The sequence below is a fragment of the Chanodichthys erythropterus genome, chromosome 18, assembly GCF_024489055.1.
Source record: "Chanodichthys erythropterus isolate Z2021 chromosome 18, ASM2448905v1, whole genome shotgun sequence".
NCBI lineage: Eukaryota > Metazoa > Chordata > Actinopteri > Cypriniformes > Xenocyprididae > Chanodichthys > Chanodichthys erythropterus.
In genome coordinates this window covers 37176372-37318091 of record NC_090238.1, presented here as the reverse complement: position 1 = coordinate 37318091, position 141720 = coordinate 37176372, and the positions used below count along the sequence as shown (strand labels likewise).

The window sequence follows — 141720 nt, the reverse complement described above, 5'->3', positions numbered from 1 at the left end:
GTTGCTTTGGGTTATATTTCATAAATCCTCTGAATAAGCCTATTGTTTATAATAACTAACGTATAATATCTGTGCTGTGATACATGCATCTGGATGAAAGATCTCAATATAAAACTGAAATCTGAATATAAGTGAACTTGTTTATTGAGCCTCGCGAGAACAGATGTTTTATTTCTTAAAGTTAAAAACTATTAAACTCTTCATGACTATTCAGATGCTTTTTCTGAGGAAACTTGAATTAATTTAAAATGGTAGTTTAACAAGTTTATAGCTGTCAGGCACAACTACTGAAGTTGAGTAACTGGTGCAGCTCATTTTTTAAGAGACTTTCTTTTGTTTACAGTTTCAGAGGCGAGTGTTTAATTCGAAACTGAAGTGGATTTTCATGGGGGGAAACTGCTAGAATGATTCAGAATGAGAATGTATTTAATTAACTAAAGTTATTTGACATGTTTTATATGTTTAAAAAATAAATACACCTTCATAAACATAAAAATAATTCCTCTAAAAATCAATTCCATGCATTCAAATGCTTTCAGGGAACGCAGACAGATCACAGCCACCCACCCGCGATCATGACGGTCCCACTGCTGTTACTGACCACAGGCTTCTCAAAAACATGTCTGGCCATTGAGGTATCACTGCAAAAACACTGTTTAGGAGGGTGTTATTCATAGAAGCACAAAGAGAAACGGGTGAGGAGTCATTACTGGAAAGTCTGTCACACATTCTTTAATTTGACCAACTAGTCATTTTCTGACCCTGGAAACAAACACTGGAAACACACAGTCTGCCATCATCATCATTGCTCCAGAGTCTGTCTGATATTTTACATGAAATGCACAGACAAAATTTCAATGATAGTACCATGTTTTTGAACAAGAAGCACAATATTTCATAAGGATAACAAAATGCCTTTAAAAACTAGCATCTACATTTATACATTTTGCCACATATTTTAAATTTTCCAGATACTTAAAGCACGTCAGATTCTCACTTCAGAAAAAATCACCATTTTAAAAAGAGTAACACCACATACATCAAAACTGACATATTTAACAAACATTTGACAAACAATTTGTGCCTATGAACATTGTATACATAATGCACTGTAAAAAAATATCTCAGTAAAATTTACGGTAAAAAAACGCCAGAACTTTACCGTAAAAAATACAGTTGCAACATAAAAAAAACATCTGTTAAATTTATGGTATAATAACGTATTTCATTAACTGATATAATGTTAATTTCGCAACCTAATGAAGTACTAATATCTGTTTTGTACCTTTATAATACACTGACAGTCACCAATCACAGTGGTGATAAGAGTCACATGATGAATCAAAGTTCATCACAAGCTGAGAAGGACAATACTAACATATAGAAGGTTTAATTCACACACACACTAAACACCATCACCGTAACATGCATGAAATCTTAAAAATGCCATAAACATTAATTTAACAACATTAGATGTAACATAAAACCCTAATGTACATAACTGATTAGAAAAAAAGGAGAAAAACTAAGAAGAAACAGAGTTATTTCAACGAAAAATATCAAATGTGAAGTGTCACGCAGGGAATTGTGGGAATGTCACGTTTTTTCACTGTAAATTTTACAATGAATTGTTATTTTACACTTCCAAAAACTGTGAATTCAACGGTATTTTACCGTAAAATTACATTAAATGTACCGTTAGATCTATTACAGTTATTCACCGTATATAGTAAGGAAACTTTCTGTAAACCAATTGACAGTTTTTCACTGCAGCATTTTTACAGTCTTTTACTGTTAAAATCACACTCATTTTTTACAGTGTGGTCTTAAAGGGACAGTTCTCCCTAAAAATGAAAATTCTGTCATCATTTACTCACCTTCAAGTTCTTTCAAACCTGTGCATGAATTTCTTTCTTTTGTTGAACAAAAAAGAAGATATTTTGAAGAATATGGGTAACCCAACAGTTAATGGGCCCCATTGACTTCCATAGTATGGAGAAAAAATACTATGGAAGTCAATGGCTACAACATACAATATATCTTTTGCTTTCAGCAGAATAAAAACTGCATACAGGTTTGGAACAATTTTAGGGTGAGTAAATGATGACACAATTTTCTGTCTCTATGTCTAACTATCCCTTTAATATATTTAAAGTTGATGAGAGCTGTTCTCTTAAAGGCTGGACACTACGTAACTTTTGCTCATATTTTTGCCCCGATTTGCAGTCTACATTCAATAATAGTTGCTTAAAGTCTGCGCCGTTCTGCAGATTTCAGGCAGTCGGAGTTACAGATATCACAGTAGTGTTTGATGGACACTGACTCTCCTGTTTTTTTAGCTTCAGACTATAATTCCATCTCTCTTCCGTTTTCTTTCTGCCAATAAAAATACAAGTAAATTAACAGAACATGCATAACAAATTAGCCTCAATATTTGACTGATAATAAACACCACTCACCTCTAACTGTTGTGATCTGTAGAGTCCGAACTGACTGCGTCTATCCACTCATGTTTCTATGAGTTTATGTTCAGAACAACTAGTTATTTTGTATATGATGCCCAGTTTGTCTTTGTAACCATTTACAAAGTCAGCAAGAGCATGCCTAGTGTTTAGAAGTCATGTAGTGTATTCCAGCCTAAAGTCGCTTTATCAGCTCTTTGACTTTCTCTGACAGTCTGCAGACGCCGTCATCTGTCTGCATTTGTCTGATATTTAACATGTATTACACACACAAAAAGTGCCATATTACCACAGTAGTGCCTTTGTATTGTCCTAATGTATGAATCAAAATGTTATCACTGTGATCTATAAGCTATACTGTTCTCCCAATTCACATTTAAGCATTTAAAATGTACTGCCAATATGGATCAATGATTTTGAGGACACCACTCTGCACTTTAGCTTCTCATCAGATTTTCTGTCCAATCAAATGCTCTCTAGAATCTGAAGCGTCCCGCCCCCTTCATTATAAATAGATGCTGATGCTGCAGCTGAAATCAATCATTTGTTCACACAATTACTAGTTTCTACATGGTGAATGGCACATAGCGGATCATATGCGCGAATCGGCGCAGACCATTAAACGTATTGGAATCATTTAACCCTTTAAGACCGGAAGACTTTTTAGAGTTGTTGTTGTTTTTTTGTTTTTTTCTGAGTGACACACACAAAAGTAAAGACTCATAACTCCAAAACTGTAGCAAGGAGTGTCAAAAGGTAGGTATCATTTGATAGATTTTTTAAAATTTAAAAAAAATACATAAATTACATTACATTTGGACATTTTCTTGCTGAGAAACAGCTGATAAAAGACAAAAAATATATATAATTTTTTTAAATAATTTTTCTTTTTTTTAATTTGACACAGAATAACTCAGGAACGCAATAAGATCAGATACAAATTCTTTTTTGGTGATGCTCTCCTACATGTGAGCTGCATCTGGTTCAGATTTCGTGGTGATAGCGTAAAGCATAGTTTAACAAATTGTTATTAATTTTTTTCCGCAGCCAGGTGGAGCTAACGGGCGGTAAACACCGGTTTAGAGCCACTTCTCAGCACTCGTTAGGAGTTTCAAAATGGTTATATGCATTAAAAAGATGAGATTCTAAGTTTTAAAATTATATCTATTTTGTGTTATTCCACATTGAAAAATGAGCATGGATGGGTCCGGGAACATTGGATACACACTGCATCCCTGAAAGATGAGAGACATGTTTTTAGCCAAGTATGTTAAATCATTTCGTGAATAATATCTTGTGATCAACACAATATATTATGTTGATTTTGGATTCATTTTAATCTTGAGAATCTGCTTTAAATAATGATTTAATCCATATTTTATGATCTTTGCATTTTTATGAGCACGTGAAATATACATACTTGTATTCAGTTAGCGGCTGTGCTGTTTTTGTTGTAAACACATATTACTCAGTCTCATTAGAGGGTGAAAACAAAGCAACAGAAGCATGTCGCAGGCTTGATATGAAAGTTTAAAGTCTCTGGTTTTGTATGCAAAAATAATTTTTGTGCTACCTATATGGATTCAATTTTTATTGGCTCTTAAATAGAGACACGCAAATGGGAGCGCTGACGTTCCATCCGATCTTAAAGGGTTAAAATTCTGCACAGGAGGAGAAACTGTTCGAGATTGAGGAAACTGAGGCTTTACTGAGTTCAACAGCTCTGGCTGAGCTGTGATATAAATTAAACGCTATTGGCTATTTTACAAAAAGGGGAGGAGCTGTTCAATATGTCCCGCCCTATCTTCCTGTTTCAGTTGAAATTACATCAACATGCTGCGCATTTCAAGGCACTTCAGTGAGCCTTTAAGTATTTTGTAATAATAACACAGATTTTAAATGCTACTATTCATTCAGCAGATGCTTAATATGCAAAGTGACCTGCAAACATCAATGCAATCTGGAGTTTTGAGTGTAATTGTGAGTTTGATTGCAATATCCTTCCATTAATTTCAGACCTTAATTATATTTAACATCAGCATTGCATCAACATACAAAAAAATACTTTCAAAAACACCACAGTCTCAAAACATAAAATGAAAAATGTACACCGTTTGTAACCTGGAAAAAAAAAATGGTGTACAATTTACTTAAACAATTTTCACACAAAAATTGCTACATTTCACAAAGAATTACAAAGAAATGGCATTGAATTAAATGTGAAATTTTGAAGTAGAAAAACTAAAATAGTGTTTTCTTGTAAAACACTCCAATAATATGTTTTATTTACAATTTAAAAAAAAAAAATTACAGTATACATAAAAACTGACATATTAAACAAACATTATAAATTATAATTACCTATGAACACTGTATAGCCTACATAATGGTCTTAATATGTCGTGAAGGTCTTTAAGGTCGACGAGAGCTGTGATCTCGTAGAACTGCTTGTCGAATCTGTTTTCCTCTCTGTAAGTTGCTTCATCAGCTCTTTGACTTTCTTCCTGAAGTTCTTGCCCACGATCACGTAGAGTATCGGGTTCAGCACGCTGTTGCTCAAAGCCAGGTATGTGAATATCTGATTGGAGATGTCGAGACCGGATTGAAAGCTGCATCCACCGAGGACACCGAAGCGTATCAGGATATCCATGAGGGTTACGAGGTGAAACGGCACCCAACACAAGAGAAACACCAACAGCACGACCAGCACCAGGATGGTGGCTTTTCTTTCCGTGTTTTCCGCATTAAAGCGGTCGACGACTTGCTCGCTCAGGGCTCGAATGATCTTCAGCGTGCAGTAGGAGATCACCAAAACTGGGATGATGAAGCCGAGCAAAATGAGAAGGATGTCACAAACGAGCCCGACATGGGGACTAGGATAGTCCAGAATGCAAGCTGTGATGTTCAGCTCTGGGATGAATTGAGTATCCCGGAAATGAAGTGTTGGGATGTTGAGTATTAATCCAAAGCACCAAACGGCGATGCAGTTGAGCTTGGCGTATCGAGGTCGTCTCATTCTACCGCGTGACAGGGCATGGACCAGTGCGACGTAACGATCGGTGCTGACCAAAACAAGCAAGTAAATACTACAAAACATGTTCATTCTGATGCCCGTATTGACCAGACGGCACATGACCGACCCGAAGCGCCATTCAAACCCATTGGCGATGTTGATCGCCCAGAACGGCAGACACAAAACCAACAGGAGGTCGGCGGCCGCCAGGTTTCCGAGGTAGATTTCCGCCACCGTACATGCTTTCTTATGCAGGCCGAAGACCAGCAGGACGAAGACGTTCCCGAGAATTCCCAGCACGCAGATGATGAACATGTAAGCAGGTTGCATGATGTACAACCAGTCCCACACTTCCCAATGCGGACACTGGGTGTCATTGGTCAGGTTGTTCCAGGAGACGGTCGTAGGAATTGTAGAAAGGATAGACAGTGTTGTTGCTTTTATGTCTTGCTCCATGTTTCTGTGAAGAGAAGAGATGTTTAGTGTCAGTTTTTGCATTTAATTGCACTTCCGTTTGACTTTTTCTTATTATTATTACCAATATTTTTGTGGAAACTGTGATACGTTATAATTCAAAGGAAGATTTCCAGAAAGTAATACTTTTATTCAGTAGGGACGCATTAAATGTATCAAAAGTGATAGTAAAGACATTTATAAAGTTACAAAAGTTTCTATTTCAAATAAATGCTGTTCTTTTGAACTTTTTATTATAGAAGCTTGTTTCCACCAATGAATAATAATAATAATAATAATAATAAAAAGTTATAATTCTCATAATTTCGAGATTACATCTTGCAGTTCTGAATTTTCAGAATTTCTCAGAATTGCATGACATAAAGTTGCAATTGTGTTATAAAGTCAGAATTGCGAGATAAAAAGTATTTTTTCACTCAGAAATGGACTTTATAACTTGCAATTGCAAGTTTATATGAATTCTGAAAAAAGAAGACAGAATTGCAAGGGAAACGGTCAGAATTGTCAGAAATTGATTTTATAACTTGCAATTGCAAGTTTATATATCTGAATTAAAGTCAGAATTGTGAAATATAAACTTGCTATTGTGAGAAAAGTAAGAATTGTGAGATATAAATGCGTTCTTGTTAGAAAAAAATCAGAATTGTGAGAGAAAAAAGTCAAAATTGCGAGAAAAAAGTCAGAATTGTGAGATTAAAAGTCACATTTATCTTTAAAAAAAAATGTATTCTGTGGTGGAAAAAAGCATCCATATCCTATTCATCAAAGAATTATGAAGAAAAAAACAATGCATCATGGTTTGCACAAAAAAAAAAAATGCTTTTTTCAATATTACTAAGAAATATTTGTAATGTAGAATATATTAAACCAAAAATAGTTATATTTTAAATTGTATTATTTTTTTATTTTTTGATCAAATAAATGCAGCCTTGGTGAGCATAATATTTTATTCAAAAACATTACAAAATCTTAATTATTCCCAACTTTTGACTGGTAATGTTTGGTAAAGCAATAGTTCACTTGAAATTTCACTCACATTTGAAAAGGCCCATTTGTTATATACCATTATAAACTCATATGTCTTGTTTTTATTGTGGAAAAGCAGTGTTTTATGATCCATAGAATAAAATAGGAAAGAGGTTTGGAACATGTGAGTGAATCCTGGAAGTGACATCTGAAAGTGTAGTTGCATAATATTTCCAGTGTATTCAGGGGAAACTGTCTGTCCGGCTGCTCATTAGGTAGAAAAATAGCAGGGGAAGGAAATGAACAAACTTTGGCAATAACACTGATTTTTTCCCCTTCATCAGTCAGTAGTCAGAAGATGAAATCTTTTTAGTCAGACTTACTAATTGCGGTTAAACCATGACTAAGCAAATAAGAATGATGTGTGAATCAGATAAGCTGTTTAAGTTATTTAAGTTTGTTCTATGTTTTATGTATGTTTATCCCAGGATGGGTTTACTGTTCAAAAGTTTGGGGTTGGTAAGATTTGTTAATGTTTTTGAAAGTCAAACAACAAAATAATGTAAAAACAGTAATATTGTAAAATAATATTACAATTTAAAATAGCTATTTTCTATGAGTATGTAGAATATGTAGTGAATTTTCCGGTCTTCAGTGTCACATGATCCTTCAGAAATCATTCTAATATGCTGACTAAGAATGTTCATTTTAAACAGATGCTCACAAACACACGTTAATGTTCACCAAGTAAGGAGTTAACCATAATAACAGTCACCCGCTTGAGTAATTTATTCTTGATTTACATGATGCAAATATAAATGATACCAAACATGTCTGTTGATTGACTTGCATTGATAAAGAACTTAATTTTTATATTCTAAGTGAACTGAGTGAAGGGAAGGACGTGGGGGAGAAGGAACAAACATGAAGGAAGGACAGGAGGAAAAGTTTTCCACCTATCTTCACTCTGTGGGGTATGGAGGAAATTCCTGCATGTATTTGTGTCCGTATCTCAGGAGATCAAACTATCAAACAATCACATCCTGTTTCATCCTCGTGCCTATCCTACTAATCTATACATGCGTGACATTAAAAAAGTATAAAAGAACTTCACACAATCTTACTCCGAGATTCAGAAGGCAACGATTTGAAAACCAAGGTGAGTTTTTTTAACAGACCTTCTAAATAAATGTTTAAATAAAGTATTTTTGTGCTTTCCACAGTGTGCAGCATATGAGTGCAGACATTTAACTTTTCCTGCTATTTAATTTCAGGTTCATCATGACAATGCTGAGAAATTTTCTGCTTCTTTTCATTATCTTCTCCATGGGGAATGCAGAAGGTAGGACATTTGTGACCCTGGACCACAAAACCAGTCATATTGAGATTTATACATCATCTGAAAGCTGAATAAATAAGCATTCCATTGATGTATGGTTTGTTAGGATAGGAAAATGTTTAAAAATCTGGAATCTGAAGGTGCAAAAGAATCAAAATATTGAGAAAATCACCTTTAAAGTTGTCCAAATTAAGTCCTTAGCAATGCATATCCACTCACAAAAATACATTTTTATATATTTATGGTAGGATTTCTTCATGCAACATGATCTTTACTTAATATCCTAATGATTTTTGGTATAAAAGAAAAATCAATAATTTTGACCCATACAATGTATTGTTGGCTATTGATACAAATATATGTGTGTGACTTATGACTGGTTTTGTGCTCCAGGGTCACATTTATTTGTAAAAACCCTTGTTAAAACCATTTTAGAAATCTACAGTGTACAATATTACACTGACTAATATTTGCATAATGTTGAAAATATTGCTGTGAATATAAGAACCCTAATGTTTATGTACTGGATGCAGTTGAGTTAGCCGTAAAATGCCCCCCTGGATGGACAAATTTTGGAGTCCGGTGCTACAAGTACTTCTCTCAGTCGGTCAACTGGATTACAGCAGAGGTAATGTGTGAGTTACAACAAGGTGATTCGGTCACACTTTATATTAGTTGTCTTTAACTACATCTAAATAGAAATAATCAGAGCAGACTTTGACTAAATGACTAAAATGTTTTTTAAAATGTCACTTATGCTTTGTGCTAAAAACATTTTGTATTGATAAAATAACCTGTTTCTTTAGAGAAACTGTCAAAGTCTTGGTGCGAATCTGGCATCTGTACATAGTAAACTGGAAAATGATTTCCTGCTGAGTCTGGTGCCTTCTTCCACACTGGCTTGGGTTGGTGCTCATGATGGTGAACAAGTAAGTTAAATTGTGTGTCCTAAAGAGACTAATGAAGATAGTTTGAAAGCTGAACTTAGTCAGCTTCTTACTTAAAGGGTTAGTTCACCCAAAAATGAAATTTCTGTCATTTATTACTCACCCTCATGCCGTTCCACACCCGTCAGACCATCATTAATCTTCAGAACACAAATTAAGATATTTTTCATAAAATCTGAGGTCTGCATTGACAGCAAGATTATTAACACTTAAAGTGTCCAGAAAGCTACTAAAGACATATTTAAAACAGTTCATGTGACTACAGCGGTTCAACATTAATGTTATGAAGGGACGAGAATAATTGTTGTACTCCAAAAAAAACAAAATAATTACTTTATTCAACAATATCTATTGATGGGCGATTTCAAAACACTGACTAATCTTTACTAGTCTTTTGTTTCGAACCAGTGATTCGGAGCATGTATCAAACTGCCAAAGTCATGTGAACCATTGAAATTTGGAAACGTTGATGTAACGAAGCCTCGTTTACTGAGATCATGTGACTTTGGCAGTTTGATTCACGCTCTGAACCACTGATTCGAAACAAAAGATGTGTAAAGCTTCATGAAGCTAGTCGCCGACTAGATATTGTTGAATAAAGTCTTTTTTTTTTTGTTTATTTGTTGCACAAAAAGTATTCTTGTCGCTTCATAACATTAAGGTTGAACCACTGTAGCCACATGACTGTTTTAAATATGTTTAATATGTTAAATATGTATTTAGTAGCTTTCTGGGCATTGAAAGTGTTAATTATCTTGCTGTCAATGGAGGCCTCACTGAGCCATTGGGTTTTATCAAAAAATCTTAATTTGTGTTCTGAAGGTTAATGAAGGTTTTACGGTGTAGAACGACATGAGGGTGAGTAATTAATGACCGAAATGTCATTTTTGAGTGAACTAACCCTTTAAGTCTGAGTACAGCAGTGCACTATTTGTCTTCACTCTCTTCACTCCTTCACAGGAAGGACAGTGGTTGTGGAGTGATGGAACTGCGTATGACTACACCAACTGGTGCTCTAATGAGCCTAATAGTGCCAACGGTGCTGAGAACTGTCTGGAGATCAACTGAAGCTGTGAGAATTCAGTCTGTTTTTTGAATGGCCTACTTTCAATTATGCTTTTCAATACAATAATGTCATATTATAAGATAACATGAAATGGCTAATTTGGATTTTGCAAACTGCTTAAATTTGAAAATTCTATTTTATTTTGATTTTAACACCACTATAAGTCTGTGTGTCCACCAAAGCATCTTAAAACGCCTAGCCCTTGTTTGCCACTAGAGGGCACTCCAACCCGGACTGTGTCTCACCCCACTTATGAACTTCATCACCCATAATGCACTTCCCTGGACTCATTATTCCATGTTATTGCACCCAGCTGTTTTGTGTTCTCTCATTAGTGTCTGTCTATTTATACCCTGTTTGTTTCTGCTTTTGTTATGGAGGTTTCAGTTCAGGTCACTCGTTTCTTTGTTTGTTTTCTTGTTTCATGTTTGACTGCCTTTGTGGATTTTGACCCCTACATGTTCTGGATTTATGATTTTTGGATTGCACATTAAATAACCTCTGCACTTGGATCTTGCCGGCTAGTTTCTGTGGATACCGTGACAGAAACCTCCATCAATACTAGATCCAGCAGGATGGTTATCCAGATCACTCCTCCAGCCACGGTGAGGGAGCGGATGGCTCTTGTTCGGGCGGTGCTGGCTCTGCGACAGGAGGGGAGAGAGATAGGGTGTTTTGCCCAGTTTTTTTGGACATTTTCAAGAGGGCTGCGGTATAATGATGAGGCGCTGAAAGAGATTTTTAATGGTTGCCTGGATGACCCGTTGCCTCTGTGGGAGTTGAATGGACTGGAGGACCTGGATTTTTGGGGGTTCGTCCACTATCTCGAGCATCGGAGTGGGTGGGCCACACTGGGTCAGCCGGACCCCGTTCCAACCAGTGAGTTCGATCCAGATTCCGCTCCAGCTCGTGAGTCCGTTCCAGAGGCCACAAAGGAGGTGAGCACTGAGCCTCAGCTTCAATCCGGTAAAAGGAGGAGGAGGAGGAAGAAGGCTTCCTTCATCCTTCAAGGCCCGGAGGCCTCTCCAGAGCCCGCTCCAGCCAGCGAGTCCACTCCAGAGTCTTCAGAGGAGGTGGACACTGAGCCTCAGCTTCACTCCGGTAAAGGGAGGAGGAGAAGGAGGAAGGCCTCTTCCATCCTTCAAGGCCCGGAGTCAGCTCCAGCCAGTGAGTCAGCTCCAGCCAGCGAGTCAGCTCCAGCCAGCGAGTCAGCTCCAGCCAGCGAGTCAGCTCCAGCCAGCGAGTCAGCTCCAGCCAGCGAGTCAGCTCCAGCCCGCGAGTCAGCTCCAGCCCGCGAGTCAGCTCCAGCCCGCGAGTCAGCTCCAGCCCGCGAGTCAGCTCCAGCCCGCGAGTCAGCTCCAGCCAGCGAGTCAGCTCCAGCCCGCGAGTCAGCTCCAGCCCGCGAGTCAGCTCCAGCCCGCGAGTCAGCTCCAGCCCGCGAGTCAGCTCCAGCCAGCGAGTCAGCTCCAGCCCGCGAGTCAGCTCCAGCCAGCGAGTCAGCTCCAGCCCGCGAGTCCGCTCCAGCCCGCGAGTCCGCTCCAGCCCGCGAGTCCGCTCCAGCCCGCGAGTCCGCTCCAGCCCGCGAGTCCGCTCCAGCCCGCGAGTCCGCTCCAGCCCGCGAGTCCGCTCCAGCCCGCGAGTCCGCTCCAGCCCGCGAGTCCATTCCAGAGCCCGCTCCAGCCAGTGAGTCCACTCCAGAGTCCGCTCCAGCCAGTGAGTCCGCTCCAGCCAGTGAGTCCGCTCCAGCCAGTGAGTCCACTCCAGAGCCTGCTCCAGTCAGTGAGTCCGCTCCAGTCAGTGAGTCCGCTCTAGAGGAGTTCGCTTCAGAGTCTGTTCCAGCCTGTGGGTCCATTTCTGTGCCCACAGATGAGGTAGGCACAGAGCCACAACCTCACCCTCATAAGAGGAGGAAAGGGAGGAGAAGGGCTTCCTCCGTCCTTCAAGGCCCGGAGACCACTCTAGAGGTTGTTCTTCGTTTTCCCAAGTACCTTGCCCTGCCGGCGCCAACCAAGCGCCTTGCCCTGCCGGCGCCAACCAAGCGCCTTGCCCTGCCGGCGCCAACCAAGCGCCTTGCCCTGCCGGCGCCAACCAAGCGCCTTGCCCTGCCGCCGCCGCCAGAGCAGCCCGAGCCCGCTGCTGTCACAGAGCTGCCCGCTCTTCCTGATACGGCCACGGAGGCCGTCACCGAGCTGCCCGCTCTTCCTGATACGGCCACGGAGGCCGTCACCGAGCTGCCCGCTCTTCTTGATACGGCCACGGAGGCCGTCACAGAGCTGCCCGCTCTCCCCGATACGGCCACGGAGGCCGTGACCGAGCTGCCCGCTCTCCCTGATATGGCCATGGAGCACCCTTGGTCTGCCCTGCTGCTACCGCCCAGGCCGTTGGAACCATTGAAATCCGCCTGGTCTGTTCCTCCAGCGCCACCCTGGCAATCAGCCTGGACTCCAGACCTGCCGGCGCCCGCCTGGTCAGTTCCTCCAGCGCCACCCTGGCAATCAGCCAGGACTGTAGACCTGCTGGAGCCTGCCTGGTCAGTTCCTCCAGCGCCGCCCTGGCAGTCAGCCAGGACTCCAGACATGCTGGCACCCGCATGGTCAGTTCCCCCAGCACCACCCTGGCAGTCAGCCAGGACCCCAGACCTGCTGGCACCTGCATGGTCAGTTCCTCCAGCACCGCCCTGGCAGTCAGCCAGGACTCCAGACCTGTTGACACCCGCTTGGTCAGTTCCTTCAGCACTGCCTTGGAAACTTGCCAGAACCCCAACCCCACTAGAGTCTCCATGGACTGTTCCCCCGGCTCCTCCCTGGCCTTCTGTTGGAGACTCTGGACCTGGCCCACCATCCCTCCCCCTGGTCCTCCTCCTTTCCACCTCCCTCCTGAGTTTTTGTGTTTTTGTTTTTTTTGTATGTCTGGTGGAGCGTCTGGTAGCCGCTCCTTTGAGGGGAGGTAATGTCATGATCATTACTGGGAGTGCCCTTGTTTGCCACTAGAGGGCACTCCAACCCGGACTGTGTCTCACCCCACTTATGAACTTCATCACCCATAATGCACTTCCCTGGACTCATTATTCCATGTTATTGCACCCAGCTGTTTTGTGTTCTCTCATTAGTGTCTGTCTATTTATACCCTGTTTGTTTCTGCTTTTGTTATGGAGGTTTCAGTTCAAGTCACTCGTTTCTTTGTTTGTTTTCTTGTTTCATGTTTGATTGCCTTTGTGGATTTTGACCCCTACATGTTCTGGATTTATGATTTTTGGATTGCACATTAAATAACCTCTGCACTTGGATCTTGCCGGCTTGTTTCTGTGGATACCGTGACAGATGGGTCCTGCTCGGTGTCAAACAAATATGTTTGTGTTACGAACATGTGAGACCGAGTCATATTGCTCTCCAGTTACTTTGATTGTACTACATTTACTTTTTCTGATCTTTTACAAAATGTTATTTGGAAATCAAATTTCTTTTAATCTCTTCTTCATATCTTCTCTGAAACACTCCTCAAACTAATAAACGCATTGATAAAGCAAATCATGTGGATCGTCAAATTCATTTATATCAAAATATAAGAATATTGTGTTGCAAGGTTTAATGATACCCTAATGAAAAAGATATAAATATACTTAAAGTTATGTATACATAAGTAATGTTCAAGTATATTTTGAGGCATACTTTATGTAGTAAGTATACTGATATCAATGTACTAGTAGTAAACTTGTAAGTGTACTATTTCAATACTGCTTGGGACTAAATTGGCCCTCATTTTAGTATATAAAAGTATAGTTTTAAGCGTACTATAAGTGTAACAGTAGTAAACGTTAAGTGCACAACTAGTTCACAGCTACATTTCTCATTTGTACTGCATCTGTACTACAAGTGAACTTATGCATACTAGTATTACATTATTTTTAGTATATGAAAGTACACTTACAAGTATACTGTCTGTAAACTACTAAGTAGTTCTATACTTCATGTTTACTTGTAATTTTCATTAAGTGAACATCATATTTATAGTTTACTATTTATATATATTATTTTTACAATTTAAATATACTACTGTGTTCCTATTTAGATATTCATTTTTTATACTTGAAATATACCTTTAACTGTACTTTTATTCTTTAACTTTTATTCTGGCTTCATGCATCTTTTTTCATCAACACTTGAATGAAGTTTCATAAAAAGGCAACATTTTAAACAAAAAGCTGAGAAAATTGCAAAATCTGGATGGCAGTTTTGATTTACATGCTGTTTAATGTTTGATGATCGCAATATTTTACATTTGCGTGGACAATATACTATTGCTTGTTTCTGCTTCTTCTTTAACCGTGTTTTGATCGGAGATTCTGTATTAGAAGATGCGTAATATTTAGTTTTTGTTTTGATGTTTTGCGCACAAAAAATATTCTTGCCGCTTCATAACATTAAGGTTGAACCACTGTAGCCACGTGGACTATTTTAACAATGTCTTTCTGGGCCTTGAAAAGTGCAATGACTTTGCTGCCTATGTGTGGTTCAGACGCCTCTTGAATTTCATCAAAAATATCTTAGTTTGTGTTCTGAAGATGAATGAAGGTCTTACGGGTGTGGAACGACATGACGGTGAGTAATTATTTTCATTTTGGGGTGAACTAACCCTTTAAATATCCATTGATTCTATTAAAGTTACTAAAGTTATTCAGTGAAACGAAGTGAATGATTCTCTTTTTCTTTTGTGTCTTTGATTAACATTAAATGACAGACAACAGCAGGTTTATCAGATGCACAGATCTAATATACTGACAAGAAATCGTTTACTTTCCCAACTATTTTTTTATGTTTACTTAAAACATAACTTTTAAATAACCTTTTTAAACACTTTTTTAAACACTTTTAAATAAACTTTTCCTGATAATTTACTCACCCCCATGTCATTCAAGATGTTCATGTCTTTCTTTCTTCAATTGAAAAGAAATGAAGGTTTTTGATGAAAACATTCCAGGATTTTTCTCCATATAGTGGACTTCAGTGGCCTCCAAACAGTTGAAGGTCAAAATTACAGTTTCAGTGCAGCTTAAAAGGGTTTTAAACGATACCAGACGAGGAATAAGAGTCTTATCTAGAGAAACGATCAGTCATTCCGCTTGAAGCTCACATCAGCCTATATTTGTCTGTGTTTTGCTCCGTCATGGATTGCACGCACAGAACGCTGTCTGGGGAACGCCGTCTCTTTCGCAGCACAATACACGTTTAACTTTCTTTTTTTTTTTTCTTGTATCAAGGAGTCCATCAGGAGACCTTATATTACGACAGTCATGTTTACATGGTTTTACTGATTTGGATGTTACCCAGAAAGAGTGACAGCACACCGCTTTAAAGGAAAAGAAAAGAATGTGTCATTGTGTTTTTATAATCGCTGGAAGCCAAAATCAAATTCTATTAATCGCACAGCCCTAGAAATAATCTTTGAGAGCAAGTGGGTCCCCTGGTGGTTCAGAGGCCTTACGCAACTTGCATATTTTGCGTATATGGAGGACCGGCGCTGGTTCTGATGCTTGCTTTTTCTAAAAGTGTTTTGTTTAGTCCCCATCGATCTGTATACACTTGACTAAAGCCACACTATCTCTAGTCAGAGGTCACGACCACCACTACAGATATAAACCGACCAATATTACTTTGTCTGATGATAGCTTTGGTTTGGTCATGCCATGGTTTCCCATGTACACGTAGCTAAAGTTATTATTTAGATTGGTCATCCTAAACGTAAATTCCCTTTATTAGCCTTCACAATCCAAGTACACTTGAACTAATGCCAAGCGTTAGTTGGAGCTCTAAAATCTGAGTTGGTGTGCGCTATTCTCCACTAACACTGGACTTTAGTCTGTTACTGACCTGAACGCAGATTTGCATTCAACATAATCTACTAGAGTTAATAATTTCAGAGTAAGTCAGAATAAATTCAAATGTAACAATTTATTATTAGTCAGGTAAATGTATCATGCCAATTACATAATCAATTTAAAGATAATTGATACAAAACATCAAATGCTCAGAAATAAAGAGTAAAAGATGCATACCTGACCTCAAAAAAAATACATAATGCTGAGTGTCGAAAGGACACTTTACGGGCTGATCTGAGTACAGAATCAATCTGAGCCGTTTGCAACATTTCTTTGAATACTCCAAGATCAAGACAAAACATCCTCCAAATGAAGGCATGAACTAACAATTGAAATTTGCATTGAATAGGGTCAAAGACCCTGTGGGAGGGAATAGGGAAACACTTTTTTTCTTTTTTTTAGACATTCATACCATGATACAGATAAACCTGACAATAATATACTTTTTGATTTCTAACTAGACTTATAAGTCTGACAAATATGTAATGAAGCCTAAAACAGAATTAAAAATGTCAAAACTTCTCTTTCTTTTGCCTTTTCTCTGGCTTTTTCTTTTTTCTGTTCTTCTATTCTGTAGAAGCAGAACATGTTGTTCTAGGACACTCCTTTGAGCAAACATGCTTTATTAGTTTCTTTCAAAATTGTTCTAAATCAAAGCATGAATTTATGATATCCAGTGCACACATCAAGTAAATTTCATTTAAAATGACACATTGTTTGGCAGACAGCAGCGCTACACATGCTTTTGTTATTGAATCAGTGCTGTACGTACCTCAAAAAAAGCAAATCCAGATGTGTGTTTCTGCTGCGGATGTGCTGCTTTCCTGTGCGCTGTGCTTTATAGCGAACACACGGCACGGCCTGACTCTTAAAAGAGTGGGAGCTGCACATTACTCTGATGTCAGACCTGCTCTCCACCCTCCTGCTTTTTTCCTTCTGTTTGTTACTGGAATACTCTGAAACAGCGTCTGGTCTGAGATGGTCAGAAGTGTCCAGGGGTGTCTGTGACCCCTCAAGTCTTTCTTTAATGCTTTTTAAATCTAGCTTGACAGCTTTATTTTGTCAGAGTTAATGCTCTGAATCAGAGAAATGACCTTGTGAAAGTGTGTTTACAAATCCACCGACATCCCAGCTGCTGCTGACATCATTATGGGGGTGAACATAGAAAAGAGAGCATTTTTCGAGTGACTGTTTTGTGTTGTTTATTTTACACTTTTGCCTTTCAGACAGTAAGCAACCACATAGCAACCACCCTGAACACCCTAGCAACAGCATAGCAACACCCTGGCAACCACCCACAACATGCTGAAATTGTGGCAGTGCGTTTGACATGACAAATTCCACTCAAATTTTATTCATACTATGTAAAAATCTAGTTTATTTTCTTGCTGACAAGCACAGTAAAGCTGATCCAGTTCTTTAAATCTTTGTCTCTGTGAAACATCTGAATCGATGATTAACAATCCAAATATAACAAATCTCTTAATATGATTGCCAGAGCGTTGCTATGTGAACTTTATTGTCTTTGAAATGATAGATCAGCACTGATGGACAGAGTTTCTGTGTTTGTTTTGAGTGGAGGTCTGAATCCAATAAGAGTCAATGTTTGTTTGAATCAGTTCCAAGACATTTCCATTTAAAAACACAAACCATTATTGAGGTTGAGCTGTTAGTTTATGGACCTCAAAATTAAAATTTAAAAGTGTCTCATAGGCCCAAATGAGAGCATCATTTAGCTCTTACTGAACACTTACTGTATGTCAGTGGTTTTTGTTGCTCTGTTGAGGAAATGCAGCTGTCAGACGTTCACTGATGTAAAACACACTAATGAATCTCTGATAGTTGGACATATTCAGGTGAGCAAAACTGTGAAGCATGAAGCAATATTATTATAACTTAAAATAACAGATTTCTATGTGAATATATAGTAAAGTGTAATTTATTCCTGTGATCAAAGCTGAATTTTCAGCATCATTACTCCAGTCTTCAGAGTCACATGATCCTTCAGAAATCATTCTAATATGATGATTTGCTGCTCAAGAAACATTTATGATTATTATTAAGGTTGAAAACAGTTGTACTGCTTCATATTTTTGTGGAAACTATGATAATTTTTTTTTCAGGATTCTTTGATAAACAAAATGTTTAAAAGAACAGAATTTATTTGAAATGTAAAATAGGGCTGTCACTAACAATTATATGAAACAAACTCTCAAATTTTGACATTTTTAAAGAAATTTAAACAATAAATACCATTTTGAGTCTATTTAATGTGTTGTGACAGATCAAGTGTAGTACCTCAGATCAAGCGGCTCATGAACCGCTCATCTCCTCTTACTAGTTAATTTATATCAACAAATAAACATTGGTGTTATGATTGGTTAGATCACCTGTCAATCAAACTCCAGGCGAAGAGGCAATTGGTACGAATAAAGTAACCCAAAACACCTAATAATGTGGTTTTATTGAACAACGCTGTTAAAATACATAATACACATAATTTAAACTTAATTTTAACTTATGTACATTACGTGTTATACCAAATGCCTGCAGAGGGCGCCAACGGTCTGACAGTTATTACACTTTACAGCATGATCAAATCCTTGTTTAATATTGGCCATTTAATTTAAATGTCAACTTAATTTTTACTATTTGGCCACTTTGTTACGATAGAACTGCTACAGCGAGGGTTTAAACTTTTATTTTGAAATCACGATTAACGACAATTTGCATATTTAGAAACATTGATGTATTCTGTGTTGGTATCAGTTTATAAATGATTTACATTACAAATCTGATTAAATGGCACATGTTGTGTTCTCAGATGGCCGTTATATGCAGTGTTGTCAAAGTCTGTGGTTTTCTCGCATAATTGGGCTACTTTAACACTATTGCTGCGGGTTGTTTCTCATGTCAGCGGGTTGAAGTGACCCCAAATAACATATTTAGCCCCTGGAATGCAAATATTTCCAGGAGGCAATTTTACCCCCCTGAAATGTGATTGGACTAGATTTGTGTAGCAAAAACCCTGGTTATATGAAACCCAAACTCACAGCAAATGCTTAGATGGAGTTTGAGATGCGCTTCACGCATATAAATGATAACAGCAGAACACTTTACTATGAAATACAAAGCGCATCAGACTTTATATGCATTCCCAAAATACACGTTATTGGAAACACAAACAAACATAAATAAAGGCCTTCTGAAGCAAAGCAATGCATTTGTGTAAAAAAAAAAAAATATCCATATTTAACAAGTAAAATATCTAGCTTCCACCAGTAGTGTGTGTTTTTCTGAACAGTGCGATTATAGGACAATGTTTAGATTATGTGTTGCAGATTAAGTCTGTAGATTCAATCTCCAATAATCACTGTTGATGATCTACCATCATTGCTCCCTCGAGAAAGACACTTAGTCAAATTGAAACACAGTTCAAAATCATTCTTGCTTCCGTAGTCTGATTTATTTATGAGTTAAAAAGGATGTTCATCAAGAAGAATATGCAAGTCCGGACTTAATTATCCATTGGGAATTGGTTGGATCGTGAAAAGTGGCTGTTACTTACTAGAATGGAGTCTTTTAAAAGATGTTTTTTCATGCACACACACAGCATTGCATTTTAAGGAAATTAAGCCAGGAACAAGTATTAAAAAATGTGTTTGCTATAGTTTTATGATGTGCAACATTTTTGTGATTTTTCCCACTTGTACCCTCATCATGATGTTACTGGAAAAGGAAAGTGAGTAATTCCATTTTGATTGAAAGATGATGAAGGCATTTTTACCTTAGAACAAATATATTATTTAATCTTTGTTTGATCTTCTCATTGTAATATATTGAGTCAATATGAGTGACATTCAGAGGACTGGACATCAAAAACAATAAGTTAAGAAATTCCAGGACATGCTGGACATATCTGGCAAATTGAGCAGATGGAAATGATTTATGAAATCAGGGAAATTATATATTTTCAAGCTTGAATCACAGTTTCTGAAGTGTTTTGGGTTGCTAACAAACAAAGCTTGACCACAGTGAACGTGCTGTGTAAATGTTTATCTGAGTTAACGTGTTAAAATCCCAAAGTTTCATTATGTCCATAGGAAATTCCGAGATGTTTTTCTCATAAGTAAACATCCTATTGGATCACTAGGAACCGTTGGGTCACTTTCACTGTTCAGACTGTGGAAACTTCACACATTCTGTACCAAATGTTTTACCATGAATCTTTATATTTTATTTATAGTAATCCTCATAAATTAGGTCTCATTCGAAAGCTGGAAAACTCAAAATTAAATCTGTGAAAACTGCTTTGAAATCGGACATTGCATTACCATGGAAACAGTACTTTAAATCCTTTTAACAGGCCCCCTCTGTCATGTTTCATATTACAAAATTTATTTTAAAACTATTTTATAAACACATATCGTTGGAACGGTCTGAGACTCAAGGTTCCATATTTGGCAACTGTTTTGTGATAGAAGTGATGTTATGACAGAAATGTATTCATTTGTTAAAGCAGAACATGTCAAAAAAAAAAAATCAATAGAGAGTGTGTGACACCCGGTGGCTGTTATTGGTATTGTGCCTAAACAAAATCTCATGGGAACTTTAATTTTTGTGATATCAACTTCAAATTCGGAAAACAACTTGGTTAGACATGATTTTATAGCAATTGTAGTGTAAATATTATTTTGTAAAATATATATTTTGTATAAAATAAAAATGTTTTCCTGCATAGACTGCATAGACGTTTCACTTCTTAATGTATTGTCAGGAGCCGCGGGTATTGATTTAGTTTTGTCTGCATATGTTTTTTTGAATCTCAATGTGACGGCACCCATTGACTTCCATTGTATGAAGATGGTTTCAGCTAAAATCTTCTTTACTGTTCATCTGAAGATAAAAAGTCACCTACATCTTGAATGGCCTGAGGGAGAGTAATTAACAGCAGATTTTCATATTTGCGTGAATTATCCATTTAAGGGATGGATTTGCATTCAGTTTACAAACCTGAGCAAAGTTGCATGAAGCAGTTTAATACGAAACACTCTCAAGATGAATAATAGATAGTAGGTTTTTTGTTTAAATGCATTTGATTAGAAATCTTCAAGTTGGCATGGGTGATAGTGGTAATAGTGTGAGTTTGTTGATTTTGTTCATTTGTTCTTGCATGAATATGTATATTTGTATACCACACCAGTGATGAAAAATCGAGATGAAAAGCCAGAAAATTAAATGGATGTCGTTCAGACATAACAAAAGCATCTGGACATTTCAAAGAAATATTCCACCCAAACATAAAAATTATGTCATTTGCTGGTGTTTTTATTGTACTTTTTTGCCCTTTTTACAGCTCGACAGCCTCTGATCTCCATCTGCTTTTATTAACTGGAAAAGAACCGAACGCTCTCATTTTTAATGGAATATTTAACAAAAAGATTAAGCAAAGACAGAAATAAAATCTCTAATCAGTCAATAATGAGCTCAGCAATGTCCATATTCTTCCCAACATGTTTGATATTTTATTTTCATTTGATATATGATGCAGCTGAGAAAAATTATTAGAATGTGTAAAAAATAATGATTATTTGTTATCAGTAAAAATTAAATTACTGATAAAGACAAATAAAACGAGACAAACAGGGGAGAACTGCACACAATAATCTTGTGCTGATTTATGAAGCAGTTCTGTGTGTTTGTGTTTCAGAACAGAATGGAGCATTTAATTGTGTTGATTTGGTGTCTGGGTTTCTTCAGGAATATATTTTTAAAGTGTGGTTTTGAAATTGTCTCGAGCTGTGGAAAGTTTTAGGGCACATCACTGCTTTCAAAACACATCATGTCGACACGTTAGACGTCCAGACTAACACAAACATGAAAGCAAGTATAGCAAGTTTACTATTGTTAACTATATATATATATATATATATATATATATATATATATATATATATATACAACAAAATTGCTAGAATTTGAAGTAGAACAGAAACTATAAAATATATTAAAAAAACATAAAAATCTATTTCAAAATATGAACAAAAATTATAATAGTAAACTGAAGTACTGTATACTATTACATTTAAAGTCCACCTGTAGTCAATAATTTTATCCCTTAAAATTCATCTTTGATCACCAAAATTACATATTTAAAATCTTCATGCCTTAAAGGGATAGTTCACCCAAAAATGAAAATTTGATGTTTATCTGCTTACCCCCAGGGCATCCAAGATGTAGGTGACTTTTTTTCTTCAGTCGAACACAAATGATGATTTTTAACTGCAACCGCTGCCGTCTGTCAGTCAAATAATAGCAGTAGATGGGAACTTCAACTATAACAGTAAATAAAACTTGCTTAGACAAATCAAAATTTAAACCTGCGGCTTGTGACAGCACATTAATGTCCTAAGACACGAAACGATCGGTTTGTGCGAGAAACCGAACAGTATTTATATAATTTTTTTACCTCTAATACACCACTATGTCCAACTTCGTTCAGCTTCCTGTTAGTGAGGTCAAAAAACGCGTTCTGTTGACAGAAGTGATGTCTCGCCCATATACTTCAATGAGCGCGAGACATCACTTCCGTTGTCAGAGCGCGATCCGACCTCACTTGCCGGAAGCTGAACGAAGTTGGACATAGTGGTGTATTAGAGGTAAAAATTATATAAATAATGTTCGGTTTCTCACACAAACCGATCGTTTCGTGTCTTAGGACATCAATGTGCCGTCACGAGCCGCAGGGTTTCATTTGGATTTGTCTATGGAAGTTTTTTCGACTCTTATTGTTCAAGTTCCCAATCACTGCTATTATTTGACTGACAGACGGCAGCGGTTGCAGTTAAAAATCATAATTTGCGTTCGACTGAAGAAAAAAAGTCACCTACATCTTGGATGCCCTGGGGGTAAGCAGATAAACATCAAATTTTCATTTTTGGGTGAACTATCCCTTTAAAATAACTTGAATGTAACCCTACACCCTTGCCTCATTTATTATACGTGGGTCTATGAATATGCTAATTAGCCCCGCCTCCACTCACTCGCACAAGCTCAGATGAGATCCGCTCGGTCAACTTACTGAGGTAAATGCTGCACAATGGTATCATTTTTTTACAACGTTGGACACATAATGGTAATTAATATGATTAGCCTTTTGCTTTACTTTGTTATCAAACAGCTAATAACGTTTTGGTAATGTTACACAAACCATGTTCCCATTCGGCATGAGAGTCAGACAGCTGTTTTCTTAGAAATGCTTTGAACATCAGAATATCAAAGGCATGTAGTTCATCATAACATCATAATATACATCATAAACCCGCTATATTGCTAAATCTACACAATTTTTTATATCAGCATGAAAATATACTGGGATAACCTTCTCTCGAGACTTTCCTGCTTCAGAGCGCTCATAGTTAATGATATGCTAAAGCCCGCCCGCACATTGACAATTGATTGGTTATAAGGTAGTTAGTGACGTCAGAAATACTTATGAATTTGCACATGGTTTGTCTTAAAGCATATGAAAAACACCACATAGACATATAATCAACATTAAAAACTTGATTTCCACCATGAATAATTTATCCCTTAAAAATAATCTTTGATAATCACATTACATATGTTTTTCATGTGAAAATAATTTCTTAATGCCTTAAAATAGCTTGCCTTGAATGTAACTCGATACGTGAAAACATGAATATGTAAATTATTAGCCCCATCTCCACTTACTTAAAACTGTAGCAAATGCTACATAATGGTAAGTGGAAATACTGGTTTAATTCAGCCATATATATTTGAACCAGAAACTGATTCGGAAGAAAAAGAAGAAGAACAGAAGAGTTGATAGTACAGGGTCGACTACAATCAGCATCTGTAGAAACACTGAACATCATAGAAAGTCAGTGGAGAAAAGCCCCGCCCACACGAGACAGGATTGGTCACATATTTGTGACAGTAGGAAATGTCATCAAAACTTGTTTTTGGTACACTGCAGTTTTAAGAAAATACTCAGCTATGGTGTTGACTGATTAATTTACACAGTTTGTCTTCAAGCATATTAAAACACCACATAGACATATAAACAACATTAAAACACTTTTCACCTCAGCGGGTCTTTAACAAACGTCATTTTATTCTTTAAAATGATGCTCTGATTTTTATAATCCATGGAAATAAAAATAAAATAAATTTTTTAGGCCTATGCATTCAGAATTTTAATATTATCCAGACAAATGACCCAGTAACTGTATCTACTTCAGTTTTCTGAGACGTTCCCCACTTCAACATGACCCAAAGCCACAGAGTCACATTTCCAGTCCAGAAACATGTTTGAGATTATGGGTGTGAGCGCTGAGCGTGCTCATGTCTGGACGGCATGGAGTCATTTTAAGCTGCTTTCTTCAGCAGAATGCTTTATGATGCCGTCTGTCTCTGGCTGAACTCCTGCAGCTCTCCTGACCTCACCACCATCAACCAAACCTCTGAAGTTTCCACAGCACACTGAAGAAACATGAGCATGACTGAAACCAACCAACTTATGCAACTTATTACCTTGTTTTTACATGCTGCCATGAAATTACTACGTTTTTTATTGTATTTTTAGCATGGTAACGCTTTAGTAAAAACTATGGTGTTTTTCAAAACCACACTTTCAAAATAAACACATTCAGGAAACCCAGACACCAAATCAACATATTAAATGCTTCATTCTGTTCTGAATTAGAAACACAGAGCTGCAAAATAAATCTGCACAATGATGGAATGAATTGTTTTATGCTATTTTCTCTTGTTTGCTCAGAATAAACCACATACATTTGTCAAATCACGGTATTTTTTGTATCTTCTACATGTAGCTTTGTAGTACCACATTTGTTTATTTTATTTACATGCATGTTTATTTTATTTTATTTATTTTTTAATGCATAAGAATATATATTCAAGAAACACATACACCAAATCAACACATTAAATTGTGCTGCATTATAAATCTGCTCAATGATAAAGATTATTTCCCTTGGTTGCACATAATAAATTATTTATTTATTTATTTTGACATAATAGAACAAACAATGGTTTTACCATGGTGTTTTTATTTGTATTATTTTGGACATGTAACATGGTAATACCAAAGTTAATTTAAGTCTTTTCACTCTACGGCCATCTTTGAAATGCCTCTCAGTCATGCGAGTGCAGCTCCAATCTCTTGAAAGGAGAAACATCAAATTCTCCAAAGCTGTTCACCAAGCTTTCGATTAAATTTCATATTTGAATATTTCATATTTTTCAAGCTGAATAAAGCTAATGTGCATGCACAGTCCTAAGTGTGCGTCTCTATAGGAAGCGTGTGTCTGACTGTTTCTACAGAAACCGGAGCTTCTAACGGCCGCTGCAGTGATGCGATAACCAATCGTCGAGTGGCTCGTATTTAGAAGGCGGGACTTATTCCGCCATATTGTGCATTGCACTTTCTTCCATTAATATGAGTGTCTTTCTATATATAAAGTTTTTGATAATACAACTCTTTTATGTTATATGATATATGGTTTTTGTGTAGGTGTAGGATGATAATATGTGTTTTTGTTTGTTAGTTTTTTTTTTTTTTGACAAGTAGCATTATATTCACTCAGGTCACTTTTGCGATGTAAAAATGATTTATTATGAGTTTTATCAGGGTTAGGTTGGGTTACATATTATGAGCATGTGTTTGGTCATGATATCATGGTAACCCTGTGTAGTTGTGGACATGTGGTACTTCTTCATATAGAGTTTTCTGTGTCTGTGAGCGGTTCAGATGTTGTAATCAGTTTTCCTCTGCTGATTTGATAGCCTGCATATGGTCGTGTCCGGAAGTGTTTGTGATGGTTGTAACGTCCCTTCAGTTTACAGACACACTCATCACACTCAGCTCACCGTTATGTAAGTGGATATAAACAAACTCTCTAATGACATGATGGAAACTTTAGCTCTCGCTTTACAGAAGGAATTATTTTCCAGAAATGAAGATTCTGTCATTATTTATTCACCCTCATGTCATTCAAACTCGTGTGCTGTTGTTTTTTTCATCTTTAATGGGGTCCTATTAAGGTTTTTTTCTTCTTTTTTCCCCCGTCTTCACCTTCATCAAAATAATGAACATTCAAGCAGGAAAACCTGATCAAAAATAATAAAAAAAAAAAAAAAAAAAATCAAGACTTTGTAAAAAGGTGTAATAGATCACCATTAAAGAATAATTTCATCACAGAAAGCATCATATGACTTCAGAAGACTTGAAATATAGTGAATGACTCTCATGGAGCACTGTTAAGATACTTTTTGAGTTTTTTGTTCTTTTTAGGGCTTTACAGACATGAACAAGAACCACATGAACATTTTTCATCATTCTCTTTAACAGCAAACCTGTTTGAAACGACATGAGAGTTATTTATATGTCATGTTCCTTATTCTTATGCTGTTTTGTTTTCAATTTAAAACATGGCAAAAATATATAATGACATTATATTTCATTACAATTTAATGGCAGTTTATATTATTGGATGAAGTGCTTTCTGCATTCTCTGTCATTCAGACTTCAGGTTATATTGGTTAAAGTTAATTCTTTAAGCGTCAGCGCCACCTGCTGGATGACATTTAGTGTTGGAAGGAGATGAGTGTTACCAACATCCTGAACACTGCAGTGATGAAGAAGAACCTGAGGACCAGACAAGAAAGACCTACACTTAAAGGTCACCACAGGGGTGAGATATTACAGAGGCATGAACATCAAATACTGTGGCTTCTCTACAACAGACAGACACTGTTTCCACATCAGCAAGTACTTCTTGCCAGCTGTAAAATTCATTTTTCACAGTTCTTACCTGCATGAGCGTTTGTTACATTATGATAAATCATAAAAAATGTTAAATGAAAATCTATAATTTTAAAATAAAACAAAAAAAAGTTGTACTTTAAAGATAAAATATTTGATTTGTTTACCTGCATATCATGTGACTATTAACCAACATCAGAGAACCATGAACATGCAAATGTTTTGATGAATAATTTAAACATCAACATAAAATCTCAGAAGATAGGGGTTCTTCTTTTTTTGAATATTAAGAATAACAAAAAGAGGTAGAGTTTTTCCTAATAACACCTGGAGTCACGTGTTCTGTGATTTTATTCCATGAAATGCTTAATAGCACATTAAAACATAAAAGGCTCATCCTTTGACCTGTTACAATGCTTTATTGGCATTTTTTATTTAATGTTAAAATATGGTGCAATTAGACAGAGATCAAATTTGTATAAGGAATAACAATTTTAAGTAAAAATATAGAGACAAACAAATAAAAGTAAATAATACTTTATAATAAAATCCAGAATAATATATTTAAGAGATAAAGATGGTAAAGATCAGAGAGAAAGAAGGAAAAAAGAAATGCAGAATGAAAGAGGAAGAAGAGAAGTCGAAGTGAAGAGCAAAATAAGTGCAATGAATATATATGCAGGAAACTTACATCCTCATAAAGATCAGAGTGACTGGTCAAATGTCAAAGATAGATGAAAATACATATAGAAGGTGTTGTTTTGACATCTTTAAGAGAATATTGCAGATCTTGCGTTATCTCATGACATATTTTGATACAAAGGCACATCACAATCAATTTTGATGGAAAATACAATCTTACAGACACCAAAGATCTTACATTTGGAAATAATCAGACATATCAGAACATATACATTTACATTTATGCATTTGGCAGACGCTTTTATCCAAAGCGACTTACATTGCATTATACTATACATTTGTATCTGAGTATGTGCAATCCCTGGGATCGAACCCATGACCTTGGCATTGCTAGTGCCACGCTCTAACCACTGAGCTACAGGAAAGCTACATATAGCAAAAAAAAAATTGATTAAAGAAATCAATGACATGTAAAATAATATTATATGACGATTAATAAAAGAAATAATACGAATAAAGACATTATCATAAACACTGACAATTTTGGATAAACAAAAATATAATGTTGGGTTAAAAATAACTTTCTGTTAAAGGCTGTGAGGATTTGAACCAGATGAATGTTGAACTACAACTATGATGTCACAAAAGAGCTTTTCACTGTGCTTAACCCTGAGTTATCATCATTCTGAACATCGCTTTTAACCCCGGGTAAAGGAACATTTCACACTTGTACTTTAGAAGCGGGGTTAGCACTGCTTTTTACCCGGGGTTATGAAACCCTGCTCTAGAGTAGAGTTAGCACTGCTTTCACTGAGATCCATGGTTCAATCACACCAAAATATTTTTTTGACTGACTGGAAATTGAAGGAATGAAGTTAAACTGTAAACTCATGACATATCAAAATTTACAGACATTCACACATATAGTGTCTTCCAAACATAAACATGCGTACTAATGCACTATTATATGACGTTTTTAAGTATAAATAATGCAAGTAGTGCGTTCACACTGAAAATTCCAAAAAGAAAAGAAAAAGTACATTTTAAATACCCGAATGATGCACTAAATAACGGAAAAAACGAAGTGTGGAATGTTGGACATTTCATGCACTCAACTTTCACAGCTAGAGTGTCGTTAAGGACGCAACTTCAATCTTCCTCCAGGTGGCGCTCAGAGACTCAGAAAGACAAAACATTCAAATGTCTTTATAGAAACACAATAGAAGTCTGTGGTGTGTCTCATTTAAACTGAAGTCAATGTGTGTTTCTGTATACACAATGAAATTAAGATGAGAAGAGAGAAAGAGTTTACAGCTGTGTGAGTTAAAGAGAGATAATGTGAGTGTGTTTCTTTCACTCATCTGTGTGTCTCAGTTGTTTCTCACAGGAAGATGTTTAATCTCACACAGAGACACTGAACTATCATAATCAACCCTAAATCCAGCATAGAGGGGTTCAGTGAATGTGCTGTTGAATGCGTGTAAGTGTGTGAGTGTGTGTGTGTCAGAGACGCTGTAGAAGGACAGAGTGCCGGCCGACCAGTTCAGATACACTCCTACTCTGTTAGAGAGACGTGAAGGAGCAGATATTTCTGTGCTCTTATTATTGTGTTTGACAGTAAATCTGTTATTAAAACAGTTCAGACTCCAGGACTTTTCATTGTATCCAAACACACAGTCATTGCTCTTTCCTTTTCTGCTGATTCTTTTATATGTCACTGATATATTAACCCAGGACCCGCTACATTCAACCTCCCAGTAACAGCGTCCAGTCAGACTCTCTCTACACAGAACCTGAGGACACTCATCAAATCTCTCTGGATGATCAGGATACGGCTGCTTCTCTCTCACACATGTCACCTTTCTGTTCCTCTCAGACAGAGTGAGATAAATGTTTACTGTGTTTAAATCCAGTGTGAGATCGCATGCATCTGAACACAAGAAGAGATTATAACATTAATAACAACAAAACAATGATTAAGGCAGGTGTGTGTGTGTGTGTGTGTCCTACATTTCTGTGGTCCTGCTGTAATTCTGATCTCTCCTCCATGATCCACACTATAAACACAAATTGTCACAGTCAATTTACATAATGATTCTTTATAAAAAATAAATAAATAAAAGTGGGCATTAAATTGAAAATGATTTTCTCAACTAAATGCTCATGTTAATTTATAACAGATAAAATTAAGTAACATTTTTAAATCACAAGCATGAAAAGTCTGATCTGAGCTTATAAGGAACATGTGAATGACTTAAATTTCAGTCTGTTCGTCACACAAAAGTTATCATATATCTTAAGAGCTGGAAAATAGTGAACTATATCTCAAACTCAGGCCGGTGTCTCTTCTGATGAAGATCCTCTGAGATCTTCTGTCTGTCCTCCATCATTTGATGTAGTTCCTGATTCACAGCCTCTATCACTGAATAAGATCCTCAAGTCTTGATCTACAGACTCACCTTTACATTCACTGATCAATTGTGTCTTTATCCTTTCATTTGTTCAAGTGTTTTAATCAATAACTGATATTCATCTACTAAATGCAGAAATCTCCTGCTGTTCAGATGCTCTGCTTTATTCAGCATCATGAGGACAAATATAATTTCTTCTCATTCAGACTGTGATCTCTGAGTCTGTATCTTGATCTGTTTTTGCTTCATGTCTCTGACAGCACTGAGAATTTACTTTCTAGAGCAGCAACAAGCTTTGAATTGATGTTTTGGGATCAGAGATTGAGTCTGTTTCTCAGATGCTGCTGTTATGAGTCACAAGCAGCTGATGATCTGAATCAAGATCATCTTCAGTCTCAGAGTTCAACACATCCTTATTTTCCTGTGCAGTATGAATGTGTATATATGTGCTGTATGCAGGGATTTATGATCATATGAGTTTATAGCACACACATGTCCAAACACACATGACAGGATGATTGTTAGTGTTGAACATACTTGAGTTTGTCCAGTCTGTAGTTTGGATCAGAGAGCAGCTTGACTAATGATTGTCCTGGGTGATTGTAGCTCAGATCCAGCTCTCTCAGGTGTGAGGGGTTTGAACTCAGAGCTGAAGCCAGAAAACAACAGCCTTCCTCTGTCACCATACAGCCAGATAATCTACACACACACACACACACACACACACACACACACACACACACACACACACACACACACACACACACACACACACACACACAGTCAAATATATTGTATCAGTTGCAGTATTGGAAAGAAAAAATAAACTGGCCAATATAGTTTAATTTGGATACAGGGAAAACCACAATTTTGAAAAAGAAAATAGAAGAAAATACTATGGAGTGAATGGGTGCCATCAACTGTCATAGATGTACTGACAAAAATCTATATAGGCCACTTTTATTTGGGATTTTGCAGGCGGGAGCAGGTCAAAATAATATTTTATTTTGTGGAAGTGGGATAGAATCCTGCGAAAGGGTGTGGGACTAAAACATAACGATGAGTAAACTCAGAGTCACTTTTTCTCCACAGATCACTGATTACAGATCAGTTCAGCCGGAGTAACTCTGGGTTCAGTGTTTTATTCAATGTCACAGTGATGATGGAGCAGAATTGATCTCAGTAACAGTTTCTGTTCATCTCCACTTCTCAACACTTTAATCAGTGAAAATATTATTTTCTTATTTCATTACACACAGGATCTTTGGCGTCCGTTCGTACCCCACACATTTACAGAGGGACTATAAAAAAAATACTATTTTATCTAGCTGCAGAGGGTCATAGAGATCCATTCGGTTTTCTGGATGTGACCAACTGTTCTTATCACAACATTTTTAAATACTCTGTGAATATATATATATTTAAACATTAAAAAATACATTAAAATATTTGTAGTATTTTTGTGCAAGGTTATAATTTGTTGTTGTTTGAAGGGTTTGAAGTCTGTTTTTGTTTGTCTGTTTGTGTGTGTGAATGAGCATGTTTGTTCCACATTACATTTGTGTTCCAGTACCAGGTCATCGTTTCTGTGTAAACATGTTCAAAGTAATGCCAGATTTACTGATTTTATTGAAAAATGAAAAAAAAGAGAGAAAAGATTTTGCCTTTCCCATTCATTTTCGATGTAGAAGACCCTGAGTGTGACTTTTTTTTTAAAATATCATCATAACATCATAACTGAATCAAGCTTAGTTTTGTGTGTGTGTGTGTGTGTGTGTGTGTGTGTGTGTGTGTGTGTGTGTGTGTGTGTGTGTGTGTGTGTGTGTGTGTGTGTGTGTGTGTGTGTGTGTGTAAATAGGTAATGTAAAATCATCAAATGGGGTCAGAAGGCCGTAAAGGCCACATGAGGGTTAAACAGGCTGGAGCAAATACAAACTCAAAGTCATTAGACACACTGAAATCTGCTGATATATTACAAACAACCAGTGCCCAGTTGCTCTAAAGTAATCTGAATGGATCTTGGCTATCGCAATAGAAAAAGAAGGTATTATATTTATTTAAAGTATTTTTACTAAACTACATTGGCACAATAATAAAAGATGAAGCAGTCAAAATTTCTTCATTGTGAATGCAAAGTTTCTTGGGTGAAAGCTATTCAAAATGCAAAAACATTGAAACCCCCCCACCCCTCCTCTAATAATCCAGATTTAGGGCCAGAGAGGGCATCTTTAATTTACCTCAGTATGTTGAGTTGACGGTGTAAATTCTTCAGTCCATCAGCGAGAAGCTTCACTCCTGAATCCTGCAGGTTATTGTGACTCAGGTCCATCTCTCTCAGTGAGTTTGATGATTGTAGACATGAAGACAAACTTTCACAGCACTGATCAGTGAGATTACAGTCAGCGAGTCTGTAACACAAGATGAAATAGGTTTCAATGAAGAGGAAATGGTGGATTAAAATATTGTTTTTTGTTTTCTGCACATTGATCACATGTCAAATACTCTATTTTTCATCAGGAGGTGAACTTTGAATATTTACTGACAATCAGGTTATTATTATAAGGTTATTTTAAAACTGACTCTAGACAAGTTAGTCATACATTTTATGCAGGTAAAGCTCTGTTTGCTGAAATCATATGACCTTCGATTAATATTCCACAGCAACTGATTTGACAAAACAAAGCAGTAAAATGTTAAAATAGGTTGTTAAAAAAAAAGAAAAAAGTGTATTATGTTTAATTTAAAGTGTTTTATATAGACTACATTGGCACAATCATAAGAGATGAACAGGTCAAAATGTATTTCTTTTGAACACAAAGTTTCTTGAGTGAAAGCTGTGCAAAACGCAAAAGCATTGAAACCCCCCACCCCTCCCATAGTAATCCAGATTTGGTCATTGAAAAAGTATGTCTGGATCAGGATGATCCAACCCAATTTTACTTTGAAAAAACAGCAAAAAATCCAGATAAAACATTTGAAGCAACTGGGCCCAGGAGATCAGGACCAGAGAGGGCATCTTTAATTTACCTCAGTATGTTGAGTTGACAGTGTAAATTCTTCAGTCCATCAGCGAGAAGCTTCACTCCTGAATCCTGCAGGTCATTGTTACTCAGGTCCAACTCTCTCAGAGAGTCTGATGATTGCAGACATGACGATAAACTTTCACAGCATTGACCAGTGAGATTACAGTCAGTGAGTCTGTAACAGAGGAAATGGTGGATTAAAATATTGTTTTCTGTTTTCTGCACTGTAAGGGTGGAATTCCTATAGGGGTTCAGGCTGTAAGGTTTGCCAAGCGACTAAAGAAACTTTAGCAGCGAGATGGTAAAAAACTGTACATTTCTTGTCTATTACCACCCACTGCAACTTATACCAACGACGGAAATAAGCGCAGTTATAATAGCAAAATATATGAGAGAGTGTTGCTGTAGTGTGACAATATTGTATTGCAATAGGGAGCACATTAATGTTAATACTAAAACATCAAAACTAGTTAGCGCATCATTTGTAACTGAAAGGGTTTAATGACAATATCTGATTATGGTTACACTTAAAATAATTACAAAATAGATGTATGAGATGATAAAATCATATACCATTAATCATACACAGCATGTATATAAAAAGGTACCTGTGAGATAGAGTTAAAGAGAAAGAGAGAGAGAGAGAGAGAGAGAGAGAGAGAGGGCCAGAGAATCCCCAAGAAAAGCCAAGAATCAAAGAAAGCAGAGAATAAAAAAAGACAGAGCTCAGTTAGAATCTTCTTTTATCCCTTCCTTGACCATGTGACTGAAACAAAAATGTGAGGCATTCAAACTGACCAATCAGAAGATTAAAACTTCCCCACTGCACTAAAGGTGTGACCATTTGTAGACCCCCAATGTACATACATTTTGGCCTATAGGGCTTGATCACTATCAGCACCTTTGTGTCTTCCAAATGGCCCTTGTAGCAAGAGAGAGGGGGTTGAAACAGTAAAGCAAATGTCTTTATTCATTTTAAAATATCTTTGGATATTTTCAATCTTACAGCACAATGATCACATGTCTAATACTCTATTTTTCCTCAGGAGGTGAACTCTGAATATTGACTTATTATTATAAGGTTATTATAAAACTGACTTGAGACAAGTTAGTCATACATTTTATGCAGGTAAAGCTCTGTTTGCTGAAATCACATGACCGATTCACTGTGATTAATATTCCACAGCAACTGATTTGACAAAACAATGCAGTAAAATGTTAAAATAGGTTGTTAAAAAAAAAGAAAAAAAAAGGATATTATGTTTAATTTAAAGTGTTTTATATAGACTACATTGGCACAATTAAAAGAGATGAACAGGTCAAAATTTATTTCTTTTGAACGCAAAGTTTCTTGGGGGAAAGCTATGCCAACCACACAAAAGCATTGAAACCCCCCACCCCTCCCCTAGTAATCCAGATTTGGTCATCTGAAAAAGTATGTCTGGATCAGGATGATCTAACCCAATTGTGCTTTGAAAAACCGGCAAAACAAATCCAGATAAAACTTTTTGAGCAACTGGGCCCAGGAGATCAGGACCAGAGAGGGCATCTTTAATTTACCTCAGTATGTTGAGTTGACAGTGTAAATTCTTCAGTCCATCAGCAAGAAGATTCACTCCTGAATCCTGCAGGTCATTGTGACTCAGGTCCAACTCACTCAGAGAGTTTGACGATTGTAGACATGAAGACAAACTTTCACAGCACGGATTAGTGAGATTACAGTCAGCGAATCTGTCACACAGGATAAAATAGGGTTCAATGAAGAGGAAATGGTGGATTAAAATGTTTTTTTCTGTTTTCTGCACATTGATCACGTTTAATACTCTATTTGTCATCAGGGGTGAACTCTGAATATTGACTGACAATCAGGTTATTATTATAAGGTTATTATAAAACTAACTCTGAAAATGTCATACATTTGATGCAGGTAAAGCTCTGTTTGCTGAAATCACATGACCGATAGACTTTGATTTATATTCCACAGCAACTGCTTAAACATAACAGTGCAGTAAAATGTTTAAATGATATAAGAGGTCAAAACATTTAAGAATGACAGTCACTGTTCTTGTACATCAAGCAATAAAGCTTGGCAGTTTAACACTGTCTGTCTTTTGCTGCACTGACACTATTTATGTTTTCTGGATTCTGTTAAAAAATAAACCAGTTTTGTCCTCTTCATTAGTTTCTGATTTCCCACTGATACTGTAATCTTGTTGTTTTGTGTTTTTGCTATTGGTTTTCTTTTGTATATTTTGTCCAGCACTTTGGTATTTTTAAATTGTGCTATATAAATAAACATTGCATTGTATTGTAATGTATTTAAATTGTAAAAAAAAAAAAAAAAAAAAAGAGAGAGAGAGATTAAAAAAAAAAAAACAGTCTCACAAATTCACAGGAATTACAATGTTACTCTATTATGCAAATATTTCCATTTTGCTGTCAGGAGTGGACGAGCCTTACAGGGCCATGACCACCATAGACATTGAGAGGGGACAAGTAAATAAATAGAAATGGCCAAAAACCCTTCATTACACAGCGGTCCGTATGTTGTTAGGATGACAAAAATGTTTAAAAGTTACATTGTTGTCTGCCTCAGTGGTCTAACAGCACTCATCAATGTCAAAATGATTTAGAAGGCCAATCAATTCAAAGTAGGCGGGGCCTACTGTTTACAGAAGCAGAGCGTGAATTCCAGCGGGAAGCACCGATACCATTTTTAAGGACAGAGTACGAGTACCAATACTTTTTTTCTAGTACTTGCTGATACCGATACCTATATTTTTCGGGAGTTATCATTGCATGTGTGTACGGAACACGACTCACTCCCAAAAATGCAATGATTGATAGCTTGGAAACCATAGCGACGAGCTGGCGTCTCCCGTGTTTGGTATCCGTTATTGTGACCAAAGTAACATTACAGTAACAAAACACTCGCTATTTTCAGCAATTTAAAGGGGTGGTTCAGTGTTTTTTTTTCTAGGCTTGATTGTGTTTTGGGGGCACAGTTTAACATATTTTACCTTTATTCTACACCTCTGTTTCCACTGTCATATGAACGGCTCGTTTGACTTCCTGCTTCTATGAAGCCACTCCCTCCAAAATACGCAGTGTGCTCAGATTGGTCAGCAGGTTGGTAACTGGCCCAGTGTATCGTGATTTGCTGAAGTGTCCGGAAACGCCACGCCCCTTACCATTCGTTGTTACGTGATTAGGTAGAAATGTAAATAGTAGCGCCTATATTGCTGTATCAAATTGAGCCGAATCAGACCCAGATGAAGAGTAAAAAGCAGAACCTCTGCAATCGCGTCTTTTAAAGGACGTTTATGAATGGTATTTCATTTTGTATTTGTGTCAAAGTGTTTAGATGCTGTCACTGCTGTTTGTTAGCTTTCAATATAGGGTTTTATCCTGATTAAAGCTTTACTGTAGCCGAATACATGACTGAGTAGTCGCATTTTTGTAAAGGCAGCGTTTAATTTATAGCATGAACAACTGTTTGTCTATGAACATAGAAGTTTGTTGGTGTTTGTTGCACTAGAATTTAGCTAACTGGCTAGCAGAAACAAGTTGCTCTTTGTATATGTCTTTGATGCACTAAAAATAGCAACAGAACTATAACATTACGTTTAAAAGACAAACAATAAAACGTACTTACAGTTTGGGAGCGATAAACAGCAGCTTCTGCTTTTAATGTGGGAACTGCTCCATCTTTCAGTAAAAGCCTTTGTGCAAATCCAGTTTTAAACTCGTGTAGATTCTGGAAGCTGTCTTCAGCACCAAATCCAGACTGCGGTCAAGCCAGCCGCCACCCAGAAATGAGCGGTCAATCTAGCCGCCCCTATATTTTGCGGTCCGCGCATACAATTGGTATTACGGTAAGACTGTCTGTGAACCGATCTGAACGTGATTTCACATTCATTCATTTATTCAGTCAGTCAGTCAGTCAGACAATAAAAATAACTAAAAAAAAATATTTCACAGCTCAATTGTTTTGCTCATATTTTCAGAAATTCATAAAAAATAAAATCATAGTCTCCACAGACTAATTTCACCTCAGCTGGAGAGGACACATTCTCACAGTGTCAACTGCACCGTTTCAAGACATTCTGATGTTGCATTCCAAAATAAGAGCCCCTCAAAACTGAAAATTTCACTGAGGTGAAATTATTCTGTGGAAACTAGGATTTTATTTTTTATGAATTTCTGAAAATATGAGCAAAACAGCAGAAACATGAGTTTTGGGGGGCTCTTATTTTGGAATGCAACATCAGAATGTCCTGAAACGGTGCATTTGACACTGTGAGAATGTGTCCTCTCCACCTGAGGTGAAATTATTCTGTGGAAACTAGGATTTTATTTTTTATGAATTTCTGAAAATATGAGCAAAACAGCAGAAACATGAGTTTTGGGGGGCTCTTATTTTGGAATGCAACATCAGAATGTCTTGAAACGGTGCAGTTGACACTGTGAGAAGGTGTCCTCTCCAGCTGAGGTGAAATTATTCTGTGGAAACTAGGATTTTATTTTTTATGAATTTCTGAAAATATGAGCAAAACAGCAGAAACATGAGTTTTGGGGGGGCTCTTATTTTGGAATGCAACATCAGAATGTCTTGAAACGGTGCAGTTGACACTGTGAGAAGGTGTCCTCTCCAGCTGAGGTGAAATTGGTCTGTGGAAACTAGGATTTAATTTTTTATGAATTTCTGAAAATATGAGCAAAACTGCAGAAACATGAGTTTTGGGGGGCTCTTATTTTGGAATGCCACATCAGAATGTCCTGAAACGGTGCAGTTGACACTGTGAGAATGTGTCCTCTCCAGCTGAGGTGAAATTAGTCTGTGGAAACTAGGATTTTATTTTTTATGAATTTCTGAAAATTTGAGCAAAACAGCAGAAACATGAGTTTTGGGGGGCTCTTATTTTGGAATGCAACATCAGAGTGTCTTGTAACGGTGCAGTTGACACCGTGAGAATGTGTCCTCTCCACCTGAGGTGAAATTAGTCTGTGGAAACTAGGATTTTATTTTTTATGAATTTCTGAAAATATGAGCAAAACCGCAGAAACATGAGGTTTGAGGGGCTCTTATTTTGGAATGCAACATCGGAATGCCTTGAAACGGTGCAGTTGACACTGTGAGAATGTGTCCTCTCCAGCTGAGGTGAAATTAGTCTGTGGAAACTAGGATTTTATTTTTTATGAATTTCTGAAAATATGAACAAAACAGCACAAACATGAGTTTTGGGGGGGCTCTTATTTTGGAATCCAACATCAGAATATCCTGCTGAAACGGTGCCGTTAACACTGTGATAAGGTGTCCTCTCCACACGAGGTAAAATAGTTCTGTGAAATGTATTCAGTTTCACAATGTATGGACAAAACAGCGTATGAGTGTTGGAGGGCTTTAATTTTGGAATTCAGCAGCATACAATGTCAGGCTTTGAGGTTTACTATCATTTTCAGGTGAAATTGAGCTGTGAAATATTTTTTTTTAGTTATTTTTATTGTCTGACTGACTGACTGACTGAATAAATGAATGAATGTGAAATCACGTTCAGATCGGTTCACAGACAGTCTTACCGTAATACCAAGTGTATGCGCGGACCGCGAAATATAGGGGCGGCTAGATTGACCGCTCATTTCTGGGTGGCGGCTGGCTTGACCGCAGTAAATCCAGTGTGAAAATATCACAGATTATAATGGGTTCTATATCTTTTGACACGTCGCGTCGTGCAGCTCACGTTCGGTGTATTGAACTTTCAGTGCTGTAACTTTGCAGATACTGTTTATGCTCAAGCAGCAACATTACACACTAACTAAAGTTAAAAAAGTGAAATCGCATGTAACCACCCCTTTAACTAAACACACTAACACAGTCGACTGAGGCGTCGTGAAATGTAATGCTTGTACAGCCTGTTTCATACAGAGTGCGCTGTTTCTTTGCCATGGTCACTCATTATAAGCGTATTTGGGCTTGTTGTTTAAGCTTGTCTCATAAAGCAAACAGGTTTTTGGAGCTATTAAAGTGAGCAGACATGAATCACAATATTTTGGTCTTATTTTCAGCATTAAGCATTTGGATTTATTTTGGTTTATTATGGGCTTATTCTTGTTCGCCGATTTTTCTAACAAGATCTGGCAACACGAATGAGTAAAGGCTCGTGCTTTCCCTGTGATTCACCGCACATACAGAAGAAGAGACATATCGCCGATGTATGTTAACTTCAACTAGCTGTTCAGTTCGGTTCCATTCACACTGCATAGAATTTCTGTAAATGCAGTTGTCACTAACTGTATTTTTCGGGAGTTAATTTGGTTGTAGAATGTGGTTGTCACTCCCGTATTTTACTGAACTGTGTGTGTACAGAACGCGATTAAGCACTAAAAGGTGAACTGACAACCGAATTTAGCTGCAGTGTGTACGTGGCCATTGTTTCTGCTGCTGCCGCCGGTGTCTCTGTACACGGACAATTCTGTCAGGTAGGCATCACATGAGGTATTGGTCTTTGGTATCGGGGGTATTTTTACGAGTACAAGTACAAGTACAAGAGCTTGGTAATATGTCAACTGTTTTGCAATAGAAATGTTAAAACGACCAACAGAAACATCCAGTAATGCAAACTACTCATTTTTTTTCTTTTTTTCTCAAATATGGTAGTTCTGAACTGAAAATACGTTTTTACGTGATTATTCCTAACATGACAAGACAAGAAACATTTTTGACATTAGTCGAATAATAAAGCTACATGTACACATTATAAGGCAAATGTAACTATTATTTGCAAATAGTTCAAAATGATAATTTCCCAACTAGATTTAGACCTAGAATTTCCTTGACTGTTCTGTTTCTTTATGCTTTATAAAAAAAATGGTCTCCCCCATATGGCGGCATTATAATGCTTGCGCGCAGTAAATCACTTCCGTGAGAGGATAACAGATCTACACGCGAGGATATGGGAAGCCAAAAGGTTCTGAATTACGCTATAGATTAATCGCGCTTACAAACGCCGTAAAATACAGCATTTTAAACAGTATTTGCGCAACAAAATACGCTGTTGTGATTAAAAACAGCGTAAAAACGTGCGAAATTCCGTCAATGACGCAGTATTTAACGGTGTTTTAGTGTGCATGAAAAGCGCCATCCATCTTGCCATATGACGCATATGGTTGCACAGAGCGCGCTTCTTTTACGGCGTTTTACTTATAGTATAATGAGTCATGCCCATGATTTCCACAGCCAGTAGGTTTGAATGTTTTTCACCCAATCAATGGTAAACTGAGTCAGACCAGACCAATTCAGCACGGATCATTTTAGCCAAAGGAGTGCCTATGAATTGAAAGGATATACAGTGCCCTCCACTAATATTGGCACCCTTGGTAAAGATGAGCAAATGCGGCTGTGAAAATAAATCTGCATTGTTTATCCTTTTGATCTTTAGTTTAAAAAATTCACATAATTCTAACATTTCATTTAAGTAAAACAACTGAAAATGGGGGAAAAGCTCATTATGAAATGTTTTTTTTCTAGTTTACGTCGGCCACAATTTTTGGCACCCAATTATTGTAACTTCCTTTTCTCAAGATAACAGCTCTGAGTCTTCACCTGAGTTTGGAGAACACCTGACAAGAGATCAGAGACCATTCCTTCATACAGAATCTCTCCAGATCCTTCAGATTCCAGCTCCATGTTGGTGCTTCTTCTCTTCAGCTCACTCCACTCATTTTCTTTAGAGTTCAGGTCAGGGGACTGAGATGGCCATGACAGAAGCTTCATTTTGTGCTCAGTGACACATTTTTGTGTTGGTTTTGATGTTTGTTTTGGATCATTGTCCTGATAGAAGATCCAACCATGGCCCATTATTGGATTTCTAGCAGAAGCAGTCAGGTTTTGATTTTTTTTATCTGATGGTATTTGATAGAATCCATGATTTCATGTATCTGAACAAGATGTCCAGGACCTCCAGCAGAAAAATAGGTCCACAACATTTAATATCCAGCAGTATATTTAACTGACATGGGGTACTTTTTATCCATGTGTGCACCAAACCCATCTGGTGGGTTTGCTGCCAAAAAGCTCTTTTTTTAGTTTAATCTGACCATATAAGCCGGCCCCGTTTGAAGTTTGAACTGAATATGCTGGAGATTGTTTCTGGATGAGAGCAGAGGATTTTTCTTTAAACCCTTTCCGAACAACTTGTGGGGATCTAGGTGCTGTTTGATAATTTTTTTTAGGCTTTCTGAGACTCAAGACTCAACTAATCTCTGCAATTCCAGCTGTGATCCTTGGAGAGTCTTTGGCCACTCAAACTCTCCTCCTCACCGCGCATTAGGACGATTTAGACACACGTCCTCTTCCAGGCAGATTTTTAACATCTTGATTGGAACTTCTTAATTATTGCCCTGATGGTGGAAATGGGGATTTTCAATGCTTTAGCTATTTTCTTACAGCCACTTTCTATTTTGTGAAGCTCAACAATCTTTTGCGGCACATCAGAACTATATTCTTTGGTTTTACTCATTTTGATGAATGATTACGGGAATTTGGCCTTTGTGTTTCCTCATGTTTATACTCCTGTGGAACAGGAAGTCTAGGCTGGACAATTGCATGTTCATGATCACCCTGGTGTGCTAAAAAAAAATGTAAATATGAATGGGAATACACTTCAGAGATATTTTACACATGAAAAATTCTAGGGGTGCCAATAATTGTGGCCAACGTGCTTTGGAGAAAAACATTTTTCATAATGTGATTTTTCTCCCCACTTTCAACTGTTTTACTACGATGAAAGGTTAGAATTTTGTGAATTTTTTTAATGAAAGATCAAAAGGATTAACAATACAGATTAATTTTTTTACAGCTGCCTTTGCTCATATTTACCAAGGGTGCCAATATTTGTGGAGGGCACTGTATATATTAGGGGTGCAACGGTTCTGGGTATAAAATCGAACCGTACGGTTCTCCACTTACGGTTCGGTACGCACTTGCACCGCGGTCCATCTCGAATGACGACGCATCTATTGGTTAATATGGTTTGTTTAAAATAGCAACGTGGAAAACAGACAGACAGAGTTCAGATAATGTATGTTTCAGTCGATGGATGCGCAAAACGTTACAACAACGATAATTAAAAAGCGTGGACAAAACAGTCACTTTTTGTAAACTGTTAACTGCGAGTGACATATGCTCTAATGTTCAGTCATTTACGCCGTCATCACCCGGGTGTTGATAGCGCGCGAGCGCAGGTGAGACCTGAACAGTTGCTGTCTGTGTTTAAACTAAACTCCTTTAAGCCATGCTGATTTAAACCTTCAAGAACAAGACGCGAAAGAGAACTCGCGCATGTTACGGATGCTGGTAGAGATGAGGCTGATACGGATATCCACAATACGAATGATACGTTTATTAAACAGAAAGCAGGAAACACCAAACATACATCTTAACAAAACAGAGAACGGACCAGGAGTGAAGGGAGTGAGTGCAATATATGGGGAGTGCTGACAATAGAGTCCAGGTGCAGGTGATGAGTGACGATGAGGAGCTGACGAGGGAAGTGAGTGCAGGTGTGGAGAACAGGAGGATTCTGGGAAATGGAGTCCAGGGAAACAAGGGATCTGTAACAGTACCTCCCCCTCCCGGTAGGCGCGTCCTCGCCTCGCCGCCGTAGGCGGGCGCCCTGGAGACCTCAAACCGGAGCAGGGGGATGAGTAGACTGGAGTGGAGGTCTCCAGGGCGGGCTCAAAAGCCATGGCGGGTCAGGAGCCAAAGGCAGCCATGGCGGGTCAGGGGTTGAAGGCAGCCATGGCGGGTCAGGAGCCGAAGGCAGCCATGGCGGGTCAGGTGCAGCGGGCAGCCATGGCGGGTCAGGTGCAGCGGGCAGACATGCAGCGGGCATACATGGCGGGTCAGGTGCAGCGGGCAGCCATGGCGGGTCAGGTGCAGCGGGCAGCCATGGCGGGTCAGGAGCCGAAGCCTTCGAGGCGTTGAGCCCAGGCGTCGCTGAAGGACTGGCGGGTGATGGCGGAACCGAAGGCTCCGCCGACCGAAGCGCAGCCGGGACTCCAGAAGGCCGCAGTAGAAGCAGTAGGACAGCCAACAAAAAGAACACCGGGGGGAGTGAGGAAGCCAACTGAAACTGAGGGACGGAGTGACGGAGCGGAGACGGAGGAGTGTAGTCCAGAGGGAAGGGCAGGCTGACGAGTGCACAAGGTGTGAGTGGAGGCAGGATGGATACTGGTGACGCTGGTGGACTGATGGGTAACGGTGGAGCAGAGGGAGGTTGGAGCCGGGGTGTAGGTAATCGCCCAGAGGTCCGAGGTGGAGATCTGGGCGAGGGGGCTTGAGGTGAAGGTTCAGTGTAAACATAACTGGATGGAGGTGGGAGAGGGAGGCAGGGAGGGAAAACAGTCTTTGGGCTGGAGGGTTCAAAAACACAGTTCATAGGAGCAGTAGGTTCGGCGGCGGCGGCTGGAGCGGCTGGCTCGGCGGCGGCTGGAGCGGCTGGCTCGGCGGCGGCGGCTGGAGCGGCTGGCTCGGCGGCGGCGGCTGGAGCGGCTGGCTCGGCGGCGGCGGCGGCGGCTGGAGCGGCTGGCTCGGCGGCGGCGGCTGGAGCTGAGGGCTCGTAGGCGGCGGCTGGAGCTGAGGGCTCGTAGGCGGCGGCTGGAGCTGAGGGCTCGTAGGCGGCGGCTGGAGCTGAGGGCTCGTAGGCGGCGGCTGGAGCTGAGGGCTCGTAGGCGGCGGCTGGAGCTGAGGGCTCGTAGGCGTCGGAGACTGGAGAACTTTGCTCGGCGGCGGAGACTGGAGAACTTTGCTCGGCGGCGGAGACTGGAGAACTTTGCTCGGCGGCGGAGACTGGAGAACTTTGCTCGGCGGCGGAGACTGGAGAACTTTGCTCGGCGGCGGAGACTGGAGAACTTTGCTCGGCGGCGGAGACTGGAGAACTTTGCTCGGCGGCGGAGACTGGAGAACTTTGCTCGGCGGCGGAGACTGGAGAACTTTGCTCGGCGGCGGAGACTGGAGAACTTTGCTCGGCGGCGGAGACTGGAGAACTTTGCTCGGCGGCGGAGACTGGAGAACTTTGCTCGGCGGCGGAGACTGGAGAACTTTGCTCGGCGGCGGAGACTGGAGAACTTTGCTCGGCGGAGACTGGAGAACTTTGCTCGGCGGAGACTGGCGCTGCTTGCTCGGCGGAGACTGGCGCTGCTTGCTCGGCGGAGACTGGCGCTGCTTGCTCGGCGGAGACTGGAGAACTTGGCTCGGAGGAGACTGGAGAACTTGGCTCGGAGGAGACTGGAGAACTTGGCTCGGAGGAGACTGGGGTTGAGGGCCATTTCATCCCCTCAAATACAATTAAAATCCCCACAGGCACTGGAGCTGGCTCTGTGGGGACTAGAGCTGGCTCTGGAGGTACTGGAGCTGGCTCTGGAGATACTGGAGCGGGCTCTGGAGATACTGGAGCGGGCTCTGGAGACACTGGAGCGGGCTCTGGAGACACTGGAGCGGGCTCTGGAGACACTGGAGCGGGCTCTGGAGACACTGGAGCGGGCTCTGGAGACATTGGGGCCGCTTTCTTCCTCCTCCTCCGCTTACTGGGCCCAGTAGCGGAATATGGGTCCAGCCTGGGGCAGGCAGGGAGTTCGCTGGAGCGGTATGCGGAGGAAGCCGGAGGTTGACTGACTGGCCCGGCCAACCGTGTTTCTGGATGGACCGGACGACAACACTGATCCTGAACCTCTTCTACTAAGAATTTGGAGCCATTCAACCACAAAATTAAATTGATAGTATCGCTTAAGGAGAAACAAAAAACAGGTTCATCAAAACGGATAGTGTCGTCATCCAATCCATCCAAAAACAAGGAGATCAACTGAGCATCAGGCCAGTCAGACAAGAAAGCAAGCTCCACGAACTCCTCCACATACCTCTCCAGCGAACGACCCACCTGTAGGAGCCCGATGAGGCGATCGCCGGTTGTCAGATGAGTGAGAGGCGTTGGAGGAGCAGGAGCCAGGGAGCTGGTGGAAGTCTCCATTTTTTTTCTTTTTTTTTTTTGTGGAAAATCTGGTCGTTTTGTGGTCCGTTCTTCTGTTACGGATGCTGGTAGAGATGAGGCTGATACGGATATCCACAATACGAATGATACGTTTATTAAACAGAAAGCAGGAAACACCAAACATACATCTTAACAAAACAGAGAACGGACCAGGAGTGAAGGGAGTGAGTGCAATATATGGGGAGTGCTGACAATAGAGTCCAGGTGCAGGTGATGAGTGACGATGAGGAGCTGACGAGGGAAGTGAGTGCAGGTGTGGAGAACAGGAGGATTCTGGGAAATGGAGTCCAGGGAAACAAGGGATCTGTAACAGCGCACGCTGTGAGAAGATTTGTGTGCGCTCATCCGAAGCGCGTACACGCTTATTTCAGTCAGCGTGCAAATACTGAGTTCTCTTTCAAGTCTTGCGCTTCAGCGGCCAAATTTATACAAAAATTATGTCAACATGCCCGTCTTGGCGAGTATCCTAGCAAACATAGTCGGTTATGTCTTAAGTGAACATATAGGCTATTAGTCGAGAAAGACATTGCATGTGTAACAGTATATGTACTGGATCGTGCATGTCTTAAAGGGAAAAACTATTCCTGTTTTTAATGTAAAATCAAACAACAAATAACAAAGAAATCACTCACTGCTCTTGAATGAATAGTTTTTGTAACTTCAATAATGATTAATCTTTATTTATTTTATACAGTAAAGATAATATGCAGTGTTATTTTATATTTGATTACTTTATCCATTTTCTGTACCTGAAAACTACTGTTAGATTCCTGAAAAACCCGAAAAGCACTGTTTATTTTATTTGAGTATTTGCTTTATTGTACTTATTTGTGATGTTGCTTGTAGTTTGATTGTTTGTTCTTATTTTCTTTATTTTTATTTGACAGTAGTCCTATTTTTCCTAAACATAGCACATACCGAACCGTACCGAAAACCGTGACCCTAAAACCGTGATACGAACCGAACCGTGAGCAATTTGAACCGTTGCACCCCTAGTATATATATATATATATATATATATATATATATATATATATATATATATATATACACAATAGCCTATAACTTTCTGGATATTTTCATCTATACTAACATTAAACATGATTAATCTATAGCATAATTCTGAGCATTTTGGCTTGCCATACAAGAAAATGGGAGCCCGTGAGCTTATTTTAAACCCGCGCGCATGCATGACATCTCCTCTGGAACATCAAGCCCTCGCATACTCGGACACGACTCGCAGCATACGCATCATCACTTCCCACACTCGCGCTCGATCTTCTATTTTGCTTGCGCGAACACTTTTTATTTTTGACAGTCGTGGGGTGGGACTTTACTTATTTCAGTGTAACCTCACATGTCATTGGTCACTTCAGTTTTTCCGGAAGTCTGTTGTGATTGGATACCTGTTGTAAAACGATTAGACATGGCTTCATCAATGGACCAGATGAAAGTGGGTTAAACTTTATTTATTGACTGATTGATCGCATTATTATTATAATATGTCCTTACCAGACACTATATTAACTTGATTTATTATTATTTTTAAGGAGCTGTAGCTGCTAGGGAAAAATGAGAACACATTTGCTGTATTTCAGCGCTACATTACCACTATACTTCCACGGTGTCTGTTTACCCAGCCAAAATTATATCAGTTCTGAGAACTACAGAAATGTGAAAAGTGTCAATTAAATAGTTGTAACTAGGGCTGCAGCTATCGATTCTTTTTGTAATCGATTAATCTAGCACTTAATCGATCGATTAATCTGATTTTTTTTTTTACAGTTTTTTCCAATTGCTAACACACTAAAATGACATGCACAGCACAATTATTTAAACTGACACACAGAGAGCAAAACTTCTTCTCAAGTCTCCAAAAGTCTAAACACCTTTTCTGTTTTACACACATTTTGCATTTCAAAATAGCACTTTTTAAATTCACTAAATACAGTTCTCTGCATAAGACACAACAATCTGACATAAAGTCACATGTTTGCCATTTCAAAACACTGCCATTCAAAATGACACTACATGAGCTAATTGGCCAATTACATATGCCACCTGGCCAAACACCTCAGTGGTTAATTGTTAACACTTCAATCAGGATGTAAGCACTATGAAAAGACCACAGCAATGGAAGACATTGCAGAGAGAGGAAGAGGAAGAGGGAGGTTGAGAATAAGAGGGGGAGGAAGAGTGAGAGGTAGGGGTAGAGCAGGTAGAGGAGTTCATGGCCAAAGAAGACAAACACTTTCAAATGAAATCAGAGCAACCTTAGTAGATCATGTCATCAACCATGGGTTGACAATGCGTGAGGCTGGACAGAGAGTGCAGCCAAACTTGAGCCGTTTTACTGTCGCCTCTGTCATCCGGACCTTTAGACTGGAGAACAGGTATGTAACCAAAATTTCATGTAGTACACATGTAGTATACCCCATGTCATAGTGTATCAGTTGGGTGACACCTGTTTACTTAGTGTATGACATCAGCCATTCATGAACTGTACAAGTTTCCTGTACAATGTACTCTACTGTGGGGGAAAGTATTTAGGCTGCATTGTCCAAGCCCTATATATATTTTTATTTTATTTTTTCTAAAGGACTGAGAGACGACACCATGGTGGAGGAAGGGGCCAAATGTTCACCGGGGTACAGGAAGCTGCCATTGTAAACTTGGTTTTGGAAAATAATGAAATCAGATTAGGAGAAATTCAAAGCCACATCATCCAAGACAACACCTTATTCAACAACATTCAACGAGTTAGTCTGTCCACATTGGCTCGCATTCTCAAGCGAAACCAAATCAGAATGAAACAACTTTATAAGGTGCCGTTTGAGAGAAACTCTCAAAGAAACAAAGAGTTCAGACGAGCATATGTGGATGTAAGTACTATATTGACTGCAGTACACTACACACAACATTGTTTCCCAGTGTACTGGATAACACCATATTGAGTGATTTTTGTTCTTTGTTTTCAGGGAGTACTGGAAATGGATGCTCATGCAATCCCACATGAGTTCATCTTTATAGATGAGGCTGGGTTCAACCTAGCAAAGACCAGAAGAAGAGGGAGAAACCTCATTGGCCACAGAGCCATTATAGATGTTCCTGGCCAAAGTGGTGGGAACATCACAATGTGCGCTGCCATCTCCAATATGCATGGTGTCCTCCACCGTCATGCCAAACTTGGACCATACAACACAGCCCATATTCTCACATTTCTGGACAGACTTCACAACATTCTCATACCACCAGAGCGTATGAATGATGCAGACCATCAAAGAAACCGGTACGTTGTAGTATGGGACAACGTGAGCTTTCATCGTGCAGCCCCAGTCCAAAACTGGTTTGCTGACCACCCAACATTTCTCGTGCAATACCTCCCACCATACTCCCCATTTCTGAACCCCATAGAAGAACTCTTTTCGGCATGGCGGTGGAAGGTATACGACCGGCAGCCCTTTGTGCGCATGCCTCTTGTGCAGGCCATGGAAGAGGCATGTGATGAGATTGATGTGGGTGCAATTCAGGGATGGATAAGGCACTCAAGGCGCTTCTTCCCTCGATGTCTGGCAAGGGAAGATATTGCCTGTGATGTTGACGAGGCGTTGTGGCCAGACCCGGCTGTGCGGCAAGATGCTGCCTAATTATTTTTCTTGCCTCTTTTTTTACTGTAATATATTTTTTTTTCAGAAATTTTTCTTTTTCAGTTTACTTTTTTTGTAAGAATATTTTTGTTCAGTCCCATGTAAATATATCTGCTGTGCTTATGTTGTACTGACTTGTTTACTGTAGTGAAGGAAAAAAAATAAAAATGTTGCAACAGCATGTGTGTGTATCTGCAAATATTTCTGTGCATGTGAACAATCTGATACATATTTTAGTATTATGGCAAAGCATACTAAAGATGGGGGTGCTTTTCATTATGCCCAACAGTGTGTAGGTGGTTAGGCAAAAATCTGGTAATATGAATGAAGTGTGTGCCATTTCATGCAAAAGTTTGATTTTGATAATGCTCTGTGTAGTTTCGGTTGCAGTGCTTCATTTTGCAGGATATATGAGGTATTTTGCAGTTTGGGTGTGTGGTTTTGTGAATTGTGTTAAGTGTTTTGATAAAACCAGACTAGTTTGAAAAATTGTGTGTTAGCAATTGGAAAAAACTGTAAAGCTATTGTTATCCAATTTGTTGGCCTTAAAACGTCTTAAAAATGAACATATGTACACCAGAGAAATCTAAATTTTCTCGGGGGAGCATGCCCCCGAACCCCCCTAGCAAATTACATTTTATGACCTTGGTAATTATGAAACCATAATCCATCTGAATGCAAAATGTGTATTTCTACAAATGTGCACACTTTGGGACTAAAACAGTGTAGGTATGTGTATGCAAATAAATGGGACTGAATGCGACTGAATGTAAATGTTTGTGTCCTCACTATTCTATTAATAACTATCAATTGATTTTGCATGTATATGTATATACATATAGGACATACATTTAGAAAAAATAAACACATTGGTTGGCCTATTCATGAGCATACATCAGCAATTACACATGTTTAGGGGAATAGGGCATTATTAATATATCATGTAAGGTGGTATGTGCTAGAAATGAGTAAACCATTATCAGTGAGTCTGCCCATGGGGTGGAGTCACCGCCCCGCCAGGCAGTGTCCCACATTGTCCCTCAGAAACATAGCCCTTGTCCCCCCTTGGGCTTATTAGCAGGTGGTCACCCTAAGTACATCACTTATTTTTTTAGGACTACACCACTAGTAGGAACAACATAAGGGTGAGTATTTTTGGGTGAACTATCCCTTTAAGTCTGCTTTAAGTAAAGTGATTAATTTATTCAATGTGTCACTTTTTCTCCACAGATCACTGATTACAGGTCAGCTCAGCTGGAGTAACTCTGGGTTCAGTGTTTTACTCAGTGTCACAGTGATGATGGGGAAGGATTGATCTCAGTAACAGTTTCTGTTCATCTCCACTTCTCACAACTTTGACACTTTAATCAGTGAATAAATTATTTTCTCATTTCATTACACACAGGGTCTTTGGCGTCTGTTCAGACTCCACACATTTACAGAGCAACTGTATAAAAATATACAATTTTATTTAGCAGCAGGGTCATAGGTCCATTCATTTTTCTGGATGTGACCAACTGTTCCTATCACAACTTTTTTGCAATATTTTGTGAATATTTATATTTACACATTTTAAAATATAAGGACCGTATATGGGACCCCCTCGAAAACAAGATGCTACATCTCAAGGGGTTTATCCTAAATAAATAAATTTCAATACATTAAAACCAGTATTTTTGTGAAAGGTGAGAATTTGTTGTTGAATTTATCAGACGCTTTTATCCAAAGCGACTTACAAATGAGAGTAGTAGAATCAATCAAATCAACATGAGAACAACAGTATGTAAGTGCTGAGTGAAGTCACAGTTATGTCAGTAAAGTGCTCATAGCAAATTTTTTTTTTTTTTTTTTTTTTTAAATAAATACACAGATAGGAGAAGAATATTAGTCAAGGTAAGTGCTACTACTACTGGGTCATGTGCTGACGAAAAAGATACGTCTTTGACTGATTGTTCAATATTTTTTGAAAATGGCTAGAGACTCAGCTGCTCGGATAGAGCGTGGTAGGTCATTCCACCAGCCAGGAACAGTCCCGGAGAAGGTCCGTGAGAGTGATTTTGTGCCCCTATGTGATGGCACCACAAGGCGCCGTTCACTTGCAGAACGCAGGTTTCTGGAGGGCGCGTAAGTCTGAAGTAGTGAGTTAAGGTATAGCGGTGCAGAGCCAGCTGTCGTTCTGTAGGCAAACATCAGAGCCTTGAATTGGATGCGAGCAGCTACTGGCAGCCAGTGCAGACTGATGAAGAGAGGAGTGACGTGCGCTCTCTTCGGTTCGTTGAAGACCAGTCTTGCTGCAGCAATTTGGATCAGTTGTAGAGGCTTGATAGTGCATGCTGGAAGGCCAGCCAAGAGAGCATTACAGTAGTCCAGTCTGGATAGAACAAGAGCTTGGACAAGAATTTGTGTGGAATGTTCAGATAGGAAGGGTCTAATCTTCCTGATGTTGTACAAGGCAAATCTGCAGGACCGGGTCATTGCTGCAACATGATCTGTGAAGGTTAGACAATCATCCATCACCACTCCAAGGTTTCTGGCTGTCCTGGAAGGAGTGATGGTTGAAGACCCAAGTTGAACTGAAAGGTTGTGATGAAGTGTTGGGTTTGCACCGATCACAAGCAGTTCCGTTTTTGCAAGGTTGAGTTGGAGGTGGTGGTCCTTCATCCAGGCAGAAATGGCTGTCAGGCAGGCTGCGATGCGACCAGCAACCGTCGGATCATCTGGTTGGAATGAGAGGTAGAGTTGTGTGTCATCAGCATAACAGTGATAGGAGAAACCATGATCCTGAATGACCGATCCTAGTGATGACGTGTAGATGGAGAAGAGAAGTGGACCAAGCACAGAGCCCTGAGGTACCCCAGTAGCAAGATGATGTGACTTGGACACCTCACCTCTCCAAGATACCCTGAAGGACCTATCTGAGAGGTAAGACTCGAACCACTGGAGCGCGGTTCCTGTGATGCCCTTCGACATGAGTGTAGACAGGAGGATCTGGTGGTTCACTGTGTCAAAGGCAGCAGACAGGTCCAGCAAGATGAGTACTGATGATTCTGAAGATGCTCGTGCCAGTCTCAGGGCTTCAGTGACTGAGAGCAGGGCAGTCTCAGTAGAGTGGCCACTCTTGAAACCAGACTGGTGGTTGTCAAGGAGGTTGTTCTGTGAGAGATAAGTAGACAGTTGGTTGAATACAACTCTCTCAAGTGTCTTAGCAATGAAAGGAAGAAGGGATACTGGTCTGTAGTTTTCTAAAAGAGCTGGATTCAGAGTGGGTTTCTTAAGCAGTGGGGTAATCCTAGCCTGCTTAAAAGCTGTGGGAAATGTTCCAGTGTGAAGGGAGGAATTGATAATGTGAGTGAGTGCAGGTAGAATTGAGGAGGAGATGGCCTGAAGAAGAGGAGTGGTGATAGGGTCTAGCGGACAGGTAGAGGGGTGATTGGAAAGAATGAGTTTGGAAACATCTGCCTCAGAAAGCATGGAGAAGGAGGGGAGAATTTGTGTGTTTTCAATTAAGATGTTCTTGTCAGTGTGTGGTGTGGAGAATTGGCCGCTGATGGTTGTTATTTTATGTGTAAAGAAAGTGGCAAAGTCATCAGCTGTAAGAACTGATGTGGGAGGGAGGGGAGGCGGGCAAATTTCACAAACAGCTCATGTTCATGTTCTTCCTTCACAAAATGAAGTCTGCATGTAAACAGTTTCACTTTCGATGTTTAACCAGTTTTCACCAGCACTCGACCATCAGCAGAGTTCAGATCTCAACACTGTCACTCATCAGCACCTCATATCAACACACACCTCACTTCAATCACTGTTTAGCCTTGAACAATGAAACAGACCCATTATGGTGATCTCCTGATTTTCTGTGCCTGAGAATTATTTTTTTTTTTTTTCCCAACAAAGTAAACTTACCTGTGAACATTCCTCGTCTTCTTCTTCTCCTTGTTTTTAACAGCAGGTGGCAACCAGCATAATATGTGAATTACCGCCACCTTCTGCTCCGGAGTGTGGAACAGATCTCCCTCGCGTTTTTTCCCCTCCTGCGATCCTTACCTGCAGTCCATTCTCCACCAAAATATACTGATCATGAGTCCAACAGTTTGCTCTCCAACCAGCATAAACACTTTTATTATTATAATTTCATCATCCATCATCTGTATAATAATAAATAACCAATAACCTCATCTGTTTTTTTCTGCATTTGCTGTGTGACCAATAAAGTGTTTTTGGTTTAACTCTTCTTCTCAGTGTTTATATCCTTTATATCTCTTCTGCTCATTTGATGTTGAATCGGTCGGCGATTTTTGCTGATATTAGAACAGAAAATATCAATATATTGTTTATGTTACAAGAATACAATGATGTGCTGTTGAAGGTATATCAGAACTCCTTGAGAATGTTTCATTTGATTTTTTTATTTATTCGTTTTTTGGTCTTCCACTGTTCAGCTACACTATATTATTTTGTCAGTAAGGTTTACAATACAATTTACAATAATCAATACAATCAATACAATACAATTGACAATCATTTGTCAATATTAGTTAAAATGATTTACAATAATAATGTAACTAGTCTTAAATGATAATTTTTTATTAATACATTTTTGAAATGCAAACTTATATTTGTTAGCAATAATGCACTGTGAACTAACACACATAATTAAATGTTTTACTAACAATAACATGGGTTTATTATTACTTTAAAAAATATTGCTCATTGTTGTTAGCTAATTAGCTATTCATATTAGCTAAAGCATTAATGTAAACATATGAAGCCTTGTTGTTGCTGTTACCATTTTGTCTATAAATATATTTTGCAGTCTCATTCTTGCTGTAAGGACTTGTGATCTATAAAATATTGCAAAAATAAATTATATTGTTAAATGATATTTCTTCATTTTTTTCTGTAAAAGATCTAAATTGAAATCACATACACCTTTCAGAAACATGTTTTACGGCAGATTTTTGCTGTTCGGACTGAATCTAGTCCAGAGTTTCCATGCATGAATATAAAATATGACCATAAACTTCAGACATGATGTGGATGATCATTTATTAATTTCTATTAGAATAAATAGTTAGAACATTTATTAAAACATCTCAATAAGACTTGCCTATTTTAAAGTAAATTTTAAAGGAACACTACACTTTTTTTTTTAAAAAAGTCTCATTTTCCAACTCCCCTAGAGTTAAACAGTTGAGTTTTACCATTTTCAAATCCATTCAGCTGATCTCTGGGTCTGGCGGTACCATTTTTAGCATAGCTTAGCATAGTTCACTGAATCTGATTAGACCGTTAGCATCTTATCAAAAATGTTAAAGTTGACTCTTCTGTAATTACATCGTGTACCAAGACCGAAGGAAAATTAAAAGTTGCGATTTTCAAGGCCGATATGGCTAGGAGCTATACTCTCATTCTGGCGTAATAAAATGTCTCCATAGTTGCAAGGCACGCTCCCTGTGCAAACAGGGGGTCACAGGCGGTGCGTGATATCATTGCAATATCAAATTCGCAACTTTTCATTTCCCGTCAGTCTTAGTACATGATGTAACTACAGAAGAGTCAAGTTTTAAATAGGAAAAATGTTGAAACTCTTTTGAGCGAGATGCTAATGGTCTAATCATATTCAATTAACTAGGCCTATGCTACACTATGCTAAAAGTTGTACCGCCAGACCCGGAGATCGGTTGGATGGATTCGAAAACGGTAAAACTCAACTATTTAACTCTAGGGGAGTTGAAAAATTAGTGTTCCTTTAATCAAAATATCTTGTGTTCTGAAGATGAACTAAGGTCTTATGGGTGTAGAACGACATGAGGGTGAGTAATAAATGACATTATTTTAATTTCTGAGTGACTAACCCTTTAATTGAGTTAATGATAACTTTTTAAAAAGCTGTGAGGATTTGAACCAGATCGAATATTGAACTACAACTATGATGTCACAATAGACTTTTTCACACTGTGATTAACCCCGGGTTATCATTGTTCTAAACACCGCTTTTAACCTGCTTTTTACCCAGGGTTATGAAACCCTGCTCTGAAGTAGAGTTTGAACTGCTTTTACTGAGATCCATGATTCAATCAAACCAAAATGTTGTTTTCACTGGCTGGAAAATGCAGGAATGAAGTCAACCTTGCAAAGTAAATTCATATCACATATCGTTAGCCTCATAGCATAATTGCCCAGATCATATTTCAAAGGCAGATATCACAATTTGGCCCAAAAAATGACTTAGGCAATTATGCTATGAGGCAAACGATATCACAATTTACAGACATTCAAACACATAGTAAGTCTTTCAAACATAAACATAAGTCTTTATTAAACACAGCATTACAGAAACAGATTTTTGTTTCAGTAGAAGTTCTCTGATTTCATATATTTATAATCTGAATATATATTTTTTTATAACTCTTTTATGGATTATTGGTTGAAATTACAATTGATTGCTTGTATATCGTTAGATGAGCTCCACTGCCTTTAACATTTGCTAAGAACTGTTTCCTGTGAGCGAGAAACTAAAGCTGAGTCTCATTTTGCAGGCTGTATCCTCCATAGGTCACACTGAAGGCTGCATACATCATCAAGACAGTCTCATTTAAGAAAATAACCATTAAGATTATAAAGTAAAAAATAAATTGCAGTATTTTACACCTCACAAGGAATAACAGTCGATTTTGTTTTATAACGGTTTCTTTTCTTAAATAAGACATCCTTGATGATGTATGCATCCTTCAAACGCGACCTCCAGCTTAAATCTCCCTCCAGGTGGCGCTCAGAGACACAGAAAGAAAAAACTCCTGTTGAGCCGCATTCAAATGTCTTTATAGAAACACAACAGAAGTCTGTGGTGTGTCTCATTTAGACTGAAGTCAGTGTGTGTGTTTCTATATACACACTGAAATTAAGATGAGAAGAGAAAAAGAGTTTACAGCTGTGTGAGTTAAAGAGAGATAATGTGAGTGTGTTTCTTTCATCTGTGTGTCTCAGTTGTTTCTCACAGGAAGATGTTTAATCTCACACAGAGACAGTGAACCACCAGGATAAACCCCAAATCCAGCATAGAGGGGTTCAGTGAATGTGCTGTTGAATGTGTGTAAGTGTGTGAGTGTGTGTGTGTCAGAGACGCTGTAGAAGGACAGAGTGCCGGCCGACCAGTTCAGATACACTCCTACTCTGTTAGAGAGACGTGAAGGAGCAGATATTTCTGTGCTCTTATTATTGTGTCTGACAGTAAAAATGTTTTTATAACAGTACAGACTCCAGGACTTTTCATTGTATCCAAGCACACAGTCATCACTCTTTCCTTTCCTGCTGATTCCTTTATACGTCACTGATATATTAACCCATTCGCTCCATTCAGTCTCCCAGTAACAGCATCCAGTCAGACTCTCTCTACACAGAACCTGAGGATAACCATCAAATCTCTCTGGATGATCAGGATATGGCTGCTTCTCACTCACACATGTCACCTTTCTGTTCCTCTTAGACAGAGCGAGACGAGTGTTTACTGTGTTTAAATCCAGTGTAAGGTCACATGCATCTGAACACAAGAAAAGATTATAGCATTTATAACACAACAAAACAATAATAATGATGAAGTTGTGTGTGTGTGTGTGACCTACATTTCTTTGGTCCTGTTGTAATCCTGATCTCTCCTCCATGATCTACACTATAAGCAAAAGTCAATTAATTTACATAATTGACACATTTTTATAAAAAAAAGTGGGTATTAAATTGAAAATCTAAACAATCATGATAATTTATTAAAAAAAGACAAAATTATATAACATTTTTAAAGGGTTAGTTCACCCAAAAATGAAAATTCTGTCATTTATTACTCACCATCATGCCGTTCCACACCCGTAAGACCTTCATTACTCTTCGGAACAAAAATTAAGATATTTTTGTTGAAATCCGATGGCTCTGTGAGGCCTGCATAGGGAGCAATGACATTTCCTCTCTCAAGATCAATAAAGGTACTAAAAACATATTTAAATCAGTTCATGTGAGTACAGTGGTTCAATTTTAGTATTATAAAGTGACGAGAATATTTTTGGTGCGCCAAAAAAACAAAATAACGACTTATATAGTGATGGCTTATTTCAAAACACTGCTTCAGGAAGGTTTGGAGCATAATGAATCAGTGTGTCGAATCCGCTGTTCAGAGCGCCAAAGTCATGTGATTTCAGCAGTTTGGTGGTTTGATTCGATACGCTGATTCATAACGCTACGAAGCTTCGTGAAGCAGTGTTTTGAAATTGGCCATCACTAAATAAGTCGTTATTTTGGGGTTTTTTTGGTGCACCAAAAATATTCTTGTCACTTTATAATATTAATATTGAACCACTCTACTCACATGAACTGATTTAAATATGTTTTGGATGTTATGTAATGGATCTTGAGAGAGGAAATGTCATTGCTCCCTATGCAAGCCTCACTGAGTCATTTCAGGATTTCAACTAAGATTTCTTAATTTGTGTTCCGAAGATGAACAAAGGTCTTACGGGTGTAAGATTATACACACTGTATAATAATGCCTACTTTAATGTAATTTAGGCCTGTATACACTAGCAGGTAACACTAGGGGGCAATGGTGAGCTGCAGGGAGTTTCACTCATATGAAGTCAAACTGCCAGTCAGTTAAAAGATTTTTTTTTTACAGTCTATGGTTAAAACGTCTCCGCTTATACCTGGGAACACCCTCTGGGTGTGCTGATTGTCTGAAGCCTGTATAGAATCACAGCAATTCATTGGCTGATGGCGCGGGCGCCACCCCGACGCTCTTACGTCGCCATCCTATACTGACAAATGCGGCATCTGCTCCTTAGATTTCTCTGCTGAAAAAGGCCACTTGTTGGCAGTGCAAGGACCTTGGCAGTGGACACAGTGCCTCATTCCCTATTCAGAGAACATAGGTTACAGCAGTAACCTTAGACGTTCCCTTTCATAGGTTCACCCGATGTTGCGTGCTATGACGCAATGGAAATGATATGTCGAACACGCCAAGCTAAAGTGCTGCCATATCTGGCATGATGAAAAACCAGATAGCAACCATGGCTGGTTCAAACAGACAGAACCTGGGAATCAACCTGGGAACAAGACCTTGGGCACATATTCTGGCCTGAGTCTTAAGATTACCTTAACTAGACCAGGGGCGAAGTCCAGACACGCCTCGCTAATGGAGAGAGCTTGCAAATCCCCAACTCGCTTTAAAAGAACTTAGAACCAACAAAAGAGCTGACTCCAAGGGCTCAAACAGAGCCTCCATTAAGCCCTTTGACGACTGACAGAACCCAAAAGGAAATTCTAGGGGGGCGTGCTGGCTTCAGACTTCGAATCCCAGGCATAAATGCCAAGACCAACCTATGTTTGCCCAGGTGAAATTCCCTTCGAGCAGCAACGGCTGCAACATAAAAACTCAAGAGTAGTAGCAGCTGCCCTCACAGCAAGTTTTGTCATGCAGGAACTCCATCACACAAAATCCACAGGGAAGTTGACTGGATTCACAGCATGAGCTGAACACCAAGACGACTAATAAACCCTCCACTTGGAGGAATAGAACCTTCTTGTGGAAAAAGCACTCACGATGGTCTCCTGGATGTCGGCAGTAAGACTAGAGATTAAAGCTGGCGGCCTTTGATGGGCCATACCCACAGCTTCCAAATCTCTTAGACAAAGATGCCATATCTTGCCCTGAAGCTGATGGAGGGGAGTCCAGAAGAAGAACGAGAACCATGTCTGAGATGGCCAGAATGGGGCTACAAGTAGGAGACAGACCCTGCTCTCCCTCACCCTGCACAGAACAGACGGGATCAGCTTGACAGGTGGGAACGCATAGAGTTTCAGTCTCGGCCATGGGTGAGCGAAAGCATCTATGCCCAGAGGCACTGGGGGGCTCAGGGAGAACCAAAACGGACATTGAGACTCCTGCGACGCAAAGAGGTCCACCTTCGTTCTGCCAAACAAACATTTAACAAACATGGGCTACTGTTTGAGGGTTAAGCATCCATTCCCCCGATCTGAGTTTCTGCCTCGACAGAAAATCTGCCACGAGGTTCAGGGCCCTGGGTATGTGACCCACTCTCAGGGAGAGAAGTTTGTTCTGAGCCCAAAAGAGGAGACAATGCACATGCCTGTCCAGGGTGCGTGATTGTGAGCCCCTTTGAAGATTTATGTTAGACACCACCACTATGTTGTCCGTCCTGACAATGACGTGGCGTCCCCTGAGAAAGGGGCGAAGCAGGGCCAGGGATACAGCCCTGAGCTCCAAGCTGTTTATGTGCCAAGAGAGGAACTCTCCCATCCACACTCCACATGCTGGACCGCGCCCCAGCCAGTGAGAGAGGCATCCGTTGTGAACATTTGCTGATTGAAAACAGCGGCCATGTTGACCCCTTTTTGAAGAGTGGGGCCCGCCATTTCGAAAGGGCGTGGAAATAAACACGCAACACTTTCAACAGGTGAAAAGCCGTCTCATGTGAAGCAATCCTAGGGGCAGCACAGGGGAGGCTGTGACAGGTGCTTACAGATACATGATAGCCTAGCCTGAAGCGGGCCAAACATGTAACAAGACTGGAAATCTGGGCAGAGGCCAGACGGGCCTGCATCTGAATGGAATCCAAGTCAACCCCTAAGAACAGTCTGTTGAGAAGGGGCGAGAACATTCTTTTTGGTATTCAGTCTGAGGCTGCGAGACCAGCTCTCCTCTTTCTGGCTTGAGGGTCAGGAGCAACTCGAAGGAGCTGGAGCGGAGGGCTTGCTGGGCCGCTTCAGCTCAAGACGCCTATGGGATTTGCTGGCAGGGCAATGGGCGACCATGGACTCCCCATACCGCAGTCAGTGGGGGACGAACCAGGTCACTTCTTCTACTGGCGGACTCCTTCCTACACGAGCAAGAAGAAGCCGAAGAGGTCATTCCCAGAGGGCGTTCCCATTGTGTCATATCTATGCAGCGTCAAGTGAACCTATGAAAGAGAACACACTACTGTGAAATGGTAAGTCAATCAGTGGTCGTGGACGGTGCCTGAGGAACACTGCTCAGGCACCACCCATGAACGCTGAATGACTTACCATAGTTTACGCCTTCAGCGAGCTGTACGCTGTCCACCATTTTCTCCGCACTTGAGCAGCTGTAGCGACAACAATGTCTGGTAAGTAATTGAGATGTTTTGTTGTTGAATGTAAGAGTAAACATAACAGTCTTCATTTACTGACATCTGAGCTGCTGAACAGCTGAGCCATTCAAAACTGGCTGAGCCATTCTGAGCATGTCTAATGAGACTGCTTTGGTTTAATGGGGATTAAAAGAAAGGAGTGGGTGGATTATTATATGGACCGCATGCCACTGATGTATGTGAATATATGTGCTGTATGCAGAGATATGAGTTTACACACATGTCCAAACACACATGACAGGATGATTGTTCATGTTGAACATACTTGAGTTTGTCCAGTCTGTAGTTTGGATCAGAGAGCAGCTTGAATAATGATTGTCCTGGGTGATTGTAGCTCAGATCCAGCTCTCTCAGGTGTGAGGGGTTTGAACTCAGAGCTGAAGCCAGAAAACAACAGCCTTCCTCTGTGACCATACAGCCAGATAATCTATACACAGAAAGAGAGAGAGTTGAATATTTTGTATCAGTTGTAGTTTTGGAAAGTAAAACGAAAGATTGTATCAATATAGTTTAATTTGGATAAAGGGAAAACCAACATTTTGATTTTGATTTCTATTTACCCAAATCTGACCTGCTGTCATGTCATCTAGAAAAAAAACAATAGAAACAAATATACTATCTGTGTAATTTATATTTGCTGTGTTTCCTTAAAGTGCCCCTATTGTAGATTTTTGAATGTCATGTCATGTAGTGTGTAACATAGCCCTAAGTTAATGAACATCCTGCAAAGTTTTAAATCTAAAAGTGCACTGTATATTAAGTTATTGTTTCTTAAAAAGAGTCAACTCTGAGTCATTTAAATGAGTCATTTGTAAAAAGGAATCCCAACCGTTTCATTGTGACTTCACAAAGAAAGATTAGCATATTGCCCGCCCACTTATTGCGCGCACAGACACCAGGGAAAACTTGAAACTCGAACATTGTGTTCCTATCATTTTACTGACGACTTCTTTAACCTAAATACATTCAAAGAGGGATTTGCAAGCTGGTTGTCATTGAAGGATGGGTCAGTACCCAGTTTATTTGGACCAGCTTCTTATTAATCTATGATTAATAATTGTTGCCACATTTGACAGACTAACTGTTTTGTAGAAAATAATTTAATTATAATTCCCACAGAGAAAACAAAAAGACTGATGTGCAATCCAACTGAAACAGCACAATTCTATATGTCCTCTGAGTAAAAATAAATAAATAAAAATATGCGATTAGCAAGGACCAAAATCCAGTGTCTAACATCCACACGACTCAGAGTTTCAGTTCAATGCCCTAAGTACAGTAACGTTACTGGACTGAAACCTAGGGGTGTGACGAGACAGGTATCTCACGAGACGAGACTCGAGATTGAGTTCACGAGACGAGAGAAGAGTTTTACACACTATTTTTAAGAAATCCTCAATGGCGAAATACATGACTAGAAAAAATATTCTGCAGGTGTATTTGAAATGTTTTAACTAATCATCTTGTAATGAATGTCATTTCAGTTCTACTTTCTGAATATGAATTATCATATTGTTATGATACAGACGGCACGGAGACAGAAGTAAAAGCAGGTATTGTGGTTTATTAGAGAATCAGCAATGAGCAGGTAAGTAAATGGAAGATGCAGGGTTTCAATGAGAAGGTAGAGGTTTGATACTGTCCTTGTGATTGCAGATGGAGTTAATAGTCGAGGAGATGGAGTATGGTGGACTAGGAACACTCACACACACGGAAGGAGGAACACAGGAGGAGGACTGGAGACAACGGGGCGATAGGGATCGCTGGTAGCAGGTAAGTAGCAGGTAAGTTGCTTGTAGAGTCCTTGAGGTTCGCATACATGAGTCTGTACAACAAACGAGACCGGACAACTGGTGTGTGTGTGAGTGTGGGTTAAATAGTGCTGGTGATTGAGTGACTGATGATGTGCAGGTGTTGACGATCAGAACTCCGGTGATTAGGTTCGTGGATATTGACGGGAGGTGGAGCCTGACGTGTCTGTGACAGTACCCCCCCTCCCACGGCCCGCTCCTGAGGGCCGAGGACCCCGACGTCGTGGTGGCCGACCTCGAGGGCATGGGGCAGGTCTGTCTGGGTGGCTGGAGTGGTAGGCTTGTAGCAGGTTGGGATCAAGGATGTCGTTCCGCGGGACCCACGACCGTTCCTCTGGCCCGTAGCCCTCCCAGTCGACGAGGTACTCCAGGAGACCACCACGGCGCCGGGAGTCCAGAATCTCCCGAACCTCATAAGCAGTCCCATCCTCCAGAAGAAGTGGAAGGGGGGGCTCAGCGGCTGTCACGTCAGGCTCTGTGGAAGGAGAGAGAGAAGGGTGGTGAGGTTTGAGTAAAGACACGTGGAAAGTGGGGTGAATCTTATACTCAGGAGGGAGCTGAAGACGATACGTGACGGAGATCTGCTGGAGGATGGTGAATGGGCCAATGAAGCGGGGACTCAGCTTTTTGCATGGCAGACGCAGTCTGATGTCCCTTGTCGACAGCCAGACCTTCTGCCCAGGTTGGTAGTTGGGAGCGTTGGAGCGATGAAGGTCGGCTGTCTTCCTGCGTCTGCGCAGGGCCCTCTGCAACTGATGGTGGGCTGAGTCCCACACCCTCTCGCTCTCCCGGAACCATTTATCGATGGCAGGAACGTTGGAGGGTTCCCCATCCCAGGGGAACAATGGGGGTTGGTAGGTGTATTGAAAAGGTGTTAATCCGGTGGAAGGTTGACGGAAAGAGTTCTGGGCGTACTCGGCCCAACCCAGGTACTGGTTCCAGGAGTCCTTGTGGCCGTTCCGTCTGCCCGTTCGTCTGAGGGTGGTATCCCGATGACAGGCTGACGGTCACACCCAGGAGCGACAGAAAGGCCTTCCAGACCCGGGAGATGAACTGGGGGCCCCTATCCGATACTATGTCTTCGGGGATTCCATAGTGGCGGAAGACGTGGTTAAACATTAACTCAGCAGTGGTGAGAGCGGTAGGTAGACCTCGGAGAGGAATCAGTCGGCAGGCCTTGGAGAATCTATCCACTACCACGAGTATGCAGGTATGACCATCAGATGGTGGGAGATCTGTCACGAAGTCAACTCCCAGGTGTGACCATGGTCGCTCAGGAACGGGCAGAGGAAGGAGCTTGCCGGCCGGCAGTTGACGAGAGCTCTTCGAGATGGCGCACTCCCTGCAGCCCTGTACGTACTTTCTGACATCCCTGGCTAAGTTGGGCCACCAGAAGCGTGCTTTGAGCAGCGAGAGGGTTCCATTGACCCCCGGGTGACGAGTGCCAAGTGATGAGTGGGCTGCGTGGATAAATTGAGTGCGTCGTGCTCTGGTGATATACTGGAGACCGGGAGGACAACCCGGCGGAGTGTTGGAGGAGGCATTGGAGGAGGGCAGAGTCTCTTCAGACCATTGGATGGGGTTCACAAAGATGGTTTCTGGAAGAACGGTTTCAGGATCTTCAGATTTCTCATCAGGAGCGTGGAGACGGGATAAGGCGTCAGCCTTGAGGTTTTTGGAGCCGGGACGATAGGAGATGGTGAAATCGAATCTTGAAAAGAACATGGCCCAGCGGGCTTGTCGGGGGTTTTGTCTTTTAGCAGTTTTAAGATACTCCAGGTTTTTATGGTTGGTTAAAACTTGGAAGGGGTGCTTGGCTCCCTCCAGCCAATGCCTCCATTCCTCCAACGCGAGCTTGACAGCCAGGAGTTCGCGGTCACTGATATCATAGTTGACCTCCGCTGGGTTGAGCTTGTCATGTAGTGAACTTGTCATGAGTTGTCAACTTGCATCGGTTCGTTGGCTGGTTCTGGGGAGCTGACGGGTTCTGACCGACGGAGGAGAGGTTGAAGAGGCGGCTGGCCCTGGTGTTCTTCAAGACACGACTGCATACGAGTGCCTACGCGGATGGCGAGTTGGATGAAGCATTCGAGGCCGATGTTGTCCTCGTATGCAGCGAGATGCAATCGCAACTTGGGTTCTAACCCCTGGCGGAAGGAAGTGATGAGGGCTTGTTCATTCCATCCGCTACTGGAAGCCAGGGTACGGAACTGCAAAGCATATTCACTCACAGTATTAGATCCTTGTTTTAGATTATAGAGTTTCTCACCGATAGAGGAATCCGAAAGGGGTTTTCCAAAGACTTCGCGGAAGTGAGAGACGAAGGCTGAATAGGATTTCACCACGGGGTTCTTTTGAATCCAGAGCGCGTCTGCCCAACGGAGAGCTTTACCTTGTAGCTGTGAGATGATAAAAGCGACTTTAGAGGTGTCAGTGGGGTAAAGTTGCGATTGCATCTCCAGGACCAGCTCACATTGCAGGAGGAATCCGCTGCAATCCTCCGCCGATCCTGAGTAGGGCACCGGCCGGGCCATGGGACTAGCGTAAAGTGCAATGAAGAAGTGAGTGGGGAAGCGGAGACAGGTGCTGGTGACGGTGGTTGTGGAGGAGTGAGTGCTCGGCGCAGTGCGCTCACGAGCTCCTGGAATGGATCTGGCTGGCTCATGCTGATCTCTAGCCGTGTTAACTGGTCCGGTCTTCTGTTATGATACAGACGGCACGGAGACAGAAGTAAAAGCAGATATTGTGGTTTATTAGAGAATCAGCAATGAGCAGGTAAGTAAATGGAAGATGGAGGGTTTCATTGAGAAGGTAGAGGTTTGATACTGTCCTTGTGATTGCAGATGGAGTTGGTAGTCGAGGAGATGGAGTATGGTGGATGAGGAACACTCACACACACGGAAGGAGGAACACAGGAGGAGGACTGGAGACAACGGGGCGATAGGGATCGCTGGTAGCAGGTAAGTAGCAGGTAAGTTGCTGGTAGAGTCCTTGAGGTTCGCATACATGAGTCTGTACAACAAACGAGACCGGACAACTGGTGTGTGTGTGTGTGTGTGTGTGTGTGTGTGTGTGTGTGTGTGTGTGTGTGTGTGTGTGTGTGTGTGTGTGTGTGTGTGTGTGTGTGTGTGTGTGTGTGTGTGTGGGTTAAATAGTGCTGGTGATTGAGTGACTGATGATGTGCAGGTGTTGACGATCAGAACTCCGGTGATTGGGTTCGTGGATATTGACGGGAGGTGGAGCCTGACGTGTCTGTGACACATATGCAGTAAAAGACAACAATACTCAAGTACTGTAAAAGGTTTTGCCACTAACTCAACTGACTGAATTCTCTTCTGCATGATTTCAGTCTCTTCAGACCTTGCTGTACATGATTTATGAGCTTCTACAACTTTTGACCTCCTAACTGAACTCCTTTCCACAAACTGATCATAGAAATAAAAACAGTATAAATAAAAATGTTAACACTTTACAATAAGGTTCATTTATTAACATTAGGCCTAATGTATTAACCAACATCAACTAACAATGAACAATATATTTGCTACAGTATTTATTAATATTTGTTTATGTTAGTTAATAAAAATAGTCATTCATTGTTAGTTCATGATAGTTCACAGTGCATTAACTAATGTTAACAAATGAAACCTTATTGTTTGTGCTTAATAAGATTAAGAGAAAACTGTTATTCGTTTTTATGGTACTGTACCACTTTACAATAAGTGCAACTATAATCGCACTCTCTCAATATTCAAAGTGCAAATAAGACAAAATTTTCTTTGATACAGAGCTAAGAGATGGTTACAACTACACTGCCCAGCCTAAAATAGCTTTCATATTGAGAGATATCTGTATTCATCAGGGAGCTGCTTTCAAAATGCGGGGTATTGAAATCGTGTTTGAATGCGCACTCGCGTTTACTTTCACTTTCGCAATGGCGCATACTCTGTGAATATGGGGCAGCGTTGCGGCGGCGACCGTTATCCTACTGAATTAAATGTTTTTTTATTTAAATACAAAGCAAAACGACAGTGGAGGCGTAATGTAAATGTAGCGGTGGCATATTCTTTCCTAATCATCCTAACACTCATGGCAATATCACGAGACTACTTTTTGCCTCAACGAGAAATCTCATCACATTTTAGTCTTGAGAAATATCGTGACACGAGATCTCGTCACACCCCTACTGAAACCCTTTATACGGTTCAGTCTGAACATGTCAGTGACGTCTTTGATGTCAGTGCATCCACATTTTGAGCCAGAGTCCACACATTCTCTGTAGCATGCACAAATACGTATTTAGCCTAGTTCTGTGTGTTGTGTACACTCTGCTCGTAGGTCTCCGGCTAACCAGCTAACAGCAATATGTGTTTGCTCGCAATTGTCTAGAAATGTGTTAAATGTTTTTCGTTGTTATTACTTGGAGTTATGATAAATATTACCGCAATACGTTGTTGTACAACTGCAGTGCTTTATCAGTACGTTTCTGTGTTGGGCTAACACATATACCGTGACTGTTTGAGTGTTTACCACCAAGCTGTGGGCTAGGTCATTCAAAACAACTTATTTCCTCTCTGAGTCTTTATGTTTAGAACAGAGCAGAGCACCATCATTATAATACAATGTAAGTGATGCAAGCACTGTACTGTACTCCGTGTCAAACAGCAGATGACATCTGACCAATCACCGCATATTAGCATCATGCAAACAAGATGTTCAGTAAAATGAATCATTGAGCAAATCGTTTGGGAGTCGTTGAGCAAATAAGGTAAAAAATAAATGCAGATTTTAAGACAATTAAAGTGTTTTTTGACTTTGCATGCTTTTAAGCCTGTTGTTTGGGAAAACAAAAATAGGAACCTTTCAAACGCCATAATAGGGGCACTTCAAGTCTGCTTTAAGTAAAATGTTTCATTTTTCTAATGTGTCGATTTTTCTACACAGATCACTGATTACAGGTCAGTTCAGCTGGATTAACTCTAGGTTCAGTATTTTACTCAATGTCACAGTGTTGATGGAGCAGAATTGATCTCAGTAACAGTTTCTGTTCATCTCCACTCCTCACAACTTTGACACTTTAATCAGTGAATAAATTATTTTCTCATAAAGTCCTCATTTCTCCTTTACACACACAGTGTCACGATTCCTGTCAGTTCCTGGACTTCAGTTTCCATAATTCTCCCTGCCAGTCACATGCATACATTCCACACCAATCATCAATTGCCACATACAGCTGAAGCACATTATCTGGACTATTTAAGACTCACTCACACACCACCTCATTGCAAAGTCTTCTTTACCACGGTTACAATTCTGAACATTGTTATTCTCTCTGTCTGTCTGCCTACCTGCCTGTTACCGATCCTGTCTGTTACCTGTTTAAGATACTCTGCCGCCTACCTTTGGACTGTATATTGTTTCCCGACATGTGAGTGATATCTGCCTGCCTCAACTTCTGCCTGTACTGTGACCATGATTCTGCGTGTCCCTTGCTGTTCCTCTCTGCCCCTGTTCGACAACGCACTTGCACAATAAAAGCTTGCATTTGGATTCAAACCTGTTTGACCAATCGTTACAGAAGACTTCGCCCCAAAGATCCAGCAGCTTTCCTGAAGTACCATGGCTCAGTAGGAACAATGCAAAACTGTTGTTATGGCTGAAGCAGGGACCAAGTTCATTGGAGGATTATATTAAGGATTATTTGGACATTGCGTATTATTCAGATTTGCCTGACTGTGCACTGATAGACTTTTTCTGTGATGGCATTAACCAACCTCTCCAGAACAAACTAAGACATCACTTAGTAGCTTTATGGATCATGCTTTGTTGTCTGTTGGCTCTCTATTTACTGTGGGTGTCGCGGAGAAATGCGACACCTCACTGAATCACGTAAAGGCCCGCCGCGCCAAAGGACACTCACAAGATGGTGGCAACCATTACAACAACACAAAGTCAAGTCTCTGCTGATCTTTCAGAGCCACGTCACATCTCTGTTGATCTTCCAGAACCAAGTCAAGTCTTCGCTGATCTTCCAGAACCCAGCTACATCTCCACTAACCTTCTAGGGTCACGTCACGTCTCTGAACCTGTCCGAGAGCGGAGAGGGTTTCTGTCCAGTGTGGACAATCCACCGTTAACTTCAGTACGAGCAGCTGCCATTCTGAAAACGCACTCAAGTTCGCCGGTTGCAACGCACTCAAGTCTGCTGGTGTCTCCGGACAAGGTGGCCGCTCCGCCAGTGTCTATGGACAAGGTGGCTGCCCCAGTCTTCGCCGAGCCCGCTCCAGACTCCGCACCCAAGCCCGTGTCAGCTCCAGACTCTGCACCTAAGCCCCTTGCCCTGCCGGCGCCACACGAGCCCCTTGCCCAGCTGGCACCACCTGAGGCCCTTGCCCTGCCGGCGCAACCAGAGCCCCTCGCCCTGCCGGCGCTAGCCGAGGTCCTTATCCACGAACCAGCCCCTGCCGCTGCCGAAGCTGCTCCAACCCTCCAGCACTTACCAGCCCACAATTCCCTACATACCACCACTGAATTCCCCAAGAACTTTTGTTTGGGAGGGGGGGCATATACCTTAGGGCGGGGAGCTTGTGGGTAGGACTTTGCACTACCATGGTCATCCTCGAACTCTGACCCGCCGTGGTCATCCACGAACTCTGACCCGCGATGGCTGCCCACGGCACCTGACCTGACGTGGCTGCCCGAGCCACCTGACCCGCCTTGGCGTCCCAAGGCTCCCGAACTGCTATGGCCGCCCACAGCCTCTGACTCGCCATGGCTGCCTGACACTCCTGACCCACCGTGGCTGGCCGACAATCCTGACCTGCCGTGGCTGCCCGGGGCGTCCGACTCGCCAGGACGCCTCGAGTTCCTGGACCTGTATTGGAGACCCCTTACCCATCTGCCAATAGATCTCCAATGCACCCAGCCCCCCCTCCCCGATTATGCCTTTCACGGCGCAAGGGCTCCCCTTCTGGAAGGGGGGCGTTATGTCACGATTCCTGTCAGTTCCTGGACTTCAGTTTCCATAATCCTCCCTGCCAGTCACATGCACACATTCCACACCAATCATCAATTGCCACATACAGCTGAATCACATTATCTGGACTATTTAAGACTCACTCACACACCACCTCAATGCGAAGTCTTGTTAACCACGGTTACAATTCCGAGCATTGTTATTCTCTCTGTCTGCCTGCCTGCCTGTTACCGATCCTGTCTGTTACCTGTTACCAGATTCTCAGGGTCTTCTATATTGAAAAAGAATGGGAAAAGTGAAGAATTAAGTAAAAATCTGTAAATCTGAAGGCCTGGTACTAGAGCACAAATGCAATGTGGAACAAACATGCTCATTCAAATTCGGTGCAGAGTTCTCAAATAAACACGCTAGAGCAAATACAAACACAAAGTCTTCAGACCCACTGATGTCTGCTGATATATTACAAACACCCAGTGCCCAGATGTTCTAAAGCAGTGGTTCCCAAACATATTGGAGTAGAGTACCCCCTGAAATGAAAACCGCCAGTAGGTAGCAGTAAGTCACTGTCTTTATGAGTGAGTCATTCATTCATTCATTCATTCACAAACGAAGCAAGTGGCTGTTTTTATAGCTGTATCTCATAGAGTGGTGCAGGTATTGCTTTACTTCGTAGGCCAAAATGCAGAATTTTAGCATTTTAGCACTTCCGGTTCCATCGGCCCAAAGTCAATGGGCTTTTCTGTCTAAGATTTTAGGTCAAATGGCTGTAATAACGTCTGTGGTGAACGCAAGCTCAGCAGAGTTTTACGTTTTATTCTATGACAGTGGTTCCCAAACTTTTTAGAGTGGAGTACCCTCTAAGGGCATTCACTATCCTTCTGCATACTCCCTGTCTTCCACTTAGGGTGCTTTCACATTAGCACTTTTGGTGCGTGAGTTTGTGTGTGTTTCACTCACTTTCCTGATGAGCGTGAGTCACGTGCTGCAAACAGAGAGCTGTAGCGTAGCTTTTCTCATTTCTGCTCGCCTTCAGCATTGTATTCGCGGCAGATAGACGCAATGCCGTTATGAACAAAACCAACGGTTCAAAAACAAAAATATAAAAGTGAGGAGAGCAACGTTATGCATTTTGCCGCCTTCTCCTGTGCCATTGTTACTAAGCAACGTAATAAACAGCTGCTGGTTTGATGACGCAAACGAACCGCGGGTCGGACCCAAATAATATAATGTGAACACAGTCCAGTGGGCGCAGGGGGAGGGGGGAGCAATCGAACTCGGGTTCGGTCCAGGCAACCGAACCAAGTGTGAAAGCACCCTTAAACCACACATTTTCCATTAAAGGATAATTTTTGCCCCTAAATTGACTTTCCAGTGCATTTATTATCTTTATAAATATATTTACATCATTAATAATGTTTTAAATAAAAAAAAGTTTGATAGTAAAATATGCAATGAAAAAAAGTGATTCTTTCACATACTAAAACCGCCAGTAGGTGGAGGCAAGTCTTAATGCGTGAGTCACCAAGTCATTCAGTAACGAACCAAGTGGCTGTATTAATGAAATAATGTCTGTTGTAGTTCTGCTGTCGCTTTTGTTGGAACTATTATTTTGTTGTAAGACTAATACTGACTAATATGGTTCAGGTCATACTTAGAAGGGAGAGGTTATTATGTGAGTATCGGTGAGCATAAGTCTGAGTGGACATCCATGACATGCAGAGTCCCTCAAGGTTCAATACTTGCACCCCTCCTGTTCAACCTATATATGCTACCACTGAGCCAAATAATGAGAAAGAATCAAATTGCATATCACAGCTATGCAGATGACACCCAGATTTACCTAGCCCTATCACCCAACGACTACAGCCCCATTGACTCCCTGTGTCAATGCATTGATGAAATTAAAAATTGGATGTGCCTAAACTTCCTTCAGTTAAACAAAGACAAAACTGAAGTCATTGTGTTTGGAAACAAAGATGAAGTTCTCAAAGTGAACATGTACCTTCACTCTAGGGGTCAAACAACTAAAAATCAAGTCAGGAATCTTGGTGTGATTTTGGAGTCAGACCTGAGTTTCAGTAGCCATGTAAAGACAATAACTAAATCAGCATATTATCATCTCAAAAAATTTGCAAGAATTAGATGTCTCCAGTCAAGACTTAGAGAAACTTGTTCATGCTTTCATCACCAGCAGGGTGGATTATTGTAATGGGCTCCTCACTGGTCTTCCCAAAAAGACCATAAGACACCTGCAGCTCGTACAGAACGCTGCTGCCAGGATTCTGAGCAGAACCCGAAAACATGAACACATCACACCAGTCCTCAGGTCCTTGAACTGGCTTCCAGTTGCATTTAGAATTGATTTTAAAGTACTGGTGCTTGTTTATAAATCACTCAATGGCCTAGGACCTCAATACATTGCAGATATGCTCATAGTATATAAACCTAACAGATCACTCAGATCATCAGGATCAACTCACTTAAAAATACCAAGGGCTCACTCAAAGCAGGGAGAGTCTGCTTTTAGCTGTTAGGCCAGCCGCAGCTGGAACCAGCTTCCAGAAGAGATCAGGTGTGCTCCAACAGTAGCCACATTCAAATCCAGACTCAAAACACATCTTTTTACCTATGCATTTGCTGATTGAGCACTGTGCTATGTCCGAACTGTTTGCACTTTATTTTATACGTATTATCTTTTTATTCTTTAAATTCTTTTCCTGTTTTTATTTCATTTTTAATGTATTTTTATATCTTTTATGTATCATCATGATTCTGACTTTTAATGCATTTTAAATACTGTTATTTCTATTCCTTATGTTCTATTTCTATTCTTCTTCTTTATGTAAAGCACTTTGAATTACCATTGTGTATGAAATGTGCTATACAAATAAAATTGCCTTGCCTTGCCTAATAATGGCAATAATGTGATCCTGAATAGAAAAACATGAGATTTCCAAATCATTCTGATCCGGATTAAACTTTTTGAACAAATCGGCCCAGGAGATCAGCACATCAGAGAGCATCTTTCATTTCATAACCAAGTGAACCTTTATCTGTTTTTCTTACCTCAGTATACCGAGTTGACATTATGAACTCTTCAGTCCATCAGAGAGCAGCTTCACTCCTGAATCCTGCAGGTCATTGTTACTCAGGTCCAGCTCTCTCAGTGAGTTTGATGATTGTAGAGATGAAGACAAACTTTCACAGCACTGATTAGAGAGAGTACAGCCAGAGAGTCTGTAACACAGGATGAAATGGGGTTTAATAAAGAGGGAATGGTGGAATATTTTTTTTTCTTTTTTGCAAACTGATCACGTCTAATACACTAAAAGTAATTCAGTGGCTTAGAAAACATCACTGTAATAATTTACTTTATTAACTTAAAAAAAATCTCTCAATATCATTTACTTGATGGTTTGAGTTGAATATACCAAAATAATTGACTAAAAATCCAACAGTTAATTTTGTCTAAAATTTACTTATATTTAAGTTTTCACAGAAAGAATTTAGTATTTGACTAACAAATTTGTTTTTTTAATATACTTAATATATTTGTGAAATTTCTATCAAAATATTTGTGTTACGGTTGCTGGTATACAACGCATACAACGAGGAGATAGAATGAATATAAGTCTTTACTTGAGGAGAAACAGGAATCCAATGGAACATACACCAACATAATACAAACGATACCGGACAACACAAGACTAGAAACACAGGGTATATATACAAGGGACTAACAAAGGAACTAAACTAGGTAACAGGATAATAAACAAGGCACAGGTGAATCAAATGAACTAATTAACAGAACAGGGAAACTAGGTCACAAGGGCAGACAGAGACATGACATGTAACATTTCGCCCCCTCCCGGATAGGCGCGTCCTCGCGGCGTAAGAGTACAGAGGAGGGAGGGAGGGGGTTCTGGAGGAGGGCGGAGAAAACACAAACAACCAAAAGAAAAGAGTCCATGAAAAACAACAATGACAGTCCAAGGGGGAGTGGAGGGTGGGAGGAGCCAGGGGGAAGCCAGGAGCAGGAGGAGCCAGATGTTACCCCAGAAGCCAGCCAGGACGAGGCCCCAGGGTAGAGTCGCAGGTGGGAGGAGCCATGGTGGAGTCGGCTTGGGGGCAGACGACACCCTGGGGACGACCAACGGAGATGCAGCTGGAGACCCAGGTGTAACTGAAGAGCCGACGAGCCCACGCGCAGCCGATGGTCCTGGAGACCAAGGAGGAGCCATGGCGACGAGCGTCCGAGGAGGAGGCGGACATCCAGAGGGCAGAGGCTGAGCCGGTGGGACCGAGGATGTAGGCGGAGCTGGAGGGAAGGAGGAGCCAGACGGAGCCGTAGGTGCAGGCAGGTGGACGACTGACCAAGGCGGAGCCGGAAAGACGAGGGAGCCCGGAGAAGCCGTATGGCCGATGGTGTCCGGTGGAGCCGAGGGAGGGAGGAGCCAGGGTGACGCCGAAGTGTCGACGGGCCGAGGTGGAGCAGGGGGCGTGGAGGCTGGAAGTGGAGGCAGGGGATCCTCTTGAGTGGATGTAGTGGAGGACCTGAAGATGCTCGACATCCCCACCTGGCATGTGGGAGATGTCGAGCAGCTGAAGGGCAGAGGTGATGGTGGGGCTGAGGAACTGGCTGTGAGACTGGGTGACGGAGGAGGCGGGAGAGGGAGGCTGGGTGGGCAGACAGGGAACTCAGGAGACGGAGATCTGGAGAACACTGGAGATTGGTCCTCTGGAGGCTCAGGAGAATCATTAAAAACAGGAGAATCGGGGGAATGGGAAGTCACCTCTCCGAAAAAATAAATTAAATCAACTGTAAAAATATCTTTCAGTTCCTCAGCATATTTGCCAGTGTCAGTCATAGTTTCCATTGTGGTGGTGTTGTGGGCGGAGCTTTCCTCCCAGCCCTCGAGCTCCACAAGCACTCCCACGACGTCAGATGATGTTAACGGCTCACGCACCTGGTCAGAACCTTGCTGTGAGGTTGGCTCCGGGGCGATGGTACGGTCCGATCCTTTCCTCGGTCCTGGCTCATCCATCGCGGTGGGCTGGCCTCCTCGGTCTGCGGTGGGCTCGTGAAACATCTCCGTTGTGACGTTCGTCGATGTTGACTGACTGGCTTCTGGCAGTGGAGTGGGGCTGGCGGCGAAGTCATCCTCCGCGGGGCAGATGGTAAACGGAGAGTTGTTGTTTACCAGCACCCACTCCACGAGTGCGGCGAAGTCCTTCTGAGGACCGCTCCCTGGGAGGCGTGCCCGGGACCGCTCACTAAGGCTGGAGATGTAGAACACGCAGAGCGAGCGGTCTGGATAGTGAGTGAGGCACGCCAACTCCAAAAAATCCAAGGTGTGGGATTCCAGGGAGCGGTCCCTCTGCTCCAGGCACAAAAGGGCAACAGCAGGGTCCATGGTGATGGGAAAAACAAGGGGAAAAAACAAACAAAAAGAAAATCGCTGCAAAAACTGTTTTGGGTCCGGTATTCTGTTACGGTTGCTGGTATACAACGCATACAACGAGGAGATAGAATGAATATAAGTCTTTACTTGAGGAGAAACAGGAATCCAATGGAACATACACCAACATAATACAAACGATACCGGACAACACAAGACTAGAAACACAGGGTATATATACAAGGGACTAACAAAGGAACTAAACTAGGTAACAGGATAATAAACAAGGCACAGGTGAATCAAATGAACTAATTAACAGAACAGGGAAACTAGGTCACAAGGGCAGACAGAGACATGACATGTAACAATTTGAGAATGGAGAATTAAATTAATCTCTTTCAAGAACCACAAAGGTAAATCAATATTATTAATCATTAACACACACTTAATACAGTAAGTTTACTCAATTAAAACAATACACCCCTCCCCCACCCTATGACTTGATGACAACTCAATGGCTGAGTGAATGTGGAATGTTTGAATTATCTCCAGTCTCCAGAACAGTTCTCTCTTCTCAGTGTCACAGAATTGGTGCATTTCCTCTGTGAAATTCAGGTTTGTGTATGTTTTATTTTATCTATAAAATCATTATTGTGCTTTAAATAATTTTATTTAAATCAAAGTAAAACTTTAAATTTTTCATCAGGAGGTGAACTCTGAATATTGACTGACAATCAGGTTATTATAAGGTTATTATAAAACTGACTCAAGACAAGTTGGTCATATATTTGATGCAGATAAAGCTCAGTATGCTGAAATCACATGACCGATACACTCTGATTTCTATTCCACAGCATCTGATTCGACAAAACAGTGCAGGGAAATGTTTAAATGAAATAAGAGATCAAAACATTTAAGAATTACAGTAACTGTTCTTGTACATCAAGCAATAAAGTACTTTATCATTCAAGCTCTGATCATTCATCTTCACAGTTTAACACTGTCTTTGTATTTTGCTGCACTGACATGTTTCAGGATTCCGGTTTGTATTAAAACAGTTTTTTCCTCTTCAAACATTTTCTGATTTTCATTTGTTCTAATTTCTTTTCATTTGTTAATTTCTTTCAATTGTTGTAAACAAAAACAGTCATGAATTGACAGAGGAATTACAATGTTACTGTATTATAACAAAACAGCTTTTCCAATCACATAAATGAATACTCACAGAGCTTTTCTGCAGTTCACCACAGCTGGTATCAGTCTCCTTCTACCCTCATCTGATGTGTTGTATTTCTTCAGATCAAACTCATCCAGCACCTCCTCTGATATCTGAAGCATGTAGGCGATTGTTGAGCATTGAGACGGAGAGAGTACATTCACTGAATGATTCTCTGATTTCACAAACTTCTGAATCTCTCTATGCAGAGTCTGATCCTTCATTTCCAGCAGACAGAGGAACAGATTGATGCTTCTGTCAGCTGAGAGACATTCATCACCCTTGATTTTGTCTTTAATGTACTGTGTGATTTCTCTGATTGTCTCTGAGCTGTTCTCTGTGTGTGTCAGTAGATCCTGTAAGAGTCTCTGATTGGACTCCAGTGAGACGCCCAGCAGGAACCGCAGGAAAAGATCCAGGTGTCCATTTTTTCTCTGTAAGGATTTATCAACTGCTGCTTTTAGTAGATCATAAAATAAGATTTTCTTCCACTCAAAAAACATATTTAGAAATGAATTCAGTAAATTCTTATTCTTGACTACATGAGAGTAAATTTCATATAAAGCAGCTAGAAACTCCTGAAAGCTCAGATGAATGAAGCAGTAGACTTTCCTCTGATGAATCACAGATTCCTGCTTAAAAATTTCAGTGCAAATCCCAGAATACACTGCGGCATCAGTGACATCTATGCCGCTCTCAATCAGGTCCTCCTCATAGAACATCACATTGCCCTTCATCAGCTGTTTGAAAGCCAGTTCAGCAAGTTTCACAATCAAGTCTCTGTTGGTCTTTAGAAGTCTCTCTGGATCTCTCTCATCATACTTCTGATTCCTCATGTTGATCTGAGTCAGCAGGAAGTGGATGTACATTTCAGTCAGAGTTTGAGGGATTTCTGCACTGTCATCTTGTTTCAGGAGGTTTTGAAGCACAGTGGCTGAGATCCAGCAGAAGACGGGTATGTGACACATGATGTGGAGGCTTCTTGATCTTCTGATGTGTGAGATGATTCTGCTGGCCTGATGCTCGTCACTGATTCTCTTCCTGAAATATTCCACCTTCTGAGGCTCACTGAATCCCTGAATTTCTGTCACACGGTTGATGTATTTTGAGGGGATCTGATTGGCTGCTGCTGGTCTGGAGGTGATCCAGATAAGAGCAGTGGGAAGCAGCTCTCCTCTAATGAGGTTTGAAATCAACACACCCACTGATGAAGACTCATTCACATCACAAACTGATGAAGATTCATTCACATCACAAACTGATGAAGACTCATTCACATCACAAACAACTGATGAAGATTCATTCACATCACAAACTTTCTCATCATCTGAAAACATCAGTGTCATTCTGCTTTCATCCAGACCATCAAAGATGAACACAACTTTACACTCCTCATAAATCTTTGAGTCCAGATCTTGAAGTTCAGGATGAAAGTCCAGCAGAAGTCTGTGAAGACTGTACTGGTGATCTTTAATCAAGTTCAGTTCTCGAAATGGAAGCACAAACATGAAATCTACATCCTGATTGGCTTTTCCCTCGGTCCAGTCCAGAATGAACTTCTGCACAGAGACGGTTTTTCCAATTCCAGCGATGCCTTTAGTAAGAACAGTCTTGATTTTGTCTTTCTTCTCACATCCTGGTTGATGTAAAGGTTTAAAGATGTCATTGCAATAGATTGGAGTATCTTGTGTTCTCGCTGTTTTCTCCATCTGTAAAACCTCATGTTCTTCATTCACCCCTTCACTCTCTCCCTCTATGATGTAAAGTTGTGTGTAGATCCTGTTCAGGAGGGTTTGATTTTCTTTGATTCCCTCAAATAAGCTCTCGTACTTGTTCTTCATGCTGGTTTTGTGTCTGTCTCTTACTCTCTGCAGGGTTTCTGTGTCAGGCTTCTCGATGAGGGTTTGGCAGTCAGAGTCAGTGCAGGTCAGACAGGGCATCACTGAACTGATCTCATTGCGTCTTTTCACTCTGCAGTAACAGTGAGATTAACAGAAAAACTGTGAAAAACCATTGTGACCAATCAAAATTTGCATTGTTCCATGTCATGTTTAATGACATGAAAATGTTAAGCCAATGGGTCTAATTCACTAAGCATGCGTACAGACAAATTTGTACGTGAAATGTGCTTAGGAACGATTTTAAGAACATATCACAATTTACCAAAAGATTTCGTACTAGAAATCATTCTGAATTTTCGACAAAATATAGGAACAAATGAAAGCACGCGCTCATTGCTCGAGGATTGAACGTGATGAGAGTGATGTAAGCCTGTTAGGAAAGCCCTTATATGGACATGGTTTGGGCGTGTTTTATGCAAATGACTAACCTTGTGCACACGGCAGCTCATGTAGAATACTCCAAATTTACTAAAATAAGAACGAGGTTAAGAACAAATTCATGTGTGCACTCACATGTTGCGAATTAGGCGAGAAGTTCTCCTGTGTGTACAAATACGATATAATCCATGCAATTATTAATGAATGAGGCCTAATGTCCCTACAACAACAGACCGACATGCATCTAATAAATTATTCATTTAAGAACGCTGTTCAAGTTTACTGTAATAGAGCCACAAACTTTGTGATGTCTGAGGCTGAGACTTGCATCCCTCTAGCTGTCTAGAAACAAGTCAATTTTGGAAGAGAATGTAACACATATCAACTGTTTTTCTGTACAGTGTCTTCATTTAATTTCAAAAAGCTTTTTTTTAAACGGAGCAATCATAATCGGCTAAAGATGATAATGAGATGCCAGCCTTTGCATCCTTTACCTTTAAGATAAAACATGTCTGTAGTTTCATGATTCATGATTATCTTAGATGATTTATACTATAAATTCTGATTACTAAGTTACTCAAGGTTTGATTCTATGACTGATACCATTTCCTATATAATGCAGTTAAATGATGCACTGCAGAAGTCTGATAGACAGATAATATGGATAATGGACATATAATACAGAACATGGCTTATCCAAGTAGGTTGTGTATACTCACTCAGGGTCAGAGGTCACTGCTTCATCACTGAGATCAGGAGGGTTTCCCATGGATGCATCACTGTTCATAGACACACAGCTTGGTTCTGGAGAAGCTGCTTTATGTGTCTGAACATCATTCTCCTCCTCTCTCTTCTTACAGAGACTCATTTTACAGGCAGTGCTGCAGAAAACAAGGGACAAAATAAAGGAAGAATAATCAAAAAGAAAGACACAAAAAATATCTTGGATGTGTCTGACCAATCTGTCTAAATGTGTTTTCATTATGGGATGATCCAGGCAAGTTTTCACACTTTTGACTCCAGAGAATATTATTTTTTGAAAGTCTTGAGTTTAAATTAGTTTGACTGCAAAAGCCAGGGTGAATTCAATCAGCAATATTCATCACTACCAAGATAAACATAAATATAATAGTGATGAGAATTGCTGACAGAACTCACCCTGGCTTTTGTTTGTTCAAACCTCCAAACTTCATCTACTTCATAAATCCATTCTGTTCTATAATCCAGTCATTCATATACAGCGTTTCTACTGCTGTATTTGAATCATGTTTATACTCACTCAGGCTCAGAGGTCACTGCTCCATCACTGAGTTTAGGAGGAGGATCCATGGATGCGTCACTCTTCATAGACGCACAGCTGGGTTCCGGAGAAGCCGCTTTATGTGTCTGAACATCATTGTCCTCCTTTCTCTTCTCACAGACACTCATTTTACAGGCAGTGCTGCAGAAATAGACAATAAACTGAATATGAGTGATTTGAATGAGTCATATGTGCAAGTGGAATAATGATGAATCAGGAGAGCATCATCCATATAAGCTGTGACTAAAGTAATTAACACTATAAATTACAATAAAATTCCTTGTCATTTGAGGTGTAACAAAGCTTACATAATAAAATGTTGGCAATACGTATGTAACTATTTATTTGCCAAACAAATAATTTTCTGTAAATCTGTGCCAGTTATAGAGGGTTTCGGGTAGGATCTAAAACAGATTTGGCACCTACACTCTGTTGTTATGCATTGCCATTGTTGTTCTGTGTTCTCATTGGTTTACTGGCATATGGTGGATGTTATGCGCAAGGAAAGCTGTCTGTGAATGAATCGCCCACCCAAGCGGAAAACTGTGCTATTGCTGCAAGAAAATCACATTGTATTTGATACAGAACTAACCAAACTAAATCGAATAAAAACACACAACTTAAACTATTTTCTTAGTATAAATTTTCTCCATATAGGGAAATTTATTTTTTACTGTTAAAGACAGACCTACTGTAACTATCTGAGGTTGTTAATGATAGAATATGTATTTGTTAAAGTCATCAAATTGCATTAAATCGCATCTTGTTTTTTAAAAGAATACTCATTTATATTATTAATTATAAATAGTATTTTATTTATAATAGACTAGGCAAATTTAAATTTACTATATTACTATATTTAAAAATAAGCATTTATTACACTACAAGTCTGTTATATTTTTTATATTGTAGCCTAGAGCTGCACAATTAATCAGTAAAAAATTGTGATCTTGATTCAAACACTGGCGTGACCTTATTCCTAAAGAACAGCGATTCGGCTGTCTATTAAACCTTTCTTGGACAAGTATAATCACAGTGAACATTTTTCTGCCACACAGTGTCATTATTTCTGATACAAACATTCAAATTATCACAGAAGTATATACACATTTATAGTACGAATATAAACACTATGGTAGCAGCGAGCAAAATACAATAAAGCACCTTTTGAAGTTTTGATTACATCATTACACCAGTAGGTGGCGACAAGTGAATGTTTTGTCATTGAATAGTTTATTCAAGAGATTCATTCAAAAACACTGCATGTCTCATTTTGTAGGCACTCAGCATACCCTATTACAGTTTTTTCCAATTGCTAACACACAATTTTTCAAACTAGTCTGGTTTTATCAAAACACTTAACACAATTCACAAAACCACACACCCAAACTGCAAAATACCTCATATATCCTGCAAAATGAAGCACTGCAACCGAAACTACACAGAGCATTATCAAAATCAAACTTTTGCATGAAATGGCACACACTTCATTCATATTACCAGATTTTTGCCTAACCACCTACACACTGTTGGGCATAATGAAAAGCACCCCCATCTTTAGTATGCTTTGCCATAATACTAAAATATGTATCAGATTGTTCACATGCACAGAAATATTTGCAGATACACACACATGCTGTTGCAACATTTTTATTTTTTTTCCTTCACTACAGTAAACAAGTCAGTACAACATAAGCACAGCAGATATATTTACATGGGACTGAACAAAAATATTCTTACAAAAAAAGTAAACTGAAAAAGAAAATTTCTGAAAAAAAATATATTACAGTAAAAAAAAACAACAAAAAAAAAAAAGGCAAGAAAAATAATTAGGCAGCATCTTGCCGCACAGCCGGGTCTGGCCACAACGCCTCGTCAACATCACAGGCAATATCTTCCCTTGCCAGACATCGAGGGAAGAAGCGCCTTGAGTGCCTTATCCATCCCTGAATTGCACCCACATCAATCTCATCACATGCCTCTTCCATGGCCTGCACAAGAGGCATGCGCACAAAGGGCTGCCGGTCGTATACCTTCCACCGCCATGCCGAAAAGAATTCTTCTATGGGGTTCACAAATGGTGAGTATGGTGGGAGGTATTGCACGAGAAATGTTGGGTGGTCAGCAAACCAGTTTTGGACTGGGGCTGCACGATGAAAGCTCACGTTGTCCCGTACTACAACGTACCGGTTTCTTTGATGGTCTGCATCATTCATACGCTCTGGTGGTATGAGAATGTTGTGAAGTCTGTCCAGAAATGTGAGAATATGGGCTGTGTTGTATGGTCCAAGTTTGGCATGACGGTGGAGGACACCATGCATATTGGAGATGGCAGCGCACATTGTGATGTTCCCACCACGTTGGCCAGGAACATCTATAATGGCTCTGTGGCCAATGAGGTTTCTCCCTCTTCTTCTGGTCTTACCCAGCCTCATCTATAAAGATGAACTCATGTGGGATTGCATGAGCATCCATTTCCAGTACTCCCTGAAAACAAAGAACAAAAATCACTCAATATGGTGTTATCCAGTACACTGGGAAACAATGTTGTGTGTAGTGTACTGCAGTCAATATAGTACTTAAATCCACATATGCTCGTCTGAACTCTTTGTTTCTTTGAGAGTTTCTCTCAAACGGCACCTTATAAAGTTGTTTCATTCTGATTTGGTTTCGCTTGAGAATGCGAGCCAATGTGGACAGACTAACTCGTTGAATGTTGTTGAATAAGGTGTTGTCTTGGATGATGTGGCTTTGAATTTCTCGTAATCTGATTTCATTATTTTCCAAAACCAAGTTTACAATAGCAGCTTCCTGTACCCTGGTGAACATTTGGCCCCTTCCTCCACCATGGTGTCGTCTCTCAGTCCTTTAGAAAAAATAAAATAAAAATATATATAGGGCTTGGACAATGCAGCCTAAATATTTTCCCCCACAGTAGAGTACATTGTACAGGAAACTTGTACAGTTCATGAATGGCTGATGTCATACACTAAGTAAACAGGTGTCACCCAACTGATACACTATGACATGGGGTATACTACATGTGTACTACATGAAATTTTGGTTACATACCTGTTCTCCAGTCTAAAGGTCCGGATGACAGAGGCGACAGTAAAACGGCTCAAGTTTGGCTGCACTCTCTGTCCAGCCTCACGCATTGTCAACCCATGGTTGATGACATGATCTACTAAGGTTGCTCTGATTTCATTTGAAAGTGTTTGTCTTCTTTGGCCATGAACTCCTCTACCTGCTCTACCCCTTCCTCTCACTCTTCCTCCCCCTCTTATTCTCAACCTCCCTCTTCCTCTTCCTCTCCCTCTTCCTCTTCCTCTTCCTCTCTCTGCAATGTCTTCCATTGTTGTTGTAAAAAAAAAGGTTCTCACCTGTGGTCTTTTCATAGTGCTTACATCCTGATTGAAGTGTTAACAATTAACCACTGAGGTGTTTGGCCAGGTGGCACATGTAATTGGCCAATTAGCTCATGTAGTGTAATTTTGAATGGCAGTGTTTTGAAATGGCAAACATGTGACTTTATGTCAGATTGTTGTGTCTTATGCAGAGAACTGTATTTAGTGAATTTAAAAAGTGCTATTTTGAAATGCAAAATGTGTGTAAAACAGAAAAGGTGTTTAGACTTTTGGAGACTTGAGAAGAAGTTTTGCTCTCTGTGTGTCAGTTTAAATAATTGTGCTGTGCATGTCATTTTAGTGTGTTAGCAATTGGAAAAAACTGTAAAAGAAGAATCAATCTGAGATTAATTTATGACAGAATTGTGATCTTATGAACTTTTACTTCTCGATTCCTTAAAATCAGCCTTGATTTTGAGAACAGCTGAAATAGAGCTGCTGCAGCCCTGACGAGCTCATTTCATCTGAGAAATCACTTCACATTTACAGCAATTACTGTAGGACTTGTTACTATATTTCTTAGTAACTGCAAAAGCCAGACTGAATTTGATCAGCAAGTGCTTTCCATCAAACAGGGAATGTTGACTTTGGTGAATGTTCTGTAGAATTACTACTTGTTTCACAACGTTCAGAGAAGTAACATTTCCTGATACAATGGAACGTTCCCTTAATGTTCAGATAACTAAAATATTGCTTTTTAAAACATTTTGAACATTCAGAAACGACATTTTCATAACTTATTGGGAACATTAACAAAACAATCGAAGAACATATTTTTGTTAGCTGGGTTAAAGGCTACTTTTACACTACAAAAGGACAGACAGTATTTACACAAGCAGATATGATTTACCAGTGCATGATAATGAATCCAGAAATGTGTTTGTTCAAACCTACCTCTGTCTCAGTGATGAAGAACATCAAACACAAACTTCATTCAGTTCATAAAAAACTGATCTGTTCTCAAACTGATTCATATTATTCACAAACAGCTCATGTTCTTCCACAAAATGGAGTCTGCGTGAAAACAGTGGCTGAATCTAAAATGAACTTTCGGTCTTGTGGACTTTACAATGGCAGCCGCGTGCGCGTGTCCGAGAGTCCACGAGAGGTTTCAGAAGGGTGCTCACGAGCGCGCCTTCGATGCGCACTTCAGTTGAACCCAAAAGGCGAATTTCTGGTGCATTTTGGGTAACAGCCACTAGGTGGCGCATCGGTAGCGCTGCAGCCATTTTGGGGTGAAATCATTTTACGCACCCAAAATCGGCGAATCTCACAGCCAAATCAGAAACGCAATAGAAAATTTGTCAAATTCAGTCAATTTTATGACACCTAAATGTTGTCTTAGTCTATATATGTTTTATGTTATCAGTTGTGGAATCCAACCATTACACATCTGAGGTAATGTAGTTAGCCTACTTTATTGAGTATTTCCATTTTATGCAACTTTACATATTTACTATAGTAAATTAATAAATTAATAATTAATATATATATACGTTTTTACGAAATATATATGTTTTAATCCCCTGGATCACACTATACATAATGACCTTATAGAACATGATGATGTGTCTGTTATCCCATAATTGCCACTTTTAGACACAGTGGCTGTGTTTTTTTTTTTTGTTTGTTTACATAGTCTTGTTTTAACGGACTTTAATATAAGACAACACTGCAAAAACAGTTTACTGCCAAGCTGTTATTTTCTGTTATATATTTATTGTCCAACATTCCTATTTATTCTGATGCATGTCCTTAATTTAATTTCATATGTTGGTATTAATTCAGTGTTAATAATGCTAATACTTGAACTCAAACGAATTTTAACCCAAACTGACTGGGTTTCTAGAGAGCAAATGTTTTGTGAAAAAAAGTGGCTTAAACACAAAGTCCGTAAAATAAACTGTTAAAAGGATTTGATGATCACTAGTGATACTATTTTATTCTGTGTTGTCATCATTCAGGTTGTATTTTAGCTTTAATGTACTTTTAAATTAACAAAGCAGCTGATATTGCCATAGAAACTAGTGGACTGTCGAGCGCTTTCATTCCAAAATGGCGGAAACATAGTGCTGCTGCTGCTGGGCGCTGGGGTTGCAATGGAACTGTTGAATTTCACTTCTTGTCAGTATAAGTTTTTTGCTGTTGGCCTATGGGGTTAGATTCCCACCAACAGTATTGCGGTCACGGATCAAAATATAATAAGCATGAATCGAAAAATTAAAAGCGCATTTAAAAAAATAACAAGCATGAATCAAAACTTTAAACACATAAAAAATTATATTGCACAAATCTTAAACTTGCGTTTGTGTTCTTAAAAGGTTTTTTTTGTTGTTGCTTTTATTACTCTGTACTTTGTGCTTTCTTACATTTTCTGCTCATATTTTATGACCATTTATTAGTCTTAGTCAATGATAATTCGAATATTTATTAATACATTTTTGAAATGCAGCTATATTTGTTAGCATTAGTGCACTGTAAACCAACACAATTATTTTTTTTACTAACAATAACAAGGATTATTACTTTAAAAAATATTGCTAGTTTTTGTTAGCTAATTAGCTATTCATATTAGCTTATGCATTAATGTAAACAAATGAAACCTTGTTGAACTGTTGCCATTTTGTCTATAAACATTTTGCAGCCTCATTCTTGCTGTAAGGACTCGTGATCTATAAAATATTGCAAAAAATAATATTGATAAATGGTATTTCTTCATTATTCACTATAAAATAGATCTGCATACAGCATTTGAAAGCTGAATTGAATTTGCATGATTATGAATATAAAATATGACCATAAACTTCAGACATGATGTGGATGATCATTTATTAATTTCTCTTTGAATAAATAGTTAGAACATTTAATAAAACGCCTCAATAAGACTCGCCTATTTTAAAGTACATTTTAACATACATTTCTGATTCCCTGTCAGTCATATAACATATTAGATAAAGCATTCAATCAACATCATTTTATTACTGACACAAAGAGTAAAGCTGTTTATTCTTCATTAAAGTCTCAACAACAGTGTAAAGAACTTCAAAACACAAAAAGAAGCACTTAAACTAAAATAATAATTCATAAGGTCTGAATGCCCATAACAACCAATGCCCGTATCCATGTGAAACGACAACCAATTAAACATAAAATTACAAATAATACATAAGAAACGTACATGTACATATTCAACATGTTCTGCATTAGAGAATCAAGGCTTTCAGTAATATCACACTGTGAAAAATCACTCATTAGTGAGCAAGAGACACTATTCTACTGATTATGAAACATGAACGACGCTTAATTCAACCACTAAAGCAAATACTCCGACAGAACTGACACCGCCATATCGACAAAGACAACGCCAGGAAGCTTTTCTGAGGCCAATGGCACAAAAACGGTTAAAGTGAGCAAAGGCGATGTGTTTACACACAGATGATGACGTCTGAAATAAAGTGCACTCACAAAATCCTGATATTCTACAGCACATAAACACACTTTACACATTTATCATGCATGACAATGCCAGTGACAACACTGAGGTGAACATTAGAAAGAGAACAGCTCTACGGGTCTCACATGCCACACACAAGTACAAACAAGGGTGTACGGTAAAGATTTCCTCATGGAGAAGTAAAGGGATAGAGAAATGCCTTCCACGAGAGAATTATCATATTGTATATACCTCTATTTTCTGCAATTGCAATGCAAGTTCCCCCTGAACTTTCCAAGAAACGGCTGATATTTGAGCTAGTGTCACTACAGAAATGTTCAACCAGATTGTCACACACACACACACACAATACGGTAAGAAATTAAACTAGATATTATGCCACAGTATTTGTCCAGGACGCATCACTTCAGGTCACCGGCGTCACCCTGGATGGTCTTCTTGATACGCAGCAACATGGTGGTCTGCCATTGGTCGAGACGAGAGATCGAATCAAACTCCTTCACCTGGAGGAGAGAAACACATGATTTACAGATCAAAATGAGTGAAAACTCCTGATTGATATTCTACACATATATTTCACAGCATGAACAGATGCAATCATGAATGCAATGCATGTCTAACAAATGCATAAATATAAATGACATAGGGGCTAGTTGTCACACCTTTTTCTCAATTATTTATTTTTCAAGAAAGTTAATTTCTGTGTAGACATGAACCTTTTCAGAAAAATTAAATCTATTATGCAAGACAAAATAATAAACCCAATGTGTAAACAATGTGTAAAATCTAACAAAAATATCAGTATCACCAAATTTTTTAAAAGGATATTTCAAATAAACGTACGAAGCAAAACAAGCATTTGTGTATCTGGACTTTTGTCTCAGTCCCTGTGTGACAACTAGCCCCGGTGTCCCGTATACTGTATACTCTTAAAAACGAAGTTTCCAAAAGGTTTTTTTTGCAGCAACGCCATAGAAGAACCATTTTTTGTTTCCCCAAAGAACTTTCAGTGATCAGTTCTTAAAATAACCTTTTTTTTAAATAAATTTTCACTTTTTTTCTGTGAAGAATTTGAATAATCTGAAAAACTTATCCACCAGGTTAAATATTACTGTACCAATATATATCTGTATTATGTAACATACGTTGCCTTAATCAAAAATGTTCATTAACTTCAGCATTGCGTGACACTATTTCAAAGTGATTTCTGTCATTTTGACAGATAATAAATTGTATTTACCTAAAAAACAAACCTGGAAAGAGACGTGAGGATTTGAGGAGATTCTTTGTGTATTCTAGTGAATTATTAATGGGATATATGGTCAATTAAATCAGAAAAACAGACCACAGATATGCAGGATATGCCTTTTTCATACTATTACTGCGGATTGCAGAGGGAAAAAAAGAAAATAATCAAGAGGAAAAGAATATAGCTTTTGAAATAGATATTCTTCTTATAACATGTCACGTTAAAATACCAAGTGTTATGTTATGCTCATGATGTCTGAAAATAAAACATGAAGGAAAACTGACAGATAAGCTTTATTTGTAGTGCAACCCTATGATTTAATGATTCGTTTCAGTCTTTTTGAAGAAGTGCCACCCATAATTCAAAACACAGTAGGCTCGTCAGGAATAAGCTGGATAAAGAACCTTTTGCACAATGGAAAGTTTCCAGATGTTAAATGTCATAAATGCCAATAAAGAAGCTTCATTTTTAAGAGTGTACAGTATGATCATCCAAAGCCACTGGGCATTTGAGAGGTTATAAACTCACAGCTTCAGTGAACGCCTCGCAGTTCTGCTCCTCATGAGCCTCCAGTAGTTTCTGTACAGACAGACAAAACCATCAGTGCAAATACTGCAAAATATGACAACCACATACTGACGGATTGCCTTAAACATTTTCTGTTTACAATAGAGTGATGCAGGGATGACATATATTTGTAGGCCAAAACCCAGACATTAGTTTTAGAAATTCCAGTTCCATCATCTCAAATGAAGTGGGATTTGGTTAAATGCCTGAAATGAGGTCTGTTAAATAATGATAAGAATCATAAACTTTTGTTCACAGAGCTTATTTTCAACAATAATCCAAAAGCCATTGGAAAAATCCTATTAGGTTTTTGTCGAGGAAACCACTGTGATAATGACTTACTAGTTGGCCAACAAAAACACATCATCACTGCAGCGCTCCATTGCTAAATAAATTAAACAACTGTACTTACTTTCAACAGCTTACATTCTCTTGAATCAGAGAATGCAGGAAACATCCCTTCATACTTTTCAATCGCAAGCTGAAGGAAAACAAACAAAACATTTACATGTCAGGAGCAACAACTGAATTAATCACGGCTGACTGGGAAATGCATATTTCTACAATGACATTGCTGACTGAAAATGTTGACTAAAAATGCTGCATGAATGCCACTAGGTGTCAGTGTAAGACAAGACAACTGCAATATCAACAAGCTTAAAGGGATAGTTCACCCTGCTCACCCTGCAGTTGTTCCAAACCTGTATGAATTTCTTTCTTCACACAAAAGAAAATATTTTGAAGAATATGAGTAAGCAAACCAATGACTATGGGGTCCATCCAACAACTTCTTTTGTGTTCAGCAGAAGAAAGAAACTCATACAGGTTTGGAACAACTTGAGGGTGAATAAATGATGACAGCATTTTCATTTTTGGGTGAACTATCCCTTTAAGACCATTACTACTGACTTGAGCTGAATAATATTGCCTACTGTAGAGCTGAACTGAACTTGTTTCATAATTAATTAACTCTGCAACATACTATATATATAACTATAACATAAAGCACATTATTATAAATGCACGGTGCAGTTTTGTTGAGTCGCTTTAAATGCTTGAGCTCTTTTACTGTCACAGAATATTTTTGTACTCATAAGGTGTGACTTTTATTTTGAAGTAGTGATGAAAATGATGAAAGATCAGTGTTTTCATACCAATAGTTCAAAAGATAACATACATTCTTTTTTTTTTAAGAAAAAAAGGTCTGAAAATGTTTTAAATATAAAGAAAAAACATTAGATTCTCCATTTGTGAAGTGGCGGCACACACCTGTGTTTTTTAGACGTTGAATTCAAATCAGATACTGCCCAACTGCCCATACTACTTCTGAACAGGATGTCTACTTCATAAATTGTATGAAAATTATGGAATTAACGGCTGAGAACACTCAAACCATATATGGAAATGGAGGTGCCCTTATATGGTCACCAATGGAGCTTGGATGTCATCTAGTGGAAATGTTTGGTACTGCGCCCAAACAAAATCTTACTGAAAGCTCATTTTTTGAGATATCAACCTAAAATATGGAACACAACTTGTTCAGATTTTTTGGCTTGGATTTTCTTTCAGTTTTAGATTAAAACATGTTTTGTAAAATATATATTTTATATAAAATACACTTAACTCTGTTTTTTTTCCTGTTTTTTAATGCGAAGCTGATTTTAAACAATCTGTATTATATAAAGAGCTAGATAAATAAATGTGATTACTAAGAAATATAGAGACTATAATAATTGAATTAAATAACTTAATAACACTTAAAAACACTTTATACTGCAAGTTACCAATGACTGACCTTTGCGTTTAATTCATCCACGATGAAGTGGCACAGAGCAGCTTTCCAGAAGTACTCCTTAGCGTTGTATTTCAGCAGAGGGTTGTCCATTGTGCTGGTGGCAACCTGAATGTGAAGAGACCAGAAGCTGTTCATTTACAGAGGGGAGAAGGATATGATTAGATTTACACTGCATGCCTTCTCTACCTAAACAAGCCTTTATAATACATATGAGTCTGTTCCAATAATGTTACATGCTCCATAGATCTTGTTATTATTATTATTCTTTTTTAGCAAACATTTTGCTCCCTCCTGGAGCAATCAGACTTAAAGACAAAAATATTGATGTTACATGAATTGATATTTCTGTGATTTAAACTTTCGACCTGTTGGTTACTAAGCCACTTCTCTACCTCTCATATTATCTGTCCCTGTACTGAAGGCAATTTACTTCTCTTTCTCACTCTCATTTCCCCAACATATTGTAAAAACTAATTTACTGTACACACTGACTCAAAAACTCATTATGAGATATTGGCAGGCATCCAAAAGCTTTAAAATGCTGCCTTCAGAGGACACATTTCAAGGTAGGAAGGTCTCAAGGCAATCCAAAGTTAGAAAGAATGATTCAATGACTCACTCATAAAGACTTCACTTGTTTCATTACTGGATAAATCAGTGTTTTTGAACAAATCTCTTGAATGAATGATTCAATGACTCACTCATAAAAGGCTTGTTTGACTGGAAGTGGCGCTGCACAGACTGAATGGTGTATAACATCGAACTACCGCAACTCCGCGAGAGTGTTTGGAGAGCATACGATTCCTTATGCTTTTGAATCACTCTCGCTGTACTTTGATATCATATGCCGATCGGTCTGAGCAGTGCCGATGCATCTCAAACAAGCCTAAAGACTTCACTTGTTTCATTATTGGATGAATCAGCGTTTTTTAAACGAATCTCTTAAATGAATTATTCAATGACTCACTCATGAAGATTTCACATGTTTCATTACTGGATGAATCAGTGTTTTTGAATGAATCTGTTGAGTGAATGATTCAATGACTCACTCATAGAGACTTCACTTGTTTCATTACTGGATGAATCAGTATTTTTGAATGAATCCTTTGAGTGAATGATTCAATGACTCACATAAAGACTTCACTTGTTTCATTACTGGATGAATCAGTGTTTTTGAATGAATCTGTTGAGTGAATGATTCAATGACTCACTCATAGAGACTTCACTTGTTTCATTACTGGATGAATCAGTGTTTTTGAATGAATCTGTTGAGTGAATGATTCAATGACTCACTCATAGAGACTTCACTTGTTTCATTACTGGATGAATCAGTGTTTTTGAATGAATCTTTTGAATGAATGATTCAATGACTCACTCATAAAGAGTTTACTTGTTTCATTACTGGATCAATCAGCGTTTTTCAAATGAATCTCTTAAATGAATTATTCAATGACAAACACATTTTTTTAACTGTCACTTGTTGCCACCTACTGGTGTAACAATGAAATTGATACAATTTATATTTGAAGCAGCAAGTTTATCAGTGTTTATATCTGAACTATAAACTTGTCAAAAGTCTATAATTCAGCTATGTTAATAGACATAGCTGAATCGTTGTCATTTTGAAATCAGATTGTGTAGGTCTTTGAATCAAGATCACTTTTTTTTTTTTTTTTTACGATTATTCATGCAGCTCTATAAAGACCCAATTTATACTGTAAAAAAGTTATAATTTTTTTTTTTTTGGAAAATGTTAGTTTCTATTATGTTACATTACTACAGTGATTTTGGCCTATATAATATTATTATATATAATATAATAAATTACTACTAATAAAAGAGCGGTTGAGTCTGTCCCACTGACCTGCTCAAAGATCTCGATGGCTTTGGGATACTGCTCGAGCTGAGCGCTGTACGAGCCCACCTTCAGCAGACATTTATTAGCAGAGCTTAACGAGAACACATCAAGCAATATAAATGAGCATTTACAACCCACAATGAAAGGAAATACAAGATAATTATAAATATTGAATGACATTCTAATTAAATTTACACAGAGGAAAACGACAAACAATGACAAACAATGAAAACACAAACCTGTTTGACTCTTCGCCTTTGTAATAATCTGCGGCCTGCTCATAGTGTGCAATGGTCTAAAACGACATCACAACATACAGGACGGTTACATTGACCTTCAACTGCATTTTTTTGGGAAATGACGCACAAGACTGCATCTAATAGATGTTTAAAGGCAATTGGCACCTTTTCAATATCCACTAGCTCGGATTCATAGATCTCTGCAATAGTCATGTGATGCTTTGCAGCAATCGTGAACCTTCCCTGTCAATCATACATACAAATGAGAGATTAAATGTTATATAACATTCACATGCTCAGTAAACAGGCACATTTAGGTTAACAAGCCACAGAAAATACATCAATATGTGCAGGATGCAAAGTCCCAGTGTCTTACCATGTCTGTATAGATATCGATGGCTGCGTTTAAACAGTTGATAGCCTCTGTGCGATTCATTAAAAACAGAAGAGAACAAAATGAAATCATCTTTACTTATAATCTCAGCCAATCAAACATTAAATCAAACAACATACATGTATAGACATGTTACAAGCTTTAGAAATTAGACTGTTCATTGAAACCACTGTTGTTTTAATATCACTATTATACTATTATTGTCAGGTGCTGTGTGGGCTGTAGTCAGTGCATGATCACAAAGGATAACAACAGAAGTCTTTAATAGTAAATACCACTAGGAACACATAGGAGAATCACAAGGATAAAGCTCAGGAAATAAATGTAAACAATACCGGACAATGAAACAAAGGAAACTGAGGGCTTAAATACAAGGAAGAGTAATCAACTGAACAGAAACAGGTGCACAGAACTAAATAACAACCAAGGAAACTTACTTGGGAACACAGGCAAACCAGAAACAAGGAAAACAGAACCAAAACACAATGAAACAGGGCCTTAAAAACCATAGACTTTAAGGGGGACAGGTCCTCCCCAATAATTAGAAATGGCCAAATTGTCCCCCCAATATTTGATATTATTGATGCTGCTCTGCTGTACTCCATTACGCATCGCTCTGTTGTTAGGATGACAAGAAAAGTTTTAAAAGTTACATGTTGGTCTTCCTCAGCAGTCTAATAGTGCTCGTCACTGTCAGAATGAGTGATCTGGCCAATCAAATCAAAGAAGGCGGGGCTTACCGTTCACATTAGACAAGTGCAAATTCCAATCCCATGCTTTCGTTTTAGCAGTGAAAGATATGTGGCAATAGTAGATACACATTTAATATTTGACAGCTATTTTATGGTTGAAATATTCAGCGACTGACAGTAATATACAGTGATGCAAACTACTCAACATTTTTATGAAACTCGCCATTTTGAATTGAAAACAGGTTATTATTTGATTAATATGATATGATTAATGTAATTCATAACTGAATGTGACGAGACAAGAAATGTTTTGTGTTTTTGGATCATATTAGACATACAAATAAGAGTGAATACATTTTCTTAAAAATATAATTAGCAAATAGTGTAAAGGGGAAGTATAATGCCCCTTTCACAAGATGTAATATAAGTCTCTGGTGTCTGTGAAGTTTCAGCTAAAAATCCCCCACAGATCATTCATTATAACTTGTCAAATTTGCCTCTACTTGGGTGCGAGCAAAAACACGCCGTTTTTGTGTGTGTCCCTTTAAATGCAAATGAGCTGCTGCTCCCGGCCCCCTTTCCAGAAGAGGGCGGAGCTTTAACAGCTCAACAACAACAAAGCTGGAGAATCTCACGCAGCAAAAATGAGGATTGTCAGTAACGGTGTTCAGCCTCACATTGTTCAAACCGGAGTCGACACTGATGGAGAGACTCAGGAAGAAGTTACAACTTTTAGACGTTTCTGAATGGTTAGTGGATAAATTGATGTAGTTGCTGTGGAGTTGATTCAACTCATCCACTAGCATGTGCCGTCATGTTCATCTTTTGTGTTGAATTGACCCTCGTTTGTGAAGCAGTCCGGCATAAAATTATGACATGACAACAACACTCTACTACAACAACTCTTCCTCTTCTCTAAAGCAGCCCAACATGGCCTCACCTCCTTTGTTGTGTGTTCTCAGAGGCGGGGTTTATGTAAATTTGGGGGTTTGTGATGTCACTAACCCAGGAAGAAGCTTTTTTGTAGTCTTTTTTGTAGTTTGTTGTAGTCCTTAAACAGTAAATATCTCTCTTTGCATTGAACTTTGAGTGTCGTAACTTTGCATGTTGTTTATGATCAAACAGCAACATTACACACTAACTAAAGTTAAAAAAGGGAAATTATAATCAAGGACGCCTTTATTAACTACAATAGACCTGGAAATTTTACCGTTCTTGTTGTTGTATGTTTTTGTCATTTTTTAGTTTATGTCTATATAGTTTTTAATAATTTGCATTTCATTTTCAGTTATTTTAGTACTTCAAGTTAAACTAAATGAAAATGAGAAATAATTTTACTTTATTTCAGTTAACGTTTATTTTAAATAACGGAAATGTTTTTTTTTTATGGTTTTAGTTGATGATAACCCTGATTGAAACATGAAAAATTGCTGTTTTTTTTTTATTTTTATGATTAAGGTTTCAATTATACTGCACAAAACTCTCACCTTGAGGATCTGCCTTCTTATAAGCATTTCCAGCATCAACAAAGCTGGTGGCCGAGTCCAGTTTGTTCTGCATCTGCATGTGAAGTCTTGCAGCTTGGCAGAAAGCACTGCCAGCAGCTACAGACACATCAATTAACACATCAATCTTTAGATCACTGACAATAATGACAGAACTCTTCAGAAGCAGAGTGAACGCTAAAATACACATCAGGTTACTGCAGTTACAATGAACTCGAGCACACTCAAATCATGCTTCAGAGTGAATATCTAATAATACTCCAACAGCATTACAAAATATTAATAATTTAGTGAAATAATCTACCACTTTGCATATAAATTATAAAATGATGTATGCATACCACTCCAGTTTTTGGCCATCTTGAACATGTTGGCAGCTCTAGCATACATTTCACATGCATCCTCAACCTTATGATTTCCCCTGTGAAAACATCAACATTTCTTTCATTACATGCAATTTCATAAGGAATAGTTCAGTTAAAGATTTAGGCCTATACAATACAAAGCAGTGTGTATGTCGCCACATATTTGACATTGGACATATTGAGAAATGCAAGGATGGATACAGCTCATTTTTATACGTGCTAAGGTATAAACTGTGCATATAATAAGCTAATTTCATTATACAGGCATATGCTATTTGAAAATACTGCAGGTCATTGGATGTCTTTGAAAGTCAGATCGTGACCAGCATCATTACTGTCTCACCCGAACATCCCTCCGAGAAATGAACCCGAAGATTTGACTTTTTTATCCGCCTCTGCCATCAGCTGCATGGCTTCCTTCTCTTTACCGGAATTATCCATGATTTAATGAGTGGTGTTCACGGTTGGATCCGTTAAGGCCCGGTGTTTGTTGATATAGAGTGCGGCTTTAATGCAGAATCATGAAGGATGCTCGCCTCCTCCTCCTCCTCCTGCTGCTGCTGTCGGGTGATGCTGATGATGCGCGTTCTTGAGGGAGAAACTGCGACACTCTTTGGTTGAAAGGCGTAGCAACGCCCTCTTATTAACATATATGAATGAAGGCGTAGCCACGTCGCCTTATTATCATACACGGATGAAAAAAAACATGTATTAAATGAGTAAATACGGAAATATACAAATTAAAGAATTTAAATATGTAAAAAAATAATGGAAAATAAACAAATGGTAGGCTTTACATAACGTTTTATTTCGAAATAATAATAATAAAGCGTGAATTTGTTAAAATAAATACATGAATGGGATTTAAATGTAGCTTCGAAAGAAAACTAATATTTTAAAAATTACGGTTAAAAAAAATAATGTGAAAAATACGATGTTTACGGATCAGCGCTTGAGCGGAAGTGGCGTCATGATTAGCGCCAAACTTGAAGCCTGTGGCCAGACGTCACTGACTGAGGAAGTAAACAAAGAGTGGCTGTAAGTACTTCTGTTAAAATATCTTTCTTTAATCAAATATTTGTCGATATTTTTCTTCAGTTTATGTTATTTTCCCACATTCTTTCTTATAAAGCTAATTCGAGCCGTTGTAAAGTTAGAAACAACAGTTAAATAGTGTATCTGTGAATTCTAGAACTGATATCGTCGAATTTAGATTTATTTTAATCTCTTTTCGTTTTAGAAAAATATTAGATTCGTGTTGAGTTATTATAATAGATGATAAAGTGTCAGTAAACAGCAGGTCTGTATTGATTTTATTCCGTATATTGTTTATATATTTTATATAGTTTATTTAGGATGTCTGCGACACGTTGATAGCTTTATTTGTTGTAATTTTGCTTTAGGGTGAAGGATGAGCAGTCAGGGTGCTGACCGAGGGTCGTGGAGGGGTGGAAACAGCTCAGCTGCTGGAGGAAGAGGATGGAGAGGAGGAAGAGGATGGAATGCTGGTCAGTACAGGGGCTGGAGAGGCCGTCAGTGGAGCGGAGGAGGAAGAGGAGGAAACTACCCCAACAACAATACACAAAATAGTAAGTGTCTTAACAGTTGGGTAGTAGCTTGACTTCATAGACAAAAAAGTTGATTAAAGGATCAGTTCATTTCAGAATTCAAATTTCCTGATAATTTACTCACCTCTATGTTATCCAAGATGTTCATGTCTTTCTTTCTTCAGTCGAAAAGAAATGAAGGTTTTTGAGGAAAACATTCCAGGATTTTTCTCCATATAGTGGACTTCACTGGGGTTCAACGGGTTGAAGGTCCAAATGTCAGTTTCAGTGCAGCTTCAAAGAGCTCTACATGATCCCAGATGAGGAATAAGAGTCTTATCTAGAGAAACTATCAAAAATGTGTATACTTTTTAATCACAAATAATTGTCTTGCACTGCTCTGTGATGTGCCACGCATTACGTAATCACATTGGAAAGGTCACGCGTGGCGTAAGTGGAAGTAGGGTGAAAAAAAACTGTTTTATCTTTTCTTGTAAAGGCATTTTGCATGTTTGCAGACTTTTGCACGTTCACTTTGTAAACACTGGATCAAAACATCCGCCTACGTCCAGTTATAAGCATTTCGAGCATCAACAAAGCTGGTGGCTGAGTCCAGTTTGTTCTGCATCTGCATGTGAAGTCTTGCAGCTTGCAACTTCCGCCTACGTCACATGTATCGCAGTGCAGATTCCTCGTCTGGGATCATGTAGAGCTCTTTGAAGCTGCACTGAAACTGACATTTGGACCTTCAACCCGTTGAACCCCAGTGAAGTCCACTATATGGAGAAAAATCCTGGAATGTTTTCCTCAAAAACCTTAATTTCTTTTCGACTGAAGAAAGAGAGACATGAACATCTTGGATGACATGGAGGTGAGTAAATTATCAGGAAATTTGAATTCTGAAGTGAACTAATCCTTTAAATGATTTATATTTACGTTCATGCATTTAATAGACACTCAGTAAACTACTGTTTGATTATTTGTTGTTGTTTTAACTCCACAGGATTTACTCCACAAGTCAGTCAGGCTCGTGTAACTCAAGCAACTCTTGATATCACATGTCCATACAAAGGATGGCGGCTCTATTTTTCTGAAGGTTTTATCTTTTCCAATTTACATTGAGTTTAAAATTGTATCATTAACCTCTGGGATATACTGTAGTGGCCAAATGTGATGTCTGGCGTAGGAAAATTGACATATTTACACTTTATTCAAATATGAGTAAAAACGTGTTAAAGGTTTCCAAAGCATATTGCATAGTTGTGCTTGGGGTCAATTGTTTTATTTGTAAAAATAATAATGCAATGAAATATGTCAAATTGTGCAAATATAATTTTTTTTTTTAAATTATGAACACGTGCAAAAACGAGAGTGAACCTACAAAATATTAATAACTAGTCAATGTATGCCTTTACTGCAGCTTTTTGTTTTCTATGCAGGTTTTTATTTTTTTTGCATAGTAAAATCAAACCTGTAACTGTAGTTTGCCTTTTTTGTGTCAAATAAATTTGTCAGATAAATTTCTTAACAAAGTTTTGTTCTTCCCTCATTTGTAAAATATTTTCCCTTATGTTTTGATGGTTTTAATTGAACTTGTAGGGTCATAAAAAACAAATATCCCCTTCAGACATCACCTTTTCCCCACTGTAACTGTATGTGTCTTAATATTTGCTTGATTTTGATTTACTATTACAACAGTTTTTAATGTGAGTTTGTTTCTTTTCCAGGTTTTGTTGAAAGTTCACCTTATGTTGAGAAGATAAAAGTGTTTGAACGATACTTCACATCACAGATAGATCTTTATGATAAGGTATCAGAATTCATAGTGGGATTTTACTGTATTTCCAGTGTTGGAAAAACGAAATATCAATTTTGGATTTTTTTCCCCCACTCAGGATGAGATTGAAAGGAAAGGCAGCATTTTGGTGGACTACAAAGACCTTCTGTCCAACAAACAGATTTCACACACTTTACCCGATCTTGCCAAAGATCTTAAAGAAATGCCTGAGAAGATTCTGGACTGCTTGGGTGTGGCGATTCATCAGGTGGGTTTTTTGTTATGCATTTTACATAGATTGTTTTCAGTTTAACATTATGCCAAAATCTCTGAAGATCAAATGAAATAATTGAGTCTTTCTCCGCAGGTGCTGACTGTGGATCTGGAGAAACATGCAGCAGAACTGCAGGGGCAGGAGGAGCTTCCCGCAGGCGTACGGCCCATAATCAACATCCCACATATCAGCGCCAGGTGAGACCGTTTACTTGCCTTAATGAATATCATATCAAATCAAATTTATTTGTACATTTCTCATTGTTTGAAAGGAGCTTTACAGATAGACATGATGTTAATGTTTATAATATCTTCATGCCTTATAGTTACATGTAGCAAATTAGAGCTAAATGTGAATATAGTTTACATTTTGAGATTTGATATATAGTATATATCACTCTAGTATACTACGTATGCTGATAAAGTTGAACATGCTTATATACCTAACTTTATATAGAGAGCTGGTTGATATTATAATTACATTTTGCACCGAATTAAAAACAAAATGGTTTAATTTCTTGTTTTTGTTTCTCTTTCTCTCTTTCAGGTTGTATAACTATGAGCCACTGACTCCTTTGAAAAGTCTGAGAGCGAATTTATATGGCAAGTTTGTTGCGATCAGAGGAACCGTGGTGAGAGTGAGTAACATTAAACCGCTCTGCAGTAAACTGGCGTTCGTCTGTAACAGCTGTGGAGATACACAGAGCGTCACACTGCCTGATGGGAAATACACCATACCCACTAAGGTACAGTCTTCTTTCAGCTTCAATCAACATTACTTTTGTATAACAAGTTAGATTAGTTACTTTTGTTCCAATTTGTGCGTATTCATCTAATATTTATATTTTATTTTATTTAGTGGAATGAAAACTAATTTCCGTAGCTCTGTAAGACAAATTACAGAAAAAATAAAGAAAAAAAATGCATATAAAGGTAGAAATTGCACTTAGTAAGTAGTAACTGTCACTGTTGCTGTATTTAGTGACATCTAACATGTTTATTTTCTTCTCAGTGTTTAAAGGCTGAATGTCGTGGGCGGTCATTCACTCCAAACAGGAGTTCACCTTACACACTCACTGTCGACTGGCAAACTATAAAGTATGAACATCTATAATTGTGTGAATGAAAATTTGCCTGAGCAGAATGTATTTTATTTTATTTTATTTTATTTTATTGCTTTCAGTGTAAATACCAAAATACAGTCCTGCATTTCTCATCATCAAATATGTTCAGCTATTGTTTCATAAGCATTTATATTTTTAATTAATTTCTATTATAATATAATTCCAGTTATTGTTTGCCTGTTATTTTAGTAATATTTATATACTATTATATTATTTATTAATATTTTACATTTGCTTTTGTTTTATTTTATTTTGTTTTAATAAACATTTTTATTAGTGTTTTTAAACATTTCTGTATTGCCTTAATTCTGTTTTTAGTAATTTTTAGTACTTCAACTTGTTATTTCTAAAGTTTTTATTTTTTTTTTTATTTTAAGATTTTTTTAATCTAATATTTATATTTTATTTAATTTGATTTAGTGAACATGATTTTTAGTAGTTTTAGTCAACAATAGCAACTCTGGTCTAAGATGATTTCTCCTCCTGTGTTTTTCACAGGGTTCAGGAGATGATGTCAGGTGACCAGCGTGAGTCCGGTCGAATCCCGCGCACCATTGAATGTGAGCTCACGCAGGACCTGGTGGACAGCTGTGTGCCTGGAGACATGGTCACCATCACAGGGGTCATTAAAGTGTCCAGTGAAGAGGGTAAGAGACATTGTCCACACTGTCAGTGCAAAGGTCATACACTCATACGCAGGGATGAGTAAAAATGTCTCAATAGCAAATGTTTAATTCTCATTCATTTAGCATCTCAGAAATTAGTCCATATTACAGTCTGGCAAATATCAGCCAGTGCTATTTTTACATCTGACCTCAATGGTCTGTGGACGCAGGACAGCCTCGGGTGGCCTTCTGTCCGACTCAGTTTTTCCATGATAGTCACGCATTTGCTGTGAGGAGAGGATATTTGTGTTGAGCTGTTATAACCCATCCATTTAATAAAATTATTTAGACTCGCATGAATTTATTATATCCATTTATTATAAGCGGTTCAGGTGCTTAGCCTGTTGTAATTGTTATAATTTCCAAGAATCAGCATTCTCGCCTAAAAGTGATCTGGCAGACCAAACCGTAAGTCATGGAGACTTGAAACTGGTAGGGCTGGTAGTTCTCACACCATCTACAACGTCACCAAGTCACGCCCCGATTGGCCTGATGGGGGCACTACAGCGGTCAAAAAAACGAAATCGCTGGTAACTCCTAAAGCGTTAGACGTAGGCTCAAATGTGTTAAATCATTGGAATTATATCGTCAACCTGGCAAAATGTTTAGGTATTTTGCATTTTCTGAAAAACCTACTTTTGCGAACTAGTCCTAGTTTTTTGGCCCGATCGGAACCAAACTAGTGCAGCGTGATTCTCTGGAGTCTGATTGTCAATAATTATCAAAAAAAAAAAAAAAATGAAATTTGGATTCATGGTCTTTAAGGGCCACTGAAACGTTCAAAGTGGGCGGAGCCACTTTTACTAAAAATGGCTATAACTTGTGAACAGATTGAGATATTTTCACCAAACTTGGAACGTGTGTATGAGCTCAATCTTTGGTCATGTGAAAAAAAATGCAGAGATTAGCCACTTGGTTGGCGCTATAACAGGAAAAAAACATGAAAATGGCTTTAACTACTTAACCGTTAGTCTGATTGACTTGAAAATTGGCATGCAATGTCTTTGTCCAAGGTGCCACGATTGTCTCTGAGGACATTGGTGCATCTTAAAAAAACATGTCCGCCATCGGCCAATGAAGTTTGAGCACGTATTAGACAAAATTAACAGAAGCCAACCGAAACAAAACTCATTTGACTGTTTGACTTACGGCCCTAGAGGCCTGTGAGGAATGTGGAAGAAATTGCAATTTCAGTTTTTGTTATGTAAAGGGTTGTATATCAACTCCTCTTTCTACCTCCTGGACCTCTGCTGTCAATCTAATCGTTCGTCAAATATTGGAGATTATTTTAAAAACCAACTTTGGCGAACTAGTCCTAGGTTTTTGGCTCAACCTCGATACGTGTCAAAAAGCTTTATAAACCATATATTTCCTATAGTAAATTGCCTGTATTGACTGTAAATGGTCATGTCCATCTATGATCGAGATGGTTAGAGGCTTGCTAATTAAAAAACCTTTTTACACATGTGCTTAAAGACCTTAAAGCATTTGAATGCTTGTTTCCTGTTCATGATATGTGTTTGTTTCTTTCTTCAGGAAGTGGCAGAAACAAGAAGGACAAGTGTATGTTCCTGTTGTACATACAGGCAAATTCAGTCAGCAACTCGAAGGGTCAGAAAAGCAAAGCTACATCTGAATCTGAGGGCCAGGGACCTTCGGTGGAGTTCTCCATCAAAGATCTCTACGCCATCCAAGAGATTCAAGCACAAGAAGACCTTTTCAAACTCATAGTGAAGTGAGTAACATTCAGACTATAACATCTTCACTAAATACTGTATAATCAATGAAGAAGCTAATGTGACTGTCACTGTAATTGCAGCTCTCTTTGTCCTGCCATTTACGGCCATTTGGTGAGTGTCCAAATATTGAGTTCTTGTATAACTTGTCCTTTTTATTTGTCGTTTTTGCAGCTTAGATTTAGTGAATGAAAATGACTCCTTAACCTTGTCTGCTATCGCTGCATTTTCTCAGCTTGTTAAAGCAGGATTGGCTCTGGCTCTTTTTGGCGGATGTCAGAAGTATGTTGATGATAAAAATCGTATCCCAATAAGAGGAGACCCACATATGCTTATCGTTGGAGACCCTGGACTTGGTAAAAGTCAGATGTTACAGGTACATGTTAATATGAGTCTCTCTGATGCATTTATTGTGATTTTATGTTTATTAAAACGCCATATGTGTGCTGTTGTTGTGTATGTGTCCAGGCTGTGTGTAACGTGGCTCCACGGGGTGTATATGTTTGTGGAAACACAACCACCACCTCAGGACTGACTGTATCTCTGTCCCGGGACAGCGGATCAGGAGACTACGCTCTTGAGGCTGGAGCGCTGGTGTTGGGAGATCAAGGTATTTAAACTGAATTTAATTCAGGATACAAATGTGGAAGAGGTATATTCTTTTATAAACAGCGAGTTTGATGTTTTCTCCAGGCATCTGTTGCATTGACGAGTTTGATAAGATGGGCAGCCAGCATCAGGCTCTTCTGGAGGCCATGGAGCAGCAGAGCATCAGTCTGGCTAAAGCTGGGATTGTCTGCACCCTTCCTGCTCGAACCTCCATCATCGCAGCGGCCAATCCTGTCGGAGGGCATTACAATAAAGCCAAGACTGTCTCTGAGAACCTGAAGTGAGTGAATGCCTTCTAATAATACTTGTGTTGTCACAAGTTATAAAGTAAAATATCTAGTTTCCACCAGACCGCCTAATTCGTTTGCAGAATAAAAGGGCGGGGCCTGGTCCTAGTTAGTTCGTAGTATATTGAAATTGGCCGTTATGGTAAGGGGTGGGACATTTCCCCAACACCCTCAAAGCACTTGACCAATCACAACACACTGCTCCAGCCGACCAATCAGAGCACATTGTGCTTTTCAGAAGGTGGGGCTTCATAGAGACAGGAACTAAACAGAGCGTTACTGACAGACTGGGAAGAGAGGAGCTGCAACAATGAAGAATATGAGGAAAATAATCAACATTCAAGCATGAAAGCTTTGTTTTTTGTGCTCTACTAGAACAGGTTAAGACTTTGTAAAGGGCATAATATGACCTCTGTTTATTGTGTCACTCTAGAATGGGAAGTGCACTGCTGTCCAGGTTTGATCTGGTCTTCATCTTGTTGGACACTCCTAATGAGGACCACGACCACCTGCTGTCCGAGCACGTGATGGCCATGCGAGCAGGGAAGAAGGGTGCGGTCAGCAGTGCTGCGGTCACACGGTACAGCACGCAGGAGTCCAGCATTTCCATTCTGGAGGTCTCCTCGGAGAAACCGCTCACAGACAGACTCAAAGTAACACTCGCCTTCTCTTCAGTGGATTCTCTGCTGTTTGTTACTCTTTTCTTAACCAATTCTGTTGAAACCCTTTCATGGTAACACTTTATAATAGGTTTCATTTGTTAGCTACATTAGTTAACATGAACTAACAATGTGTAATACTTCTACAGCATTTATTAATCTTAGTTAATGCTAATTTCAGCATTTACTAATACATTTTTAAAAACAAAAATTTTGCACTGTGAGCTAACATGAACAAACATTGAACAACTGTATTTTTAATTAACAAATACTGGAAAAACATTTCTCATGTTTGCTAATGCATAACTAATGTTAACAAATGAGAATATTGTAGTGTTACTAAATCATAATAGCTTTCATTAATAATGTTTCCTTATGCAGAAATCACTATTACTATTACTTATGCATATTTGAATGTACAACAACTGATCTGTTAAGCATCATATTTTGATTATTGACTTAATTTAAAGTATGTTTTATTAATGCACCTACTATAAAATTGTTGTTACTGTTATTACATATTACATTCTCTTTTTGCACCCGTAGCTGGTTCCTGGAGAGAACTTTGACCCCATTCCTCACCAGCTCCTGCGGAAGTATGTAGGTTACGCCCGGCACTACGTTCACCCGTCTCTGTCTGCGGAGGCTGCGCAGGTCCTGCAGGACTTCTATCTGGAGCTGCGCAAACAGAACCAGACGGCCGACAGTACGCCCATCACCACCCGCCAGCTGGAGTCCCTCATCCGACTCACAGAGGTGGAAATAAACAACAAAACCCACCCAATTGCTTCTCAAAACTAGCCTAATCACAGTTCAAGGGGTTCCCCTGGTAAAATTTGCATTCTGAGTCTACATGTTATTTGGGGTCGCTTCATGAAAAACAACCCATGGCAATAGTGGTAAAGTAGCCTAATTCTGCAGTCTTGGCAGCACTGAAATAAACTCCATACAAGATCAGATCTACTGGTAACATCATACAGCATCCACTTGTTTTGATTAACGATATATTACGTAATATTCATTTTTAGCTTCAAGCATTGGCAATTTTCTTTTTAGTGGTGACAAGCTTGTTTCCACAAGGGAATTTAAAAAATAAGAATTTGTGACTTTTTATCTCACAATTAAATATCTTGCAATTTTGAGGAAAAAAAAAATCTGAAAAGGAAATATAAACTTTGATTTTTGTTTTTTCTCAGTGAGATATAAACTTGAAGTTGCGAGTTGTGAGACAAAGTCTCAAATAACTTTTTATTTTGGCGGAAACAAGCTTTCATACCTATTCCTGTTCTTTCTCAAAATAGCCTTTAGTTTACTTCACACAGGCACAGCCCAACAAAACCATGAGTTACTATTTGCATTTTGTTAGATAAAAATGTGTATATTACCCTGCGAACAAGATGAGGATTCAGTATTTTTGGTCTGTTTTCTACAGACATGAACTAAAAAGTGCAAAAAATACTTTTTTGATTTCTTGAGGTCTAAAAAAATTAATTTAGGGTCTCTGCATGACAATCAAAAGCTTTCTTTCTCTCCGCAGGCGAGAGCTCGTGTTGAACTCAGGGAAAAAGCTACACAGAGTGATGCGGAGGATGTTGTGGAGATTATGAAACACAGGTAACTCATAAAAGCTGCTTTTTCTCCAGTTTTTGATACCTATACTGGGAAAATTATACTAAACCTGTGTTTTCATTGATATCCTCATATTAAACTTTTTTTTTTATGGCAGTCTTGATTATATTTGTTTAAAAGTGACAAAAGCTTTTATCAAATGCTGAGCTCCTTCCTTTATGTTCTTCTGCGTTTAGCTTAACCGACACATACTCTGATGAATTTGGCCGTCTGGATTTTGACCGTTCTCAGCTCGGCTCCGGCATGAGCAACCGCTCGAAAGTCAAGAAATTTGTCACGGCGTTGAACAAACTCGCTGAGCGCACCAACAAAAGCACGTTTGAGCTCCAGGAGCTGCGACAGCTTGCCAAAGATCTGCAGATACAGGTGAGCATCATTTACAGTACAGAGCACACTGTCAGAAGATGGATTTGTCATATTTATCATATTCTTTTCTCAGGTTGTGGATTTCGAGGGTTTCATCGGCGCACTCAATGAACAGGGTTACCTTCTGAAGAAAGGCCACAGGATCTATCAGCTCCAAACCATATGAATGAACCATCTCATGATGCTTTTACAATGTTATTGTCATATTGACTGTTTTTTTTAATGCAACAAATAATATATTTGTCACGTTGTAATGTATGTTTACATTGAATGCTGTACATTGTTTTCGTGTACATAAATACACAAAACTCTCTTTAAATAGTATGTTCCTGTAAATACAATGCACAAAACCAAACCATAACCACATTTCTGAACATTAAAACAGAATGTTTATTGTTTTATGTTGTTTGATACGATTGAACACAATATAATCTATATTGCAATAGATTAAAAATAAAAGAATATGCAATATGTATTCATTAAAGAGCTGTAAGATGTCATCAAAAATAAATAAATCAAACAAAATGACACATTTTAAAAGGTTTTTGTTTACTTTATTTGAAAGAATTCCTATGTTAATTATGATTGACATTAAATTATGACATCTTATATTACATTTATTATAGGCTATTATATTATGTATAGAACAATATTACTATTTTTATTAGCTGATCATTTGAATTGTGGTTTTTATAAAATTTTATTAGAATATAAAAGATAATTTTACAATGATGCACCTTTACAAAAAGAACAAACAGTTCTGGCAAAAATACCATGGTAAAAATGTGGTAACTTATCTACTACGGTCAACATTGTTATATTATATTATATTATATTATATTATATTATATTATATTATATTATATTATATTATATTATAAATGATAATGGTACAATGATGCACCTTTACAAAAAGAACAAACAGTTCTGGCAAAAATACTATAGTAAAAATGTGGTAACTTGGTATCTGCTATGATATTATATTATATTATTATCTCTTAATCTGAAGCATGGTTTAATAGACTGCGTTAGTTTATTTTTAATCATAACGCATATTAGAGCGCGGTTCCTTTAATACCCGCCCCTTTTTGACAACTGTCGCAAACATTCACACAGGCGGTTTGGAATACGGCAGGGCAAAAAACGTGGATCGACAATGAATGTCTTAAATATAAAGTAATATGAAGGAATTAATGTCGAAATATGCTGCTGGATGTTCGGTCAAACAGATCGCGGATATCTATCATCTACTTGTGCTGAGATAAAGCCGCTGACATGTTTCTGGCAGCTTGTTCAAAGAGCTGGTTCAGCTGTGCTAAAGGACACATACACAGACTGAGCGCCAGCACTGCTGCCACCTGCCACTCCGGCTGCAACTACAGAAGACCTGCAAACCTACAGCTGAAAAACACTACAGCAGAAGTCAGATGGCTTCAGAGGCTGAAGAGCAGATGCTGGACCAGCTCACATCTGGCCTGTGACTCCTATGGACCAGAAGTGGACCTTCATAGGGAAGTCAGTCAGAGAGCAGACCCTCCCACCTCAGTTATATGCAGATCTAAACTACACAAGCTTCATCTGCCAGTGTCCAGCAGTAGCTTCAGTGCTGCTGTCAGTCTGTATGGCTCTAATGGGTTTTGTACTGATGCATCCAGAAAGCCAGTCTGGGAAGAGAAAAGTTCTAAGCAGGATTCAAGGGAAAAGGAGGAAGTTCAAGGACAAGGAACCTCTTCCCCTCCAGCTGATGAGGGACACTTCCAGTTTAAAGAGCTGGTGAGTCAGATTTGACTTTTCACTCTCATTTTCACACTTGTTTTCTGAACTGTTTCAGTTCTTAGGAAATTATGACAGGGGTTTTCACTTTAGGGTCCAGGGAACTCCAGCAAAACAGTGAAAAATCAAATAAATAGGAAAAAAAAAAATCTAATAAATAATATATAAAAGTTAATCAATTAAATTAGATTGAAGGAAATGATCAAATTATATTAAAAAAAATTAATGATTAATAAAAAATAAAATAAAATAATAAATATATATAAATAAGTAAACAATAAAAATATAAAAATAAATGAATAATAGCTGATAAAACAATAGATCACTTTGAGGTTTTCAAACTGAACAAAGTTAACATTATTGATGTAATTATGATATTTAGATATTTTTTAGGGATGCACTGATATGAAAATTTTGTCCGATAACCGATAATTCTTTATATTTGAAAGCCGATAACCGATATATTTGCTGATAAATCAAAATCAAAATTTTTATTTCTTTTTTGAGTGCCTGATTAAAAAAAAAAAAAAAGTTTCACCATTAAAAGCCATTTCCCAGGCACACAATTATAATGTTTTTATTAGTAATTGTATGTAGCTTTATGAAAAACTTGTGCTGTACATGTTGTACTTAACAGCATTTCCCTGTTTGCGGTGATTTTACTCATATTTCAAGCAATTAAAATCCATAATGGCAGACAGTGCGCATCTGAAGTGTCTCAGCTGAAGGAAATCATCCATTATTTATCGGCTTTAAAGGATTAGTTCACTTTCAAATAAAATTTTCCTGATAATTTACTCACCCCCATATCTTCCAAGATGTTCATGTCTTTCTTTCTTCAGTCAAAAAGAAATTAAGGTTTTTGATGAAAACATTTTAGTGGACTTCAGTGGCCTCCAAACGGTTTAAGGTCAAAATGTCAGTTTCAGTGCAGTTTCAAAGAGCTTTAAACGATACCAGACGAGAAATAAGAGTCTGATCTAGCCAAACGATCGGTCATTTACAAAAGAAAATTTAACTGTATATGCTTATAAACACAAATGTTATATACACTTATAAACACAAATGTTATATACACTTATAAACACAAATGTTCACCCTGCAAGTGCTTCCGCTTTCCGTATTCTTCAAAAAGCTTATGCTGTATGTCCTACGCCTTCCCTATTCAACTTACGGAAAAAACGGAACTGGCACCGCGTTTGTTCTGTAAGTAGAATAGGGAAAGTGTTGACATACAGCATAATAATAATTAATATATCGGCCAAATTGTCTTATTGGGCCAATAACGATAACATTACAAATAAACATGTATCGGCCAATACCGATATGGTGACCAATACATTGTGTATCCCTAGCATTTTTTATAGATGTAGATTTTTTTTGGGAAAACAATAAAAATACTGAGTAAGAAAAATATTTTCAAGAAAATCAAGTTTGCTTTTAACATATACAGCAGTGACATTTATTCATTATTAAAGGATTAGTTCACTTTCAAATTAAAATTACCTCAAGTCATCCTAGGTGTATATGACTCCCTTCTTTCTAATGAACACAATCAGAGAAATATTAATAAATATCCTGATTTATCCAAGCCTTATAATGGCAGTGAACGGGACCAGTGAGTATGAGCTGAAGAAAGTGTCTCCATCCATATCCATCATAAACGTACTCCACTCGGCTCCGGAGGTTAATAAAGGCCTTTTGAAGCTAAGCGATGCGTTTGTGTAAAAAAAATATCCATATTTAACAAGTTATGAAGTAAAATATCTAGCTTCCACCAGACCGCCAGAATATGGAAGGCGGTCTGGAGGAAGCTAGATATTTTACTTCATAACTTGTTTAAATATGGATATTTACTTATTTACACAAATGCATCGCTTCACTTCAGAAGGCCTTTATTAACCTCCGGAGCCGAGTGGAGTACGTTTATGATGGATCAGAGGTGTAAAGAGTACCTGAAAACCATACTTGAGTAAAAGTACTGATACCTGATACATCGAAAATGACTCCACTACAAGTTACAAGTAACCAATTCCAATATGACTTGAGTAAAAGTCTTAAAGTATCTGATTTTAACAGTACTTAAGTATTTTACTCGTGCCGAATGTAGGCTCAGAGATGCACTAGTACTGAGAGATTGCCGGTGAAAATAAGAAACAATTGATTGTAAGATGGGAAATCAAGTTTATTTTCTAAAATCAAAATAAAACTGAAACACCTCAATGTTGCAATAAATCAAGGTCGAAACAAACTTTTAAAAGTCTACAAACTTTCAAGTCCCAGTTGAGCTCAAGTGCACAGAAAGTAAACCAATATCCTTCAAAATGGTCTTGTCGATATAGCGGCTAAATAAAACAATGTTAAGTAAAATGAAATAGTCAAAGTCTACTGTATGTGCTGGTTTGAGCCTCATCACCAGCTGCAGTCATTTCCTCATCTAATGAATCAAACATCTGCTAATGCACTCACATTCACGTAAAGTGTCCTTGTTGACAAGTTTGGGTGAGTAAAGGCAAAATGCACAAGATAGAGTACCTTCAATGCCCTTAGATGGCGATATTGCTTCTTTATAGCAGAAATAAACTGCTGCATGATGTAATTTGTAATTGCATTACTCATCACAAATGTATTGGACTAAAAAGTACATATACTTGCTCAAACATGTAGTCAAGTAGAGAGTAAAAGTTGCCAATATCTTTGATACTCAGTACAACTACAAAGAAGCCAAAAAGATACTCAAGTACAGTAACTAATTACATTTACTCTAGTACTTTACACCTCTGTGATGGATGGATGTGAATGGAGATGCTTTCTTCAGCTCATACTCATTGATCCCCATTTACTGCCATTATAAAGTATGGATGCATCAGGATATTTATTAATATTTCTCCGATTGTGTTCATCAGATCAACTAAGATAGCTTGAAGGTGTGCAAAGCTTGGGCTAATTTTCATTTGGAACTGAGCTAATCTTTTAAGTGTGTTAAATATGTTTTGTTCATGCATATTCATAATTTCATAAAACTTAATTTATTCACAGTATGAGAATCCATGGACGATCCCTAATTACCTGTGTATAGCCCGGATCGTTCTGTCTCCTCTCCTGGGATATTTAATCATTGAACAGTACTTCCACGCCTCTCTGGGGCTTTTTGTACTGGCCGGAGCAACAGACTTGGTAAGCTGAAGAGATTTATTTGAAGGCATAATGAACTGTGCTAAAGCTGATATTGTTTTATTGATCGATGGTTTCACTTTCAGTTGGACGGCTACATCGCTCGTAACTGGCCCAATCAGAAGTCGGCTCTGGGCAGCGCTCTGGATCCATTGGCTGATAAGATTCTCATCAGCGTTCTTTACGTCAGTCTGACATACGCACAACTCATCCCAGGTGAGACGATATGTTAATGTTCTGTCATGATTTATTCAGCACTGTAGCTTCATTTCTTTAAAGAGGACCAAATGTGCTTTTATTCATGTTCATCTGTCTTTAGTGTGTAATGTTGCTGTTTGAGCATGAAAAAGATGCACAAACTCCCTCTATATCATATTATTCTCTATATCAGGGTCAGTGTTTCTGAAGTTTTCTTCTGGGAACAAACATGTCACAATATTCCTAATCTTAACAATTCATATGCAGAATAAAGGGGCGGGAATCACAACACACTGCTCCAGCTGACCAATCAGAGCACATTGTGCTTTTTTTTTTTAGAAGGCGGAGCTAAACTCATTCAGGACTCTAAACTCTTGTTGTTTTTCCTCAAAGCTCCACTGACGGCACTGATCATATCCAGAGATGTAGCACTGATCGCTGCGGTTTTCTATGTGCGCTACAAAACTGTTCCTCCTCCAGTAAGTCAAGAAGTCGTCAGATTTATGATTCATCATTGCACATGTTTATTGTATTTTATGTGGACTGTCTTAGTCTGTGTTTTACAGTTCATGAAGAAACACTGTTTGACATTTGTGTTTATTTCCTGCGCAGGTAACACTCAGTAAATTCTTCAACCCCTGTTACACCACTGCCCGGCTCAAACCAACACTCATCAGCAAGGTGGATCAAAACATAAAGATTTCTCTCATCATAAAACCTTGTTGTAATGCACATATGCTTTAAGTAATGTATCAGTTTGTATTTCTACCAGTATCAGATTTGAATGACTCTGAACCAGAAATATATAGACATTTTAGTCAATGCTGATAGCAGGCCTGTCACAATTATTAAAGGTGCCCTAGAATTAAAAATTGAATTTACCTCGGCATAGTTGAGTTCAGTACATGGAAATGACATACAATGAGTCTAAAACTCCATGGTTTCCTCCTTTTTATGTAAATCTCATTTGTTTAAAAGTCCTCCGAAGAACAGGCGAATCTCAACATAACACCAACTGTAACGTAACAGTTGGGATCATTAATATGTATGACCCCAATATTTGCATATGCCCGCTCATGTTCAAGGCATTAGACAAGGGCAAAACGTCTGGATGTGCACAGCTGAATCATCAGACTAGGTAAGCAAGCAAGGACAACAGCGAAAAATGGCAGATGGAGCAATAATAACTGACATGATCCATGATATCATGATATTTTTAGTGATATTTGTAAATTGTCTTTCTAACTGTTTGTAGCATGTTGCTAATGTACTGTTAAATGTGGTTAAAGTTACCATCGTTTATTACTGTATTCACGGAGACAAGAGCCGTCGCTATTTTCATTTTTAAACACTTGCAGTCTGTATAATTCATAAACACAACTTCATTCTTTATAAATCTCTCCAACAGTGTGTAATGTTAGCTTTAGCCACAGAGCACTATCAAACACATTCAGAATCAAATGTAAACATCCAAATAAATACCATACTTACGCGATTAGACATGCTGCATGACGAACACTTTGTAAAGATCCATTTTGAGGGTTATAGTAGCTGTGTGAACTTTGTTTATGCTGGTTAAGGCAGTCCAGAGCTGGGGGCGGAGAGCGCAAGCAATTAATGGGGCTGCAGCCTGAATCGGTGCATAGTTAATGATGCCCCAAAATAGGCAGTTAAAAAAATTAATAAAACAAAATCGATGGGGTATTTTGAGCTGAAACTTCACAGACACATTCAGGAGACACCTTAGACTTACATTACATCTTTTGGAAACACGTTCTACGGCACCTTTAATTAATCATCGAATCATGGTTATTCGATCTAATCACAAATAATTGAGATACCCGCAATAATTGTGCAGCCATTCAAATTAGGGAAATAATAGTGCCTTTATATTATATTATATTATATTATATTATATTATATTATATTATATTATATTATATTATATTATATTATATTATATTATATTATATTATTTATATTATATTATTTATATATTTCTTTGAAAATGTATATTTTTATTAGTGCCGTCAAATCTATAAATCATGATTAATCACATCTAACATAAGTTTGTTTACATAATGTGTACGTATATATATATATATATATATATATATATATATATATATATATATATATATATATATATTTATGTGTGTGTATATTATATAAACAAACTTATGTTAGATGTGATTAATCGATTTTTGTTTACACACACACACACACACACATATATATATATATATATGTCTATAAATATGTGTGTATTATGTAATAATTATGTAAGAATACTGTCAAATCGATAAATTGCACGATTAATCGCACCTAACATAAGTTTGTTTACATAACACACACACACATATTTATACACATACATACAATTTATCGCACAGTTTATCAATTTGACAGCATTATTTGTTTTTTTCTGTGAAAATTAATATTTTATAAACAGTTATTTACATAATATTGTATTTAATCAGTAATTATATAAATATTATTAGTTTTTAATGCATTAGAGTAAATCATATAGGCCTATTTTATTATTTCCAAGTACAAAAAACATGCATTATGCTTACATTGTAAATGAGATGAAAACTAAATTAAATTGTTAATCCAATTATTTGTTTGACAATTAAGCATTAGCACAAAATTAACCAATATGATGGTCAGTTATGTAATGTTTTATATATATATATATATATATATATATATATATATATATATATATATATATATATATATATATATATTTGTAAGATGGTAATTGTTTGTAAAAATGATAAATGATATGTGAAAAAGGAATGTGTGTGTTTCAGATCAACACGGCAGTGCAGTTGTTTCTGGTGGCGGCGTCTCTGGCGGCACCGGTGTTTCACTACACAGACAGTGTTTTTCTGCAGTCGCTGTGGTGAGATTTTACTCCTCCAATCACAATCACATCCTGATATCAAACATTCATCATCACTCACATTAATTATTCAATCAAATGAAATGGATGTGTGTTCTGTTGGCAGGTACATTACCGCACTGACGACCACAGTATCTGCTTACAGCTACTATCATTACGGTAAAAAGACGGTTGAGGTTCTGAACAAATCAAAGTAGTCGTACAGTCATCGGCACAGCTGGGATTTGACCTTTGACACATACATTTGGGAATCATTGGAATAATCAGTGATTGTGCATAATGGAAATGAATGCCACGGTCTTACTCTTGTAACTGAGGCACTTTAGTCTGTATAAAGTCAAATATTATTTTGATTACAATGTTAAATTAATGTGGTGTCACTGCTGATCAAGATATGATTTTCATCTTCACAGGAAACATTTTTAAAATCATTTTAATGAACTATGGGTCAATTTTGAAAATAAAAAAATGGACATCAAATGCACAGTTGTGTTTATAATGTGTTAAAAAGTTTAAAAAGAAAAAGATTTCAAAGTAGAATATATTGTAGTGTGACTAGATTTGTATTGGTGTTTAACAGCCTTTTACTTTAACATTTTACAGACATTAGAATCACAGTGTACCATTTCCTTTAAGGAGAAATACAACTATAGATAGATAGTCTAAAAGTAGAAAACATTCTGATTCATTGCTTAGGTATTTATATACATGAATATGAGGAGCAAAGTCCAAATTACACAAGACTGTGAACTGCAAAGAATAATCTGCTTTCATACTGAAGTAGTTGGTTTAGAATCAGTATACAAATCGACCAGCTGTTTTAATTTGTCATTAAATATTTCAATGTTATAATCAAATCTATTAAAGTGAAACTTGTTATTCATACTGTACTAGTTTTAAAGGACAAAAATATAGGTCTATTTATTTTCTATAATTCTCAAATTACAAGGTATACTAGTTTGAACATTAACATACATTTTGTCTAAATTATATTATAAATTACATATTTTTTTCTAAATTAAATACACACATATATATGCATACACACACACACACACACACACACATATATATATAGTGTGTGTGTTTTACTGTTAATTTATATTTGAAAATATATATAAAGATTTTTTTTAATGCATTTGAGTAAATCATATGGGCCTATTTGCATTATAAATTTTACCATATAGTTAATCTTTTTTATTATGCTTACACTGTAAGTGACATGAACAAAACAAAATTAAATTGATAATCACTATTATTATTTCACTATGAAATTGTTAATCACAATTAATCATCAGCACAAAATTCATGATGTGACAGGCCTGTATAAGCATCTGAAATAAACTGATAGGAGATTATTTTCATATTATTGCTGATTAAAGCATCTGAATTGTCAGTATTATATATCTATATTCTTTTGTGTTTTAAATCACCTCTCGATTCTGTGTTCTTATTTTAATTTGGTCTTGTTGAGCACATTTATGCATAAAAACAATTATTAATTATGCAAATGTACAAAATTCTGGTCTTGCATAGCAGAGCTTCACATCCGGCTATTTTGCAGGAAAGGATTTGAAATATACAACTTGAACTCAGAGAGGATTTTTGGGCATTTTTCCAATAATTTCCTCTTCACAGCTGTATCTACTGTAAGCCAGGCCTCATGCAGCTGTGTGCAGAATAAGGTAAGTTCCTCCACTCCTTTTGTTCTTTATGGGTTGGAAAATGCTGGATTGGGGATGGAGATCAGCCTGGTTAGATTTGGGTTCTCCACTGGTTGTTTCTTACACTGTTTATACAGGCAGAAGCTCAGTGTGGCCATGATCGCCATCAGGACGCCACACACCACTAACAGACTGTGCAAATACAGCTCTGTGTTCACACCCATCCGGACAGAGGCGCAGGTAGTAGATTCAGTTGTGTTCTGTCTTTCTGAATGATTTTTAAGCACTGTTTCACCCATTATCATGGGACTTTGTGTTGGAGTTTTGGTCGTGAACTTTGTCTCCTCCGTTGAATTTAGAGATGGATGTACTGTAGGTGTGATTGTTGCTGGTTTTGATGCTGTTATACTTGATTCCATAGTTGTAGATGTTGGATTGTTGACTGTGGTAAAGAATGTAGTGGGAACTGGATCGGTAACTGCACTCGATGGCATTGGGATGGTGTCCTTGCTTCCATAAAATACATCTATAACTGCATATGTAAACACAGTTCATTTGTTCTTAATACCTCACATTTTTTTAAAGCAAAACACATACATTGAATTGTGATGTGTTAATTATATAATTTAACATTTAATAAAATACGTGTATAGCATTAAAATAGTATAACAATGCATTTCCATACCACATTTAGTATATGGGACATCTCCAGGCTGAATGAATTTACATGGTGGTGATGCTGCATTAGTGGGGTCCTGTGGTCTCACACAGACTGCACTCCACAAAAACATCACAACATATTGTGACGCCAGATGCATGGTCTGTTGAACAGAGCACTTCATTTCACTATAGACATTTTAATGAGAAAAAAACTGAAAGCAATATTTTAGCAAGAAATAATGTATTTGAAGTGTTCTTCTCCTCAGGATGTCACCATCGTCATCAAATATGAGTCAGATGTGAAATTCAAGGTCAGTGAATCAGACTAAAAATGCCTGAAACTTCTTCATTAATATTTCAAGCAGAGCTAAAGGCTGTTTGAGATTTTCATAACGCTTTAGGATGATTTGTACTGTTTTTTTAAATGCATTATGGAGCATCTAAACATACTTTGTTTTGAATTGCAGGGAATCATGAACACATGCAGGTGAAATGTGATGAAGAAATCAAACAACTTTCTGAATCTATGTTTTAAGTGGTCAGCTGTCACCATTTCCAGGTTAGTTGCATTACAAGAGTTTCTTTTGTGTTTTCTACTGCTAGCATCATGAAATGTACAGAATACATAATAAAATGGCTATCTTCTTCAGTTCAGACACATATTGCATTGATTTGCATTTTATTCAATTATGCACAGCACGGTAAACCTGTTTAAGGAGCTTCTATGAACATAATGATCTACTCACACAGATCTTCTTCTGTCTCAGGTTTTTATCCAGCGTCAGAAACGGCATGAGCGCTCGCGTCGAGCTGAAGTTGCGGTGATGGTCTGAGTGTGAGTTTCTCTGGACGGGTTCAGGAATGCAGATGTCGAGTGGGAGGAAGTTAACCGGTGAACGCCGCTGATATCTGATGAGGTTTCTCACATTTGACCAGCCTCTGTAAGAGAGACGGCTGATAGTTCCCATGTTTATCCCGCTCAACATCTGCATTTCTGTTAAATGAGCTATTTGTGAACACAGATTATTATACATGACTAATGAGTGTCATCAGGTGAGAGTGTAAATCTGTTGTTTAGGATGGTGTGTTTGTCTGGTGGACATGTTCATAAGTCACGTGTGTGAGGGAGTGACCCGGCACCATGCTCACCCCGCACGGACCTGCATTTTTAACTGACAGTCTCCCTGATAACTCTTGACAAATGAGTTCTGTGATGATGCAATTCTCTTTTCCACTATGGGACGTTTCAAATAAAGTAAAATTGATACTTTTAAATAACCTGCAAAGAGTGAAAGTGTGCAGTTGTGACCTGTTTCTACACGATTTCACCCCTTTGTTGACTTTTGTTGCTGTTATGTATATAATTATATTGATTTAGTCATGTCAAAAATATGATTTTGATATCTTGCCACCAACATGCCATAGGTTAAAATATTTACAGTGTAGGCCTACTATAACATTTTTAAAGGTTAGTTCAACCAAAAAATTATTTTTCTGTCATTAATTACTCACCCTCATGTCATTCCACACCCGTAAGGCATTCATTCATCTTCAGAACACAAATTAAGATATTTTTGATGAAATCCGAGAGGTTTCTGATACCAGAAACATAATTACCACATTCAAAGTCCAGAAAGGTAGTAAAACATTTTTTTAAATAGTCATCAGTGGTTCAAGAATACTTTCTGTGTGGAAAAAACAAAACAAAAATAACGACTTCATTCAACAATTTCATACCTTCCCTGTCAGTGTTTTTGTGCACAAAAAGTATTTTCTTTCCTTCATTGGGCCAGTTGTTCAAACGTAATCTTATCGGATTTCGGCTATTGGATTGGATCAAATCTTGAAAATGGGTTGTTCAAAAGGAAAAAAGGTTTCTGAAATCAGATTAGATCACGGAATCCAATCCTAGTTTTAATCTGGATCAAACCTTCAGTTTGTGTTGTTCAAAACTTGTCATAACTTTGATCCAAAAAAACAGGATTATCCCGATCCCAAAAGGGGGTAGGATTTCAAGGTGGATTCCAGGAGGAAAATGTAGTAAAACTTTAAAATTGGTCAAAAAATACAACATTTTTTCATGTAATATACATACACATTTTTTATTCTTGATTAGTTTAACTGTTAAAGTAATAAATTAGGAGTAGACATTAGCCTACATATTTAGCCTTTCGGTAACCTACTCTAAAGTAAAAAATAAATTTTGGTGCCATAAAACAATCCCCAAACAGCTTTAAATATCAAACAAAAATATATATTAAATTCAAAACCCATATTCTTTCTATCAACATGTCCCTTTAGGGGCTCCGTAGAGCACTGGAAATCCAGATTTGGTAATCTGGATCAGGGTGATCCAATCTAATTTTTGTTTGAAAAACCAGCACAAAAGTAAGATGGATTACCTGATCCTGGATAGCAAAACATGGGATTTCCAAATCCAGATCATTCCGATCCAGATTAAACTTTTTGAACAATTGGCCTATTAAGGTTGAACCACTGTAGTCACATGAACTGTTTTAAATATGTCTTTAGTACCTTTCTGGACCTTGAATGTGGTTATTTGGTTGTTTTCTTTTAGGGATCAGAAACCTCTCAGATTTCATCAACAATATCTTAATTTGTATTCTGAAGATGAAGAAAGGTCTTACAGGTGTGGAACGACATGAAGGTGAGTAGTCACATGACTGACTAACCCTTTAATGCCTGAAGGTCAACACATTCATAATGAGCATACATGATAACCAAGAAGTATTTGTTTGTGTAGGTCACACATAATTTGTATCTAATGTAATTCAAGTGCAGATTAACCTTCTGAATAGACAAATATAACCTAATAGTTGTTTATTATATTAACTTAATTTTATAATACAGTAATGTCAGTTGGTTTGTTTTGGTGGCTCTTTATGATCAGTGTATTGTGTTCTTTACTCAACAGAGGGCAGCGTTGCTTCATTTTGGTCCATCTCAGCAGCAGCTTCTCTTCTTCATTTACCTCAATGTATGGTAGAACTGGATGTGCTGCAGTATATTTAAACACACATTAAAATGTGTTATTTTCATCTTAAATGAGGAATATACTGTATTTGTATATGCTAGAGATTTGGAGGTTCCAGCAAGCATCACAATATCAGCGAATCACATTTTTTCATGTCAACAACAAGAGTATATAAGTTTATATGGAGGTAGTAAACACATTTAATGGATGTAATACTCTTAATTAACTAGCCAACATATTTTTTTTGTTGTTGCAATGACCAAAAAATTATTCGTAAATAATAAATGTCAGAAAGATTCTGACAGGTTCTAATGTGGTTTAAAAAAGATCCAATATTAATTTGAGGTTTTACAGTAAAACAATAACTGGTGTCTATGATGTTTTGGCGGTAGCTATGGTTACCATGGTCATTTTTTTGTAAAGCTCACTCATTGGACATGCTTAATCATCACCACATCCACAAACACAAACATGCCCACTCACACACTTACAAGAAGACTCGTTCACCTCATGACCTGAGCCAGAGTTCATCCTGAACGATCCTCAGCCTGAACTAGAATTATGCTACGTAATATTAGTGCTTTTTATCAAGGTCAGTTACTGATAGCACATCTGATGAGTCTTCTCATGCCATATTTGAATATGTTTGAATGTGAATGAGATTTTTAAACTGCAGCAGAGAGGAAGCATTTCAGGTAGTAATGTTTTAAATTTGGGTCTGTTTCTTACATAAAGCTATCGTATGATATAATGCAGAAGTCATATGAACTACTTCCACGCTACTATTTGTCATTTTAGGAGCTCAGCAACATGACTGTTCCTGTTAATTTTTGTTGTGTGGATTAGAAAAGTGTGAACGGTCATGAAAATGATCCACAGAAGAAAGAAAATCAGAGATTTGGAATGGCATGGTGAGTAAATGAATATAAATTGGTCTATAAAGTATTTTTTTAATGAAACCTGCAAAATACATACACCGGCGTACAAAAGTTTGGTGGCAGTGAGAAGTTTTATGATTTTACATAGATTTCACATGAAGTTATGGAGAGCATATGGGTTTAACAGATTTGTTGATGGGTTTAACATGGCAATATACATGTTTCACATGTGATTTCATAGGTTTCACATGTGATCTTATAGGTTTCATATGGGAATTGTGTTTCATATGTGAAGTCACACGTGTGTCTTGTGTGATCTTGTGTTTTACATGGGAATTTACATGTATTTCACATGGATCTCATGTTTCAAATGGGAATTTATGTGTATTTCACATGGGATCTTGTGTGTTTCACATGGGATCTTGTGTGTTTTACATGGGATCTTGTGTGTTTCACATGGGAACTTGTGTGTTTAACATGGGATCTCGTGTGTTTTACATGGGATCTCGTGTGTTTTACATGGGATCTTGTGTGTTTTACATGGGATCTTGTGTGTTTTACATGGGATCTTGTGTGTTTCACATGGGATCTCATAGGTTTCATATGGGAATTGTGTTTCATATGTGAAGTCACGTGTGTCTTGTGTGATCTTGTGTTTTACATGGGAATTTACATGTATTTCACATGGATCTTGTGTTTCACATAGGAATTTATGTGTATTTCACATGGGATCTTGTGTGTTTTACATGGGATCTTGTGTTTTACATCGAATCATGTGTGTTTCACATGGGATCTTGTGTGTTTCACATGGGATCTTGTGTGTTTCACATGGGAACTCGTGTGTTTCACATGGGAACTCGTGTGTTTCACATGGGAACTTGTGTGTTTCACATGGGATCTTGTTTTTCACATGGGATCTCATAGGTTTCATATGGGAATTGTGTTTCATATGTGAAGTCATGTGTGTCTTGTGTGATCTTGTGTTTTACATGGGAATTTACATGTATTTCACATGGATCTTGTGTTTCACATAGGCATTTATGTGTATTTCACATGGGATCTTGTGTGTTTTACATTGGATCTTGTGTGTTTTACATGGAATCATGTGTGTTTCACATGGGATCTTGTGTGTTTCACATGGTAACTTGTGTGTTTCACATGGGATCTTGTGTGTTTTACATGGGATCTTGTGTGTTTTACATGGGATCTTGTGTGTTTCACATGGGAACTTGTGTGTTTCACATGGGATCTTGTGTGTTTTACATGGGATCTTGTGTGTTTTACATGGGATCTTGTGTGTTTCACATGGGATCTTGTGCATTTCACATGGGAATTTATGTGTTTTACATGGGATCTTGTGTGTTTTACATAGGAATTTATGTGTTTCACATGGGATCTCATAATTTTCAAATGGGAATTTATGTGTATTTCACATGGGATCTTGTGTGTTTCACATGGGAACTTGTGTGTTTAACATGGGATCTTGTGTGTTTTACATGGGATCTTGTGTTTTTCACATGGGATCTCATAGGTTTCATATGGGAATTGTGTTTCATATGTGAAGTCATGTGTGTCTTGTGTGATCTTGTGTTTTACATGGGAATTTACATGTATTTCACATGGATCTTGTGTTTCACATAGGAATTTATGTGTATTTCACATGGGATCTTGTGTGTTTTACATGCAATCATGTGTGTTTCACATGGGATCTTGTGTGTTTCACATGGGATCTTGTGTGTTTTACATGGGATCTTGTGTGTTTCACATGGGAACTTGTGTGTTTCACATGGGATCTTGTGTGTTTCACATGGGATCTTGTGTGTTTTACATGGGATCTTGTGTGTTTCACATGGGATCTTGTGCATTTCACATGGGAATTTATGTGTTTTACATGGGATCTTGTGTGTTTTACATGGGATCTTGTGTGTCTCACATAGGAATTTATGTGTTTCACATGGGATCTTGTGTGTTTTACATGGGATCTCGTGTGTTTCACATGGGATCTTGTGTGTTTAACATGGGATCTTGTGTGTTTTACATGGGATCTCGTGTGTTTCACATGGGATCTTGTGTGTTTCACATGGGATCTTGTGTGTTTCACATGGGATCTCATAGGTTTCATATGGGAATTGTTTCATATGTGAAGTCATGTGTGTCTTGTGTGATCTTGTGTTTTACATGGGAATTTACATGTATTTCACATGGATCTTGTGTTTCACATAGGAATTTGTGTATTTCACATGGGATCTTGTGTGTTTTACATGGAATCATGTGTGTTTCACATGGGAACTTGTGTGTTTCACATGGGATCTTGTGTGTTTTACATGGGATCTTGTGTGTTTCACATGGGATCTTGTGCGTTTCACATGGGAATTTATGTGTTTTACATGGGATCTTGTGTGTTTCACATGGGAACTCGTGTTTCACATGGGATCTTGTGTGTTTCACATGGGATCTTGTGTGTTTTACATGGGATCTTGTGTGTTTCACATTGGATCTTGTGCATTTCACATGGGAATTTATGTGTTTTACATGGGATCTTGTGTGTTTTACATGGGATCTTGTGTGTCTCACATAGGAATTTATGTGTTTCACATGGGATCTTGTGTGTTTAACATGGGATCTTGTGTGTTTTACATGGGATCTTGTGTGTTTCACATGGGATCTTGTGTGTTTCACATGGGATCTCATAGGTTTCATATGGGAATTGTGTTTCATATGTGAAGTCATGTGTGTCTTGTGTGATCTTGTGTTTTACATGGGAATTTACATGTATTTCACATGGATCTTGTGTTTCACATAGGAATTTGTGTATTTCACATGGGATCTTGTGTGTTTTACATGGAATCATGTGCGTTTTACATGGAATCATGTGTGTTTCACATGGGATCTTGTGTGTTTCACATGGGATCTTTTGTGTTTTACATGGGATCTTGTGTGTTTCACATGGGATCTTGTGTGTTTCACATGGGAATTTATGTGTTTTACATGGGATCTTGTGTGTTTTACATGGGATCTTGTGTGTCTCACATAGGAATTTATGTGTTTTACATGGGATCTCATAAGTTTCAAATGGGAATTTATGTGTATTTCACATGGGATCTTGTGTGTTTCACATGTGAAGTTGTGTGTTTTACATGGGATCTTGTGTGTTTCACATGGGATCTTGTGTGTTTCACATGGGATCTCATAGGTTTCATATGGGAATTGTGTTTCATATGTGAAGTCATGTGTGTCTTGTGTGATCTTGTGTTTTACATGGGAATTTACATGTATTTCACATGGATCTTGTGTTTCACATAGGAATTTGTGTATTTCACATGGGATCTTGTGTGTTTTACATGGAATCATGTGTGTTTAACATGGGATCTCGTGTGTTTCACATGGGATCTTGTGTGTTTTGCATGGGATCTTGTGTGTTTCACATGGGATCTTGTGCGTTTCACATGGGAATTTATGTGTTTCACATGGGATCTTGTGTGTTTTACATGGGATCTTGTGTGTTTCACATGGGATCTTGTGCATTTCACATGGGAATTTATGTGTTTTACATGGGATCTTGTGTGTTTTACATGGGATCTTGTGTGTCTCACATAGGAATTTGTGTTTCACATGGGATCTTGTGTGTTTCACATGGGAACTTGTGTGTTTAACATGGGATCTTGTGTGTTTTACATGGGATCTTGTGTGTTTCACATGGGATCTTGTGTGTTTCACATGGGATCTCATAGGTTTAATATGGGAATTGTGTTTCATATGTGAAGTCATGTGTGTCTTGTGTGATCTTGTGTTTTACATGGGAATTTACATGATTTCACATGGATCTTGTGTTTCACAAAGAATTCTGAGCAGCAATGTATTGTGGTTTCCAAAAAAAAAAAAAAAAAAAAAAAAAAAAAATGAAGCAGCTCAACTGTTTTCAACATTGATGATAATCATAAATGTTTCTTGAGCATCAAATCATCATATTAGAATGATTTCTGAAGGATCATGTGACACTGAAGACTGGAGTAATGATGCTGAAAATTCAGCTTTGATCACAGAAATAAATTACATTTTAAAACAAATTCACATAGAAAACAGTTATTTTGAATTGTAATATTATTTCACTGCATTTTTTATCAAATAAAAGCAGCATTGGTGAGCAGAAGTGACTTCTTTCAGAAACTTTGAACAGTTCTGTACACTGTAGTTCGCAAAAGCAGCCTTCGTTTCTCACACCCAATCAGCAAGAGAAGAAAAGCGCCATCAAATATGACTGTTCAGAAGAACCACCTGTGACCGAACGCGGCAGGAAAACACACATTCTTCATAATAACCGTATTGTTTGGCTAACAGTTATTCTTCATGGACACAATGGGCAAAACTCCCAGCTCCTGCTGCACAGACGTGGTGGTGTCTTAGTTTGCGTCCTCAGAAACCCGAAACTTCACCGGCCTTATTGTCTTTCTAAACAAAATCATCTGGCAGCTCTCCCAAAGCCCTCCGGCCACAGACACCTGCCTGTCGTGCTGAAGCGCGGGAGAGAGACGGGACGTGTGTGTACAGTGGCACTGCGGGATTCAAGCTTCTGCATGTTAGCGGCCCATTCAGGAGATGTACTTTCCCTCCACCAGTTTAATAATGTATTCATCAGCAGCACTTGAAAGCGATGACAGCGTGCCGTGATGTGTTTACACACCTTGCCCACATTACTTGTCCCAGGATGCGTTTGGACACAATGGGTGCTTGTCTTTTTGTTTTAGAGTCTCATGTTGGGTTGTCCGGCACGTCTATACTTCTGTGATTGGCAGATTTCCTTTTATACTTTTCTACAGAACTCGGTTTAAAAAAACACTTGTCCTCACATGTCGGCCTGTAAATCCTCAGATGGGTTGCATCACAGCCATGATTATATCCTTGCCTTTCATTCAGATCTTCCCTTTCAACCTTTTGCTACAAGATATAATTCTGGGATGAGTGTAGAAATGGTGTGTGATGAAATGTTCGCTGTGGGAAAAATATACGTTCACTTACACTTAATAAAATATTAAACATGCTCTTCATATTGACATCCCCATCATATACAGTGGGGTTCAAAAGTCTTATTAGACATTTTTCTAATTTTGTAAAATAGAGGTGTCCCAAATTTAGTAATTTTTATTCTCTCATTTTGTTATTTTTATTTCTTATGCATGATATTTTTATTTTTTATGCATCGGTTGTGATTATCTTGATTATTTAAATTTATATTTGATGTAAAATACTTTGAATTACCATTGTGTATGAAATGTGCTATATAAATTTGCCTTGCATTAAAATTTATTACAAATTATATTATCAGGATAACAATTTTATCACAGTCTTATCACCGTTATCTCATTTAATAAACATAAAGATAAATTAAAAAAAATATTTAATATAAGCATGTTTATTTATACAGCACATTTAATACACAATGCAATGTTATTTTAGGATCACAGAGATACTATTGTAGTTTTTATTAATATTTTGAATTATTTTTATTTTCATATTTTCCATTTTTTTTTTATTTGGATTTTTATTGTTTTAGTAATTATGTTGTGCTATAGTCATTTTTAATTTACTTTTTTTTTTTTTAAATATGCATATAGTTTTATTTTTATTTTATTTTTATTTATTTTAAGTTTTATTACAGTTTTAATTTTAAGTACATCAAATGAAACTAAATTAAATTAATATTTCCTTTGCAACTTTCTAAAATAAAATAAGTTTTAAGGTTTTTATATGTTATTTTATTTGAGGTAATGTTTAATTCATTTCAGTTTTATGGTTGTTACGGATAATTATTTTTTTAATTAAATTTTTAGTGCTTTACATAAAAAAAGGATTTTAAAAATAACAATAAAAGCATGTTGTCTTGGTAATATTGTTTTAAATCCTAATCATTTTATATGTTTGTCCTGTGTCCCTTGACCTAGATAATGCCTCAGTGACATCATCCTCTAGGAAGTGACATCATTTTGGTGGGAAAACGACGGAACAAACATCAGTAAGTGACAGCAATGGTTCTGTAGATCAGGAATAACATGCATGCAAAGTCTAATAAGGCTTCTTAATTTAAAAAGATATGACAAATATTTCTCATCTGAAAGTTGTCATTAATCACTGCACAACCAAATGATGTGTTTGGTGTCTTTAAATTTGCAGTCGCCGATTGTTGCTCTCCTAAAAATCACTCTAGATCACTTTAGATCTCTCGTTGACAGTTAAGTGTTGCCATAAAGTTGTCAAAACATTGAGTTGGAGGTCTTTAAATACAGAGCAGATGCAATAATTATGGTATAAGTAGGGAGCGTCTCACAGTAGCCAACTCCACAACACAGCTGAGCACATCAAACACCCGCCGCAAAACGGGAAATAATTGATCTTAGACTGTCAGCTCAAATTAAAGAGAAATGCAAAGTTGGCAGTGTAATGGACGTGCTGATAGACAGATCAGTCACGCGTTTCAGCCTGATGTTTTTAATGCATGTTAGCAGTTCGGCATTAAAGGGAGAGTGTGCTAGATCCTTAATTCTTATTGGATGGGCTGTATTCAAAGCCCTTATAAAATGTTAATAAACAGACTACAATTAGGTTTATAAATTACATTTCTTGGAGGAAGCATTGATTAATCTGATTATTAGTATTAAAACTCATTTTCCAAAAATATTTATATAAAAGTGAATTTATTTTAAACATATTGTATGGGCGTCCATACAGGTTTTGCACAAAAGATGAACATGACGACACATGCTAGTGGATGAGTTGAATCAACTCCACAGCAACTACATCAATTTATCCACTAACCATTCAGAAACGTCTAAAAGTTGTAACTTCTTCCTGAGTCTCTCCATCAGTGTCGACTCCGGTTTGAACAATGTAAGGCTGAACACTTTCCTCATTTTGGCTGCGTGAGATTCTCCAGCTTTGTTGTTGTTGAGCTGTTAAAGCTCCACCCTCTTCTGGAAAGGGGGCCGGACGCAGCAGCTCATTTGCATTTAAAGGGACACACACAAAAACGGCGTGTTTTTGCTCACACACAAATTTGACAAGCTATAATAAATGATCCATTGGGTATTTTGAGCTGAAACTTCACAGACACATTCTGGGGACACCAGAGACTTATATTACATCTTGTGAAAGGTACAATAGGTCTCCTTTAAAGGTAAAGCACGCTATTTTTACTGAAAGCTTTCGCTAAAAGTGTAACATTGACCAATGGCGTGAGTTTGGGGGCAGGACCAGTGACAACCTGTATGAAAATGGTCATTATTTTTGCATTTCTCATTGGTGATTGTAGTTACACACAATATATCTGTGTGTGGTCATAGATGCATTTCAATATTTGTCTTTATAAAGTGGTGACCAACTGTGATCACCAAGAAATCTAGATCAAGCAAAGAAAAAACAAAAAAAATCACAATCCACAAAAATTAGCTGAGCATCACAACCGACGGCATCTGTTTCCAATATGTAGCGCTGCGGAAGGGTGGGTGCTTCATTTAGTGGCAAAAAAGTACAGCCTACTTTATCTTTAAATAGCCTGCGGCTTTGGGCTGGACGGATGTGTGGCTTATTGTTGTATCCCAGATTCCATGAATCTAGACTACAGCTTCTGTCCTTTGAAGACAACAAGTGTACAATTAGAACGGAATGTTTGCAATGCTTCTCTGCAGCCCCTGCGTGTTGCGCCGGACCCAGATGCAGCAGATAGTGTGAGCCCAACACCGTGTGTTTAGGATGGGCCATGTCGACCACATGAAAGCGTCCTGTGACTCATTAACCTCCTGCTCTTTGAAAGCCTTTGAAACAGATAATAATTATAATTTACTGCACAAAAAACTAGGCAGGACTTTTGCTGCAAGTGTCGGGCGCTTTTAGATGCTGCATGCGGTTTACGATTTATCAGGAAAGGGGAAGTGTGTTTTATGATGAGAAATGATAAAACTGAAAGTAGCCCTCCAATAACGGCAAGTTCAGGCGGGTTGATATAATCGCACACTACTGTTCAAAAGTTTGGAACCACTAAGATTTTTAATGTTTTTAAAAGAAGTTTTGTCTGCTCACCAAGGCTACATTTATTTAATTAAAAATACAGTAAAAACAGCAAAATTGTGAAATGTTATTACAATTTAAAATAACTCTTTTCTATTTGAAAATATTTTAAAATACAATTTATTTCTGAGATCAAAGCTGAATTTTCAGCATCATTACTCCAGTCTTCAGTGTCACATGATCCTTCAGAAATCATTCTAATATGATGATTTGACGCTCACAATTGTATAAAATATTTGTGTTCAGTATTTTTTTTCAGGATTCTTTGGTGAATAGAAAGTTCAAAAGAACAGCGTTTATTTGAAATATAATCTTCTGTAACATTATAAATGTCTTTACTGCCACTTTTGATCGATTTTATGCATCCTTGCTGAATAAAAGTATTCATTTATTATTCAATTTCTTTTCAAAAAAATAAAAATTCTTACTGACCCCAAACTTTTAATGTTACAGAAGCTTTGTATTTCAGATAAATTCTGTTCTTTTGAACTTTCTAATAATCAAGGAATCTTGAAAAAAAAAAAAAAAAAAAAAAGGTTTTCAAAATTGAAAATAATCATAAATGTTTCTTGAGCAGAAAATCATCATATTAGAATGATTTCTGAAGATTGGAGTAATGATGCTGAAAATTCAGATTTGATCACATGATATAAATCACTTGGTAAAATATATTCAAATAGAAAACAGTTATTTTTAACTAATAATATTTCACAATTTTGCTGTTTTTATGGTATTTTTAATTAAATAAATGCAGCCTTGGTGAGCAAAAGACACTTCTTTTAAAAGCATTAAAAATCTTAGCGATCTTACTGAATTTTTAAACGTTAAATTTATATATATATATATATATATATATATATATATATATATATATATATATATATATATATATATATATATATATATATATATATATATATATATATATAAAAATATGGAAAAATAAATAACTACAATAGATTTTAAATATATTATCAATATAAGTATTTCTAATAAAATCTAAAATCCATTGTAGCTTTTTCCCCTAATATACATTTATTGGTCTGTTCATTGAACAGATAATAGTTATAATTCACTGCATAAAAATCTAGGATTGTGCTGAAGTTTCAGTCTATCAGGAAAGGGGTCTCTTTAATAACTGAGCATCATTTAAGGACATTGCACATTATGGGCTCCATGCATGCTTGGATTCCATTAAATATCGCTTATTTTCCCTTTAAGAGCAGGAAATTCCAGTTTTCTGCTGATGCAAATGTATGACAAATTCACACACAGTGATGCTCTTAGCAGTGGCCACAATCATCATGATCATTTCCTACCAAACATCCACCGCAGAAAAACATCTGTCCGGTTTAATGAGAAGACCAGAGCTTGAGCTGCTCTATCTAGTAGAAAATACTGTCTTTATTAGTCATGTGTTTCCTAAGGCCAGTATCACTAACTGTTACTCATACTTAATGTTAAAGAAGTGCTGTTACTCACACTGATCAAATGTATTATTTTCACCTGCTGAACCATAAAACAGGTGAAAAATCCCACTGATGCACCAGGTGGGTTTTTTTAATGGATATATTTTATTAATTCATCAAGTTAGTTGAAATACATCAATCTACCTGAAATAAAATGTAGAAGTAAATTTTTTGTTTATTTCAGTCAATGTTTATTTTAAATCAAGTAACATGAATGTTTTAGTGCTGTCAACTCGATTAATTGCATCTAACAAAATGTGACTCTGGAGCACAAAACCAGTCAGAAGTCGCACAGGTAAATTTGTATCAATAGCCAACAATACATTGTATGGGTCAAAATGATCAATTTTTCTTTTATGCCCAAAATCACTAGGATATTAAGTAAAAATCATGTTCCATGAAGATATTTTGTAAACTTCCTACCGTAAATGTATACAAAATATATTTTTGTGAGTGGATATGCATTGCTAGTACTTCATTCGGACAACTTTAAAGGTGATTCTCTCAATATTTTGTTTTGGTTTTTTTTGCTCCCTCAGATTCCAGATTTTCAAATAGTTGCATCTCAGCCATATTGTCCTATTCTAAATATCAATTTAAAAAAATTGACCATTATGACTGGTTTTGTGGTCCAGGGTCACAAATGTGTGTCTGTGTGTGTGTGTGTGTATATATGTATTATATATACATATATAATACATATATACAGCTATGGAAAAAATTAAGAGACCACTCCAAGTTCAGAAATCAATGTTAAGTGGTCTCTTAATTTTTTCCATAGCTGTATATATAATATTACAAACGTTTATGTTGGATGCAATTAATTGCATTTATGCATGCAATTGCAATTAATTGATTTGACAGCACTAGTTGTTTTTTTCATGGTTTTAGCTTTAGCTATAATAACCCTGAATGCATCCACGGAAAAATATGAGATGTTCTCCTTTAACTTTAATCAAACTTAAAAAATCGTTTGAGATTCTGGAACTTCTCTGATTGGTGGATCTCACATTGTGTCCCTGCAGGTCATAATACACACAAATGCCTTGATCTTTAAAGTGGCTAATGAAGTTTTGTTCATTCCGTTCCCAAAATTAGCCAGGAATCTTGAAAAATGTAAGCGCCGAATCAGACTTGTTGTTATTTATGATATTGACCTTCATTCATTTCATACTTCTGTGAAAAAAAAAAAACTCTACGGATGTTTTTATGAAGTTTTCATTATCAGTAGCTCATATCGTGATCACATGGAGTTTTATATGGCAGTTTCAAAGTCGGAAAAAAATGAGCAGGATATTTGTTAATTTCCTCTGTGAAATTCTGTGTACAGTTAGAATAAACATCTATATAGCCTACTTAATGTGCAAGGTCTTCATCTAATATACTTCTGCATCTGTTGATTTCATCTTACAGTATGTGTGGATTTTTTGTTTTTTTTTTTTGTTGAAAAACCAGAAGAAGCATGCTGAACCCACCGGCAGAAACAAAAATCAGTGCCTATGATAGTTAATAATCCAGATTTAGATGTTGAAATTGTCATTGTAGAAAAGCTAAACTCCTGGTGAATGACTAAAAATGGAAGTTGCACTGAAATCCACAAAATTCCACTGGCCAGGCCGAGCTCAAGCCACAGAGATCAATGTCACACACATTGACAGCTTCATCGTCTGTGCCAGCGTGCTGAAATAAAAACCGCCTGTCCGACTCTTTATCCCTTACCCACAATACTAACAGCAGAAAAGATCTTCATTGAACTTGCAGGGAATAATGCAGCATAAAACTACCTAATGTGCATTTGAAATGGAGTACAGTGAGGCTAAAGACTTTTGGGTAACAAATCAGAAACATGCAGAAGACCTGCGAGTTCAGTTGTAGAAAGATATCACTCACAATAGCAAGGGCATGGGTTTGACACACACATGCAATGCACTGTAACTGTAAAGTCATAATAAATGCATAAATTAGGTATGTCTATGAATATTTAATAAAATATTGAAGGGCATAAATAATGACCATATAAAAAAAAAAAAACAGTGTCTATTTACATTGTGTTGGCAAATGCTATTTATACTAGCTCCGCCCACCAATGTCTGGTTGGGCCACTCAAGTTTTAAAAAAGACCTGGAAAATTTAACGTCTTCAGTCGCTCAGCAGTAGCTAGTAAGGCTCGCAGACCTGGCTTTTAACACGACCGACGCGGGTTCGAATTCACCTTTTGCCGATTTCGCATTTATTTTTTAATAAAAATGATAATAATGTGCTAAAAGTGCGAACGAGTGTTTAATAATATCAAAAGTGTTTATTGGGTAGGATTAGGGGAAGGTGTAGGAAATGTTTTTATTCTCCAAATAAAGCAGCATGCATTTAATAATTTTAATAAATATAATCATTTACACTCTATGATATTATTGCATTCTGTTAATGTGCAAAAATACTGAGGTGCAAATAGTATCTGCCAATATAAAGTATAGATAGCATCTAATTACTATTTACTCTTATTTCAAAGAACTGATACTTTTACATGATGTAAATAGAATATATTACTATTTTCACTTCGTGTAAATAGCACCTATAATTATTTGCGGTTAGTGTAAATAGCATCTATCGTTAAGAAAATATGCTATTTTCACTTAGTCTAAATAGCATCTATCGCTAAGAAAATATTTTCACTTAGTGTAAATAGCATCTATCATTATATTTTCACTTAGTGTAAATAGCGTCTATCGCTATGAAAATATTTTCATTTAGTGTAAATAGCATCTATCGCTAAGAAAATATGCTATTTTCACTTAGCATAAATAGCATCTACAACTGTTTTCACTTAGTCTAAATAGCATCTATCGCTAAGAAAATATTTTCACTTAGCATAAATAGCATCTACAACTGCTTTCACTTAGTCTAAATAGCATCTATCGCTAAGAAAATATTTTCACTTAGTGTAAATAGCATCTATCGCTAAGAAAATATGCTATTTTCACTTAGCATAAATAGCATCTACAACTGTTTTCACTTAGTCTAAATAGCATCTATCGCTAAGAAAATATTTTCACTTAGTGTAAATAGCATCTATCGCTAAGAAAATATTTTCACTTAGTGTAAATAGCATCTATCGCTAAGAAAATATTTTCACTTAGTGTAAATAGCGTCTATCGCTATGAAAATATTTTCATTTAGTGTAAATAGCATCTATCGCTAAGAAAATATGCTATTTTCACTTAGCATAAATAGCATCTACAACTGTTTTCACTTAGTCTAAATAGCATCTATCGCTAAGAAAATATTTTCACTTAGCATAAATAGCATCTACAACTGCTTTCACTTAGTCTAAATAGCATATATCGCTAAGAAAATATTTTCACTTAGTGTAAATAGCATCTATCGCTAAGAAAATATTTTCACTTAGTGTAAATAGCATCTATCGCTAAGAAAATACGATATTTTTACTTAGCATAAATAGCATCTACAATTGTTTTCACTTAGTGTAAATAGCATCTATCGCTAAGAAAATATTTTCACTTAGTCTAAATAGCATCTATCGCTAAGAAAATATTTTCACTTAGTGTAAATAGCATCTATCGCTAAGAAAATATTTTCACTTAGTGTAAATAGCATCTATCGCTAAGAAAATATGCTATTTTCACTTAGCATAAATAGCATCTACAACTGTTTTCACTTAGTCTAAATAGCATCTATCGCTAAGAAAATATGCTATTTTCACTTAGCATAAATAGCATCTACAACTGTTTTCACTTAGTCTAAATAGCATCTATCGCTAAGAAAATATTTTCACTTAGTGTAAATAGCATCTATCGCTAAGAAAATATTTTCACTTAGTGTAAATAGCATCTATCGCTAAGAAAATATGCTATTTTCACTTAGCATAAATAGCATCTACAATTGTTTTCACTTAGTGTAAATAGCATCTATCGCTAAGAAAATATTTTCACTTAGTCTAAATAGCATCTATGGCTAAGAAAATATTTTCACTTAGTGTAAATAGCATCTATCATTATATTTTAACTTAGTGTAAATAGCATCTATCGCTAAGAAAATATTTTCACTTAGTGTAAATAGCATCTATCGCTAAGAAAATATGCTATTTTCACTTAGCATAAATAGCATCTACAACTGTTTTCACTTAGTCTAAATAGCATCTATCGCTAAGAAAATATGCTATTTTCACTTAGCATAAATAGCATCTACAACTGTTTTCACTTAGTCTAAATAGCATCTATCGCTAAGAAAATATTTTCACTTAGTGTAAATAGCATATATCGCTAAGAAAATATTTTCACTTAGTGTAAATAGCATCTATCGCTAAGAAAATATGCTATTTTCACTTAGCATAAATAGCATCTACAATTGTTTTCACTTAGTGTAAATAGCATCTATCGCTAAGAAAATATTTTCACTTAGTGTAAATAGCATCTATCATTATATTTTAACTTAGTGTAAATAGCATCTATCGCTAAGAAAATATTTTCACTTAGTGTAAATAGCATCTATCGCTAAGAAAATATGCTATTTTCACTTAGCATAAATAGCATCTACAATTGTTTTCACTTAGTGTAAATAGCATCTATCGCTAAGAAAATATTTTCACTTAGTCTAAATAGCATCTATCGCTAAGAAAATATTCTATTTTCACTTAGCATAAATAGCATCTACAACTGTTTTCACTTAGTCTAAATAGCATCTATCGCTAAGAAAATATTTTCACTTAGTGTAAATAGCATCTATCGCTAAGAAAATATTTTCACTTAGTGTAAATAGCATCTATCGCTAAGAAAATATGCTATTTTCACTTAGCATAAATAGCATCTACAACTGTTTTCACTTAGTGTAAATAGCATCTATCATTATATTTTCACTTAGTGTAAATAGCATCTATCGCTAAGAAAATATTTTCACTCAGTGTAAATAGCATCTATCGCTAAGAAAATATTTTCACTTAGTCTAAATAGCATCTATCGCTAAGAAAATATTTTCACTTAGTCTAAATAGCATCTATCGCTAAGAAAATATTTTCACTTAGTCTAAATAGCATCTATCGCTAAGAAAATATTTTCACTTAGTGTAAATAGCATCTATCATTATATTTTCACTTAGAGTAAATAGCATCTATCACTAAGAAAATATTTTCACTTAGTGTAAATAGCATCTATCATTATATTTTCACTTAGAGTAAATAGCATCTATCGCTAAGAAAATATTTTCACTTAGTGTAAATAGCATCTATCGCTAAGAAAATATTTTCACTTAGTGTAAATAGCATCTATCGCTAAGAAAATATTTTCACTTAGTGTAAATAGCATCTATCGCTAAGAAAATATTTTCACTTAGTGTAAATAGCATCTATCGCTAAGAAAATATTTTCACTCAGTGTAAATAGCATCTATCGCTAAGAAAATATTTTCACTTAGTCTAAATAGCATCTATCGCTAAGAAAATATTTTCACTTAGTGTAAATAGCATCTATCGCTAAGAAAATATTTTCACTTAGTGTAAATAGCATCTATCGCTAAGAAAATATTTTCACTTAGTGTAAATAGCATCTATCGCTAAGAAATATTTTCACTTAGTCTAAATAGCATCTATCACTAAGAAAATATTTTCACTTAGTGTAAATAGCATCTATCATTATATTTTCACTTAGAGTAAATAGCATCTATCACTAAGAAAATATTTTCACTTAGTGTAAATAGCATCTATCATTATATTTTCACTTAGAGTAAATAGCATCTATCGCTAAGAAAATATTTTCACTTAGTGTAAATAGCATCTATCGCTAAGAAAATATTTTCACTTAGTGTAAATAGCATCTATCGCTAAGAAAATATTTTCACTTAGTGTAAATAGCATCTATCGCTAAGAAATATTTTCACTTAGTGTAAATAGCATCTATCGCTAAGAAAATATTTTCACTCAGTGTAAATAGCATCTATCGCTAAGAAAATATTTTCACTTAGTCTAAATAGCATCTATCGCTAAGAAAATATTTTCACTTAGTGTAAATAGCATCTATCGCTAAGAAAATATTTTCACTTAGTGTAAATAGCATCTATCGCTAAGAAAATATTTTCACTTAGTGTAAATAGCATCTATCGCTAAGAAATATTTTCACTTAGTGTAAATAGCATCTATCGCTAAGAAAATATTTTCACTCAGTGTAAATAGCATCTATCGCTAAGAAAATATTTTCACTTAGTCTAAATAGCATCTATCGCTAAGAAAATATTTTCACTTAGTGTAAATAGCATCTATCGCTAAGAAAATATTTTCACTTAGTGTAAATAGCATCTATCATTATATTTTCACTTAGTGTAAATAGCATCTATCATTATATTTTCACTTAGTCTAAATAGCATCTATCGCTAAGTAAATATTTTCACTTAGTGTAAATGGCATCTATCATTATATTTTCACTTAGTCTAAATAGCATCTATCGCTAAGAAATATTTTCACTTAGTGTAAATAGCATCTATCATTATATTTTCACTTAGTGTAAATAGCATCTATCGCTAAGAAAATATTTTCACTTAGTGTAAATAGCATCTATCATTATATTTTCACTTAGAGTAAATAGCATCTATCACTAAGAAAATATTTTCACTTAGTGTAAATAGCATCTATCATTATATTTTCACTTAGTGTAAATAGCATCTATCGCTAAGTAAATATTTTCACTTAGTGTAAATAGCATCTATCGCTAAGAAAATATTTGCACTTAGCGTAAATAGCATCTATCGCTAAGAAAATATTTTCACTTAGTGTAAATGGCATCTATCATTATATTTTCACTTAGTCTAAATAGCATCTATCGCTAAGAAATATTTTCACTTAGTGTAAATAGCATCTATTGCTAAGAAAGTATTTTCACAGTGTATTCTCAAAGTTGGGTTGGGAGCTGGGTCTATACTACGCAAGCTATGATGACTTTCACCTTGATATTTTAGCGCGGATGTAGTACCTTGCCGAATCGACCCTTTGCAAAGACCCGCCCCCCTTAGTTACTGTTGCTTTGTCTGACAAGCCGTGGCGCTCATGCCACACAGCGATAAATGCATCACGGAGCAAAGAGGACACTGACAACACGTCGACAGACAAGACAGAGCAGGTTACTTATGATATTAAACAAAGCACAAAATTACAATCCAATCACACAATTAGTTATTTACGTGCAGTTAGTGAAGGAGGAATAGGCAGAATTGCGCTGAATGACACACAACATAAGCACTTTCTCGCGTGCGCTTTCTCTCTCTGTCGCAAGCGCGATCAGTTCTCCTCGCGCCTGAATAGCCAAATACACGTTCACACAGATGTCTAAATGTCCATGGTGTGGAGTATCTTGCGTGAATATAGTCGGTTATGGCTTAAGTGGACGTAAACAGGTGAGTAATAACTGAATATGCATCAGTTACGTCCATGCACTCAGCTGCCCAATTAAATAAGTCATTAATGTTAATCAAACAACAAAAGATGTTAAATGAATGTATGCTATATGTTAAACCTACTGTATCTGAAAAAAAGATTATTTTTAATTTACTATTGTTTTTGTAATTTGCTTCTTTGTTCTATTATATAGCCTAACACAAATAACTTATATCAGCCCATGCTCATATTGTCCACCTTTTTCCCACCTGTACATACCAGCTGATATACAATGTAGTCTTGATTTAGGTGGTCAATCTGCATTTAAAAGTTTGAAAGGGTTTTAAATCTTCTAAATCAAGTAAAATTGCTCAAAATAAAGTACCTTAAGCATAACAAAGTCAACTTTAATCATATAAAATGTAATTTACCAACATCAAAATTGTGGCCAGTGAAAATGTTGAGTGGCTGGTAACTTTGGAAAACCACTAGCCACACTGGCTGGTTAGCAAAAAAGTTAATGTCTAACCCTGGTCGAGACCACGGTCGTGACAGATTGCTGTAGCGCCTCCGCTCATACGGCCCGTAAACCGATAATCTCTTACTACGAGTCCATTTATAGCATCAAATAAACATGAATGAACATGAGAATCAATGTCGTTTTAAACGCGGAAAGATGTCAATATACACAAGTTTTCAAGTTTAACTCCACCAAGGTTAATCTTCTAACTCCTGAATGCTTTGTCGTACAAAATAGCGGATTACTTTAAGTCATTATTTGGGTAGCTCACATATTCTGAATGACTTCAGCAGAATTCAAATGAGCCATTTTAATCTAGATTAATTCGAAGATTACAGTGAGATTAATCTAGATTAAAAAAATTAATCTATGCCCACCACTAGTTTAAACAAAATCATGAGGTGTATGATATAAAATATTTATCCTAATGAAAATATTTTTGTTCCAGTTTTGCATTATTTACCCAACCAACAGATATGACATGATTACATCACTAAAGATGTGTAGGTCAACAGAGTTGTGTTTACCTTACAGCTTTGCATCTTTTTATTTCTAACAATTTAGATGTTTATCTTCATGTTTAAGCACAAAGGGTGTGTTCAATAGAGCATGACATATGTTCAGCAGGGTTTCAGGCCTCTGGTGACAGTTTGAGAGGAAGACAGAGGGGAAGGTTTTTGTCAAAGCGTATGATTGATGGGATTCTGCACATGGTGGTCGGGGTCCCTCAAACAGCCAGAGGAGACACGGGTGATATTCTGCAGGCCGCTCGCAGATAGTGATAACTGCTGCTTTTCACTGGTTCTTTTTAATCACTGCATTATTGATAAATGCGTGTAAATCTGTCACATGAGCTGTCAACACAGCAAACAGTTCATTGCCTTTAATCCTGTATGAGACTCCAGATGGTTTAAGATGGTAGAACAATATCTGTCATTTTTGTGTATCAGGTTGATTGAATGTTTGCAGAATGTTAACAAGTTTCTGTGTTTTAGAAGAAGGGGACATTTTTCCTATGAAATTCTATGTAATCAACATTTGAGTTGTCTGTTTAGTAAATGCCATGTTCTGCACAATAGAGAGAAAGTGTGACATTTTTTACACTGGAATTGAGTGGAACTGAGTGCACTCTACAAAATTTTAATCGCTCAAAAAAAAAAAAAAAAAGAAAAAGCTTGAATCAATCTTTTTTGAGTTATGACAACTACTAAGGAAATTGTTCAACCAACAAAGTACATTGAGTTAGAGGAGCTTAATTATTTGTATAGCATATGCACAATTGTTTTTTTTTTTTAATTAACCCCCCCCCCCCCCCCCCCAAAAAAAAAAATCAATCTTTGCAAAATTTGCATCAATCTTTATTCTTAATTACAAGTTGTCATAACTCATAAAGTTATATTCAATCAACAAAGTACATTGAGTTAGAGAAACCTGGTCATTTGTACACTCTAAAAATTCTGGGTTAAAAACAACCCACATTGGGTTGAAAAAGGACAAACCCAACTATTGGGTTGTTTTAAGCCAGTGGTTGGGTTAAATGTTTGACCCAATCTGCTGGGTAGTCTTATTTAACCCAACCATTGTTTAAAAATGACTGTATTTCTTGATAAAATGAACCCAAAATATTTTGGAAATTAACATTTATTAATATGTTTAATGAATAATAATTATACAATAAACATTCATTAAATTTCTTATTAATAATTGGCCCTGGAACCCATAAGGGGACCTATTATGCAAAATTTACTTTTATATTGTTTTTGAACATTATTATGTGTCTACAGTGTACACAACCACCCTATTGTGGTAAAAATAAAGTTATTTTCCCCCTATATCTGGAAAGGTGTCTCAAAATGAGCTGTAAAGGAATGTGATCCAATGTGACATCACATTGTAACAGGCCCCGCCCACGACTGGCAACGGAATCGGCCCTATTAGCTTAGCTCCTCCCCTCAGAGAGCTGTACACAGTCCGCCATGTTTATCTCCTCGCCAGCAGCATTCAAGTAGGAAATGTATTATTAAAGTTTCATTGATTTCACTTTTTTAACTTTAGTTAGTGTGTAATGTTGCTGTTTGATCATAAACAGCATCTGCAAAGTTAGATGCTCAAAGTAGAGGTCTACAAAGAAGACCCGAGACCCGAGGACCCGGGACCCGTACGGGTTCGGGACTATATTTTAAATGGTCAGCCGGGTCCGGGTCGGGTCCTAATCTATTACTTCGGTTCCCGGGTCTGATTAACATTGTGTGTATACCCGAGCCGATTTGATTCGGAGATCACCCGGCCGTGTTGGGAGTCAGTCAGCGATGTGCGTGTTTTGTAACTTGCAAAGTATGAGCTGGGAAATAAGGTGAAAAAACACGAGTGGACCCAGCAGAGCGGGCGGAGTTAATGAAAGCAAACGGTGATCATCGAGTTTTACTATTCCTATCGTGTGCAACAGTAATGCAAACAAACTTCAAATCTCAAGAACTGCTTGTAGCCTTGCACATTCGCATTTAAATAACATTTAAATAACATAGCCTATTTCAAATCATTAACAAAATATGAACTATCACACAAATGTTTTCTGTGACGCTTAAAGCTTATGTTTCAGGTTGCTCCAGCTAACGCGCATGTCTCATGAGAGGGCACTTTCTCCCGTTTTTATAATAAAATTATGCCGTCTTGTTATATCTAAAGTTTTGGTCAGACTCGGCTCAGAAAGCACAGAAATGACCGCAAATAAGTATGCTAACGTCAGCGGCCATGTCACTGAACAAGCAATTGTTATTGTAGTTCAAAAGGGCAAACAGTCAAAGTTATTTTATTATGTGAGTTGACTCGAGTCTCGAGATACAACGAAATAATGCAAAACTGCAAAGTCGCATTTGTCATCGTGACAGCAAGTGAACTTTTAAAGCTGGAATAATGAGTGGATTAAGCATTTCAATCGGCAAGAGAGGAATAACGGGTGAACTTTCTTGGCAAGTGCATCAGTCAGGTACAAGGGAGGAAGCTATAGCCTACTAAAAAGGACAACACGTTTTATTTTCGCAACTTGTTTATTGACTTATTAATAGCAATTTGATGTGGAATAGACCTATGTGCCGATCGGGTCCAGACGGGTCCGGTCGGGTTCGGGTCCAGCTTAGACGGGTCCGGGTAGTACATTTATGGCATTTCTCGGTTCTGCACGGGTTCAGGTCCAACTTTCAGAATAATAGCACATTTACGGGTCTCTTCGGGTTCGGGTATGAATTTTTGGACCCGTGAAGACCTCTAGCTCAAAGTTCAATGAAAAGGGAGATCACTTTTTAAGGATTACAACAAATGGCTGGTAGGGACTACAACAAGCTTTTTCCTGGGTTGGTGACATCACAAACCCCAACATTTACATAAACCCCGCCCCCGAGAACACACAACAAAGGGGGCGGGGCCATGTTGGGCTGCTTTAGAGAAGAGGAAGAGTTGTTGTAGTAGAGTGTTGTTGACATGCTGTCATTTTACGCCGGACTGCTTCACAAACGAGGATCAATTCAACACAAAAGATGAACATGACGACACATGCTAGTGGATGAGTTGAATCAACTCCACAGCAACTACATCAATTTATCCACTAACCATTCAGAAACGTCTAAAAGTTGTAACTTCTTCCTGAGTCTCTCCATCAGTGTCGACTCCGGTTTGAACAATGTAAGGCTGAACACTTTCCTCATTTTGGCTGCGTGAGATTCTCCAGCTTTGTTGTTGTTGAGCTGTTAAAGCTCCGCCCTCTTCTGGAGCAGCAACTCATTCGCATTTAAAGGGACACACACAAAAACAGTGTGTTCTTGCTCACACCCAAATAGGGGCAAATTTGGCAAGCTATAATAAATGATCTCTGGAGTATTTTGAGCTGAAACTTCACAGACACATTCTGGGGACACCAGAGACTTATATTACATCTTGTAAAAGGGGCATTAAAGGTCCGCTTTAATCTTACATGTTTCAGTTATAATCAGCAGCTAGTATAGCACGTTAAATAACTTACTGTACTTGGCATGCAAATCTAATGAACAAATAAAACATTACTTGTCGCTGACATTAGCACAATCATTGTTTATAGAGTCATTTTTCATTTGAATGTGAAAGTTTATTTTAGAGTGTGATTGTGTTAATGCTGGTACTTCCCAAGCATCACTTGGTTGTGAAAATGTGCCTGGAATGTATTTATTTTGATCGTAATGATTGTCTCTACAGGAAGCACCTGCAGCAAAGGAAATAAAATTCTTATGAATCATAATGTTCAGAAATCATGTAAAATCCCTCAGGAACTAATGTGTAAGCAGACCTCTTTCCCTTCTCAGATAATTGCAACACATGCCAAATGTGTAGCTTCATCACATCAAAACACTGGGAAGGAGTGATTAGGAATGATTTTGGGTCTTTCCAGCAACCACCCATTGCCTTCTTCCACCGGTAAGCTAAACGCTACATCATGGTGTGTGTAACTGATGTGTTTAGCAGTGATAAAGATTGTTATCTTCTTCATCCACCTCACAGATGACCCAGCGAGGGGCCAGACACGAGATGATTGTTTGTGGCATTGATGTAACGTCTAGAAAAGGTTCAGTCTGTAATTAGCTCAAGTGCTCGTGAAGGAGACAGACATGGTGAAGATGAATATCCCACCGAGCATGTGGCGTGATTCTGATGTACAGTCGTCTCTACGCCCACCTGGTGAAGCTTTATCAACCCTAAAAGCATTCAGAAACTTTCAGCACTGAAGGTCGTACAGTGAATCATCTCAGTTTTGGTTCAGTTTCTCCACCCTGAGCATTAAACAACAGCAGTGTTTATGTGGTGAATTCCTGTGTGTCATGTTGCATCAAATATTCTAGTCTGTTGTAGTACTCAGATATATAGTTGCAGGACCAATACTTATTTATACTGTAATTTTACTGAGCTTAAGTCTTGTCTTTACTTTCATTGCAGGTCTCGGGTTTCACGTGGT

At 38.0% G+C, this 141720-nt stretch overlaps 8 protein-coding genes across 13 annotated transcripts; 3 read left to right on the top strand and 5 right to left on the bottom strand.

The window, feature by feature from the left end:
• Positions 1-723: 723 nt before the first annotated feature.
• Positions 724-16963, bottom strand: bdkrb2 (bradykinin receptor B2). Of its 2 annotated transcripts, XM_067367742.1 has the most exons (3): positions 16915-16963; positions 4824-5935; positions 724-4583 (listed from the first exon to the last, which is right to left on the bottom strand). In XM_067367742.1, exon 2 carries the CDS (start codon positions 5929-5931, stop codon positions 4855-4857), a length of 1077 nt encoding a protein of 358 aa, XP_067223843.1. In that variant the 5' UTR covers positions 5932-5935; positions 16915-16963; the 3' UTR covers positions 724-4583; positions 4824-4854. The 2 variants fall into 2 exon arrangements, with proteins under 2 accessions (XP_067223843.1, XP_067223842.1); XM_067367741.1 differs by having other exon boundaries at positions 724-5935.
• On the top strand, positions 7969-13993 carry LOC137006729 (ladderlectin-like). Of its 4 annotated transcripts, none has more exons than XM_067367739.1 (6): positions 7969-8074; positions 8190-8257; positions 8788-8882; positions 9061-9183; positions 10162-10273; positions 13588-13993. In XM_067367739.1, exons 2-5 carry the CDS (start codon positions 8197-8199, stop codon positions 10267-10269), a joined length of 387 nt encoding a protein of 128 aa, XP_067223840.1. In that variant the 5' UTR covers positions 7969-8074; positions 8190-8196; the 3' UTR covers positions 10270-10273; positions 13588-13993. The 4 variants fall into 4 exon arrangements, with proteins under 4 accessions (XP_067223840.1, XP_067223841.1, XP_067223839.1 ...); XM_067367740.1 differs by lacking the exon at positions 13588-13993 and adding an exon at positions 10793-10921; XM_067367738.1 differs by lacking the exon at positions 13588-13993 and having other exon boundaries at positions 10162-10833.
• Positions 16964-27365: 10402 nt separating the features above from the next.
• On the bottom strand, positions 27366-83371 carry si:zfos-364h11.1 (NACHT, LRR and PYD domains-containing protein 3). Of its 2 annotated transcripts, XM_067368465.1 has the most exons (10): positions 83179-83371; positions 78857-79018; positions 78297-78458; positions 75308-77269; positions 34589-34759; positions 33033-33203; positions 32243-32413; positions 30543-30704; positions 29605-29651; positions 27366-29524 (listed from the first exon to the last, which is right to left on the bottom strand). In XM_067368465.1, the coding sequence occupies exons 2-10, from the start codon at positions 79003-79005 to the stop codon at positions 28965-28967; spliced, it is 3555 nt and encodes a 1184-aa protein (XP_067224566.1). In that variant the 5' UTR covers positions 79006-79018; positions 83179-83371; the 3' UTR covers positions 27366-28964. The 2 variants fall into 2 exon arrangements, with proteins under 2 accessions (XP_067224566.1, XP_067224567.1); XM_067368466.1 differs by lacking the exon at positions 32243-32413.
• On the bottom strand, positions 54808-71886 carry LOC137007149 (stonustoxin subunit beta-like). The gene is made up of 4 exons (XM_067368467.1): positions 71750-71886; positions 60162-60323; positions 56345-56391; positions 54808-56262 (listed from the first exon to the last, which is right to left on the bottom strand). Exons 2-4 carry the CDS (start codon positions 60308-60310, stop codon positions 55706-55708), a joined length of 753 nt encoding a protein of 250 aa, XP_067224568.1. The 5' UTR covers positions 60311-60323; positions 71750-71886; the 3' UTR covers positions 54808-55705.
• Positions 83372-85215: 1844 nt separating the features above from the next.
• Positions 85216-94896, bottom strand: napba (N-ethylmaleimide-sensitive factor attachment protein, beta a). The gene is made up of 11 exons (XM_067367558.1): positions 94746-94896; positions 94379-94458; positions 94020-94136; positions 91823-91869; positions 91612-91689; positions 91447-91502; positions 91214-91298; positions 89350-89454; positions 87967-88035; positions 87516-87566; positions 85216-86241 (listed from the first exon to the last, which is right to left on the bottom strand). Exons 1-11 carry the CDS (start codon positions 94841-94843, stop codon positions 86140-86142), a joined length of 888 nt encoding a protein of 295 aa, XP_067223659.1. The 5' UTR covers positions 94844-94896; the 3' UTR covers positions 85216-86139.
• A 505-nt stretch (positions 94897-95401) lies between these two features.
• mcm8 (minichromosome maintenance 8 homologous recombination repair factor) lies at positions 95402-105598 on the top strand. The gene is made up of 19 exons (XM_067367307.1): positions 95402-95440; positions 95806-95991; positions 96953-97045; positions 97677-97759; positions 97845-97994; positions 98094-98197; positions 98547-98745; positions 99012-99097; positions 99622-99770; positions 101325-101523; positions 101608-101638; positions 101760-101900; positions 101993-102134; positions 102218-102413; positions 102854-103073; positions 103626-103835; positions 104617-104693; positions 104885-105074; positions 105148-105598. The coding sequence occupies exons 2-19, from the start codon at positions 95814-95816 to the stop codon at positions 105238-105240; spliced, it is 2541 nt and encodes an 846-aa protein (XP_067223408.1). The 5' UTR covers positions 95402-95440; positions 95806-95813; the 3' UTR covers positions 105241-105598.
• A 581-nt stretch (positions 105599-106179) lies between these two features.
• crls1 (cardiolipin synthase 1) lies at positions 106180-113373 on the top strand. Its single transcript, XM_067367329.1, has 7 exons — positions 106180-106847; positions 109887-110024; positions 110108-110237; positions 110613-110698; positions 110832-110900; positions 113036-113127; positions 113234-113373. Exons 1-7 carry the CDS (start codon positions 106350-106352, stop codon positions 113322-113324), a joined length of 1104 nt encoding a protein of 367 aa, XP_067223430.1. The 5' UTR covers positions 106180-106349; the 3' UTR covers positions 113325-113373.
• Positions 113374-114838: 1465 nt separating this feature from the next.
• On the bottom strand, positions 114839-116485 carry LOC137006509 (uncharacterized). The gene is made up of 3 exons (XM_067367330.1): positions 116198-116485; positions 115477-115612; positions 114839-115323 (listed from the first exon to the last, which is right to left on the bottom strand). The coding sequence occupies exons 1-3, from the start codon at positions 116483-116485 to the stop codon at positions 114839-114841; spliced, it is 909 nt and encodes a 302-aa protein (XP_067223431.1).
• Between the last annotated feature and the right edge of the window lie 25235 nt (positions 116486-141720).

Bases quoted from the DNA above. Each gene is read 5' to 3' on its own strand.
- bdkrb2 (XM_067367741.1), bottom strand. From the start codon at position 5,931: ATGGAGCAAGACATAAAAGCAACAACACTGTCTATCCTTTCTACAATT.
- LOC137006729 (XM_067367737.1), top strand. From the start codon at position 10,843: ATGGTTATCCAGATCACTCCTCCAGCCACGGTGAGGGAGCGGATGGCT.
- LOC137007149 (XM_067368467.1), bottom strand. From the start codon at position 60,310: ATGGTCACAGAGGAAGGCTGTTGTTTTCTGGCTTCAGCTCTGAGTTCA. The intron at 56,392-60,161 runs GTATGTTCAACA...TTTTGCTTATAG, and splicing joins TACAGACTGGACAAACTCAA to TGTAGATCATGGAGGAGAGA. The intron at 56,263-56,344 runs GTAGGTCACACA...TCTTGTGTTCAG, and splicing joins TACAACAGGACCAAAGAAAT to ATGCATGTGACCTTACACTG.
- si:zfos-364h11.1 (XM_067368465.1), bottom strand. From the start codon at position 79,005: ATGAGTGTCTGTGAGAAGAGAAAGGAGGACAATGATGTTCAGACACAT. The intron at 78,459-78,856 runs GTGAGTATAAAC...TGTTTTCTGCAG, and splicing joins GCAGTGACCTCTGAGCCTGA to CACTGCCTGTAAAATGAGTC. The intron at 29,652-30,542 runs GTATGTTCAACA...TTGTGTTTATAG, and splicing joins TACAGACTGGACAAACTCAA to TGTGGATCATGGAGGAGAGA.
- napba (XM_067367558.1), bottom strand. From the start codon at position 94,843: ATGGATAATTCCGGTAAAGAGAAGGAAGCCATGCAGCTGATGGCAGAG. The intron at 88,036-89,349 runs GTCAGTCATTGG...GTTTTCCTTCAG, and splicing joins TGGATGAATTAAACGCAAAG to CTTGCGATTGAAAAGTATGA. The intron at 86,242-87,515 runs GTGAGTTTATAA...TCTCTCCTCCAG, and splicing joins GCGAGGCGTTCACTGAAGCT to GTGAAGGAGTTTGATTCGAT.
- mcm8 (XM_067367307.1), top strand. From the start codon at position 95,814: ATGAGCAGTCAGGGTGCTGACCGAGGGTCGTGGAGGGGTGGAAACAGC. The intron at 98,198-98,546 runs GTGAGACCGTTT...TCTCTCTTTCAG, and splicing joins ATCCCACATATCAGCGCCAG to GTTGTATAACTATGAGCCAC. The intron at 103,074-103,625 runs GTAACACTCGCC...TTGCACCCGTAG, and splicing joins CGCTCACAGACAGACTCAAA to CTGGTTCCTGGAGAGAACTT.
- crls1 (XM_067367329.1), top strand. From the start codon at position 106,350: ATGTTTCTGGCAGCTTGTTCAAAGAGCTGGTTCAGCTGTGCTAAAGGA. The intron at 110,699-110,831 runs GTAAGTCAAGAA...TTTCCTGCGCAG, and splicing joins ACAAAACTGTTCCTCCTCCA to GTAACACTCAGTAAATTCTT. The intron at 113,128-113,233 runs GTGAGATTTTAC...TTCTGTTGGCAG, and splicing joins GTTTTTCTGCAGTCGCTGTG to GTACATTACCGCACTGACGA.
- LOC137006509 (XM_067367330.1), bottom strand. From the start codon at position 116,485: ATGTATAATAATCTGTGTTCACAAATAGCTCATTTAACAGAAATGCAG. The intron at 115,613-116,197 runs GTGAGTAGATCA...TCTGTTCAACAG, and splicing joins TGAGACAGAAGAAGATCTGT to ACCATGCATCTGGCGTCACA. The intron at 115,324-115,476 runs GTATGGAAATGC...TTACATATGCAG, and splicing joins TGTCCCATATACTAAATGTG to TTATAGATGTATTTTATGGA.